The sequence below is a fragment of the Suncus etruscus genome, chromosome 4 (genome assembly GCF_024139225.1).
Source record: "Suncus etruscus isolate mSunEtr1 chromosome 4, mSunEtr1.pri.cur, whole genome shotgun sequence".
Classification (NCBI taxonomy): domain Eukaryota; kingdom Metazoa; phylum Chordata; class Mammalia; order Eulipotyphla; family Soricidae; genus Suncus; species Suncus etruscus.
In genome coordinates this window covers 159167437-159311615 of record NC_064851.1, presented here as the reverse complement: position 1 = coordinate 159311615, position 144179 = coordinate 159167437, and the positions used below count along the sequence as shown (strand labels likewise).

The 144179-nt window shown below is 37.9% G+C and overlaps 1 protein-coding gene across 5 annotated transcripts; it reads left to right on the top strand.

The window, feature by feature from the left end:
- Positions 1-53346: 53346 nt before the first annotated feature.
- Positions 53347-140189, top strand: CSNK1G3 (casein kinase 1 gamma 3). 5 transcript variants are annotated; one of them, XM_049771396.1, is made up of 13 exons: positions 53347-53770; positions 60377-60417; positions 64374-64443; positions 86383-86531; positions 88457-88691; positions 110344-110429; positions 110531-110615; positions 113385-113530; positions 115508-115603; positions 119097-119192; positions 129639-129745; positions 130282-130305; positions 137729-140189. In XM_049771396.1, the coding sequence occupies exons 1-13, from the start codon at positions 53593-53595 to the stop codon at positions 137781-137783; spliced, it is 1368 nt and encodes a 455-aa protein (XP_049627353.1). In that variant the 5' UTR covers positions 53347-53592; the 3' UTR covers positions 137784-140189. The 5 variants fall into 5 exon arrangements, with proteins under 5 accessions (XP_049627353.1, XP_049627354.1, XP_049627352.1 ...); XM_049771397.1 differs by having other exon boundaries at positions 113382-113530; positions 119097-119186; XM_049771395.1 differs by having other exon boundaries at positions 113382-113530.
- Positions 140190-144179: the final 3990 nt, after the last annotated feature.

Below are 144179 nucleotides of genomic sequence, written 5' to 3'. Positions count from 1 at the left end.
TATTGCTCCAGCCTCTCAGTCAGAGTTTTTGTAAGTGACAACAGTAGGGAAGTGATTCATAGGAGATATAGTGATAGGAGCATAATATGAAATGATATGATAAGAGGTGGTGAACAAGTTCGACACAAAAGAGCCAAAATTTTTAAACTGTGAGCGTCAGAAAGCCACACCACGCAGTGACCTGCCAAAACAGACAAACACTCACACAAAAGCATATAATTTTAACAATAATATATTAAACAAATATTGCATTTTGCCAATTTTGAGTGAGTGTAAAAATCCTGTTCGCCACCCCTGGATATGATGCTGACTTCAGGGATGGAAAGGACTTTGAGACAGAGGCCTGTAGAAGCTGGAAAATACAGAAATGAAGTTTTGCCTAAGCCTCCAGAAGGATTGGGTTTCTAATCTCTACCAGTAGTCCTCAAACTATGGCCCGTGGGTGACATATTGTATTTGTATCTGTTTTGTTTCTTCATTGCAAAATAAGATATATGCAGTGTGCATAAGAATTCGTTCATAAGTTTTGTTTTTACTATAGTCAGACCCTCCAATGGTCTGAGGGACAATGAACTGGCCCCCTGTTTAAAAAGTTTGAAGACCCCTGCTCTAGACATATGATAATAAATATGTTATTTGAAGCCACTAAGTTTGTAGTAATTTGCCACATCAGCAATAAAATGTTAATATAGTGACACTTCCTACTTTTCTTTCTTCCAAAAATCTTCTATTTGTATAGTGTGGGCTATTCGTTGAAGCCTGGGTTGGTTTTTTGGGTCCTTTGGGTGGAGCAGTTAGGAAATAGCTATATGAAATATCCTTGAGTCTATAATAGTATTTCTCATTCAAGTTGAAGATTGTAAACTATTTAGTTGGTTTTAATTTTTATCTAGGGACAATAGAATCATATCATAATCTCTCACTTTGCTTTAGCCTACATGGACATATAATGACAGTCTCAGGAAAAAAATTAATCCTATCACTAATAGTATGATTCTGTAAAGTATTCTAAAACTTTCATTTTTTGGTCAAACGATTATGTCCGATTAGGTGCACATAATCAAATGACTGCACTTTAAAGTCATTTAGATTTATGACATTTTAAAAGCATTTCATTATAGGACTAAAGCGATAGTATAGAGGCATTAAAGTCACATGTTTTGGACATTTGGCTCTGGCACAACATCATTCCCTGAGCATCATTGTGTGCAATCCTGAATATCCTGAGCACTCAGGTATCTCAGAAAACCCCTGGCCCTGCAGGATTGAGTGGCAACATATACTTGTATCCTCACAGCAAACCAGAGTATTGCTAGGAGGGATCACGGGGCTCCTAAGCATTATTTGGGTGGCCTTTTGCTCCTCCCCAAAATCCATTTTATTACATGTTCAGGATATGAGTATTGTTTTTCCCTCTGCTTACCAACCAACATCCTGAGATCTACCACATAATCATTATCATTGTTTTGGACATGTTTTTGTCTATCAAATTTTAGTCATCATCATTGAAACTGGCATTCACTGTATATAATTATATATATTTGAATTTTCTTTCTGCTTTCCCCCCTTTCTGTTTTCTTTTTTAAAATGTATTTATTGATTGATCATTTGGTTTCTGGGCCACACTCAGCGGCTCTCAGGGGTCACTCCTGGCTCTGCATTCAGAAATCCCTCCTGGCAGGCTGGGGGACCATATGGGATGCTGGGAATTGAACGGGTCCCTCCCAGGTTGGCCACATGCAAGGCAAACACTCTATCACTGTACTATCTCTTTGGCCCATATTTGAATTTTTCTGATATAAGGAAAAAAAATAAAGCCAACCTCTATTTTATTTTTGCAACCTTTGACTCTGTGGAACAACTTGTTCAAATTCACCAATAAAACTCCAATTAAGGGGTCAGAGAATAACCTATAATCACAGAGATTAAGGCACTTTCCTTAATGCAATTGATTCTAATAGGATACCCAAAAACTATATATGGCCCTCTGAACATGTCCAAGGGAGAGTTCTGAACACTACCTGGTATAGTTCCAAAGCACAACAAACTAACTAAAGGAATTCCAGTGACATTATTGCCCAAACACTCTACATTTACATTCTCTTTAATATCCCAAGGATTAAGTTGATAATGCAATTTACAAAAATAAGACCTGTTCTATCTTTAAGAGCTCAAGTTGCTACCGTAACTATAAAATGCACATTTTTTTCATTGTTAAGAGAATACATTACCTTCTCTTTACAGATACATGTCAACAAGATCAGGAGGGGTGGAGAAATAGCACCATGGTAGGGCATTTGCCTTGTATGCGACCAACCCGGGTTCGATCCCTGGCCCTTTATATGATCCCCTGAGCTTGTCAGGAGCAATTTCTGAATACAGAACCAAGAGTAACCATGAGTGTTGCCGGGTGTGCCCCAACCTCCCCGCAAAACAGAATAATAACAAAACACAAGATCAAAAACACAAGATCAGGAAAACAACAGTAATATTTTGAGATATAGTATGTAGAATTTTACTGACTTTCATGATAATAAAAATAAAGTAGTTGGTATCAAATACAGTTCTCTGGAAAGAAGTTGAGAAGGTGACAGAATTGAAAGGAAACTGGAGGACCTGTTCTGGGAAAAATCCAAAATGCTCCCATGCTCAATCACTGTACTATCTCCCCAGTCCCTATCTCATAATTTAAAATATGTGGTGATCTATAGAAAGGCTAGTAGTGTCATATTAGTCTGCTGCATACCTCATTTTGATGCCTTTCAGGAAAGACATTTCAGTAAGAATTTACTGTCACAGGTAGATGACACTTGTTTAAGAGTTGGTCAGTAACAGAGGCTTTTCTAGATCATCTTGAAGAGTCTACCCAAAGAGAAAGTGAATTAAATGACATGGCCAGATCTGATATTCATATTTTTTGTTTGTTATTTTGGGCCACACCTGGTGGCGCTCAGGGGTTACTCTTGGCTCTGTGCTCAGAAATTGCTACTGGTAGGCTTTGGGGACCATATGGGATGGCAGGGATCAAACCTGGGTTTTTCCCAGGTCAGCAGCATGCAAGGCAAACATCCTACTGCTGTGCTATCACTCTGGCCCTGATATTATAATTTTTAAAGTAACTTTTAAATCAATAAATAAAAGCAACACAAATATATAAACAAATACATAAAAACCCAAAATGCTCCTATAGCTGTGAAGTAGGGTCATAGTTGCTCTCCTGGGATAGAATCTTTGTGGTCAAGGCAAAACTCTTGGTTTAAATATTTTTTTGTTATTACTCTAACATAAGAAAAAACCCAAAATCTTTTTTATTCCATGTCTCTCCATTCAAGATCCAAATCTAGGGTTGGTAAAAATAGTTCAGTGGGTGAAATGCTGCCTTGCACATGATTGAATTTTTTGGTCCCCAGCATTACATATATGGTCCCTGAACACCACCGGAAGTGATCCCTGAGTACAGAGCCAAGAGTAAGCTCTGAATATCACTGGGTGTGGCCCCAGAGCAAACTAAAAAGATTCAAATTTAATTGACTCTATTTAGATAATGGGCTCCCCCTACCCAACACCTGCCCATTTGTTTTCTTGATAAAATAAAGAAATATTGAGTCTAGAAAAAAATTTAAATTATGTTTGACCACACCTATTTAAAAAAAATACAGGCTCCCTAGGGGTCACAAGGTAGGTAACAGACATATATTTAGTGCTTACTCTATGCCAGACACTGACACATGCATTCCCGATGTATCGTCGTGTTTAATCTTCCTGATAATGATATGATATAGATATGACTATTCCATTTATAGATGACTTAAGGTTCAGGCTACTCAAATTGTGCAAGGAATGGAAATAGAAGGAAACTGAAAGAGATATATCCCTAATTAGAGAAGTCAAATGAAAGACTTCTTTTTTGAATTTTGTACATTTTGAATTTGTAACTCTGCTTCTTCAGAAACAGTATTGGTGTTCTTAATAGGAATCAGTGGGAAGATGAAGATATATCAGGAAATAATTTGAGTTGGTAAGAGAGAAATGACGTTAATACTGACAATGACCAAAAACATCCAGAGAACAAAGAATTAAAGAAACATAATGAGGCATAGATGCTGGCACCAATACAGTGGCAATAATTCTCCATTCCCTGTCCAATGGTAATGTGAAGTTCAGACACGGTGTATGATTCTGGTGGTATAACTTGGGTGATACTTGAAAAAGATTAGTAGTTTGTGAGCATTTCTTATAGCAGTATTTGAAAAGGGGACCTCAGACCAAGCTAGAATTAAAATTGGTGCAAAGAAAAATCCAGAACAGAACGGGGGAGATATCTCAAGTAATAGGGCACATAATTAACATGTACAAAATCCTGTGTTTAATACCTCGCCCTACATGCCCTTCCCCAGCTCAGTCCCAGCCAGCACTGCCTAGGATTAGCCTTGGTTTCCTGTTTATCGTCAGTGTGTGTGTGTGTGTGTGTGTGTGTGTGTGTGTGTGTGTGTGTGTGTGTGTAACATCCCAATTAAATCCCACTCATCTGTGGGATATAAGGAAAATGAAAGACAGTGTAGGGATGATATCTAGAGACAATAGAGATGGAGATTAGAATTATGGTCCATGGTAGGAAGCTTGCCACATAGAGCAGAGAGTACAGTTAGAGAAGAGTGTACAATGAAAGGGACATGAATGGCACTCCCATCAAAGGCAGCCCTTCATTAATCCCTTCAGTACAAACCACAATATCAAAAAAGAAGAGGCAGAGAGAGCGATAGAAAGAGAGAGAGAGGGGAAGAGAGAAAGAGAGAGAGGCAATATGCCTGTGTCAGAGGCAGGCAGGGAAGGTGGGTGGGAGGGAAGAGGATGTCAGGGAGAGTGAAAAGGAAACTGGGGACATTGGTGGCAGGAAATACACACTGGTGAAGGTTATTAGACATTGAATGACTGTAACTCAATCATAAACAACTTTATTTGTGGGGGAAAAAAACTGTAGTATAAACAATCGTGTTACCATGGTGTTAAAAAAAATAACACCTCAAAAAAATATCACAATTAAGGCTATACTGTCTCCATATTGGATGAGGCTTTGGGAAAAGCCATAGTTTCCAGGAAAGGTAAAGATGTTCAATGCAATATGTGGAAAATATATTTATAGATGATAACAGATGAGGGAGTGACAAATGGAAGTCTCTACTATAGTCTAGAGCTCTTAGCTGGCTTTCCATATTCGCAGTCAGAGGACTGCACAATTCCTGTGAGTGGGAGTTGTGAGACGCTTGACTCTTGGTCAGAGTTGGCTCATGAGCTGGGATGAGCGCCTGAAATAGATCAGGGAATTACAACTCTGAGGAGCAAACAAAGGCCAGGGAAAGGGCAATGAAGCAGGGGCAAATCATTATGACCATACCTACGCATTAGAGCCTCTATGATCCAGTCTCCAAATTGTTCATAAGGACACCACTTCTCCCTCCTCACACACACAAAAAACAATAACAATAGCCTACCCCCAGCTATCGGTATTTCTTTGTTGATAAAAACTGGAACATTTTGGATATTTCAATTTGCTTAAAGGTGGCCTTTTTAAAATTAATCTCCCTAATGCCCAGAGACAATAGAGATGAGGGCCGGAAAGACCAGCTCTTGATATGAAGCTCGCCACAAAGAGTGGTGAGTACAGTGAGAGAAATAACTACACTAACAACTATCATGACAATGTTAATAAGTGAGAGAAGGAGAATGCCTGTCTCGAATATAGGCGGGGGTGGGGGAGGAAAAAGATGGGGAGTACTGGTGGTGGGAATGTTGCATTGGTAAAGGGGGGGATGTTCTTTTTATGACTGAAACCCGACTACAAACATGTTTGTAATCATGGTGCTTAAATATATTATTAAAAATAAAATTAATTTCCTAAAGAAACTGCATTTTTTCTTTTACTTATAGGTATTATACCTTGCATATATAGTATTCCTTTGAGGCGTATTATGAATTAGGTTCTATCGCCCTCAGATTTATAAGTTTATGTCCAAATGCCTAATATGAATTTTTGAGATGCAGTTTTTTTTTTTTGTTTTGTTTTGGTTTGGTTTTTGGGTCACACCCAGTGATGCTCGGGGTCACTCCTGGCTCTGCACTCAGAAATACCTCCTGCCTTAGAGGACCATATGGGATGCCAGGGGATCTGTTCCAGGTCAGTCATGTGCAAGGCAAACGCACTATCGCTGCGCCATGGCTCTGGCCCCTTGAGATGCAAGTTTTAAAAAAATTAGGTTTTGATGAAAGAGTAGGGCACTGAGGTTGGGATTACTCAGGCTGGGATTATTGTCTTTTTGAAAGAGAGAGACACCCAGATTGTGAACAAGACGATATCACAAACACAAAGGAAAGGTCATATCTATAAACTACAAGAAGGCGTTCTGAAAGCCAAGAAGACTCACCAGAACCCAACTATTCCTTGACCACAGAAGCTTAGCCTCTATAACATGAGATGAAATTTCTCCTGTTTTCAGCTACTCAGTCTGGTGTGTGTGTGTGTGTGTGTGTGTGTGTGTGTGTGTGTGTGTGTGTGTGTGTGTGTGCGCTCTTTCCTTTCCCCTCTCCTGCACTCCTTTTCTCTCACTTGTTTTTCTCTCCTACTTTCCCATCTGCTCCCTTTTTCTTCTCTTGCCTTCCTCCCCTTCTCTCCTCTTTTCTTTCCCACTCCATACTTTCCTTCCTTCTCCTTTCTCCACCCCTCCCCTCTTTCCTTTCCTCTTCCTTCTTCTTTAATTTCCATTAAAATTTATTTTCACTTACTTTCCAATTTTGCTTATACTAGCCCAAATTGACTAAGAAGTTCTAAAGATATAATTTTGTAAAATATTAATGCCTAAATAGTTTCAGAAAGTTTTGCGATTCTTGTACTTTCACTTTTCCATCTACACAATACTAAAATGATCCTTCTAAAGATGCATAAACCATTGTGTTGACCCTTTCTAGCTGTATTCATATAACAATCTGAAGGAAAGGTTGCTAAGTGACAGCTTCCCCCAAACCTGACCTAACTGCTCTGTGTGACTGGCTTTCTCCCAGAATCCTTCCGTCCCCTCCCTTCACCGAGGGCCTGACTGGGGAAGAGGTTATTTTCCAGGTCTTAGTAAAATTCATTGGTAAAATACTCTGTGATACCAGACTCTCGTGTTCGTATGACCACATATTGTTTGGTGTACTTTTTGTTTCTACTGACCATTTACTGTTTCTAAATTACATCTTTTCTCCAGATAAGTCTTTTTTAATAATATTGGGAAAGTAAGAAATGCAGTTTAGCAATATCCTAGGTTTCAATATACATCAACGAGTAAATGACCATGCTAGGTTTATCAGAACAACTAGACCAAAGTGCTCCTTAGTTTCTATAACTTAATTTCATAATTTTATTATATATTTTATAGGTTATGTATTAGCATCCTGGGAAAATCAGTTTACACTTTGAGACCATTTGTCTTTATTTTAATTTTTTGATTTTAATTTTGTTTTGAGTCATACCTGCTGGTGCTCAGGGCTACTCCTGATTTGCATTCAGGGATCATTCGTAGTAGGGTTCAGAGGACCATATGGGTTGCCAGGGACTGAACCCAGGTTGGTTACGTTCAAGCAAGCACCCTACCTGCTATGCTATCTCTCCAGCACTATCTTCTTCTTCTTCTTCTTCTTCTTCTTCTTCTTCTTCTTCTTCTTCTTCTTCTTCTTCTTCTTCTTCTTCTTCTTCTTCTTCTTCTTCTTCTTCTTCTTTTCTTCTTCTTCTTCTTTTTCTTCTTCTTCTTCTTTTTCTTCCTCCTCCTCCTCCTCCCCCTTCTTCTTCTTCTTTTTTCTTCTTCTTCTTTTTCTTCCTCCTCCTCCTCCCCCTTCTTCTTCTTCTTCTTCTTCTTCTTCTTCTCCTCCTCCTCCTCCTCCTTTTTTCCTTCTTTTTCTTCTTTTTTCTTCTTCTTCTTCTCCTCCTCTTCTTCTTCTTCTTCTTCTTCTTCTTCTTCTTCTTCTTCTTCTCTTCTTCTCCTTCACCCCTCCTCCTCCTCCTCCTCCTCCTCTTCTTCTTCTTCTTTCTTCTTCTCCTCCTCCTTCTTTTTTCTTCTTTTTCTTCTTTTTTCTTCTTCTTTCTTCTCCTCTTCTTCTCTTCTTCTTCTTTTCTTCTTCTTCTTCTTCTTCTTCTTCTTCTTCTTCTTCTTCTTCTTCTTCTTCTTCTTCTTCTTCTTCTTCTTCTTCTTCTTCTTCTTCTTCTTCTCCTTCTCCTCCTCCTCCTCCTCCTCCTCCTCCTCCTCCTTATTTGCTTTTGGGTCACATCTGGCTCTGCACTCAGAAGTCGCTCCTGGCAGGCTTGGGGGACCATATGGGATGCTGGATATTGAACCTGGGTCTGTCCCCAGTCATTTGCATGAAAGGCGAATGCCCTACCTCTGTGCTATTGCCTTAAATCAAATAATTTTTTTCCAATAAATAGTTGGAAATTATCTGCTTGTATTTGGTCCAGAATGGCTACACAGTTGACATAGAGCACCAACCAAGTAAAGTATTAGATGAATAATTTTTGTATTTGTAATTTTTGAAGGGCATACCTGGTGATTCTTAGGGATTACTCCTGGCTCTGCCCTCAGGAATTATTCCTGGTTGTGCTTGGGGGATCGTATGAGATGCTGGGGATTAAATTCGGGTTGGCCATGTCCAAGGCAAACACCCTACCATTGTACTATTGTTCTAGCCCCCACCTATTTGGATTTTGGGGTATTTCTTGATTAATTGGTGCAAAAGAAACTTGGCTTGGAAAGATTATTCTGAGTGTAATCAAAGAGTGAGATAGGAGGTATTTTATAGGACCAATTTATGTAGTAGCACTCTTATAATCTTGAATAGTACGTTGGAAATTTGCATTAATCATATTCCTTTTTTGACAGACAGCTTTCTTTTCATATCCTCTAAGTACTTTGGTTAAGAAGTATATTTTGTAAAAAGTAAAAGTTGGCCTGTTTTCCTTTCTGTAAGCAATAGCAATTTATGTGGAAGAAAGAAAGAAATGGAAATTTTCCTGCTTGAAACTAATCGAAGGCTATAATCTCGCTGAGTGTTTATGTCTTCGAATGGTTGGGTAAAGAGGCAGGTGAGTATACAGAGGGAGTGGAAGAGCCAGTAAAACAGAATCAAAGGGATCCTTTGGAGCACATGTACTCTCTCATACGTGAAATTAAAGATACTCTGAACTGTTGCTTTTTCTCTTCTCAAACTGACATTTCGTAATTTTCTTCCTTAAGAAATTTACGGTAGAATTACTCATGGTAAGACTGAAATCATTTTGAAGTAACCTTTCTTCCTACATTTTTATGAAAATACATAGGCAATGCTTCTGCCTGACTTTTATCTTTTGTTTCACTACAGTTGTTATGAATAGTAATTACTACTATTACTAGCATGACTAGTAATCATTCATACTATTCAACGATAGTATTTGCCTATTGTTGCCTGCCCAAATGTAGAAAGAGCTATATTCCTATTGTTGCCTGCCCAAATGTAGAAAGAGCTATATTCCTATGTGAGAATACATTGAATTTATTATATGAAGTTTAACTATTAAAATTGTCAGACACTGCTTTAGAAAAAGATCAACAGGACAGACATAAATATCTAGAGTGGCAATGCTAGGGAGCATGATGTATATAAAAATGAATTTGAGACATAATAGAGCATATGGAAAAATCGATTTGTTTGTTTATTATGCTGCAAAGCAGACATAATTTTCATTAACGTAAACTTCTTTATAATTTTTTCCCTCTTAAAATGACACAAAAATTTCACTGGCTTTCCATATTGGTTACTTGCTAAATTTAATCTATGAATTTCTAGGCCAAATCTTAACAATAACAAAAAAGTGTTAAAAATGTAAATACTTGGGGCTGGAGAAATAGCACAGCTGTAAGGCATTTGCCTTGCATGCAGTAGGACGGTGGTTCGAATCCCAGCATCCCATATGGTCCCCCCACCCAGCCAGGGGCGATTTCTGAGCATAGAGCCAGGAGTAGCCCCCGAGTGCTGCCGGGTGTGACCCAAAAGCTAAAAACAAAAGAAAGCAACAACAACAAAAAAATCTAAATACTTCCAACCCATATCTAATTTAAAATATGCTTTGGTCTAATTTTTTTTTTTTGGGCCACTTCCGGCAGTGCTCAGGGGTTACTCCTGGCTGTGTGCTCAGAAATAGCTCCTGGCAGGCACGGGGGACCATATGGGACACCTGGATTCAAACCAACCACCTTAGGTCCTGGATCAGCTGCTTGCAAGGCAAACACTGCTGTGCTATCTCTCCGGGCCCTGGTCTAATATTTAAATATTTGCACTTCAAACATATATTAGGAATCTTCAGGCTAGATGGAGGTAAAAGTAGCTACTGATCTAAAATGATTTTTATACAAATGACATATAACATGGTTTGCTGATTGTTCATATTTAGGTTAGGACTTTTATCTTCATTTATTTTATTTGGCCCACCTGTAGATACTCAGGGCTTACTTCTGTCATTATGTTTAGGGACCACTCCTGGCAGTACTTGAGGTTACTCCTGATTCCGCACTCATAATACTTAGGACATCATATACAGTGCAGGGGATTAAACCCAGGTAGGCCTCATGCAAGGCAAGTGCCTTATCCTCTGTACTATCTTTTCACCCTATGATTTTTAGAGCTCACTTGACTGCAGACATTTCTTTACCATTTACTGTGACAGGGATAACTTTGATATTTATTTTAATTTTTTCAATTTTAAAATAGATCAGGAGTTTTGGGATGAAACATTTGATTAGGCAAAAAATGTAAATGTGTACAAATCAAAGTTGCTTTTGAGTCGCTAGCAGAATGATGGTTAAAGCAGTGTTCTTATTGCCACAAACTTCTTTTTAGAAAGTAAATGAGGCATAAGGTTAAAAGAAAACACTAATGTACCACATAAAAAAAGACATTTATGTTCCACAAAAACAAGAACTGCATGACTAGTGCATGCTATTTACCTATGCCTCTAATGGTTACACATAAACAGCATCATCAGTGGGTATGAAGACCAGTTGGTGGAGAGAATGAGTCAAATTCTCTTTTAAGAGAATGCCAGGAGTCATTTCTGAGGGCAGAATGCCCTGTGCACTATTGGGTGTGGCCCAAAAACCACCACCACCACCACCACCACCACCACCATCACTAAAAAACAAAAACAAAACCCAAATCTCTGCTCTTTTAAGAGACATTTGTATCAGTGGCCACTTCTTGTTTTGTTTGTACAAGAAAGGACACCAAGTGTTCTGATAGTGTATCTCTGTATCTAAAAATCTAAACATATTTGCTAAATGAATCTGTAAACAGATTCAGGCTGGTAAGTTTTTGTGTCTACCTTAATGTCTATCTTTTGAAAGGCCTTTACACATAGGGAATAGAACAATAATTTGAGAATCCTCTTGTTTACTGTCTTCCAAAGTTATTCATCTTCATCTTAGTGACCCAGCTTCAAGAAATAGAATGCAATCTTCTCTTTTTTGGAGGGCCTGGAAGGCAAGAGGCCAAAACACTGGGCCTAGGTTTTATTAGGGGAGGCCCCAAGTAATGAATGGTTAGTTGTCCAGAACTTCGAGACGTGCATGAGAAGAAGCATGGAGAGACTGGCTACCAACATGCTGGAGTGACGAAGGTTACCTGAACCCCTAATTCTCTAGCTAGACAGAAGAGGAATGTTGAGCCACAGTTTCCAAGCAGCTGATTCCCTGATATAGTAGCACCGGTATCACCCCCTCAAAAAAAAGTGGGAGGCTTGGGGGGAAATGTCAATGCAGTGACCTCACTCCCTTAGGCCTGCCTGGCTGTCCAAGTCTTTGGCACCTGGAGGAGGACTGAAGCCTGAAGCCTCAGCACCTACCCTTGGCCCAAGGTCGCCTCTGGGCCCTTTGCACACTCAAGCCACAGGTTGGCTGAGCTCAGTCAGGGGAGCCTTCACTCCCAGTTTTCTCCCTGAGCCTCTTCCAAGCCTGTCCCTGAAACTCCTCCACCTTCTCCGGTCCCTCCACCATCCAGCAGCCAGCAAGGAGGCGGGGAGAGAAAAAGGAGGCGTGGCTCTTCCTTTTATACTTCTCGCCGGCCAATGAGCGCGCCCGCTGGAGCGAACGGACCAATCAGCGCGCAGGCTGAGGCTGCGTCATCTTCGGCTTTTTCCGCCGCTGTGGGGGGGCCCGAAGCCTCCCGCACCGTCTCCTCTTCGTCCAGCATCCAGTAGCAAGCAAGGAGGCGTGGCTCGACCTTTTATACTTCTCGCCGGCCAATGAGAGCGCCCGCTGCCTTCCGGTGGAGCGAACGGACCAATCAGCGAGCAGTATTAGAATCCGTCATCTTCGGGGGCGGCTTCGGCTCGTTCCGCCGCTGGGGGGGCGGGGAGGCTGAGTGGAAAGGGCCGGGAGCGCGAGAGCGAGCTAGAGCGACGCTTCCGAGCTCGCCTCCTCCCCGCCCCCCAGCGGCGCCGAGAGCCGGGGCAGTGGAGAGAGCGCGCTAGAGCGTCGCCGTCCTCTCGGTGTTTTTGCGGGCGCGCGTTCACTTCCGGGTCCGCCGCCCGCCGCGCCGCGCCGCTCCGGATGCGCGAGGCCGCAGGATGCTTGACCTCCGGCTAGGCGAGGCGGCGCGGCGCATTCATTCGCGGCTGCTGCGGCCGCCGCTGCCGGGGCTCGGGCGGCGCCTGGCGGGCCTGGGGCGGCGGTAGGGCGTCGGGCCCCCAGCTCCTGCGCCTCCTGCTCGGCCCTCGCTCGCTCCCTGGCTCGCTCGCTCCCTCGCCGGCTCTCCCGGCGGACGCGGCGGAGGCTCGCGGCTCGCGGCTCGGCTCGGCTCGGAGGTAAAGCCGCCGCCCCCGCCGCCCCGCCGCGCCCCGCCCCGCCGCCTCCTGGGCGCCCCCCGGGCCCCGTCGCCTTCGGGGCGCTTCCTGGGGCGCCTGGGGGTTGGCTGGTCCGGGGGTGCAGCGATCTCCTTAAGCTCGGAAGTGAACCCCGATCCCCGGCTGCCCTGGACCCTGGGCTGGGGGCGGCCTTCACCTTTTGGGGGGCTTGTTGGAGGGTTGGCTGCTGCCCTAGACCCTGGAGTGGGGGCAGCCATCATCTTTTGGGGGGTTTCCCTGGGGTGGGCGGGTTGGTTGGTTGGTCTGGGGGTGCAGCGATCTCCTTAGGCTTGGAAGTGAACCCCGATCCCCGGCTGCTCTGGGCCCTGGAGTGGGGGGCGGCCTTCACCTTTTGGGGGGCTTGTTGGAGGGTTGGCTGCTGCCCTAGACCCTGGAGTGGGGGCAGCCTTCATCTTTTGGGGGGCTTCCCTGGGGTGGGCGGGTTGGTTGGTTGGTCTGGGGGTGCAGCGATCTCCTTAAGCTCGGAAGTGAACCCCGATCCCCGGCTGCCCTGGACCCTGGGCTGGGGGCGGCCTTCACCTTTTGGGGGGCTTGTTGGAGGGTTGGCTGCTGCCCTAGACCCTGGAGTGGGGGCAGCCATCATCTTTTGGGGGCTTCCCTGGGGTGGGCGGGTTGGTTGGTTGGTCTGGGGGGTGCAGCGATCTCCTTAGGCTTGGAAGTGAACCCCGATCCCCGGCTGCTCTGGGCCCTGGAGTGGGGGGCGGCCTTCACCTTTTTGGGGGGCTTGTTGGAGGGTTGGCTGCTGCCCTAGACCCTGGAGTGGGGGCAGCCTTCATCTTTTGGGGGGCTTCCCTGGGGGGGGGGGGTTGGTTGGTTGGTCTGGGGGTGCAGCGATCTCCTTAGGCTTGGAAGTGAACCCCGATTCCCGGCTGCTCTGGGCCCTGGAGTGGGGGGCGGCCTTCACCTTTTGGGGGGCTTGTTGGAGGGTTGGCTGGTTTGGGGGGTGCAGCGATCCCCTTGGTTTCAGGAGTGAATCCCGATTGGACCCTGGAGTGGGGGCGGCCTTCACCTTTTGGGGGGCTTGTTGGAGGGTTGGCTGGTTTGGGGGTGCAGCCCCGATACCCGCTGCCCTAGACCCTGGACTGGGGGGCGGCCTTCATCTTTTGGGGGGCTTCCCTGTGGGGGGGGGGGTGGGTTGGTTGGTCTGGGGGTGCAGCGATCTCCCTAGGCTTGGAAGTGAACCCCGATACCTGGCTGTCCTGGACCCTGGAGTGGGGGCCGGCCTTCATCTTTTGGGGGGCTTGTTGGAGGGTTTGGCTGGTTTTGGGGGTGCAGCGATCCCCTTGGGCTCAGGAGTGAACCCCACGGATGGTCTGTCTCTCCCTGTCTCCACCACCTGGAGGCCCCCCCCATGTTCCTCCCTCGCTCCGATTCGGGGTGCCGGCGAGGCCCGAGGGTGCGCCCCGCCCAGGAGCCTTGGGCACTGAAGCCCCCCGCATTTCTGTCCCTGCGTCCGTCTGTCTGTCTGTCTGGTCGTGCCCGTGGCACCCTGGAAGGAGGCAGGAGAGGGAGAGGAGTGCAGGGGGAGAACGGGTTGGGGTGCAGTAGTCGCAGCTCTGTGGGTGCCTGCGAGGGATCCCCCAGCCTCGCCTCGCCTCCCCATCGCCTGGCCCTCGCCTCCGGAGCCTTGAAAGGAGAGGGAGCTCGGCGGCTGGGGAGACTCCAAGCCGACTTTGGGGTTTTTCACTGGGATTTTTGGAAGGAAAAGGTAGGAAAGGAAGGAAGGAAGGAGCCACTTGGGCATCTCACTGGCTTTGCATTGCTTCGCATCCCAAGAGTCGGAGAGTTGGAAGCAACTTTCCAAGGGGGAGTCGTTTCCTATTGTTTTAACTTTGACAAACCTTCTCCTATTTTTTGGGGTGGGTGGGAATGGGTGTTTCCTTTTATTTATTTATTTACTTATTTATTTATTTTTCCGATAGGTTGGGAAAGAAGCAGTGGACAAACATTAGAATCAGAGAGGCCTGAGTGGGGTAGGGATAATAGAGCGCCTTGCAGGCTGCCAACCCAGGTTGACTTACTCCTCAGCATCTCTTGATTCCCAGCACCTCTGGGTTAGTAATTCTTGATGAGTGCAGAGCCACACTCACCTATGAGCATCTCTAGGTGGGATTCCTTACCCCCCCCCCCCCCAAATAGAATCAGGGTGATTTGAAATTAGACAAGTCAGTTTAAGAACATTTCTAGCATAAAGCAGGTCTGGCTGCTCACATTTTTAATACTGTCTTTTTTTGGGGGGGGGGAGGGGAAGAGAGGGATTGTGAGAAATGTGAATTTAGTCTATTTTGTAATTATTTCCAAACTTTGCTCCAGGTTTTATCCTTAGCTAAAGTAACTAGCTTTATACAGTATTTATTAGAGTTGCAGAAAAGATGTGAATCATTGGAAGATGTTACCAGATAGTGTACATGGCCTTGTACATACTGGACTTTGGGGGAGTTTACATTATGCATCAGGTTCAAGACGTTCTTAGAAGCATAAAACTCGTTTGATGTTGCTGTATCGGAGACTTTGGAAATCAGGCTGCTTTACTAATAGTTGTGCTCCACTGACCAGCAGCTTAATGAATTGTATCCTAATTGACATTTCATCATTAGCTTTAGAAGCACTGACAGCAGTGACAGTTTTTAAATTCCTTTGGTTAGTCCAGGAATAGCATAGGCCAGTGTTTCAGAACCTCTTTTTAACTGCAGCTCTCATTTATTGCCCCTGTTCTGAGAAATGCTGGTTTTGTCATTCAAGGACCATTACTATGCAAAAAGGGACCATAGATAGTATCCTGGGGATGAAAGAGATGGTAGAGATAAGAGAGAGACCTAGTTGTTGTGGTAGAGAGACTGTGGGAGATCTAGAGGGAGATAGGGAGGAAGATTGGGAGGGAGAGAAAGGAGAAAGATTGTTTCTTCCCCTAGATAGCATTTTTGTTTAGATCTTAAAATATTTATTTTTGTGCCACACCTTGCCAATGCTCAGGGGCTTACCTCCTGATTTTGTGCTCAGGGGTTTACTTTAGGTAGGATCCTGTGTGTGGGTGTGTGGGGCACCCATTGAACCCAACTTAAAAATCTTTTAATGGGTAAAATGGTCTAGGGACCGGTAGTTTGTTAGGTCAAGAGAGTAGAGGTTTGTTTTGGGCACCTGAGGCAGCCTGACAGGTAGAGGCTGTGAACTCTGAAGACAGTCAGGTCGACAGTCCATAATGCCAGTTCCTTGTGTGAAGTTCTAAGTGTAGATGCAATGCTGATAGGGAGGCTATATCTGGATCTTAAGTTAATGAAAACAAATTGTAACCGGAGAGTCGATTTGTTATCACTTATGTTAATGAAGTAAAGAAAAGGATGTTGACTTTGATATATTTGTATTTGAATGTGGGTGTTGCCTGGTAATCTGATAATTGGTTTTACATGAAATAAATCTAGACTATAAAACAGTGACTCAGGGAAGCTCTTCATTTGCTTTCTCTGACTCTTCATCCATCCATCCTGCTGTAATCCCGGACAAACTGGCAAGAGAGCATTTTTCTTGGTATAGTTTATTAGTTAAGACTTTTTTTTACAGAGGGAATCAGTGTTTATTTCGGTTCAAGGATGTATCAAAACTAGATAGAGGGGTTACTACTAAAGAAAATGCAAATTGGATGACCGCATTATTAAGTAATACATTTGAAGGTAGGATTTGCTATGGATATGGGTTTTTATTTTTTTATCCCCTCCTCCCACAGGCGGGGAGAGGGGGTTTGTTGTGGATAACATGAAATGTAAGTAATGTTAAGACAGTAAATTGTGGGATAAAAAAATGAGAAACTTCAGTAGTTTGCAGATAACAAGAGTTTTAGTCATCTTATAGATTAGATGGTGCTAAAAGGATTTAACCCCAAACTTAATTATTAAAGGAATGCTTAAAAGAATAGCACCTTTACTAACATCAGATTGTAAAAGATTGTAAACAACTCTTTGTCAAACCATGTTACAGTACATTTCAATTTTTACCAACTGCTCCCTTTCAGTCGGGCCTTGCTTTCTGCTACTGGTTTGGTTTTCTGGTCCCGTATATTTATGGCCTCTTGCACAGCCAGGAACGATTCCTGAGCGCACAACCACAAGTGTGAGTGTTCTCCCACCCTCAATACTTCATTAAAATCTCCTTGTAACATATATACTCTCTTGACTCTTCCACAATACCTGCTACAACTTACTAAGTACTTGTTTGTACAAGATGTACTAGTAGGCCAACTCTAGTTAGATAGGTAGTGTAACCTTTACTATTTTCTCAACTAATAGTAGGAGTGGCCTGCTGCTATATATAGTATTCAGGCCCTGTAATGCTGGGTGCCACTAAGGGCCAGTCTGGTATATCCGGGTGTCCATGTGGTTTCAGGGATTGAATTTAGGGTCTAGTGTCTTCAAGGCACGTAATTTAGCCTTGTGAGTTATCTCCTCAAGTCTTAATCTTCCTCTTTTAAATCAGAAGCAGAATGCTTGAGAATTAAAGCAGCCTATTTGAAATGTTTTGAAGCCATAGGTGACTAAGAAAAGTTTTTTCTCCTGACTTCAAAATCTTAAATCACTCATGACCTGTCTTTTCAGTCTTCCATTATCTTCCTTTTTTGTCTTTTCTCAAGCAGTTGGCACTTAGAAGTATTGATTGGTGGTGTTTAATATGTGTCTGGGTGTAGGTTCAAGATATGGTTCTTTAGAAATGGCAGCTTTGGGCTGGCTACCTGTATTTCTTTCTCCTCTTTTCTTTCTTTCTTTCTTTCTTTCTTTCTTTCTTTCTTTCTTTCTTTCTTTCTTTCTTTCTTTCTTTCTTTCTTTCTTTCTTTCTTTCTTTCTTTCGAAAAATTTATTGGAAAGTAGCAGAGAAAGGAGAAAGAATTCCTTAGATGTAGAAGAATTTAGCATAGGACTTAAATTCTATTTCTCTTCATCTTAGGTATTTCATAGGAGCCACTGGTGTAGTCTGGCAACTTAAACTACTTCAATGCCTCACTATTGTTCTGATCTTATGTAGTCTGGCAACTTAACTACCTCAGTGCCTCATTATTCTGATTTACAGGACAAACTATACTTAGGATGCATAATGTGTAAAAAAAACAACAACAAGTGTTTGTTATCCACTCTTATGAATTTATTTTGGAGAGTTCCTGAACTACTAAGAAATATAGAATGAGGAAGATACGTGGGGATAAATGTTAGAAACGTAAGATTTTAAACATTACTTTTATCTACTTTTGTAGTGGGGCCACACCTGGTTATGTATGCTCTGGGAGCTCCTGGCATGATGCTCAGAGGCCATGCGGATGCTCAGGGGACCTTATAGTTCAGGGGATAGTGCAGGGGATAAAACCTGGGACTATAGGATGAATGTCAAATATGCACTCTTCAGCCTGTTGAGCTATCTTCCCTGAGCTAGTCATGGTTTTCTTGCAATTTCTTGCCCCCAATTTCTCGCAATTGAGGTTTAGAACTAGAACTTTTTGTTTTTATTTTCTTTTCCTTTCAAGAACACAGGGAAGGGACAGAGTGATTTGCTGTTAGGGTTCTTAATGTTCTCTCTTGCCCATTCGTCTCCATCATTTTAGTCTTGAGAAAGATGAAGTGCTTGTATATTAAAAGGCTATATATCCTTTACTGGTCACTTATTTTTTAACGATGTATTCCAGTTATAACTTAGTTTCATAGCCAGACTATTGTCTGCATGTGGCTAATAATATCTATATCTTTTGTTTGTTTGTTTGTTTTTTGGCCACACCTGGTGATGGTCAGGGGTTACTCCTGGCTATGCACTCAGAAATCGCTTCTGGCTTGGGGGACCATATGGGATGCTAGGGAATGAACTGTGGTGTGTCCTAGGCTAGAGCGCACAAGGCAGATTGCCTTACGTAACCTAGTGCTACTGCTTGGCCCCAATATCTATATCTTAATAACTCTTACTAGAGTTGTGTGAAAATCTCACGTTAGATTATCTTTCTCTTTTTTTCTCTTTTTTTTGGGGGGGGGGGGAGGAGAAGGGGAAGGTGAGCCATACCTGCTGGTGCTCAGCGCTTATTCCTGGCTCTGTATTTACATGGATTTCATTGTGTGACTCAGGAATAGCTGGGGATTGAAGGACTGGGATTGGGCCATGTAAGGCTAGTGCCCTACCTGCTGTATTATCTTTCCAGTCTCTAGATACCCTATTGTTTTGTATTGTTTTGAGCCACATCTGGTGATATTCAGGGCTTACTTTTGGCTTTGAACTCAGGGATCACCCCTGGGAAGGGTCAGGGGAGCTTATGTGATGCTGGCCAAACCTGGATTGGCCATGTGCAAGGCAAGCACCCTACCTGCTGTACTGTCTCTCTAGCCCTGATAATCTTTTCTTGAATACTTTATTTTAAGCTATTTTTGTTTTTGGGCCATGCCCTGTGATGTACAGAAGTTATTCCTGGCTCAGAACTAAGGAATTACTTCTTCTGGTCTCAGGAGACCATTTGGGATGCAAAGCAAGCACCCTACCCGTTGTACTATCTCTCTGGTCCCTACACTTTTTTTTTTTTTTTTGGTATTTGGGTCACACTTCGCAGCGCTCAGGGGTTACTCCTGGCTCTATGCTCAGAAATCGCTCCTGGCAGGCTCGGGGAACCATATCCATGCAGGAGTTTGAATCACCATCATTCTGCATGCAAGGCAAATGCCCTACCTCTATGCTATCTCTCCGGCCCCGGGTCCCTACACTTTTTAATTTAAATTAAAATTATTTAATTTGGTTTTGCTATTATACCTGGCAATACTCAGAGGCACACCTGGTTGTACTTGGAGGGGATCATTGCTGCAGCAATGGAAAGCATATGCTGAACATTTAGAGCTCTCTCTCAAGTGTAGTATGATTTGGCATATGCGTAGGTAGATAATTATGGTCAAGCTAATTGACATATCTTACCATTTTTTGCCTGTGAGATGAGAGCATCTAAAATCCCCTCTCCTAGCCTCTTTCCAACATTCAATAGGCTATACCATCTATTATTTATTATGCTGTGCTTTAAATATCTAGATTTAGTCAATGTAACTGCAATTTTGTATTTTCTTCACATTATTCATGTGAAGTCATGCAGTTAATTATTTTTAGTGTTTATTCTTTTCAGTGAGGTAGTATCAGACTTTTAGATGTATTTAAATATATTATATTTATTTAGCTCATTTTGTGTTCAGCTGTCTCTAGTGGTAAGTGCATTGGTGGGGGAGGGGAGCCGGAAGGGAGAACAACAAAACACTTTGTGCCAAGATATGAATGCTGGTAGTAGGAATTGTGTAAATGTTTTCCATTGAGAAATTGCTAATATATATGGGCTGTTAGAGAGTTAATTGGTGGGTAGAATCAGCAAAGACTATTGGGAACAGCTTACTAGAGAAAAATCTTTAGAGCTTCTCTTATTAATTCACTCAGAAGATGAGTGCTATTCATTCATTTACCACTTAATATCTATGCTACATTGAATGGTAAAATAACTTTCCAGTTTGATTTTTGGAAGTTTTATTTCCATGAACTTCCCAGAACTCATTTGTATTTGCACTAACACACTGTTAATGGCAGTTGCACTTGATATTGTCTTTACATACTTTAATGAAACATTATTTGGTGAACTATGGATGCAGAAAGGTGTTAATATATGTTAATATAGAACCAGTGACTACTTTGAAAACAGGCAACTAAAATCATTTAGTGTTGAAAAAGGTATGAGCAGAATACCTTTAAATGATTAGGAAAAACCTTGAAAATTTAAAAGATTCTGGTTTTAACAGTTTGTGAGCTATCTTTCTGTACATAAGAAAATAGAAACTGGGGGGACCAGAGAAATAGCATGGAGGTAAGGTGTTTGCCTTTCATGCAGAAGGACAGAGGTTCGATCCCAGCATCCCATATGGTCCCCTGTGCCTGCCAGGGGTGATTTCTGAGCATAGAGCCAGAAGTAACCCCTGAGCACTGCTGGGTGTGACCCCCCCCCCCAAAAAAAAATAGAAACTGGGGGCCAGAGTGCTAGCACAGCGGTAGGGCATTTGCCTTGTACAGGACCAACCCACTGAACACTGGCTAGATTCCCAGCATCCCATATGGTCCCCCGAGTTTGCCAGGAGTGATTTCTGAGCACAGAGCCAGAAGTAACCCCCTAAGTGTCTCAGGTGGGACCCAAAAACCAAAAAAGAAAAAAAAAATTGGAATCTTAGATGATGTACTGTGGGTTTTTTTTTTTTAAGACAAAAATATTATGTAGGTAAAATACTATAGTATATTTTTCAAGATAAAAATACTATATTTGAAGAAAAGACACAGTCTACAAAAGATTATCTTGTGTATTTTATGTTTTAGTTTAAATAAAACACTTAAGGTAGTATATTTTAATCACCAATTAACTAATAAATAGTCCATGATTAATATATTAAAGAGGATATCTACCTCCTTTTTTTTAGTTTTTTGTTTTTTGGGCCATGCCAATTGATGCTCAGGGGTTACTCCTGGCTGTGTGCTCAGAAATTGCTCCTGGCTTGGAGGGACCATATGGGACACCAGGGGATCGAACCGCTGTCTGTGCTATGCTAGCGCTTGCAAGCAGATGCCTTACCTCTAGCGGCACTGCTCCGGCCCCAGTAATTTCCTTTTTTCTTTGGGCCTTATTTATTTGGTGGTGTTCAGGAAAATCCTCCACATTCTGTAATCACAGATCATACCTGGGAGATCCGGGGGGTGGGGACTGCATGTAGTACTGGGGATCAACCTGATTAGTTGTGTGCAAGGCAAGCACCCTACTGTCTATCTCCTTTTAGAAAGAAATTGATCCTTGTATTTTTGAACCCTTAGTTATTTGTACTTTAGGATGAATTGCTTGACAATCTAGCCAGTGTGACCAATGTTTTTCTGGATAGAGCTTCTGATTTCATATGCGCCCTTTCAACTTTTACACAGCATCAAGGTTGAAGAGGAGCCTCCTGGGGGGTGGGGGGAAAGAGGAGCCTCCTTACAATTCCAGTGCTCCCTCAAACTGAGTAGGGGTTGTGGAGGTGAATTGTTAGAGGAAATTGACCCCTGGAAGAGGAAATGCCATCAACATGATAACAACTTGAGTTGGTACAAGGTATATAACAGTTAACAATACTCTCTTGTTGGGGCCGGTGAGGTGGCACTAGAGGTAAGGTGTCTGCCTTGCAAGCCCTAGCCAAGGAAGGACTGAGGTTCGATCCCCCGGTGTCCCATATGGTCCTCCCAAGCCAGGGGCAGTTTCTGAGCACTTAGCCAGGAGTAACCCCTAAGCATCAAATGGGTGTGGTCCGAAAACCAAAAAAAAAAAATACTCTTGTCTTGCCTAGCTCAGTTGAAGTAGAAAGTTGTAGGAGGTCTAGGACTATAAGTTGGGGTAAACTAGTTCTCTTGGTGCTATATTAGAGTGCTTGAAATGCAGAACATAGCTATCAAAATGAAATACATATGAAGGAAAGGCTAGTTTTCCAGAGCTTTTGTTCATCTCTTCTGAGTGTTTCCTGGCTTTGTTTGCTTCTGGGGTTGGAGCTATACTCAGGTTAATTCCAAGATGACGTTTAAACATTCATTGTACAAGAACTGTTTTGTATAACCCTATCTATCAGCATTCTTTTGTCTTAATATTCTGTTGAGCAGAATTAAGTCACCTATACATCCTAACTAGTTATGACAAGATAAATAAGGTTCTTATGATTATTTTCTGCCCTGCAATTGGCGAATGGGTTATTTTTTTTTCTCAGTTTTAATGGTGGAAGTAGGGTATTTAAAAAAATTTGTGGGAAGGAAGGCTATAGTGGAAATGGATGTTAGACAATCAATAATGACCACTACACTTAGTTGTTTTGAGAATGAAAATAAATAATGCATTTAAGTGCACTTTGAACTTTAAAGTCTTGTACAGATATAATGGATGAAAGATTAGAAAGCCCCTTCCATGTTTCTATCTTAAATATGCTTAGACATGAATATTTTAGAAGCTAGAAACACAGTTTTTCTTAATAATTTTTGAGTCAATAAAATAAGTGCTAGATGCAAAATAATATTTCCCTGATATTCTAATAAGTATTTCTATCTCTAAATTAACCTTTTTTTGAATAGTTGCCTTTCCTTCTTGCTAAAAGCTGTCCATACCTTTGATTTCACTCAGTTTCTGTATTATAATTATGGGAGGATGATATATATATATATATACAAGAAATGGGAGTAGTCTGAATGAGTTTGTATAATGGAAACCCATTGGAATAGGAGAAAAATAGAAAAAGCAGTTTGATAAACGTGTATCTTGAGTATAGAAAAATGTTGGAGTAATATGGTGGGAGGAGAGAGTCAGAATTTTAGTATTGAATTGAGTTGGGAGTAAATATTCACGTCACACACCTAGTTATTAGTACTTTTATACCCTCCTTGGCAGTGTGGTATGTTTTCAAGAGGTTGGAGGCCATGAAAACATTTTGTCTATTTTGCAAGTTTTGCTTTGTCGGCTAATCTGTGCATTAGTCAGCCAGTTGTCTTTGATACACATACCTATGTTCTTTTTTTTTTGTGGGTTTTTTTTTTTTTTTTTGGTTTTTGGGTCTCACCCGGCAGTGCTCAGGAGTTACTCCTGGCTCCATGCTCAGAAGTCGCTCCTGGTGAGCACGGGGGACCATATGGGACGCCGGGATTCGAACCGATGACCTTTTGCATGAGAGGCAAACGCCTTACCTCCATGCTATCTCTCCGGCCCCTCCTATGTTCTAAGGCTTGAAAAATTTTACCTAGAGGCTTTCGTTTTTTAAAATAAGCAAATAGATTAGTCTTTATCTTTTAAGCAGTTAACAACAGCACATACAGTAAGTAATCTGTCTGCTTAAATGAAAATGCATAAGCAGAATATATGCTTAAAATAAATTACAACTTATTTTAAAGAAAATGTTACCTTCAAGATGATATTGCAAAAAAAAAGATGTTTTATTTTCATTGTATAATTCCTAGAATAAAGTGTGCTTTGATACTTTGTGATTGTTTTTTATTTATTTTTATTTATTTTATTATTTTTATTTTTTGTTTTTTGGGCCACATTCGGTGACTATCAGGGGTTACTCCCAGCCAGTGTGTTCAGAAACTGCTCCTGGCTATGGGCAGCATATGGGATTCTAGGTATCAAACCGCCGTCCGACCTAGGTTAGAGCATGCAAGGCAGATGCCCTACCAGCCTGCACCACTGCTCCAACCCTTGTTTTTTTTTTTAAATAAGATTTAGTAGTATTACCTTAAAAAGTTGTAAATTCAAAGTTGCCATATGGCTGAGTGAAATAAATCAGAAAGAGAGAGATAGACGCAGAATAGTTTCACTTCTCTATGGTTTTTTTTTTTAAAGAAAAAGTAATGACATTATTGTATTAATCCTAGAGACAGTAGAGTTAATTAATAGAGTTAAGGATCGGCTCACAATATGCAGCTCACTCATCACAAAGACTGGTGAATGCTGTTCAGGAAATAACTACACAACTAGCACGACAAAGTTAATGAACAAGAGAAGTAGAATGCCTCGATCAAGTACAGGCAGTGGAGGGGGAGGAGAGAGATGGGGGCATTAGTGGTGGGAATATTGTACTGGTGAAGGGGGTGTTCTGTTTATGACTGAAACCCAACTACAATCATGCTTATAATTATGCTTATAAAATTAAAAATAATTTTATGATTATGGTGCTTAAATAAAGATTTTATAAAAAAATTTAAAAAAAGATAAAATATTTCGACCATTAAAAAACCAAAAACAGGGCCCGGAGAGATAGCACAGCGGCGTTTGCCTGGCAAGCAGCCGATCCAGGACCAAAGGTGGTTGGTTCAAATCCCGGTGTCCCATATGGTCCCCCGTGCCTGCCAGGAGCTATTTCTGAGCAGACAGCCAGGAGTAACCCCTGAGCAACGCTGGGTGTGGCCCAAAAAACAAACAAACAAACAAACAAAAAAAGCAAACCAAAAACAAAGTTGCCATATGATACCTTTTGGTAGACTTATGAATAACTTATAGTTATTAATAATAAGAAATCTTTGTATACTTTGTATACTTCTTAGCTGTATACTTGACAGTTGCTAGCATTTGATACATTAGACACAATTATAATTATAGTTTACTAAATAGGAAGTTAACATTTTTTCCTTACACCCCGTATGCCATGTTAATTTTGTTTATGTAAAATACTTATTTTATATTCTAGCAGTGAATACTTTTAAATGGCAAGTAATTATAACAGACACGGTAGTAAGGAGGGAAGAGAGAAAATCAGTGCCATCCCACGAGCTTTACTGTGTAGAGACCAATGACCATTCTCAACCTTTTACTTTTTTTAATTTTATTAATATACCATGATTTACAAGGTTATTTACAATTGAGTTTTAAACATAAGATTTTCCAGCACTAATCCCACTACCAATGATGATGGGAATTTTCATTAAACCTTAGTTTGACATCTAAAAGTGACCTAGTTTTGTAGGTAAGACTGGTAGGTGTCAGTTGTTAGTGACTAGTTTTTGTAAAGCTAGTATTTATAGGTGTATGTTATTATATAATTTATTTTCTTTTCTCTTTTTATTCCAGGGACAAGTAGATAACAATGAAAGTATATGTTAAACCTTGTAATTTCAATTAAAATTTTGTTTTGATTTTTTTTGGTTATTGAGTCATACTGCGACACTCAGGGTTTCCTCCTGGTTTTCTGCTCAGGGATCATTTCTAGTGGGGCTTTGGGAATTCTGCTGTAAAGGAGGTTTAGCCTGGGTTGTCTACATTTAAGGAAGGGAAAAGTTCTTCCCACTGTACTATTTCAATGTCCCCAATTTTTATTTTAAACAATGCTAGATTACTTACTAAAAAAAGTATTTTAAAAAGAGTATTTCATATGACTATTAGGGTATATCGTAGCTAATTAAAAATAAAATTGAGGTTATATAAATGTAGCTTATATAGTACCAACATGTAATCAGTTCTTGAAAACCCTATTTTTGGGGTGGAATGAAGCTTTGTTTTATCAGGTGGTTCTCTGGGCTTATTCCTGGGTTTGAGCTCAGAAGTGACCCCTGGGGGTGCTCTGGGGATCTTATGTGGGACTGGGGATTTGAACAGTGGTCCAAAGTTTGCAGGGCAAGTATCTTAATCCCTTTTACATACATTTTTAAGTTTTAACTTTTTAATTTTTTGGTCTATGAGCCATACCTGGTGTCACTCAGGTGTCACTTCTGGCTTTTCACTCAGAAATCACTCCTGGCAGGTTCTGAATGTTTGGCATATGAGATGCCGGGGAAACAAACTCGGGTCATCTGTGGGCAAAGCAAATGCCTACCCACTACTGTAGCTTCAGCCCTAAAATAAAATAAAATAAAATAAAATAAAATAAAATAAAATAAAAGTATTTTTGATAGTCTGTTGAAAGTGGATAATTGGGCTGCACATGTATGTATTGTGTGCTCTACTATTCATTTAATTTCTACAAATGAGGTTTTCTTTTGAAGACAGAATAAATAATAGTTTTTTTTTGTTTGTTTATTTTTGGTCACACCCGGTGGCACTAAGGAGTTACTCCTGGCTCTGCACTCGGAAATCTCCCAGAGCAGACTCTGGGGACCAAATGGGATGCCAGGAATCGAACTCGGGTCCATTCTGGATCGGCCGTGTGCAAGGCAAATGCCCTACTTTTGTGCTATTGCTCTGGCCCAATAGTAATATTTTTGATCTGGGATTGAAAAATGAAAAAGCCAACAATTTGATTTCTTTTGGAATTTTGGGTCACACTGTCCAATTTCAGTGCTTACGCCTGGCTCTGCACTCAGCTATCACTCTTAGGCGGACTCCAAAAATCATAAGGGATGCTAGCATTCAAACAAACCCAGATTGGCCATGTGTAAGCTCCCTACCAGCTGTAATATCTCTAATCTCTACTAACATAAATTTTACTGTAAGTACTTCTTTAAAATCTTCCAAGTTAAAATTGCTAAGTTTTTTTCAATCGTTTTTTCTTTTGAACTCCACCCAGCAGTGCCCAGGGCAGGTGAGAAGGAATAATTGCGCTCTGCATTTAAGGAATCATTCCTGCTGGGACCCTGGAGCCATCTGAGGTTCTGGGGATTGAACCCAGGTTGGGCGCGTGCAAGGCAAGGCTTTACCCACTGTACTATCTTTCTCTGCCCTGGTAATATTTTTTTGTTCTAGGCTAAACGAGAAGAAAAAAACAGTTTTCTTACGCTACATTGCAACCTTTGCTGAATGAATATTCCCACTTAGCAATAAAAAGGGTTTTGGAAAAAGCAGCTTGTAACAGTGTTTCTCAAACCCAACTCCACACTAATATTTCCTAGGGACTTTAAAAAAAAATGACTTTTAAAATGACAGATAAAAATGACAGAGATTGTATGAGATTAAGGTGCTTGTGTCTTGCATGATGTTGATCCTCGCATTGCATATGATCCATGAGCACAGCTGGTTGTCATGTTTTTACAACCCTGGAAAAAATCCAGCCAGACATAATTGGGATTCTACCTACATTAATTTGTTTTTGAATTTGGGCTTTGAAGCTAGGGGACTTCTTTAGTAGGATTTTATAGGTGAATTCCAAAGTGCTGCTGGATTATAAATGAATGCTTTCCCTTTTTTCCATATATAAGCTTTTTCATTTTTAAATCTTAATTGGAAAACATTTTTTTTTTAAATTTTTGGGCCCCACACTGCTGTGCTTAGGGTTTACTTCTGGCTCTGTGCTCAAGGGTCACTCCTGGTGGGCTTGGGCTACCTTATGGAATGCCAGGCATCGAATCCAGGTCAGCCTTTTGCAAGGCAAGTGCTATACTATATTCCACTATTGCTTTGGCCGCTTAACTTTTTTTTTTTTAATGACACCTGGTTACTTACAAGTCCTTTTTTTGATTGTGGATGGAAAGATTAAGATGACAGAGTGCATAGAAAATATTTGTCAAAGAAACAGGTCAAAGAAGTGACTGTTCCAATATTTTGTACCCAGAATCTTTGTGAGACCACTCTAGTAATCAATCACTTGCAGCTATAGATATGCATAGAAAAAAATGGAAATTTTGAAGTTTGGTACATTTTGTTAAAGAGAAACTTTTAAAAAAATAGTTAAGATATCAATTTAAGATGTCCTTAGAGAGATCTAGAGAAAGTGAACAGAAACTGTGGCATTTTATGAGTGGGTTCTGTAACGGAAAGGCTTCTCTGAGCTGGAGATGATAAAGTAGAAGAAGGAATGGGAGAAAAGACCAGACATAGCTCCCGGAAGGTACAAAATGAGCTAATAGGTGGAGAAGAAGCCACTGGGCAGATCTAGACCCAGACAGCCTTCAAAAAGATGCATGAACGTGGCAGTTGGAGAAGTTTACCAAGAAAGCATCCAAGACTCACAGGCAGAAGGGGTGGAGTCCTGAACCGGTGGGCACCTGGACATTCTGACAGAAGTATAGCATCCCCAAGGTCAGCAGCAAGTAGCTTCTTATGGAGCATGCATAGTAGAGTGGAGGGGTTGTGGAGCATGGTCCATGGTATTCTGCAGAGGCATAGGTATGCTCCTCTGGAAGATTAAAGCAGCTTGTCTTGAAAAAGAAGAGATGTCTCTGGGCAGGAGCAATAGCACAGTAGGCAGGGCGTTTGCCTCTCATGTGGCTGACCTGGGTTTGATCCCTGGCTTCCCATATGGTTCCTCTATCCTGCCAGGAGTAACTTCTGAGGGCAGAGTCAGGAAGTGCCAGGTATGGCCCCCAAACAAAACAAACAAAAAAGAGATGCCCCTAGAAGTCTTAGGAATTTGAAGGATAAAGAAAATCTGTGGTTACTCTTTTTTTTTTTTTTTTTTTGGGCCACACCCAGCGTTGCTCAGGGGTTATTCCTGGCTGTCTGCTCAGAAATAGCTCCTGGCAGGCACAGGGGACCATATGGGACACCGGGATTCGAACCAACCACCTTTGGTCCGGATCGGCTGCTTGCAAGGCAAACGCCGCTGTGCTATCTCTCCGGGCCCTGTGGTTACTCTTTTAAGAAGGAAAAAAGAGTTGTTGATAATGATAATTTTATTTTATCATGTTTAAAGTATTGAATTCTAATTGGAGTGGGGGGAGGTTTGGACCACAACTGGTGGTGCTCAGAGGTTACTCCTGGCAGGCTTGTGGGACCATATGAGATGCTGTGGATCGAACCTGGGTCAGTCTCTGGTTGGTCAAATGCAAGGCAAATGTCCTAACACTGTGCTATCGCTCTGGCCCTTGAATTCTAAATTTTTATGGACCATTAAGGCAAAAGGACCTTAATAGTTATTTAGTATAATTACATTTTTTAACTTGATATCACAATTGATGAGGAACTATTTGTTATAATATGTACTGTATATACTATACATTGCTTATTAGTAGTCAATGGCACACAGGTGTGCTATGCTAATAGGGTATGCTTGTTGATTTAGTCATTTATGACAAGTTTGGCTATTTTTTGTAACTTCTCCAATCCTACTTTCTAAATCAGGAACATATATTCCAGTTATATGTAATGTTTTCCTTGTGACAAAATTAAAAAATACCATTTTATGAACTCAGTAATTAAATACTGCTCAGAAAACATTTTCTGCATAGTAACAGAATTGCATTCGACAGTTATATAAATTTCAAGGGTAAGGTTTCTTTATCATGAATTTCTTTACTAATAGGCGAATTTATGTAGAAAAATTTAAGAGGGAGAATATATGGAGGGCTTGGTATTATGTGAACCTGTGGAAGACGTTTGTTTGTTTTTGGGCCTGCCTAGCTGTGTTTGGGACTGACTCCTGATTCTGCATTCAGGTGATTCTCAGGAACCATATGGGATGCTAGATTCAAACTTGGGTCAGCTTTGTAGGACAAGTGCCTTCCCCACTGTCCTATCTATTCAGCTCCACCTAGGGAAGACATACATCTTTTTCAATAAAATAATTTATTGATTAACATTATTGTAGAATTTTAGAATTACTTTAAGTTCATCAAAAGTGCCACAATAGGGTCTGAGAGATAGCACAGCAGTAAGGCATGTTTGCTTTACATGCGGCTGACCCAGGACTGATGTGGGTGGTTTGAGGGTGGTTTGATTCCCAGCATCCCATATGGTCCCCCAAGCCTGTCAGGAGCGATTTCTGAGCACAGAGCCAGGAGTAACCCTTGAGTGCCACTGCCTGTGACCCCAAAACCAAAACCAACAAAGGTGCTATAATAGAAGAGCACATGGTGAAGGAGGTTACTGTAACATTTTGCGGGTTAAATTAGTAATGGAGGAATGGGTAGGTACAGTGGGCCATAATTGTTTTCTAACCAGCAATTTTAAATACTCCAAAACCATTTTCCCCCCTTTTTTGTCTGTTGTACAAATTTTTTAAAGCCTGTGTGAACCCTTTATTCATGTATTTGTAGGTTTCACTGCAAAAATAGTGTTTGATTTGTGACATTCTCTGTGCCTTTCAAGGTGTTATATATAAGATATATGGTGTCCGGCCTGGAGAAATAGCACAGTGGCGTTTGCCTTGCAAGCAGCCGATCCAGGACCAAAGGTGGTTGGTTCGAATCCCGGTGTCCCATATGGTCCCCTGTGCCTGCCAGTAGCTATTTCTGAGCAGACAGCCAGGAAGAACCCCTGAGCAATGTTGATTGTGGCCCAAAAACCCAAAAAAAAAAAAAAAGATATATGGTGTCATATACATTGTATTGTTCATCAAATTCCTTAAAAGTTTGAGCTGCAAACACATTTGACTGCAGACTTTTAGGAAGGGAGCCATGGACCTGCATTAATTTGTGTCTACTCCTTACTTTATAAAAATGTCTTAGCAGATTTCTTACCTGAAATGGAGTTTAAGTAAAAAGCTAAGAAACTTCTATGTGTGTATACATACCTATATATAAGATTTATTTTAAGTTTACTTATTTTATTTAAGTGATTTAAGTGTGCGTAGACATATACACATACACATAAGGAGAGATGCTTTATTTTATTCTGTTTGTCCTTGGTAGTTGTTGAAAGCTTTTCTTTTCTTTTCTTTTTTTTTTTTGATACTAAGTTATTAACTCTCATCCTGTGGGCTTGACTGTGGCCCCAGAAGCATTGTGTAATTAGGATGCTAGAGCTGGAAAATCTTTTGGGTAACTGGTATAGCTTGGTTCATCACACTCTCTATTTAGTCTTGGAGGTTATGTAATTTTGTCTTTGTGCATGGTAACTTCAGGCCAGAGCACCTGCAGGTAGTCCTCTTTTTACATATCTTGACTTCCTTTTTCATAACAGAAGCGGTTGAGGTTGTATGTTTTAGTTTCTTTGGACTTTAAGACTTTACTGGAAAAAACCTATATCTTTATTTGTACCACTTTCCCTCCTAATTTTCTCGCCTTTACCTTTTCTGTGGCTTCCTTCCACTTCCCTATTCCCATTCAAATAATATCTGTCAACAAAGGGACTTGTGATTATGATATTGTGTTGGAAAAAATGTTCCGCTTGCTGTAAAGGTTACAGAAATAAATCATCATATTCTGGTGTTTCCCTAGAGAAAGCCTTGCTATAGGGAAGTAATTATAGTACCGCTTGTATGGGGATTATATTCTGCGCATGTGGTCTTTGCTTTCTATCCTTAAATACTGAAGTGATGGCATGGGAGCTCTGTATTGATGCTCTTAGGGTGTTTTCCAGCTTATTGAGAAACAAGGTACTCTTAAGATATGGATCCTAATGGGAGACTTAGAAATTATATGGTTGTGTTATATTCATTCAGTTTGTGACTGAAAGCATCGTTTAATTTTATACCTATCGTAAGTTGTATTATTTGCTTAAGTCGTAGTAGGGAATCTTATAGACTTGTTCTATTTGTACTCTAATTTTAAAAATACACATCTGTTGATTGTTGAATAAATGGGTTAAACACATCTGAAACACACTTGCTGAATTTGGGAGAATTTTTAATATGGAATAAATTTAATTAATTAAATGCCTTCTAAGACTCTAGGCTTGCCCCCAAATGAATTTATATTATCACAGTTGCATGAGATAAATCATGAAGAAGTACATTGTCCTTAATATAAAAAATACTAAAACAACTGACTTATTACCCAGACAAGTACAGTGATACTTTATAAAACTTTTTTGAATGTCAGAAGATGATTATGCTTTCTATGGGCTAGCCATTAAATCTAAAGACATTTTTTCTTATTCAGTTAATTATGGTTTGTAAGATTTTTGTTATTAGTTAAATTTTATTTTATATTTATTAAATTTATTTTTTAATATTTGGGCAACAACTGGTGGTGCTCAGCCTTCCTCCTGACTGCATTCAAGGATCACTCCTTTAGTGTTTGGGAGATCATATGGTGTTCCAGGGATCAGACCCAGGGCAGCCACATGCAAGGCAAATGACCTACTTGCTGTACTTGCTGTCCAGTCTTAGGTTTAATAGTAAAGGTTTAATAGTAAGCGCTCTCCAGAGTTTACTCTTGGCTTTGCACTCAGGGGTCATTCCTGTTAGTGTTTAGGGTGTATATGGGCTGTCAAGGGTTGAACCCCGGTTGGCCATATTTTGCAAGGCAAAATATGCTGTTAATTATGCTATTGCTTCCGTCTCGTAGATTTTATTTTTTTAATTGCCACTGAAACCCATTCCCTCCACCATCACAATCAAGATGAGAAAACAATCCCGGGCCGTAGAGATAGCATAGCAGTAGGGCATTTTGGCTTGCATGCGGCTGATCCCCAGACAGATCTGGTTTGATTCCTGCCATCCCATATGGTCCCCCAGCTTGCCAGGAGCGATTTCTGAGCAGAGCCAGGAGTGATCCCCTCAGTAGCAGCAATCGGTGTAGCCCAAAAAACAATCAATCAATAAACTGCTTAAAAAAATCCCATCCTTAGTTTCTTTCTAGTAAATCTTCTTTTCACTTCTAACTGGCAACCACTAATCTGCTCTTGTTCCTGTAATTGTGCTTTTTACAGAATATCATGTTGTATGTAATTAAAAAGATTATGCAGCTTCTTTCACTTTGTGAATGTAAATTCATCTATACTGTAAGTATCAGAAGTCTCTTTCACTGCCACCACACTGTGGGTGTATCTCATCAAGTGATGCTAGTTTGTGTGTGTATGTGTGTGTGTGTGTGTGTGTGTGTGTGTGTGTGTGTGTGTGTGTGTGTGTGAGATTATAAATAAGGCTGTCATAGACATTTGTGTACTTTTTTTTTTTTTTTTTGGTTGAATGTGAACCTCCACTTTTTGTTTCTTTTGGGTAAGTTCTAGAATTGGAATCTTTTATTTATTTTTTTCTTTTGTTTTTTGGGCCACAGCTGGTGACACTCAGGAGTTACTCCTGACTGTGCTCAGAAATTGCTCCTGGCTTGGGGAATCATATGGGATGCCTGGGATCGAACCCAGGTCAGTGCTGGGTCAGCCACGTGCAAGGCAAATGCCCTACCACTATGCTATCGCTCCAGATCCTAGAATTGGAAATGTTTATAGGCAATGTACATTTAACTTTATTTATTTACTTATTTTTGGTTTTTGGGCCACACGCTCAGGCTATGTGCTCAGAAATTGCCCCTGGCTTGGGGGACCCATATGGGATGCCAGGGGATTGAACTGTGGTCTCTCATGGGTCAGCAGCATGCAAGGTAAACATCCTGCTGCGCCATTGCTCCAGCCCCTACATTTAACTTTATGATAAGCTGCTAATCTATTTTCCAAAACAGCTTTAGCAATTTACATTCCCACCAATTTAGAAGCGTTCAAATGAGAAAACTTCTCTAAAATTTGAATTTGCTGTACAGAATTACTCTAGTAGTGTGTATGCTAGCAGTATGACCATAACATGACTTCTGAATATGAATTTTTATTGCTGTAAGTTTGTTAAAGATAATGACTTAGGGAAGGCTCACTTTTCAGTGAATGTGGCTTTTTGCAAATATTTATTTGGTGGTTTTAGTCTATACCAGAAATGATGGTGAGGGTGTGGATGGGGATTGCTCATGGCAGTGTTTAGGGGACAACATGGGGAAGCAAAATAGGTCTCCATTATGCAAAGCTTGCTCTCAAATCTATTGTACTCTCTCCAGATGATATTTTATAATCGTCCTTTATTATCTAGGTGTATCCCTGATCCCTGTAAGAAAAAAGCAGTGCTTGTTTTGAACCACACTCTTTGCTGCTTATGGGCTACTTTAGGGCTCAGTTCTGGGGGTTGTTCCCCGTGCTTTTCAGATGAATGCAAACCATGTGCACCAGCTCTTTGAGTTATCTCCCTGACTCTAAAGTCTAGGTTTTCACCACAGTATCAGTTAAGGGGTCTTTGGGTTAATTCTGTGGTCTCTCTAAAGGCTGTTGCACATTAGCTTTGAATAAGTATCCTTTTGATTTGAGATTGGCAGGAAATCTTACTCCAGCACTTTTTGCTTCTATTTTAAAATCATCTGTTGCTTATTTCTTTATGGAATTTGGTGAAAGACTGTTTTAAGTCAGTTACCCCATTAATTTTTATTTTGTTTTGGGCCACACCTGGCTGTGTTCAGGGGTTACTCCTGGCTCTGTGCTCAGGAATCACTCATGGAGGTGCTTGGGGGACTGACCATATGGGATTCCGAAGATTGAACCCGGGTTGGCCACATGCAAGGCGAACGCTCTGTGCTATCTCTCTGGCCTCCATTGTTATTTTTTGTTATGAATCAGCAATATTGACTTTATAAATAAGTTCCCAAATGTTAATATCACTGAGTGAATTTGTGACCTTTGCTAATGCCAGGCTTTTTTCTAAGTATTTTAATAAATGATCAATTCTCTGTGTTTAAGAGTACAGAACTTGATTTGATAGCCACATGTGAAGTAGCTACTGACTTTTCTGAGTATACTTTTAATTTATTGGGCACTATCAAGGAATGTACTGTTAGATAAATTAGATGACTCAATTTACTGAAAATATTTTAAGTTTTGAACTTTACTAGACTAAATTTACAAGCATTATTTTCTCTGTGTTTTTCAAGATTTATACCTTTGTTGCTGAGGATCAGAGAGACTATACAGTGAGTAAGATACTTTGTCTCACATGAGGCTGAGTCCAGGCATTACATTTGAAGGTCCGCTGAGCCCTGCCAGAATGATACCAGAACATAGAGTCTGTAGAAAACCCTCAGTACAGCCAGGTGTGGCCCAAAAGGAAACAAAAACAAAATAAAAATTAATGGGGTAACTGACTTAAAACAGTCTGCCCCTATTCCCCTCCAGAAAATCCAAAAACAGAAAGTCCAAACTTGTTTTGGGAGGTGGGGGGGCACAGCTCCGGTGCTCAGGGGTTACTCCTGGCTTGCGCTCAGATAGATGTTGCTCCTGGCAGGCTCGGGGGATCATAATGGGATGCAGGGATTTGAACCACCGTTTGTTCGAATCAGCTGCATGCAAGGCAAACATCCTACAGCTGTGCTATTTCTCCGGCCTCCAAACTGTTTTTTAACTCAGCTTTTAAAGCTTTAGTATAAAAGTGTGCTTTTAGGCATAGAAATGTCTGAGTTGAATGAGGCATGTAACGCTGTTCGTCTTCCATGTTCTCTGCCATATTTTTACTAGTGACCTCATCTATTAAGTTTGATTTCTAGTGTGAATTTGTTAGCATTATTTTATAATTACAGTTTTCTGACAGAATATACATTTGTGACCTCCATTGGTGAACTTTTGTTCATAGCTATGTTTTAAAGTTGAAATTACAGTATTTGATTAGTGCAATGTTAGAGTCCATTTCTTTTGGTGCCTCCTAAAATATCTTTCCATACCTTTCTCTTTGCTTCTTTATTTGCAGAGAAGATTATTGTAATAAATGTTCTGAGACTTTTGAGAGGTATTTTAATTTTCTCACCAGCTATGTGCTATGCATTATAGAAGATGATGAGGAGATTGAATTGAAGAAGATATTCTTGCCTAGAGGATGTTCAGTTAAAATTTTTTTTATTATTTATTTATTTATTTATTTATTTATTTATTTATTTATTTATTTATTTATTTATTTATTTATGGTTTTTGGACCACACCCGGCGGTGCTCAGGGGCTACTCCTGGCTCTCTGCTCAGAAATAGCTCTTGGCATGCACGGGGGACCATATGGGACACCGGGATTTGAACCAACCACCTTAGGTCCTGGATTGGCTGCTTGCAAGGCAAACACCGCTGTGCTATCTCTCCGGGCCCTTTATTTATTTCTTTATTTTGCTTTTTGGGTCACACTCTGATGCTCAGGGATTACTCCTGGCTATATGTTCAAAAATTGCTCCTGACTCAGGGGACCATATGGGATGCCGGGGGACCGAACCAAGGTGTGTCGTAGATGGGCCCCGTGCAAGGCAAAAGCCCTACTGCTGTGCCCAAAACCGATTTTCTTTAAGAGTGGAAACATTGGCCCCCATCTTTCCTGTGAGTTGGCAGTGAGATGTAGTGGTTAGAACAAATTCAGTTACTTTTCTTTTATCAGGAAGATCAAAAGTTGTCTTTCTTGTGATTTGAGCAGTCTTTGAAATCCTTCCTTCTATTAATTCACTAATAGTTGCATAATGGTAATATTTGCATTCTATCATTTCTAGTTACTTAAATACATTTAAAGAGAAACTTTCCTTCCTCAATTAGAGTTGGTCCTCAGTATTCACAGGTTCTTGTTTTTTGCAAATTTTAATTGCTAAGGTCTTTTTGTAACCTCCAAGATTTGATCATCAGCTCTTTTCCAGTCACTTGCAGTCTTGCCCTTGTGCAATTTGGCAACATTTTTTGATTTACCTGAAATGCAGGATCACAGTTAAAGCAAACAAGGTAGTGGTCTGCGTTTTAGTTTTGCTTTTTTGGGATCTATTTGCATATCTCTGAGTAACTTTGCTGTTTAAAATTACCCCCAAGTGCAGTGTTAAATTGTTACTTAAATGATTCTTAAATGAAAAAGGCTATTATGTGTCTTCTGGGGAAAACAGCGTATATCAGATGAGCTTAGGTGAGGCCTGAATTACAGTGCTGTTGGCATGCAAACAGACACATACATGTCTATATGCATATGTACACAAGCACATATGCACTTATACATTTTATATGTAATGTAAACAAATATTTAAACAAGATTATGTATTGATGGGTTGATAAACATGTGGCACGAGACTTGCAGGAACCTATTTTTCTTAGTTCACTGTTTATAGTACCTTTATAGAACATGAATTATTATGAAGAACTTTTGGTTTTTGGTGGGATACAGAGCCTGTCTTTTCGTTTTTATTTATTTATATTTTGATTTTGGGGCCATTTCTGGCGATGCTCAGAGGTTACCCCTGGCTCTTAACTAAGGAGTCACTCCTGGTGATGTTGGCACTTTGGGGGGAAAGTAAGTGCCTCAAAACAGAACACAACTTTTTTCATTGATTTGGAATTTAAATTTAGTATCATTCTTGCGATGGGGTTTGCCATCAAGTTTGTGTTTATAGACAGTGAGCTGACCTGTCACAAGAGAGTTGATGGTATAAATTTAGTATGCTTTCTGATTTTTTTTTAAAGCTATCATGCTCAAATGGAGGAGATAGAGGTGATTTACATTCTTCTGGGTGTGCATATAGTAAATGCTTTAGAGGAACAGATGTTTCCAAATCTAATATTGCCTTCTCTTTGATTATTGACCCATTAGTTAATTACAAAGTGATATTACTGATGTGAATAGGTTCACACATTAAATTGAAGAGTATCATACAAAAGACACTTTAAGGGCTTTAATAGTTTTTTTTATTTTGCTTCCTAGAAAGCATCAAACTTGGATAATTAGGACATTTAATTTGACTTTCAGTGATACTTTTCAATCCCATGGACATTTATGCTTTACTAAAAACATAAATTAATTACAAAATTTCTTGTTGGACTTAAGGGGGGAAAGGGATAAAGGTGCATGCCTTTAACTCATGCCTCTGGCCCTGGTTTAATCTATGGCTTTGCTTAATAGTCCCAAGAGCACCTTCAGGTTGGGCCAAAAGCATTGCCGAGGTGACCAGGATGATCCCTGCACTGCAGGGTTCCAGCAGCGCCACATTTTCAGATACTCCATTGAACCACTGGTCTGGTTAGGCCAAGAGTCAACTGGTTGAACTACTGGGTCTCCAGAGTACTTCTTGGGAGATCACCCTCACAAAAAAACTTAATTATTTAACATTGTAATGCATATTTTGATACCCTTTGATAGTACGTATTATGTAACTTGTTATTCTTTATTACTTTATCTTTTACTTTTTTTTTTGGATTTTGGGCCACACCCGTTGACACTCAAGGGTTACTCCTGGCTGTGCGCTCAGAAATCACTCCTGGCTTGGGGGACCATATGGAGCACTGGGGATCAAACCTCAGTTTGTCCTAGGTCAGTACATGCAAGGCAAATGCCCTACCCGCTTGTGCCACTGCTCTGGCCCCAATTTCTTTATTATTTTAAATATTAATTTTGCATTAATATTTTTAAGCTTAGAAATTTTTTTTTGCTTAGAAATATTTTTGACCATACTTATAGAAATGTTTACTGCAACCTAAAGAAATGTTTAACATATCAGAGATATCCATTATATCAATGGTATACATAAAAAAAACCCCAAATATGCATTATATAATAATTACACTAAAAGAACCAAAATAGGGGCCGGAGTGATAGCACAGTGGTATGGTGTTTGTCTTGCACGCATCGGATTCAGGATGGATGGTGGTTCGAATCCAGGCATCCCTGTGCCTGCTAGGAACTATTTCTGGGTGCAGAGCTAGGAGTAACCCCTGAGCCACTGGGTGTGACCCAAAAAAAACCCATAAAAGAACCAAAATAAAGTCTCAGTATATAGAATTTTATCTTTCTTTTTTTCCTGCTTTTTGGACCACAGAACAAATAAAAATACTTTTTTTTTTTTTTTTGACCACACCTAGCAGCGCTCAGGGTTACTATTGACTCTGCTCTTAGAAATTGCTCCTGGCAGGCTGGGGAACCACATGGGATGCCGGTTGGCTGCGTACAAGGCAAATGCCCTACCCGCTGTGCTATACTATTGCTCTGTCCCCACCTATTATTATTTTTATTAACTTACTCCTGGCTCTGTGCTCAGGGGTCATACCTGACAGTGCTCAAAAACCATATAAGGTACCAGCGATGGAAGTAATGTTGCCTGTGCAGACCAAGTGTTTACATGCTGTGCAGAGTCTCTGACCACAAGTGGAGCTACTACTACTACTACTACTACTACTACTACTACTACTACTACTACTACTATTATTATTATTTTTGCTACAGTGACACTGTCAGGTTTACTTCTTGTTCTTTGCATAGGAATCACCTCTGGTAGGTGAGGGGGAACCATAAGTGTTACCAGGGATCAAAACTGGGTCATCTGTGCAAAGCAAGCACCTTACTCTCGGAACTGTTTAATCAAGACAGAACCATTCTTTGTTTTGTTGTGTTTTGTTTTGGCCACACCCTGTGGTGCTCAGGGGTTTCTCCTGGCTTTGCCTCAGAAATCACACCCTGGAAAGCTCAGGGGATCTTATGGGATACAATGGATCAAAACCGGGTCTGTTGTGAGCAAGGCAAAGGCCCTACCCACAGTGCTGTCGCTCTGGCCCCAATACAGAACCATACTTATTACATATGTACCACAAATTATTTTCTTCATTACTAGTTCACTTGAAAAATTATTGCTTGAGATTCAATACGTTAATAGTCATGATGCACAATTTCAGAAAGCACTGTTCTTATAGAACTGGTGATGACTTCTGAACACTAGAATTTCCCAGACTCAACAAGAGTGTACATGCGACATTGCTGAAATCAGGTTCTAAATATATAGTGTTGTAGATGATGGTTACTAAATATTACTGAGACAAAATAAATTTGTATAATGTATAATTAGGGAAATAGATATCCATATTTGGCATTACAGTTAATGATTTAGCTTTTAAAAATAAGTGTTTAGTCTTTTCTTAGACAACCACAGTTGAGCTTTTGCCAGAAATCAGTAACTGGGACACTTGCTGCTAATAGAAGCATGTGATGTAATGGCTAGCCATCACCTCACAAATATCTTTACTCTTACATTTTGGAGAAGCCTAGAGACATGCAGTTTTTATAGAAACTGAAAAAAAAAGGCATTGAAACACTTGAATGAATTATTTTAAATACCAAATATAGACATTTTATTTAAGAAATTAGTTTTGTGGCAAGAAAAATGAAAATACTGAATTTTAAATATTCTGTGTGATTTTGTCTTTGCAAAGAAATTAGATAAGATGCTAAATCTGGGACTATACCTAGAGAAACTTTTAATGCTGATTATTGCAGGCACAGAGTACAATCATTTTAGAAAATAAGAACTGTTCTTTAATGTTTATTTGAAAGCTTGAGCTAACTCAGGATGGTTTTTTATGAGGAAACTCAAAAGAGAACTTACTTGTTTTACTTGGTTGCAACCAGTAGGAGGTTTGTTGTTTCTCTAATGTCCTAAATTATTTGGCCATGCTGGTTATAGTATCTAATTTTCTATTTTATGTTTGAAGATTCATCAGTGGTGTCAAATGATAAGTATGCCTATAGCTTGCATTTACATTCATGCAATCAGATTATGTCCAATGCTTTCTGTATTTAGCTCACTTGGATTTTTTTTTTTTTTTTTTGGTTTTTGGGCCACACCCGGTAACGCTCAGGGGTTACTCCTGGCTATGCGCTCAGAAGTTGCTCCTGGCTTGGGGGACCATATGGGACGCCGGGGGATCGAACTGTGGTCCGTCCAAGGCTAGCGCAGGCAAGGCAGGCATCTTACCTCTTGCGCCACCGCCCGGCCCCTCACTTGGATTTTTTTAGTGGATGTTTCGCATTAGAATTATCATTGTTTATGAAAGCAATTCTATTCACTATTCTCAATAATAATTTTTTTTTTTTTTTTGGTTTTTGGGTTACACCCAGCAGCGCTCAGGGGTTACTCCTGACTCTATACTCAGAAATCGCTCCTGGCAGGCTCGGGGGACCATATGAGTTTCTGGGATTCGAACCACCGATGCAAGGCAAATCCCTTACCCCCATGCTATCTCTGGCCCCTCTCAGGAATAATTTTTATAGAGGATTCTTGAGATGAATTCTTTCTTTTTCTGTAAATATTTAATAAGTTTACTGATACTGATGATAGAACCAAACATAATTACTAAATATTTTATTATCATTTATGCAAGCTGAGATAGCTCTATGCACATTTAACTGAATGCATGTCCATTTATTACATTTGTTAGTAGGTTTTAAGGTATTATTTATAGATATACTACCTTTATTTTTTTGGTTTCCAAATGAAAAATAATTTATTAATTTAAAAGAAATGTTTTTCATGATAGTATGTGATCATAGCAGAACACAGCTATTATAGATCAATAATGAGATGACACAGCAAAATTACCTAGTGAGAAGTTTTAAACAGGAATTTTTACAGTTAATATGCTAAAGCACAGAAGTGCTGATACACACATGATAGTTATATTTATGTAATATGTAGTGCCTTACATTTTTATATCTTTTTAATATCTTTACTACCTTTTCATATCTTTTTAAAAATATCTTTGGTATACTGACTACCTTTAAAAGATTAAAATACTCTCAAACCACATAAACGGTTATTTGTGTTCTAAGAAAATGTAAGCTGGGCATATTTCTAGAAAACTTTTTCTCCTCATTTTAAAAAATTTCTTTGGCTGTCTGGTTTCTACTTTTTAAAGTTTGTTTTCATGTTTTCCTTATAATTTTTAAATATTGAAAGCTCTAAAAATTACAGTTATACTCTCTACTGCTTCTTTAGTTTTATAACTAGGATTATCTTTGGATCTTTTATTTTTCAACTTGTATTTTAATGGATTTTTTGAATCTTTTTTCTGCTCTTATTTGGAAGGGGCCACACTCACCTGTGCTCAGTACTTACTCCTGGCTCTATACTCAGGAATCAAGTCTGGCCAGCTTGGGTCACCAAATGGGATGCTAGGGTCATTTGTGTACAAAGCAAGCACCCTACCTACCCTATTGTACCAGCCCCTAGGATGTATTGTTTCTAATAATGTATTTATAAAGAAATTCTTTAGTAATGAATAGTGGCTTTTAACTTTCTTGGGGGAAGATTATCTTTTTCTTTTTTTTTGTTTTTTGGGCCAGGAGTTACTCCTGACTGTCTGCTCAGAAACAGCTCCTGGCAGGCACGGGGGGTGGGGATGGGTGGGGGTGGTGGTGGGGGGGGACGGGGACACACCATATGGGACACCAGGATTCGAACCAACCACCTTAGGTCCTGGATCGGCTGCTTGCAAGGCAAAGGCCGCTATCTCTCCGGGCCTGGGGGGTGGGGAGATTATCTTATCTTCAGAAAATGTCCATGGCTTTCAGATTAAGAGCTCCAATCTACACTATTGGAACTGATTCTCTCTCGAAACAAGATAAAATTTTTGATTTGTGGGGACTTTTAAACTTTTACTGTTTAGTCATTTGAAATATTCTTATTAGTTCTGGAAAAATAATTGGGGGTTTCCCAAGTGTTCTGAGAGGATCCAGATACCATTCCGAATCAGTGATTCTCTGCTAACCTGCATGACAGTTGAATGGTCAGGCCTACGAATGTGATGCACCTAAGGTTCTTTGAACCAAGCATCAGAGCCACCTTGCAGGTGTTTGGATGGATTCACCAGGGTCTTAGATGGTAATGCTTTGGACCTTTAGGACTATACTTTAAGATCCTGGGGATTTATTCAGATCAGGTACATGTAAAGCCTGAATCTTATATTATCCCATAGAAAACGCACTTTTATTTTTTTTAAATTTGTTTTAGGATTTAAATAGTAATCTTCAAATTTATTTGACCTCCCCCCTCTTCCTCACCCCATTTTCAGGAAGCAAAATCAATGCCCCCTTGGAAACTTACCTTTTCTTTTATAATTTTAAACATATCATGTTTCTTTTCGGTTGGGGGTGTACCTGTGTTGCTTAGGGCTCACTCCCAGGAATCATTCCTGGCAGGCTTTGGGGATTATGTGGAATATCTGGGATTGAATTTAGGCTGGCTGCCTGAAAGGCTGTACTATCTCTCCAGATACTATTGTGTGTGTGTGTGTGTGTTTTATCTGTCTGTTTATGAACACGTAAGTGCTTTTATTTATTTTTGGTTTTGCGGTCATACCTGGCAGTACTCAGGACTTACTCCCGGCTCTTTGCTCAGGGATCTCTTCTGGTGAGCCTCAGGAGAGCATATGGAATGTTGGGTACCTTGAAACTGGTGGTTGGCCACATGCAAGGTAAGTGCCCTACTCACTGTACTATTGCGTGGGCCCCAACACTCATGTGCTTTTAATATCTTGACTGTTGTGAATAATGCTGCAGTGAATATGGGGGTACAGATAGTTCTTGTTTACCTTTTAAACAGGATATTTGCTTTTTAGTGGGTTATAGAAAGCAATAAACTCACTTCACTACATAGGCTCAATTAACTTAGGTTATCTGCTTTGCTGTTTTGGCATTTGAATTTGTGACTCTTCCCTGGATGTACAGTTTTTCTAAAAGAATGGATCTTCAGGTCCCACCACGCCCGAAATACTGATAGAACTGATTTTATTTGGGTGTTAAAATGAATTCATAGAGATCATAGAAACACTGTTGGAAAATTCTCAAAAGGTGCTCTTGCATAAGGTAATTCATGTGCCATATTCAGTAGGAAACTCTTAAGTGGGAACACTTGGGGCATACTGGCTTGTATATGTGAGATTGGATGTTAAGGGACTGGAAGCATATAACAGGGTTTTTAGGAAGGAATCATATAATTAAATCCTAGAATTTAACTAGAAATAATTCAATTGGTTTATTAATTATTTTATTATTCAATTATTTTATTACTATGTTTTATTATCTATTATTAGTTTTAGGTGCCTTGAAATATGGTAGGTTTAGGGACCATATATATCTGTAATCATCAAATACAGCAAGCATTACTGTTATGCCATGGATTGAACCCAGGATTGTCACATGCAAGGCAAGTGCCTTACCCACTGATCTATCTCTCCAGCTCTCTAAATAAAATGGGAATCTTGCTAAACATTAGAATTTATTTTCATGTGTCACAAATGTTATTTTTCTTATCTAACTAAGTAAAAATGTAAAGTCTATTCTTAGTTTGCAGGCTGTACTAAAATAGACAACAGGATGGATTTAGTCTGTAAGCTGAAGTTTTTTTTTTTGGCAATAGCTATAGATAAACTTTTAGTCAATACTAATACGTTTTGTGAGGTGCTATTATAGGGAAAATAGTAACATTTATATTTTGATCAAAAATGTTATATGTTAAGATACAAAAAAGCAGTTCTTGAATGTATGACAAATTTCCAGATCTTGTTTTTATTTGGGGGCAGCTTTGCTTTTCAGGCCTCTCTTGAAACAATTAAGCCTACAGATATTGCTGTTTTAAGTGTAAATTTTACAAAATAGATCTGGACCGTATAAACCAGACTGATCAAAGTGATTATCTCAAGTATTTGAATTTATTGTACTTAGAATGTATTGTGGATATTTGTCTGTACCCAGAAAGCTTTATGTTCAAAATTTTATGGAAGATTGCGAAAGGAAAATGACTTTTTTTAATAGGAACAAATAGCCAGTCAATATAGAAAAATACTGATTTATACATTTAAAAATACTGATTTGGGGATGGAACAATAGCACAGCGGTAGGGCTTTTGCCTTGCATGCGGCCAACTGAGCATGAACCCGGGTTTGATCCCTGGCATTCCATATAGTCTTCGGAGCCTGCTAGGAGTAATTTCTGAGCACAGAGCCAGGAGTAACCCCTGAGTGCTGCAGTGTTGACATAAAAACTAAACGAAACCAAATAAAAAACCCAAACTAATTTGTATATTAACTGTCTTCTAAAAAGTAGCATTTTTAGTTCCTTTTTTTTTGGGTGGAGGGCAGAGTGCCACACCATGCAGTCTCAGGGTTTATTCCTGGCTCTGCTCAGGGATCATTTCTGGCGGGTTCTGGAAACCATAGGGGGTTTTGGGGATTGAACCTAGGTCAGCCACATACAAAGCAAGTACCCTACTTGCTTCAGCTCCGTTAGATAAGTTTTATGATTGATGTTATAATGGAGAAATAAGCATTGCTAGATTAAATTTAGGGTAATAGATTACGTCTAAAGACATTTTGAAGTGTAGTTTAAAAAACAAAATATAGATTTATTTTAGTCTAACATGATGAAATTACATAGATATGTATGTACACTTTAGTAATTCCTTTCCAATCAAGATATACATTTCCTTACCCCAGAAAATTTCTTTTAAGTTGTCTTACTGTCAGACATCTCACCACCCTAGGCAGTAGCTCAGAGGTTCTCAAACTTACTTATTGCTCCCTTTCAGGAAAAGATCACATAGTTTACTTTTGGAAATCTACTTTTAAGTGTACAAACAGAAAGTGCCTCCATTTTCCTCAGTTGGCCAGTGGTTACTACTGCTTCTCAATCATTCTTGTGTTCATCCTCCCACTAAATTTTTCCCTCCCTCTCCCTGTAACCCATTTGGGAAATACCGCAAGTAAATACTTTTTATTGTACACCTTTATACCAGAATTATATAATATATGTTCATTTGTGCCTGACTTATTTAGGTGAATACTTGAGTGAATTATGTTTCACGTATTTGCAAAAATATTTTCTTTATACATCCTAGGAGTATTCCATTGTATGAATATACTAATTTCCTTACCTTTAGACATTTGGATTGTTTCCAAGTTTAGGCTATTAAGAATAAATCTGCAATAAACACTTATACATAAATCTCTGTAAACTTCAGGTTAAGTATTTAAGAGTATTGTGTTGATAGGCCATAGAATAGATGAATATTTTACTTTGTAATAAACTCAAACCCTTTTTTTTCCAAAATCATACAATTTTGTACTCATGCCAGGACCATGAGAGAATCCTGGTGTTTCTTCATCTTGCCTGAGATTTTCTTTGCTGATTGTAGATTAAATTTCTTCTTATTTGTTGGGATTTATAATTCCCAAAATCCTTCCAATGATCCCTGTGAAGTGTGATCTGAAAGAACCTCCCAGGAAGTGCCATTTAATACACGGAGTTGGATGTCCACCTCAGGCTCTTTCACCTACCAGAGAAGCAATATACTCTGCAGATACTTCTAAGAGTGGTGCTTTGTCAGCGAAGGGGAGGGATTAAGTGGTTCAAATATCCAGCCATTCCTCTTGGCCTTTTTGATTTGGTCCATCTTGTTTTCAGTTCGATCTGTGTGGTTCAGGGAGTTCTGTAGCCTCAACTCTGATTTTGAAAAATTTTCAGTGTTTTGTCAAAATGGGTGTAGATTCTAGTTGATCTTCTCATAAGCAGTAAGTAGTTAGATCTGTTATACAGTTTACATAGTAATATTTTTGTGTTTATATGTTATCAGTTTTGAATTAATAGTGGTTAGCTTTTTAACTATTTTTCATTTAATTTTTTATATTTTTGGTTTATTCTGCTCAATGCATTTATGATTAAAAACTTATTAATTAATTTATCTTTCTTTTTCTTTTTTTTTTTTGGCCAACCCGGTTACTCAGGTTACTCCTGCCTGGCTCTATGCTCAGAAATTATTCGTGCCAGGCTCAGGAAACCATGTGGGTTTCCTGGGATTAAATCGGGTCTGCTCATGCAAGGCCCTCCATGATGTGCTATCGCTCCAGCCCTGCATTTATGATTTTTATGCCTTTCTGTTGAATTATTTGTAATTAAAAACAGATCTCTAATGTTTGTAAATATTCTTGCTGACTACTTTATGTAATATGATTTTATAGGCTCAACATTTTTTAATATATTCTTATGTTTGCATAGTATTTACTTGTAATTAATTTGTCTTTTTTTAGAGGTTGTGAGAAATGTCTTGCTTTTTATATACTCTTAAGAATTCTTGCCTTGAACTAGGAGAATATGGTCTACTTTTATTTAAATATTTAGTATCTTGCTGTTTGTTTTGTTTTGTCTTACATGTTTTTTCCTCCTTTAATGAAATATTTATTATATTTTATTTTTATAGCTTTTTTATTCAATTGTATCTTAATTTTTGTTATTTTGATCTAGGTACTACAAAGTAGACTCTTATCTTCTTATCTGTTATTTATAGTTAATATTGAATCACATAATTATTTTATATCTTACTTTATTTTATTGAAACCATTGTGATTTACAAGGTCCTTCATAGTTGGATTTCAGGTAGACAGTGAATCAGGGCCAATCCCACCACCAGGGTCTACAGCAATGTTCCCAGAGTGCAATAGATACCATCACCCTTTGCCCCCTGGCCTGCTATGTAACAGGCCCATTTTCAATTTAGATGGTTACAGTTTAGGTCTCTTGGGAATCACATCATTCTTTTATTTATTTATATTTTGTTTGTTTTTGGGTCACATCCGGAGGTGCTCAGGGGCTACTCCTGGCTCTGCTCAGAAATTGCTCCTGACAGGTTTGGGGGACCATCTGGGATTTGAACCATCTGTCCTGGATCAGCCATATGCAAGTGAAATGCCCTACTGCTGTGCTATCTCTCCAGCACTCACATAAGTCTTAACGAGTTCAAGACTCTTTTTATTTGGGTATTTTGGTTTTGGGGCCACACCTGGTGATGCTTAGGGGTTGCTCTTGGCTAAATGCTCAGAAATAGCTCCTGGTGTGCTCTGGGGACCATATGGGATGCAGGGATTTGAACCTTCGTCCTTCTGCATGCAAGGCAAATAAATGCACTACCTCCATGCTATCTCTCCTGTCCCGAAGTTCAAGACTCTTAATGTAATTTTTTTTTACTGTTTCCACCTGATGTTTTTTCATATATTATACTTTTACATGCTCTAAGAAATTACCTGTATTTGAAATAGCAGCTTACCTGTACATTTCTGATTTTCAACACCATTTCTTTTTGAAGTTTTATGCTTCTGTATGGTGTCATGTGTTACCATATATACTCGAGTATAAGCCTAGTTTTTCTGGCACAGAATTTGTGCTGAAAACTCCCAACTTGTCTTATACTCAGCTCATACAGGTTATTTCGTCTTCTGCCATCTGCTGGAGGAGGCAGTGCTTGAGCTCAGTCCACAAGTTGTGGCTGAGCTGAAGAGGTAGGCTACTGAGTTGAACTGGATGCCACTGAACTGTTTAACTCATAATATTCTGCACTTTGTATGAGACCGACAGCAGTGATATCTGTGAACTCAGTGATGATGACAATGTCTATGCTGATACTCTCACATCAGAGACAGCTGAAGCTCTGTTTGGACGTACAGATGAGGAGGAGGAGGAATCCAGTTTTGAAGGATTTTAACCTTTGTGATTTACTGTATTTTCCGGCATATAAGATGACCAGGCGTATAAGACGACCCCCTAATTTTGCAGTTAAAACATAGGTTTAGCCTATATTCGCTGTATCAGACAGAACGTTCCTGTGCTGCAACTGTATGTACCACAGTGAGCCAATCACAACAAGCAAAGGTCTAAAGGTTCTACTGTCATAGACTTCCTCTCTGACTCTGGCCAATCTGAGCAGGCTTTTGACAGTGTAGATTCGGGTCCAGAACATTGTCTAATTTGCATGCATAAAACGCCTGCTGAGTTAGAGAAGCTGTCCGAGCAGCCTTGCAGTGATTGGTGCAGGATCGAGTCGGAAAATTCGTTTTGTGGCAATATTCAGACAATTTTCGTTTAGCGGCATATTGAAACATTTTTTGGGATATAAAGTCGTCTTATACGCCAGAAAATATGGTAGCTTGCTTGGTAACAGTCGACTTTGGGTCACATTTACTACTAATTTGCAATGTCTGGTAAATTTTTTACCAGTTCACTGAATATTGTTTAACGTTGTTGTCTGGGATATGGGTCTTTAAAAATACATTGAGTTTCCTTTTGAACTGTAATTAATTTAATTGGAGTTATTCAGGCCAGTTTAGACTAGTCCTTGCTTATGCAGGTCTGTATACTCTTTGGTCTAGCACTTTATGTCACTTGAGTTTTCTGGAATATTGATGAATGAGGTTTTCTTAACCATGGCTGTCAGCCCTGTGTAGAATTTAGTATCACAGCAAGTAACTTCAACTTAACTCATTAGGACCATTTTATTCTAGGTATTTTAGAATAGTGTTCTCATACCTGTAAGCTCTCTTTCTTCCCTACTACTCCCCCCCAACCCCACTCAATAAGAGTGCTACTATTATCTCTAGTACCATGTTTCCCAAATTCTGTGTATTTAAACAGTCCCAAACTCTGGGCTATATTTAAAAATTGGTCCTAACTATGAAGTTTAGATGAAGCTGGAACTTGCCTATCTTTTTCTCGAAGTTCAGTCTGTACTTCTTTTTGTCTAAGCTTGAGAAAAAGCACATGCTTTGTTCAGCTTTATATTTATTTATAGCAGAAATTAAAGTTCAATATCAGGTACTGGTACTATATGCTCAAAACAAGTCTTCCTTAGTTTTACATATGCTTAATGTTTCATCTGCAAATTAATAAGAGTATGACAGTAAGATACTTTTAAAATACATTTGATGATAGAATTAATTGCTCTGGGGTATGCTGAAATTTTATCAGAAAATACTGTTTTAATTGCTTATTAATTTCAGAAATCTTTTCTCTTAAAATCAGTAGGAGATGGAGCCGGAAGAATAGCACAGTGGTAGGGCGTTTGCCTGGCATGTGGCTGACCTTGGATGGTCCCGGCTTTGATTATTGGCATCCCACATGGTTTCCCAAACCTGCCAGGAGTGATATCTGAGCACAGAGCCAGGAGTATCCCCTGAGTGACACTGGGTGTGGTGCCAAAACCTAAATAAATAGATAAATAAATGTTAAAACATAAAATCAGTAGGAGATCTCTGTTTAGATAAAAGTATTTAAACTTAGAATTTCCTACAGATTTGACATGTTTAGTGGATGAAATTCTAAAGAAGCTGAAGGGTAGACTCTTCCAAATACCTTTTATTTTTTATCATAATATAGTCAATATATTGCAAAACTTAAAGCCTACATTTTCTGCCTGATAAAGTTGATAAGTGCCAGCAGTTCTTATGCCTGTGGAATTACATTAGATTTTTATAGCCCAGTTAAAATGTTTTATAAGAATTAATTGGGGGTTTTAGAATGGTAGGGCATTCATTTTCCTTGCATGTGGCTAACCTGGGTTTGATCTCTAGCATCCTATTGGTTTCCTGAGCCTGCCAGGGTTAATTTCTGAATGCAGGCCAGGAGTAAAGCCTGAGCACCACCCGGTGTGGCCCCAAAACAAAAAGAATTGATTGGGCAGACACATGTGCTCCTTGAGTGTGTGTGTATTGTATTATTGAGAGTGTCTTGCTGGCCCATGTACATTATGACCGCATGCTTATGTCACCTCCATCTTTCATCTTGAGTTGTGGACTTCCATACTTTTCTACTTTCATGCTGGGATGTATACTGGGGTGTGCTCTCTCTTCCTTTGTAGAAGTCCACATTCTCTCTTGAGCATGTTGCTCTTCTTTTCCTTCCCCTCCTTTTTTTTATTCGGAATTTCTGAATAAAACCCAGTTTCACTTAAAAAAAAAAAAAAAAAAGATTTAATTGGGGAAGGTAGCCAAAATGTTCTTTGTATTATCAGTTCTGAGCCCTATTCACATTATAGTTACTGGAGTATAGATGAAGATCAGATGGCAGTATATATCTTAAAAGTTATTATGTTTATGAATTTGTGAAAGATGTTTTAGGTAATAATTTTCATTTACTTTAGAGATATTAATTTTCTGCTTTTATTTTTTAATATAATATCTTTAAGCACCATGATTACAAGCATGATTTTAATTGGGTTTCACTCATAAACAGAACACCCCCCTTCACCAGTGCAACCACCAATGACCCCCCCTCCCCACCACCGCCTGTATTTGATACAGGCATTCTACTTCTTTCATAAAGATTGTCATGATAGTGAAATTTTCCTATACATGGATGTACATGGAATCTATTATGCTGAGTGAAATAAGTCAAAGAGAGAGAGAGAAAGATGCAGAATGGTCTCACTCATTTATGGGTTTTAAGAAAAATAAAAGACATTCTTGCAATAATAAATTTTAGACACAAAAGAGAAAAGAGCTGGAAGTTACAGCTCACCTCAGGAAGCTTACAACAAAGAGTGATGAGTTTAGTTAGAGAAATAACTACGTTTTGAACTATCCTAATAATGAGAATGTATGAGGGAAATAGAAAGCCTGTCTAGAGTACAGCCAGGAGTTGGGTGGGGAGGAGGGAGATTTGGGATATTGGTGATGGGAATGTTGCACTGGTGATGGGTGGTGGTCTTTACATGACTGAAACCCAAACACAATCATGTATGTAATAAAGCTGTTTAAATAAAAAAAAAAAAGATTGCCATTGCCATGATAGATAGTAGTGTAGTTGTTTTCCTAACTACACAACTTCATATTGTGAGGGTCCTTCTGGCCCTCATCTCTTTTTTTGGGGGGGCCACACCCATTGACGCTTGGGGGTTACTCCTGGCTATTCCCTCAGAAATCACTTCTCGCTTGGGACCATATGGGACGCCAGGGGATCGAACCGCAGTCCATCCTAGGCTAGTGCTTGCAAAGTATAGACGCCTTACCTTTAGCGCCACCGCTCCGGCCCCTACCCCCTGGTCCTCATCTCTATTGTCTCTGGGCATTATTATAATTATGTCCTTAATTTTTCTTAAAAGCCATAAACGAGTGAGACTATTCTTTGTCTAGCTCCCTCTGACTTATTTCACTCAGCACAATAGATTCCATGTCCATCCAAATAGGAAAATTTCATGACTTCATATCTCCTGACAGCTGCATAATATTCCATTATGTATATGTACCACAGTTTCTTTAGCCATTTGTCTTTGAAGGGCATCTTGGTTATTTCCAGAGTTTGGCTATTGTAAATAGCACTGCAATGAATATAGGTATGAGGAAGGGATTTTTGTATTGTATTTTTATGTTCCTAGGCTATATTCCTAGGAGTGGTATAGCCTGATCATATGGGAGCTTAATTTCCAGTTTTTTTGAGGAATCTCCATATTGTTTTTCCATAAAGGCTGGACTAGACGACATTCCCACCAGCAGTGAATGAAAGTTCCTTTCTCTCCACATCCCGCCAGCACTAATTGTTCTTGTTCTTTGTGATTTGTGCCAGACTCTGGTGTGAGATGGTACCTCATAGTTGTTTTGATTTGCATCTCCCTGATTAGTGATGTGGAGCATTTTTTCATGTGTCTTTTGGCCATTTGTACTTCTTTGAGGAACTGTCTCTTCATTTCTTCTCCCCATTTATTGATGGGGTTAGATATTGTTTCTTGTTAAGTTTTGTCAGTACCTTGTATATTTGATATTAGCCCCTTTACTGATGGGTATTGGGTGAATAGTTTCTCCCATTCTGTGGGTGGCTTTTGTATCCCAGGCACTCTTTCCTTTGAGGTACAGAAGCTTCTCAGCTTAATATATTCCCATCTGTTTATCTCCGCTTCCACTTGTTTGGAGAGTGGTTTCCTGATTGAAGCTGCCTTTAGTCTCAATGTCATGGAGTGTTTGACCTATGTGTTCTGTGATTTCAGGCCTGATATCAAGGTCTTTAATTCATTTGGATTTAACCTTTGTGCATGGTGTTAGATGAGGGTCTGAGTTTGCTTTGTGCAGGTGGCTGACCAGTTGTGTCAACACCACTTGTTGAAGAGGCTTTCCTTGCTCCATTTTGGATTTTTCCCCCCAATTTTTTTGCTCTTAAATTGAAAATTTACGTTGATTAATTTGGGGAACAGTATATTACTGAATTATATCTCCAGTTTATAATGGAGTTTTAAATTTAAAATTTCATTTAATATTAGGTGGTTTTTTTTTTTTTTTTAATTTTGTGGGAGGGCACACCCAATTATTTTCAAGCTTACTCCCGATTCTGCACTCAAGGAGGATAAATCCTGGTGGGGTTTGGAGGTCCATATGTGGTGCTGGGGAATCAAACCTGGGTTACCTGTGCGCGAGGCATGAAGCATTCTATCCAATCTGCTGTACTTTATACTTATTTTTATTATTTTAGTTTTAAAAAGTGAAGTATTTTCTATCAGAGAATTAGATTAACCAGAATATATTGACTTACAAAATGCCAGCATATTTATGACTTTTTAAAAATTGGACTAATTTTTTTCTTTTTTTCTTTTGTATTTGTGATCTTTTTGTTATTCGAATAAAGGTAATGGTTAAAGAGTATTCTGTGATTTGATTTCAATGGGCAGTTATAAATAGCAGTAATTTATTACCTAAATTTTTGTTATCTTAATTTCCCAAATAGATATTACCTCAATTAATTAATTTTTCCTTAATATTGTAGCACTCTGTCAACATCAGCATACACCATTTGAAAGGATATATATTGAAGACATGTTCTGCTGAAAAGACAACTGAGAAAAACTTTACGAATGGGATGAACAAGTGCCAGTTAATTGACTACCTTCTGCAGCTTGAATGTTAACATTACCCACCTGGTACAGTTACCTAGTGATGTACCTATTCTTACAGTACCCTGTTTCATTGTGCTTGTCTTGATTAAAGAATTCAAAGTGGAGTACCGCAAACTTGATATGGATAATAAAAAGAAAGACAAGGACAAATCAGATGATAGAATGGCACGGCCAAGTGGTCGGTCTGGACATAGTACTCGTGGAACTGGGTCTTCTTCATCTGGAGTTTTAATGGTTGGACCTAACTTCAGAGTTGGAAAAAAAATTGGATGTGGCAATTTTGGAGAATTACGATTAGGTAAGACTACGTTAATTTTGATTATTATGTTGAAACTTTATAGGATTTTAAAATGAAAGCTACTTTAATGAAAAAGCTTTAATTATTTTAATTGTGGTAATTTAAAGAACACTGGGAAACGTACCTATTCGAATGATCATTTGCAAAGAACGACCATATATAGGAACGTCTCGATTTATTTTTGTTTTGGGACCTCACCGCAGCAGCTCTACTTGCAGTGCTATTGGGGATTGGAGAGGGTTGAACTTCTGACACCTGTCCTTTGGACAGTTTCTCTACCCAAGAAATATATATAAACCACTAGAATATGAGATGAAAGAAAGTAAATTAAAGATGGAGTTTGATTTTATACTTTCCGAAGTAGTAAATAAAGAGCTACTAAACTAAAGGCAAAAAAGCAGATGTAAATTGACATCAGGAAAACTGACATTAACTTTTCTGAGAATAAAATTTAGTCTTCTTCAGATTTCTAAATATATATGAAATGATCACTTAGACTATAGACTTAAACTCAAGATACTATAGTGAAATGTTTTAAAAATAGTGAAATATGCCCACCCCCCTTTTCCTCCCAAATATGTTATAGTGGAGCTTGGGAATCTTTATTATTAAATAGGATGTAAGTTATTGGTTTATTTCATTCTTATATTTGATAAATTTAGGACACGTTGGTCTATTTAAATCTCTTCATTACATATGAGGCAGTTGAAACTTGGTGAAGATGTTACCTGTTACGTGTTACATAATATTTCAGTGACAGATTCAGTACCAAAATACAGCTTTTAAATGTCTGGTATAATAGGAAATGTGGCTTTATTCATTGAATAGAAACAAGAAGTAATGTACTTTGGTTATTTGGGAATCAGTGTTGAGGTACCTCGAGGTATTATTTCCCAAATTGTAAACTTTAGAAGTAAAAATAACAAATTGACTCTATACTTCCCTTTAGATCTAACCTTGTTAGAAGCAAATTCATTTGTCTGTTTATATCTTCTTAACTTCTTTTCCTCTTGTAAAATACCCTAATTTGTAGTTACTCCTTCATTTTATTAATGTTTTGCATAATTTATATACCTGAAATCTTTGAATAAAGCAAGCCAATAAAAGATAATGACAGTACCTTGTGGATAGCTGCAGTATGATGTTACTGGCAGACTCTATTTAGTAGGTTCTCAAATATTTGAAAGGATGAATGTATTCCTTTTAAAAGACTGAACAGATATCTTGATAGTCTGTGAATTTTGAGTTAGGAAAATCAGATTATTTACTTTTGCATATTGTCAGGTGTGAGGCATGATTAGACACTAATACTACACTGGAAAATTTGGGAAAATTTCCAGCCATTATGGAACATAAACATCTTTAACCACTGGAGCCTCAAATTCCTTAACTTTGAAATTGGATTGTTTCTACTTCTTAATTTATTATGAGGATTAAATATAGTTAGTAATGTAAAAGGAGCAAGACTACTTCATTTTTTGAGAAGACCAGAGGTTGGAGAGATAGTATAATAGATAAGGCACTTGTCTTGCTGGATTTGACACTTTGCCAATCTGGGTTCCATTCCTGGCATCACAGGGCTCGAGTGCTCCTAGAGCACACAGCTGGGAGTAATTACTACATACCTCTGGGAATTGACTGGAAACAAAATAAAGAACAAAACCCCCCTAAATACTTCATTTTATGACACATGTTTGTGTATTTTAATTTATATTTTACTATATGCTATACCATATAAATTTATACTCTATCTCTTTCTGCATTATACTGTGTAAAACATATTTTCAAAAAATTCTTGCAATTTATTTAAATTTTTTTACATGATTTATATGTAATTTTGTATGTAGATATGTGTACCAGTATATTTGTGGTCAACGCAACTAAAGCTAAACATCTTAGCTTGGAAAATATGAGAAAATGTATATACATATACTGAAACTGAATATTAATTATGTTGAGAAAGTAATTCAATATCCTTTTTAAGTTTCCAAATAAACAGGAACAGAAGTATCAATCTCTCTGTTCTCTATTATCTGTCTTGTCTACGCTGTGGATAGTTATTGTATATTTATGTACTCATTGAGCTTAGACAAATCAGCCATAACACCAAGAAGTAGGCCCAGGCAGGCAGAGCAAGTTAAAATATAGCATGTTGTATGTATTATCTTACTGTGTTTTTTATGGGAGATCTGGGTTTGATCCCTGTCACTGCATGGTCCCTTCAAAGTGATACTGATCCAGAACTAGTTCCTGTGCTGCTCTGTTGGGTGTGTCCCAAAACCCAAAACCCAAAACCCAGAGCAAAACAAACAACATTAGCCTTCTGACTGTGGAAAGAGAGTTCTCTTGGGGCTAGTCAGTTATTTTTGCAAAGGACTCAGGAGCATGCACTTGGCTCTATCTGGTTGATTTGTATACTCTAGTATTCTTTCTTAATCATCTAGAAATCTGGAGTATTTAGACAAAAATTTCAGAGTTACTTAACACTTTCAGAATTATTTAAATTAGCTAATCTGAAATTGTTTCCTACTTGCTTTTCTGGTGGAATTTCCCAGTAAAGCCTTCACCTAAACACTTCCCTTTGTTGTCTTCCATGACCTGACCAACACATAAATTTTATCATAGTAAACTTTGTTTACTTGACCTGTGTTCTGTTTACTTTTATTGCCAGAGCTATTAACAAACAAAGCATACAGAACATGTATGTCATATATTGATTTATGGTTACTATATCTGAAATGAGATATCAAACTATTGAGACTATGAAGTATACCACAGGATTTTCCATATTTTTCTTAGTTTTTTTTTTTTTTTTTTTGGGCCACACTCGGCGATGCTCGGGTTCCTCCTGACTGTCTGCTCAGAAATAGCTCTTGGCAGGCCCGGGGGACCATATGGGACACCGGGATTCGAACCAACCACCGTTGGTCCTGGATTGGCTGCTTGCAAGGCAAACGCTGCTGTGCTATCTCTCCGGGCCCAGTTTTGTTTTTCTTATTCACTATTCTGATTTTATTGTTTCAATATTTAAGAAGTTTTTTGAAAAAAAATATAGTAGATATGTAGACTTGATTAGGCTTATCATTTTTTAATGAAGCAAGATTTTTTTTTTTTAATTTTGGGGCCACATCTGGCAGTGCTCTGGGGGTTACTCCTTGCTCTGCGATCAAAAGTCCCTCCTGGCAGGCTCAAGGGAACAATATGGGAATGCCAGGATTTGAACCACCATCGTTCCTAAATCGTCTATCTGCAAGGCAAACACCCTATCACTGTGCTATCTCTCTGGTCCTGTGCAACATTGTTTTTACATGATTGAAATTTAGGAAAGATCTGAGGGGAAAAGGAAAAAAGGACTTGCATGTTTAAGTGAGAAAATGGGCTTCTCTAGTGTGGAAAAAGCAAGCTAAGAGACATAGAGATAAGCAAGTTAGATACCAGTACATGTTCATGGCAGTTTACAAGTTTTTAGTCTAATTCTAGGTTTATTGTTTTTATGATTGATTGTTTTCTACTACTACGAACTGAAGCATAGTTTAAAACTTGTCTTCGATTTATGATGATTTAGAAATAGACTATGATTCTATAACAAAGCTATTAGAATAAAGTCATATTAAGCAAAATAGTTATTCTTTTACATAGCAGAGCAGAGAGTGGGTAATATGAGCTGTAATGGTACTTATGAATTCTCTGTATGTGGCTTTAGTCTCAGCATCTAAATTATTATTTTAATTTTTAATCTATTGGCTAATAATAAGAAGGCCTAGAGAGTATACTTTACTTTTTTGAAGCTAGTGACACATCTACTTATTTTCAGAACTTACTTGGTGTTCACACCAAGCTGAAAGGGAAGCTGAAATTATAATTTTCCATCTTGACATTTATTTAAAAATTTAGGTATTCTATGCATGGTACCAAGACCAAACAGTTGTATGAACATTGAGTGAAAATAACAAAAGGATCAGATGGGGCCAGAGAGATTGAATGGAGGTAGGGCATTTGCCTTGCATGCAGAAGTGCTGAGATTCAAATCCTGGTATCCCGTATGGTCCCCCCCCTTGAGCCTGGCATGAGCAATTTCTGAGGATAGAGCCAGGAATAACCCCTGAGCACTGCCGGGTGTGACCCAAAAACCAAAAAAAAAAAAAAAAAAAAAAGATCAGACTTAAACATCAAATCCAAAGTCAACGACAACAGAATCCTTACCCATTCAAAACTAGCTATAAACAGAATGGACCACTTAGACTAGCAGTTTGGGGGTTAAAGAAGGGGGATATGGGATACATGTTGAGAACAGGAGTGGAGGGAGGATACTACTGATAGTAGAAATCTTCCTGATTCAGTGTCACTATGATCCTAAAATATTACTGTGAAAGATTTGTAATTCACTTTGGTCACAATAAAAATTATTTAAAAAGTTAGGCATTCTAAAGTGAAAGTAACTAGCTTTAAAATAAAAGACCATCTTTCTGAATGGGAGAAAATATTTGTATACCATAAATTTTACAAAGATATATGATAAATAATAAAACCCAACAATTATTTTTATTATTTATCTTATATGTATAATTATGGGGCCAGAGTGGTGGCGCAACGGTATGGCATTTGCCTTGCACGCCGCTGACCTAGTACGGACCGCGGCTCGATCCCCAGTCATAATTTACTTGAAATTGTCTATTTTTATTCAAGTATAAAACTTTATGCCACCAAATCTATATAAGAATCTCATTTTCTTAAAAAATGGTCAGACCAAAAACCCAACCAAAGTCAACGACAATAGAATCAAGAGACCCAAACTACAACAAGCTATCCACAAAAGGGACTTGGTACACTAGCAGTCCAGAGGGCTAAGGGTGGAGGTATGGGATTGCATGCTGGGAACGAAGGTGGAGGGAGGTCAACACTGGTGGTGGGAATGGCCCTAATTTACAGTCACTCTATACGTTAAATACAACTAACTGTGAAAGACTTGTAATTCACATTGGGATCAATAACAATTATTTAAAAAAAATGTCATTTTCTTATTATTCAGTGTCAGAAATATTCATATATATTTGGGCCTGAGATGTTTTTTTATAGAGTTTAAACATGGTTTATATTTAATTCTATATATATATATATATATATATATATATATATTAACTTCAAATTAAATGTCTGGAATTTAATTTGGCTATTGAGTGAGGTACCAGAAATCTCCCAAAATAGTTATCAGAGAATCTTATTGAATAATATTTAATTAATTAATTTATTTAGGGTCACATCGAGCCATGCTGAGGGTTTGCTGGTTCTATGCTCAGGGATAACTCCTGGAGGGTTTGGGTCACTATTTAGAGTGTTAGGGATAAACCTGCAAGACAAGTGCCCTGTCTATTGTACTATCTCTCTGGCCCGTGAATAATACTTTTAATATAGTCTAGATTTTATACAATTTGATATACTTGGTAGTTCAACTATTAGACCTAATGAGATTATAGCCCTTGATATTGATGACATTAAAATCAAGTAGTTGGGCTGGAGAAATAGTATAGGAAGTAATGCACACTAGTCTTGTATGTGATTGACTGACTTGATCCCTGGCAAGTGCTCTCTTTTTTTTTTTTTTTTTTTTTTTTTTGGTTTTTGGGTCACACCCAGCACCACTCAGAGGTTACTCCAGGCTCTAAGCTCAGAAATTACCCCCGGCAGGCTCGGGGGACCATATGGGATGCTGGGATTCGAACCAATGTTCTTCATGAAAGGCAAAAAGTCTTACTGCTGTGCTATCTCTCCACCCCTCACGGAGCTCCCTGACAAGTGCTCTCTTAAGCACTACCAGGAGTATACCCTGGTTTTTTTTTTGGTTTTTGGGCCACACCCTGTAACGCTCAGGGGTTACTCCTGGCTATGCGCTCAGAAGTTGCTCCTGGCTTCTTGGGGGACCATATGGGACGCCGGGGGATCGAACCACGGTCCGTCCTAGGCTAGAGCAGGCAAGGCAGGCACCTTACCTCCAGCGCCACCGCCCGGCCCAGGAGCACAATTAGGAATGATCCCAAACCCCCAAAAGTGTAATACCAACAATAAATTAAGGAAAAATAAATAGTGGTTGATAATGTTTTATTATGTTTCTTTTCTTGATTGGGGATGGCCTTTGCTTCCAAGTGATGCTCAGGGCCTGCCTTGGGGACCACTCCTAGTGATACTAGACCAGCCAGGTGGGTTAGTGCTAGAGCCCAAGGTGAACTGTGCAGGCATGCCAGTATAGGGCACCATACATGGGAAGCTAGTGGTGCTGGGAATTGCACTGTCCCCATACACGAGTTGTGGTTTTGAAGTTCATGTTTGATGATTGGTTTCATTTTGAATTATATGCAATATTCCAACAAATTAAAAAATCCTTCTCTTTTGGTGCCCAGATGTAATACTAAAAAATATGTTATTGAGTTGTTCATAAGTTGAAATATTTTCTTGTCGTTGAGATGGTTTTTCTTTCGGTTTTGCCAAGTTGTTGAAAGCCAAAACCTATATATCATTTAAAAGTGGCTTTTAAAGAGCAGAGTTTTTTTTTTTTTTTTGCATAATCTATCTTTAAAAATAAAGATTTTGACCTTTTTCTTTCTTTTCAAGGGAAAAATTTATACACCAATGAATATGTGGCAATTAAACTGGTAAGTTCATGTTTCTTATTTTTTGTACTATTTTGTTTTAATACCTAAATTGCATTTTAATGTCTGTTGTCAGTTATATCTTGAATTACTTAATAGGAAAGTGATACCCATAGCTGCTTAATTCTATTCTATGCCGTCAAGCCCTTTATCATGGTAGCATTATAATATTTGAGTTTTTGTTACTGTTCTTAATTTAAGAAGCTGGCATATTGATATTTAAATATTTAGTAAAAAGTAGAAAGTAAGCTTTATCTTTCTGATGTAATGATTTGCACAAAAAAGGTCTGTTAGTAGAATTTCATTATTTAAAAGACAACTTCCAAAATATTTTCTTTGTTTTTAAAAGAGAGCCCAGATTAAAATACACTGTATTTTAATTATTTTTATTTTATTTTATTTTATTATATTATTATTTATTTTATTTTTTTGCCTTTTGGGCCACACCCAGGGACACTCGGGTTACTCCTGGCTATGCACTCAGAAAACGCTCCTGGCTTGGGGGACCATATGGAACACCAGGGGATGGAACTATGGTCTGTCCTAAATTAGCACTTGCAAGGCAGACACCCTACCATTTGTGCCACTGCTCTGGCCCCAGTTTTTTTTTTAGCCATACCTGGTGATGCTCAGTGATTACTCCTAACTCCGTACTCAGGAATTATTCCTGGTGAGCCTGGGGACCATCTGGGATGCTGGGATTAAACCTGGGATAAATGTACCATTTATGTATGTATGTATGTATGTATGTATGTATGTATGTATGTACCATTCTGTGATGCTGCTCAAACTCTGCAGTGCCAGGAATAGCTGCACCACCCAGGTAATGCAGGGGCTGACAGGGCCCATATGCAGTAGTACTTGGGAACCATATCTTGCAGGGAATCATACTCTGGTTGGGTGCATCTAACTGTTACACTTTCTTTCAATTCCCTTCATCTTTCAGTTTTCTTCAAAACCTTTATTGATATTTCATATGTGGTAAAGTCTTATTGCTTGATGTTTAGGGATCAGACACATTGGGTGTGGATTGAGGATTGCAGGAAAAGAGAAAAAATTCTGTTTAGGGGCCACAAGTCAGTAATGCTCAAAGTTTCTTGCTCTGCACTCAGGGATCACTCCTGGTGGTGCTTAAAGGAGCGCCAGAGACTTAATCTGGATAAGTTACGTACAAGGCTACCCACTGTACCATCTCACTGTCCTTAACGCAAAATATTTGATGCGGACAGAGGATTGCAGGGAAAATGTGATTGTTCTGAAGTTCTAAATATGGTTCTAAGACAAATCTCATGGAACAATAGAAATCTCAGCATTTTTATGATACTGCTTTTTTTTCTGTCATGTTTTTTACCTAGTTTGTCACTCATGTTCTCAAGAGTCAAGCAGAATTTGGTTTTCCTAGTATAAGTGTTATTGTCAGTCTTAATCTCTTCCAATTTAATTTTTTACTAGTGTGGGGAGACTGTGTATAAGGAGGAACAATGAGGGGCCAGAACAGTGGTGAAATAAAGTACTGGTATTAACTTGAGCTGTTTCTATTTTTACCTAGGGATATTTATGGTTGATTAAGTTATTCGTTTTCACTTGTGATGAATAAATTGACATCTTTTAATATATATCTTTTATTTATGTACTTTTTAAAAGCAACTTGCTTTGTGGAGGACACTTTAATAATGATAGATAAACTGTGTTCCTACTGTATAGATGAGGAAAGTGAGAAATACAAGAAAATTAGGTACTTATCAAAATTATATAAGTATCATGAATTGGAATAAGGCTCAAACCCAGTACCTTTGAGTTGTGGTATTTACTTTAAACTACTATACTATCCTGCCTCTTGAGGTAGTTTACTAGTATCTTACATGAAGGTTTTGTTTGGTTAATAGTTTCATTATGAAATATCTTGATGAAAATATATTTATAGGTTTTGTTTGGAATTCATATTCCTATTAAATCTGTGATTTGTTTTTCTAATGCCAGTTTCTGGAAAATCATAGTAATTATTTTTTCATGTTTCTCTTTCATGAAACTGCCAGATATATATTAGGTATTCTCATTGTATTGTCTAGACTACTAATCTTTTATTCTGTATTTTGTTTTCCTTTTTAATGTGCTCTATATGGGGCCGGGCGGTGGCGCTGGAGGTAAGGTGCCTGCCTTCCCTGCGCTAGCCTAGGACAGACCGCGGTTCGATCCCCCGGCGTCCCATATGGTCCCCCAAGAAGCCAGGAGCAACTCCTGAGCGCATAGCCAGGAGTAACCCCTGAGCATCACAGGGTGTGGCCCAAAAACCAAAAAAAAAAAAAAGAAAAAAAAGTCTTAATGTGCTCTATATGATTTATATAGATGTATTCTGTATGATTTTAAAATTATGTAGATCTTTTTTTAGTTTCCAGATTTTCTTATTTTAATAAATTTGCAAGAAGATATTTTCCTTCTTCTTTGGTTTGTTTTGGGTTTTTTGGTTCACACCAGACAGTGTGGTGCTTAGAGGTAACTCCTGGCTTTGTGCTCAGAAATTGCCTGCAGCAGGTTCTGGGAACCTTATTGCATTCCAGGAATTGAACCCTGTCCATCCAGGGTCAGTTGCATGCAAGGCAAACAACCTACCTCTGTGCTATCACTCTGGCCCCTAAAAGATTTTAAATTTGATTAATATAGATTATTTTAAAAGTTCATACTTTTTTCTATTATTTGATATATTTTGCTGTAGGGTTTTGTTCAAATTTCCTTTAAATTTTTTATTTTCTGACATAATACTTTCATAGTCTGTTTTTGATACTTAAAATCCATGTTGCTTTAATTTATGTTGTCTTTATATGTGTGCTTATAAATCTTAAAACGATGTTGAATATGGGTCAGACTGATAGCCCAGTGAATAGATAAGGCATTTGCTTGCACTTATCTGACCTGGGTTTTATCCCCAGCATCCCATACGGTCCCCCAAGCCTGTCAGGAGTAATTTCTGAGCACAGAACCAGGAGTAGCTCCTGAGCGCCACCAGGTATGGTCCACCTCCCAATATTACCTCCTAAACCCATCTAAATAGAAAACATATTGACTCAACATGATAGAATTAATATATGTGTGTATGTGTATATATGTGTGTGTATAGTGTGCTATAAAATCTCATTTATGAGAAATTCAGTGGCAAAACTAATACACAGGTGACAGCGTTAAAAAGTGATAACAGGGACAGGGAGAGAGCTCAGTGGGCTGACTGCTTTGTATGCAAGAGACCTGGAGCTGGATCCCTGATACCACTTGGTCCCCTTATCACAGAGTTGATAATCGTCCCTGAGGACCACTGAGTAGGATGTCTCCTTCCCCCTACTTCCAAAGAAAACGTGATTTTCTCTGAGATGGAATTATTCTAAAGTTTTTCCTATACGTTATAACTTCCAGAACTCTATTAACAAAAAGCTTATGGAAAATGCACTTGAGCTATGCATTTATTCAGCTAAAAGCTTTTAAAATCACATTGAAGCAATTAGAATTTTATATACTCTTGCTTTCTGTGACTTTAATGTAGAATCTTTACATTAGAAATGTACAGTAAAAAAAAGAAATGTACAGTCAGAGATGAATTCGTGGAACAGGAGAAATAGGGTAAGACACCATTTCCCTAGACATGAATGTTCAGAAAATGCTTTTCTTCAGGGTCAAAAAAAAAAGTTACAATAGATTTCCTTAGTGCATGACATAATAGCCACTTAGCCTTTACATTTATGCCATCAATTCATTAATTCATTTAACACTGAATGTACAAGGTTATTTTTTTATGTGTGTGTATCTGTATGTATATGGACCTATGATTAGACTAGATGTTTATGCAGTAATTGGCACCAAAATTTATAACATTTAGTAGTGGGAGCTAATGATCTTCTAAAAATTTAATTTTTAAAAAAAATTTTAATAATTTAATTTTTATTGTTACTGTTTCTTTTCTTTTTATTTAGGAGCCCATGAAATCCAGAGCACCACAACTGCATTTGGAATACAGATTCTACAAACAGTTAGGATCTGGAGGTAAAGTCTCACTTTAATTTTTAAATTGGGAATAAAATGACATCTTGATAATACCTTTATTATTATAAAGAATAGAATTTTAGGGACCAGAGAGATAGATAGCATGGAAGTATGGCGTCCGCCTTTCATGCAGAAGGACCGAGGTTCGAATCCCGGCATCCCATATGGTCCCCCGAGCCTGCCAGGAGTGATTTCTGAGCGTAGTGTTAGGAGTAACCACTGAGTGCCGCCAGGTGTGACCCCAACACAAAACAAAACAAAAAGAAAAAGAATAGTATTTTAGTATTTGGTTGAACAGATTTACTACTTGGGGTTGAGACTGGAGAAATAGTACTCCTGAGTCTAGAGCCATGAGTAAATTCTGAGTACAGCTGGGAGTGGTCTTAAAAAAAAAAACAACAACAAAGCTAGATAAAAACAATCATTTCTCAAGGCTTGTTTATTGACATTTCTTATTAGATTCTTAATACTTTCTTTTTACTTTAAATTTTTATCGTATTTATTTGAGTATAACGCGTACACATGTATAAAGCGCACCCCTAATTTTCGATTGGAAATCTGTATCAAATTTTGTTTCACACAAAGCATTATAGCTCCCCTTTGTGCCCTGGCTGGCCTGTCCCAGAGACACATTTCTGCCAGAGCATGTGTGCGTGTGTGCTTGTGTGTTTTTTTTCTTCACCCTGCGTACAGTGCGCAACTGCAGTCCGGAAAAGGCGCAGTGCGAACTCACAGTTCGCCTGTGTTCTCATTGGACCTGCCGCCACTGCCACCCCACCCCAGCCCTCATTTATAATGCACACCCAAACTTTGATTCCTTTTTTTAGTGGAAAATTTTGCGCGTTATAATCGAATAAATACGGTATATTTGGAGGAGGCTTTTGTGTTTATGGTAGATTGAGTAGAAAACATGTGTATATGAGATTATAAGATGTGTACAGTTTCCATAGTCTTGGCCTTTTGTTATTATTGTTAACAGTAGTTATTGTTATTGCTATAGTTATTGATATTGTGGTGGTCTAGGAAATGGCCCCATAAAAAGTGTGATCCTTAAAATCTGAACCTGTAAATATTACTTTATGGCTAAGACTGTGAGCTTTGATTTGATTAAGGATCTTTGGATGGGTAGGGGATTCTAAATGTAATTAGAAATGTTTTTGTAAAGAGAGGCAAGGAACATTTCGTATATATAGGAGAGAAAGCAAAGTAGTTATAGAAGTAGAAATTGGAGTGATGTGGCCATTAACCAAGGAATACTGGCAGCCATAGGACCTGAAAGAGGCCTCTAGGATTCTTGGGTAGTATTTCTAGATGAATTGTGCCTCTGCTAGCACCTGACTTAGCTTAGTGAAACTGATATAAATTTTTAGTTTCTTAAACTAAGAACTTTTGTTGTTGTTTTAAACCATAGTGTATAGTAATTAGAATATCCCATGAAACAAATACAAATATATTTTTACATAAACTAAATCAAGTGCAAACTTTTGTGTTTATGGAAAAAATATGAATGAGGACTTTGTTGTAAATTGAATTTTTCTTATCTTTTTTTTCCTTTTTTTTTTTTTTTTTTTGGTTTTTTTGGCTACACCCGTTTGATGCTCAGGGGTTACTCCTGGCTAAGCACTCAGAAATTGCCCCTGGCTTGGGGGACCATATGGGATGCCAGGCCATCGAACCGTGGTCCTTCCTTAGCTAGCGCTTGCAAGGCAGACAACTTACCTCTAGCGCCACCTCTCCGGCCCCATCTTTTATTTTCTTACAGCTCTTTTTCTTATTCCAATTTTATACCTACAGCTAGTATTTATGTCTGGTTCTTTAGGTGGGGTTGCTTTGTTTACCCACATTTAATCTGTCATGTATCTTTTATTACTGCATATTTACATTGTGCTTGATACTTTTTTTTTGTTTGTTGGTTGGTTTGTTTTTTGGAACACACCCGGCAGCACTCAGGGTTTACTTCTAGCTCTGTGCTCAGAAATCACTCCTAGCAGGCTCAGGGAACATGGGATTCTGGGGCTCAAACTCAATTCTATCCTGGCTTGGCAGCTTGCAAGGCAAACGCCCTACCACTGTGTTATCACTCTGGCTCCAGAACTTTTCATTTTTTTATGGTTTATTATTTTTTTGTTTGTTTTGGGGGAACATATGGGACATTGGGGGATCGAACCGTGGTCCTTCCTTGGCTAGCACTTGCAAGGCAGACACCTTACCTCTAGCGCCACCTCACCGGCCCCTGGTTTATTATTCTTTATATTTTTCTAAGCACCTTTTGAGTTAGTGATTACTGTGAATATACATTTGTAAGTTTGTACTAATTTTGATTACTATAGACTTAAAACATATATTAAGTTTGTAGACAGTCGTCCATGAGTTATCAAAATGATCATATTTTTAACAGATTTAAAGGATGGAATAAATTTTTTATTTTTGAGTGTGAAACCATTCATAGTAGTTGTGTGTGTGTGAGAGAGAGAAAGAGAAAGAGAGAGAGGAGAGAGAGAGAAACCATTCATGTTAGTTAAAGCTTAAAAAAACCTTCAGAAGTTATGGAGAAAAGTTTTTGACTTATGTATTAGAAGGTCCAGAAGGACCTAGATAATATCTCCTGATGAAGGTTTTCAAGCACTGAGATAATTCTTGTTTTCTTTTTTGTGTGTACATGTAGCTTTGTTTCTGGTGACCTATAGTTATCTCTTCCTATAGTGGTTAGGGGTAACTAAATATCTGAGCTTAGACATTAAAATCAACCCTTTTTAATTTTTAGCAAGAGGGCCAGAGTGATAGTACAGTGGGTAGGCCATTTGCTTTGCATGCAGCCAACTCAGGAACAACCTGAATACAACCTGGTTCAATCCCCAGCATCCCATATGGATGCTGCCATGAGTGATTTCTAAGTGCAGAGCCCTGAGTAATCCTGAGCACCAGTGGGTGTGTGACCCCAAAACAAAAACAAACAAAAAATTTCAGCAAAAGTTTTAGAATTGAGTTTTACTCACTTATTTCTGTTTCAGTACCTGTCCTTGATTAAATTAGTATAGATTTGAATGCCCAGTTTTAGAAAAAGGACAGGTCAGTCATTTATATAGTAAATTATTATTTGGAAAATGACTGGAATAATTAAATAATAAGTCAATTTGTAGTTCAGAAGATCTCAAAATTAAATGCCACTGATATATTTTAATCATTTTAATTTGTGCCTTATTAAACTTAATTCTTGCTAATTTATTTTTGGTGGGGCGGTTTTGGGCCACACCTAGTGATGCTCGGGTTATGGCTATGCGCTCAGAAATTGCTCCTGACTCGGGGACCATATGGGACATATGCTGTGCTATCGTTCTGGCCCCTTCTTATAATATTTTGGGTGGAATCTTTCCTAGTAATTCTAAGCCACTTCTGGAGATGATCTTTTCTGCAATAAAAGCCTGATGGATGGGCCTCAGTAATAACTTTTATATATTGGTTTGGATTTTTATGTTTCAGTGTTTCATATTTTATAGGGGATCAAACACAGGTCCTTAATTTATACAGTTCTTAATTTATACAGTTATGTGCTCTACTACTGAGCTACCTTCTAGGTCCATGGTTTAGCATTTTTTTGTGAATGTGGGGTCACACCCTGTACTGCACAGGGTCTACTTTTGGCTCTATGCTCAGAAATCGTTCCTGACAGGCTGGCGGGACCATATGGGACGTGGGGAATAGAACCGGATTGATCCTGGGTTGGCCGTGTGCAAGGCAAATGCCCTACCACTGTGCTGTCGCTCCAGCCCCTATGCCTTGTCTTTAAGTAGAAGAATTATGCCAGAGATCATAATAAACATGAAACATGTATCGCCTATCTTACTGAGTTGTAGCTTTCCACAACTCGGAACTGCTAGTCACAGGATAGATTGTATAATGAGTGTTCCCTTGTGCTCCATGCCACAGTGTAGATAGATGAGATAGGAATAGTATTGTCTGAAGATGTATGCTTTGTTGGCTTTGATACTTTGATCAAAATGTTGACATTTTTAAGTATTCAATGTAATTTATAGGAAATGGATGCTTGGGAAGTTAAATCAAAACTTTTTTTATGCTGTGGGAGCCACACTCAACATTCAGGGTTTATCACTCCTGGTTCTGCTTAGGAATCATTCTTTTTGGGTCTGGAAACCATGTGGGCTCCTTGGGATTGAACTTGCGTCAGTTCTGTGCAAGACAACAACTACTTATTGCTATATTATTTTAAGTACTATTATTTTTGGCCCTTGTAAGTTCTTTTGTAATTTTATGTCTTTTCTAAAAATAATTATACATACGATTTTAATAAGAAAATGCAGGACAGTTCTTTTATTTTAGATTTGACTGTTTAAAGTATTGCTTTCAGACTGCTTTTAATATAAGCAATGCACCAAAAATTTTTAACTACCAAATTATTTTAAAAATACTTAAAATCCTTTTTGAAAAGATATATTTAACATACTCATTCTCAATATATAAAGAACTCTGAAAACCCAGCAACAAAAAACAATCTACCGTATATACTCGAGTAGAAGTCAACCCGAGTATAAGCCAACCTCCTGATTTTACCCTAAAAACCGGGAAAACTTAGTGACTCTAGTATAAGCCAAGGTGGAAAATGCAGCAGCCACTGGTAAATTTTAAAAATAAAAGTTCGCAGATATCATCATCACTGTGTTGGTCTCATACAAAGCTCAGAATATTGTGGGTTAAATAGTTCAGTGGCATCCAGTTCACTTCAGCCACGACTTGTGGACTGAGCTGAAGCACCACCCCCTCCAGCAGATGTCAAAGACAACTGGAGACTACGTGCATTTGATTCGGTGCTTGTGCACCAAATCAAATAACTTGTGTAACCCAAGTATGAGCCGAGTTCGGGTTTTTAGGGATACATTTTGTGCAGAAAAACTCGGTTTATACTTGAGTATATATGGTAATTTAAAATGGACAAAGGAGTCGAATATATATTTCTCCAAAGAAAGTACACAAGGGACCAGAGTGAGTAGGGATAATAGGTAGGATATTTGCCTGGCATGCCTTGGCATCCCGTATGGTCTTCCTGAACATAGAGTTAGGAATTAAGCCCTGAAAACTGCCTGGTGTGGCTTAAACACCAAAAGGGGGTGTCAAGAATACAGGAATATGACTAATGAACACATAAACAAATACTTAATGTCAAATCATTAAAAAAAATGGAGGATAAGAAAATAAAGACTTGGGCCAGAAGGGTTGTGCATAAAGGTTAGGACAGTGGTGAGCAACCTTTTTTCCAACTGAGCCAAATGTCACCAAAACCATGATTAAATTTATTTTGAGATCCACATTTTTAAAGGCGAAAATACATAGGATGGTACACTGTTTTTAGTTTCAATAAGTTTTTATTGAGAATATTCTGCATGCAAGTATCCACATAGGTCGGGAGGATACAAATAACACAACTAATAAAACAAAAACTTTAGAACGATATTATATATCGATAACGTAAATTCCGTAAAAGTTGCCTTACAATGTAGAGAAAATTTCATCCTGACAATGACTGACAAAGTCACAAACACTAATGGAACATTGGCTTTGGTTCTGATCAGAGCTGTGTAGAGCCGGCCACCAGGGCTGCACACAGGACACACTGACAGAGGCTAGGAGCAGAGTCCTGACTCCTGAAATGGCCAGAGGCACACAGAAGAGCCGCATTAAAAAGTGTAAAGAGCCATGGCTTGCTGACCACTGGGTTAGGGCACTTGATTTGCATGTGACTGTGGTTGTGATAATAGAATAAGTGCATGTTATTGATTCTGAGTACAGCCTTTTGTGATCCCTGAACAGGTGTGTGCCTTCCTGCCATAGACCTAGGTGAGGCCCTTGAGTACCACTGGGTTTGTATCCCCCATGCCCCCCAAGAAAGAATTAAACCCAAACCCCCAAAAAGCCCCATAGCAAAGGATTACAACTTTACACCATTAGAAAGGTTAATATCTAATAAACATTAACACCTGAAACCAGAAGTGGATAATGGTGTGAATGTGGAAAACTTGAAACTGTTAGTAGGAGTATGAAATGACCACTTTGAAAACAAAAATTCAGCATGGAATTACTATTAACTTCCTTCCTTCCTTCCCTCCCTCCTTCCCTCCCTCCCTCCCTCCCTCCCTCACTCCCTCCCTCCCTCACTCCCTCCCTCCCTCACTCACTCCCTCTCTCCCTCCCTCCCTCCCTCCCTCCCTCCCTCCCTCCCTCCCTCCCTCCCTCCTTCCTTCCTTCCTTCCTTCCTTCCTTCCTTCCTTCCTTCCTTCCTTCCTTCCTTCCTTCCTTCCTTCCTTCCTTCCTTCCTTCCTTCCTTCCTTCCTCCCCCCCTTCCTTCCCTCCCTCCCTCCCCCCCTCCCTCCCTCCCTCCCACCTCTTCTTCTGGGCCTGTGTTTTGGAAGTTCAACTGTGACCTTTGTAAGCAGCTCCAAAGTTAGATTGTGATCCCATCTAGTCACTCTGCCTTTTGATTAGGGAAATTAGTCTTTTGACATTTAGAGAAATTTTGGAATATTTTGCAGTTCATTTTTATTTTGCTGGCTTTCTCTTATTTTCTTCACTTGTGCTTTGATATCATACAGTCTGTTGTGTAGTGATTTGCTCTCATTTCGTTTTTTTTCTAAGTATTTCTTCTTTTTTTTTTTTTTTTTTGGTTTTTGGGCCACACCCGGCACTGCTCAGGGGTTACTCCTGGCTGTCTGCTCAGAAATAGCTCTTGGCAGGCACAGGGGACCATATGGGACACCGGGATTCGAACCAACGACCTTAGGTCCTGGATCGGCTGCTTGCAAGGCAAACACCGCTGTGCTATCTCTCCGGGCCCCTAAGTATTTCTTCTTTGAGATTACTGTGTAGCTTATATTTAAAGTTACATGCTTATTTCTGCCCTTTTAAATTTAAGCAAGTCCTTAGTTCATTCTGAAAGTACCCTTTGTTGGCCTTTTCCTTCCCTTCTAGTTTATACTTTTTGTTTATTATTGCTTTCTGATGGATTTCCTTACCTTTAATAGAATCACTTATTATTTCATGTAATGCTTGTTTATAGGCAGTGAATGATTTCAGCTGTTTGTCCAAAATGGCTTTGTCCAGCCCTCAAAGCTGTCAAAACTGAGCGATGACCTCGCAAAACAGCGGAGTCATTCAAGGTTTTTAACGTTATCGTTACCATGATTTAATATTGTAACATTCTTTCTGATCTATAGATTTTCATTTAAAATTTTTGATGTAAATATGGTTGTTTCTTTATATGTGAATCTGCTTTTTTCCTTAATAGTTTTAAGGAGTTTCGCTATTTCTCTTTTCTTGCGATTTTAATTACAAGGTCTCTTGGTGTTCTCCTTATGCTTATTTTGTTTATAACTTTTTGTGTTTCCTGGATCAGAATACCTGTTTACCTCCTCAGAGGAGGCAGTTTTTGTCTATGCTTGTTTGTTGTTACTATGTCAGCATTGCTCATGATTGACCCTTGGTGGTGTTAAAGGTACTCTGGGGATTTGAAGTGGGGTCAGCAACATGCCAAGCAAACACTTCACTTCTTACTGTCTTCTCTTCAAGCCTGACTATTTCTTCTTTCAGCAATTCTTTCCCTTTATTACTTCTCCTTATAATGTGAACGTGGTTAATGCTGGCTGACATGTAAATTTTTTTTCTCTTCTATTTTTTTTTAATCTATCTTTTTCCTGAAGTCATTGATTCAATATTTTGTTCTTTTTTTGTTCTTCTAGGTCTGGCAGATGTGTTTTTTGCTTAGCTATTTTACTCTTCAAATTGTTCATTTTCATGTGAAGTTTTTTAATACTGAACTTATTAATGCTCTTCTATGGTTTCTTATTTCATTCAGTATCAGTTGCATTTTTGGGGGGAAAGTTTTCCTCAGGAAATTTAGAATGCTGTAGTACGCTAGTATGAAGAACTCTTTGAACTTTTCTCTATCCATGGATAATGATGAGTTCCTTTATTTATATTTATTATGCCTAGTATATTACTTATTATGCTTATGAATAGGTAAGCCCTCAAGTAAGCGCTATTTTGGGTGATCATCAAGGACTCACAAAATTGAGTCAGTTACTATGATTGAGTTTTTGCTGGGCTTGAGAGTTGTCATTACATGTGCTAGCTGTGGTTACAGTGATGGCATAATGTGAAGGTCTCATAGTCCTTGAGTCTGACCAGAGTTGCTGGTGTTTTGCCAGTGTATATGAAGTTAGAGTCTGATTGATCTGAGTTATAACTAGAGATTATGGTCTTGTGTACCATAGAGGATGACGCTTCAGATCACAAATGCCCCATCGTGCCTGAGCTCTTACTTTGGGAGGGAAGTTGTGGGCGACAGTTGAGAATGCTATATCACTAGAACCTGGCAGTCTCCCATCTGCCCTGTGTTTGCATGGGTTTGTGTGTGGTTAGATAACCTTTAAGATGACCTGGCACCTCTGTCTCACAGTTGGCCTCTGGAGTTGAATGTTCGCACAGATGGCTTGGACCTATTGCTAAATGAACTGCTTTGGAAGGAATGGCTTGCTTGCTTACAGATGACTGGGCTGGGAGAAACTGAGCGTGCTGGTTTGGCTAAGCTGATGTCACTCAGCAACCTGCTTGTTCTGCTATTGGCCTGGAAAGGGTGGTTCTTGCCTCAGGAATGGTGGCACCCAGCCAGACTACCAGGGCAACAGAGACACTGCCCAACACTAACTCCGACTTTAAATTCCAGTTCTTAGTCACTTGCATCCCTGCTTTGTGGTTTTAAAAATAAAGCTTGTCATCTGGGAACCTTGAATGCTCAGTACACCCCCAACCTGTTTTCTAGTACTTTAGAAGTTTGTCGCTAGTCTTCCTGGTTGGGTTATCTTCTAATGTCATTCTAACAACCAAACATAAAGTGCAGTCATTGACTCAGTGACTCAGAGCCGTTAATTTTTGTTGTTGTATTTTCAACTACTTTTGTGTGGGAGGACTTTTCAGTCCTGTCCTATGTAAAAACCAAACGTGGAAACTAAATGGAGTCAAAGCAGTGTTTATTTCTTCGAATAGTGCTGAAGCCACAGTTGTCATATATTCTAAGATGAAAGCAACAGCAAGGTTTTTCAAGAACTCTATATTATTGTTGTTGTTATTATTATTATTATTATTATTATTATTATTTTGGCTTTTGGGGCCACACCTGGCAGTGCTTAGGGGTTACTTCAGGCTCTTCACTCAGAAATCACTCCTGGTAGTCTTTGGGGACCATATAGGATGCTGAGGCTCGAACCCAGGTTTGTCCTGGGTCAGCAGAGTGCAAGGCAAATGCCCTTCTGCTGTGATATCACTGGCCCCTAAATAATTGATTTCTCAGAAGTTCAGGATACGCTATTGTTTACTGCTTTTTTTCTGGTTATTTTAAGCCTAATCGCTATATAATTTTTATTTTGTAATATTAGAATGTACAGAGTGGTACACAGTTTTGCAGACAGTAGACCTGTGGTTAATCTCAGCTACTACATGGTCACTATACCAAGCCATCAGAAACTACTCCCAGAGTTGTACTAGAGAAGCTTTTGAGTACTAATCCTGGGTTTGACCCAAACAAGACAAATTAAAAAGCAAAGTCAAAATTGGTATATAAAATGTTTCTATATTCAGTGGCCAGAGTGATAGCACAGTGGGTAGAGTATTTGCCTTGTATCTGGCCTACTTGGTTTCGATCCCTGAAATCCCATATGGTTCCCCTACACCAGCATTTTTCAACCACCGTGCTGCAGCACACTAGAGTGCCGTGAGATATTGTCTGGTGTGCCATGAGAAAAATTCCGATTTCATCCGTAACATGCGGCTTCAGCATGATTGGTCTATTTGTGAGCCGAAGCGCATGTTACAGACTATGAAAACTAAAGACAGAGAGAGATGGAGACTGTTGAGAATGTGTCTTCTTCGATTCCCTCCAGAATATCAGCTTCAGCCAAACAGGCCCAGGTTTCGCACTAAGTGAACAGAAATATGAACATTTATTATTTCATAAGAAAGTAATTATAAAATAATTTCTTTGTGTTTATTTGATTCCTATTCAAGAGAATTACTTTATATATAGTTGATATAGGCACAGAGTTAATTTTTTTTAACATTTTCTAATGGTGGTGTGCCTCGTGATTTTTTTTTTTTCATGAAAAAAGTATGCCTTTGCAGAAAAAGGTTGAAAAACACCACCTTACACCACCAACGCAATTTGTTGCCATGTAGATGAGTCTAGAAAGTATCATATTGAGTGAGATTAGCTAGAAGGAGAGGGACAGGCACAGAACGATCTAGCCCATGCAGTGGAATGTGAAGAAACTTTGTAAGGGAATAACAGAGCCCTAAAGGCAATAGAAATGAAGAGCAGAACTATTCTTCAGCAGGAAACTGACCACTGGATATGGAGGAGTGTGTGGGGGGGCAATAAATTAGGGACATTTTGGGTGGATGATAAATTAGGGATAACTTTGGGGGGGGGGTAAAAGTCATCCTGGATTAGCAATGTGCAAGGTAAATGCCCTACCACTGTGCTATTCCTCTGGCCCCATTTATTCCAATTTGATGCTCTAGACCTTTTTCTTGGCATCCTATCATTGGACACTTCTTTGAGGTCTTGGAGTATTCTGCCTATGTTTTCCTCAATGAGTTTTTTGGATTAGGTCTAATCTCAAAGTCTTTAATCCACTTTGAATTGACTTTTGTGTAAGGTGTGAGGTATGGCTCTATCCTTAATTTCTTACATGTGGTTATCTAGTTGTTTCAACAGCATTTGCTGAAGAGAATGTCCTTATTCCATTTCAAGTTCTTGGCTCCTTTGTCAATGATTAATTTCCCACATACTTGGGGGTTTGTCACTGAATACTCTATTCTTATCCATTGGTCTGAAACTCTGTTTTTGTTCCATGCTGTTTTGTTCACTATTGTTTTGTAGTAGAACTTCAAAGTTGGTCATGAGATGCCTCCCACTTTCTTATTTTTCAGTATGGATTTGGCTATCCTAGGTCTTTTATGGTTCTACACGAACTTTATTATTGGTTGTTGTAAGCCCTTGAAGCATAATGTCTGAATTTGAATAGGGATTGCATTAAATCTATGTAGTAGTTTAGGTAAGGTGGTCATTTTTTTTTTAATATTGATTCTTACAACCTCTGAGCATGGGTGTTCTTCCACTTCCATAGGTCTTCTTCAATTTCTTAAGTGTTTTGAAGTTTTTGTAATAAAGGTCTTTCACCTCTCTTGTTAGGTTGATTCCTAGGTACTTACTTTTTTGATGTTGGTGTTTCTGGGCCACACCTGGAGGTGCTAGGCTCTGCGTTCAGAAATTGCTCCTGACTCGATGGAGCATATGGGATGGCGGGAACCAAACCTGGGTCTTTCCCTGGTTGGGTGCTTGCTGGCAAATGCCCTGCCGCTGTGCTATCGCTCCAGCCAGTACTTGCTATTTTAAATGGAATAGACTTTTTGATCTTTCTCCTTGGAGCTGTTATTTATATATAGGAATGCAACAGTCTTGTGTATTTATTGACTTAGTAGCCAGCCACTTTGCTGTATTGGTTTATTTTTATTCTAGGAGCTTTTTTGTGGACTCTTTAGGGTTTTCGATGTATATCATCATTTCATCTGCAAATAAAATAGTTTGACTTCCTCTTTTTCAAATTGGATTCCTTTGATTTTTTTTTTCTCTTGTCTGCTATTGCTAGGACTTCAAATACTATGCTGAATTAAAGTGTCACATCTGGCTGTTCTTAGCGCTTACTAATCATATCTGGTTATGCGCTAGAAATCATGTGCAATGACTCAGGTCAGCCACAAACCTTAACACCTGTGCCATTTCTCTAACCCTTTTTTAAATAAGGGCCCTATCTAGAGATGCTTGACGGGCACTTTGGTGCTGGCATTGAATCCAGAACCTTGTACATTGTAAGCATGTATTCATCCTGTTGAGTATATTAACAAGTTGCTGTAGTATTTTAGTGGAAGAACTGTTACCAAGTTTAAAATTACTGCACCTATTTGTTCATATCAAAGTATGTTATTCAGCTTGGATCTCAATTCCCAAATTCTTGAGGATCTCTATTATTTTATAGTAGACTATTGAAGTATGAAGATATGTTATGTTAAATTAAAAACCACAACAATGTATTTTAAATATATCCCCATTAACATTTTTAAATGAAGTGGCCTTGTTTTACATTATTCACTAATTTGTGTGACAACAAAAAACAGTTAAATTCTCATATTTCTGAATTTAATGTATAATGATGCATATAATTCAATTTAATGCATATATGGTATCTATCAGATGGCCTCTAGAAATTTCAAATATGAGAGAGTATTATTATAAAAATAACTTTAATGTTTCTAATAAGGACCACTTCTTTCACATTGAGACTCCTAAGCTAGGAATTTGTACTAAAAGATAATGAATTTCAAAAATTAAAAGTTTTCTTATTTTTTTTTAGAAAAGAAGTCTGTGACAATTATGTGTTCAGTATTTCTGATCAGGTTATTATTTTGGAATTTTGTTATGGGGATAGCCTAGCTGTGCTTAGCACTAACTTCTGGCTCCATGCTCAGAGATCATACCTGCTAGATTTGGGGGACAGGTGATTGAATCTGGGCCAACCATGTGAAAGGCAGGTGCCTTATTTATTGTCTCTATGGCCTCAGATTTTAGGTTTTGATAACTGGATCTGTAGAGTTAAATTTTCCTAATAAGTATGTTATTTATGATGTTCATAATTCCTAGCCTGATAACTTGCTATAGGAGATTGTGGAGTGAGGTAAGGAGAATGTCAGCTTCTTCCCATTTTCAGTAAAGTGGTTGATGAATGGAAGAAAAAAAAATCAACCATTCAACCAGACAGGAGACACAGGTAGACAGACAGAAAGACACACATTCAGCTAGAACTTAATACTTATATTACTGTATTATCTTTTACACTCCATACTTCCCACTTCCGAATCCCTCTTCCTATAATACGTTATCAGTTTCATTTATGTCATCAGTTTTATTTTTGCTTACAGTAGAGCGCAACTCCTGTTGTCAGTTGAAACTTTTTCTAACAACCAATATTTAATTTGTTTCCTCATTGTTTGATAATTGATGTTATATAGAAAATAAAATTCTGGGCCCGGAGAGATAGCACAGCAGCGTTTGCCTTTGCAAGCAGCCGATTCAGGACCAAAGGTGGTTGGTTCGAATCCCAGTGTCCCATATGGTCCCCCGTGCCTGCCAGGAGCTATTTCTGAGCAGATAGCCAGGAGTAACCCCTGAGCACTGCCAGGTGTGGCCCAAAAACCAAAAAAAAAAAAAAAAAAAAAAAGAAAAAAAAGAAAAGAAAATTCTAGTTTTAACTTCACAGTGTTTACATTATTGGCTTTTAAACATAGATAACTCTTAGGACTGAAGAGATAGTACAGGGGGTTAGGGACTTGATTTGCATGTGCTGACCCTGGTTCAATCTTTGGCACCTAAGCACTGCCAAGAATGATTTCTGAATACAGAGCCAGTAGTAACCCCTGTTCACTGCTGTGTGTGGCCCAAACAAGCAAACAACAACAAAATCATATGAACAGATAACTCGATACTGTATATCATTTACAAAATTTGTGGTGAAATACATTATTAATATTAATCTCTGAAGTTTCTGCATTGATTGACCATAAGACACTATGTGTCTCAAAGAATCAGAATTAGATTTCGTTTTACAAAGATCCCTGCTGAATTATATCTTAGGAGGAAATTATGTTTAATTATAAATTTGAGATATTTTCATTCATAATGGGAAGCACGTGGCTAATTGATTCAGTGCAGCTTCATACTGTTTATAGAATTTAGCCATCTTGAATGGTGTAGCAATATCATTTTGAGACATAAAGTAAGAGAAATATGGAAAAAAATCAGAACTATTCTGTTTCTTTCCTGAGCTTTTTTCCCCCCACTGTGTTATTTTACAAACCCAACTGTATGAAGGTTGATTTATTGTATGTTAGGACCATTTCTCTTCCTCATGGTGAGTTCATTTACAACAGGGGTCTCAAACTCAATTTACCTGGGGGCCACAGGAGACAAAGTCAGGGTGATCCTTGAGTGCAAAGTCAGTAGTAAGCCTTGAACATTGGGGGGTGTGACCCAAACAACTAAAACAAAACAAAACAAAACAAAAAAAGATTCTTCTAGGGCAGGGCCACAAAATGTTGTACGGAGGGCCGCAAACGGCCTATGGGCCGTGAGTTTGAGACCCCTGGTTTACAAGAAATAAAGAGCAGATTTACTTAATGCATATTTTTTCTAACTACAAATGATACTAAATTTTCAGTCATACTAATTAACAAGGATAGTTTACTAAAAGCCTTTAAAATAAAGGTTGGCAATGGATGTCAGGGTATGGGTAGATATTTTTGAATTTTATCTTTAGAAAAGCTCAAACAAAATGACGTAGAATAAGTAGTGTTTCAGTTTATTTCAGGAGAAGAAACCAAATTCATAAATAGAATTGACAGGACATCCAAATAAAGGTAATAGTTAATGCATTAGAAGTGAGGCTTATGGGCCCGGAGAGATAGCACAGCAGCGTTTGCCTTGCAAGCAGCCGATCCAAGACCAAAGGTGGTTGGTTCGAATCCCGGTGTCTCATACGGTCCCCCAGGCCTGCCAGGAGCTATTTCTGAGCAGACAGCCAGGAGTAACCCCTGAGCAACGCCGGGTGTGGCCCAAAAACAAACAAAAAACAAAAAAACAAAAACAAAAAAAAAGTGAGGCTTATGACTGAATTGTTTCAGAATGTTGGAGAAATACTTGTTCTTTTACAATTAATACATGGATGAGATAAATGGTGTGTAAATATTTTTACAATCTTCTTTGTGGTTCCAGATCCTGGTCACAAAGTTTGTGTTTTTGATAATACTTTGTTTGAAAAAGTTTAAAAGATAGAAAGGGGGGCTGGAGAAACAGTTCAATGTTACTGAACTGGGTTTGATCCCTGGCGTCCCATATGGTCCCCCAAGCCACATTTGGAGTAATTCCTAAAGAGCTGTGCCAGGAATAACCAATGGGCATCACTGTGTTTGGCAACACCTCCGCCACCCCTAAATAAAGATGAGTGCCAGGAGATTTATCATAGTGGCTCAGGCATATACCAGAACTTCAGAGTTTCCCAAGTTCTTGCTGAGGAATTGTGGAGGCCACCAGCACTGCTGGGGTGGCTCAGTTATCTCAGGCACCATAGGGTGAAGCAGCAGCATCACCTCCTCAGACATTTGCATTGAACCAGTGAGTGACCCATTGACTGAGAAATCCGGTGGAATTCCAAAACCTTCTTAGCATCCTCCATACAAAATAAAATGAAAGGGATAATCAGTATTGTTAACATTCTGTTAGCTTTCAGTGTTAATATTGGACCAGTATTAACCAGTTGGCTGAGAAAATCTGGGATCTCAAAACCTTCTGAGCAACTTCCCCGGTACAAAGTGAAAGTGGCAATCCTGCTAGCAATCTCTTACCCTCTAGTTTCACCCCACTCCCCTCCCCTCCTTTCCTCTCCTCTCCTCTCTCTCCTTCCCTCTCCTCTCCTCTCCCCTCCTCTCTTTTCCCCTCCTCTCCTCTCCTCTCCCCTCCTCTCCTCTCCTCTCCTCTCCTCTCCTCTCCTCTCCTCTCCTCTCCTCTCCTCTCCTCTCCTCTCCTCTCCTCTCCTCTCCTCTCCTCTCCTCTCCTCTCCTCTCCTCTCCTCTCCTCTCCTCTCCTCTCCTCTCCTCTCCTCTCCTCTCCTCTCCTCTCCTCTCCTCTCCTCTCCTCTCCTCTCCTCTCCTCTCCTCTCCTCTCCTCTCCTCTCCTCTCCTCTCCTCTCCTCTCCTCTCCCCTCCCCTCCTCTCCTCTCCTCTCCCCTCCTTTCCTCTCCTCTCCTCTCTCCCCTTCCCTCTTCCTCTTCCTCTCTCCCCTTCCCTCTTCCTCTCTCCCCTTCCCTCTTCCTCTTCCTCTTCCTCTTCCTCTTCCCCTTCCCCTTCCCTCTTCCCCTTCCCTCTTCCTCTTCCCTCTTCCTCTTCCCTCTTCCTCTTCCTCTCCTCCCCTCCCCTCCCCTCCCCCTCCCCTCCCCCCTCCCCTCCCCTCCCCTCCCCTCCCCTCCCCTCCCCACCACTCTGTCCCCTCTCCTCCACTCCCCAGACCTCATGGGATTGATTCCAGGTCAGCCTTGTGTAAGGCAAATGCCCTACCTGCTGTACTATCGCTCTGCCCCTATTTCTGTTTATTTTTACTATCTCATTGAAAGCATTTTAAGACTAATGCATCATTGTCATAAATCATGTTAGTTGGCCCAGAATTATAGAAATTGATGTAAAACTTTACAATTCATCTACAAAAGTAGTTAAAACCATTATGATTTATTTGGCAAGTTAGGTTTGATGGATTTTGAGGTAGTTTCTAGTTTTTTATTTTCATATAAAATTTATTTTTTACTATTACAAAGATTTCATCTTGAACATCATTGTATACATTTACTTTGAAAAATAGGATAGATTTCTTTAAAAAAGTATACCAGTTCTTATTCTCACCAGTCAGTTTTTAAACCACAATTCAGTCAACCTTGAGCAACTTTTAAAATAAAGAACATCTGTGGTAAAATTAGGTAAAAAAAAAAAATTAGGTTACAAAAAAGAAAAAGTGGATTAAAAGCACAACAGTATGTTTGAGGGCTAGAAGTATTACTTAACCAGTACAATATAAACTTTTTGATCCCTGGCACTGTATTGCTTCAGGGAGTAATCCCTATAACTAAATATGTTTTCTAAGGCTTTCTTGAAAACTAGAATTAGCCACATGAAACTTCTAATTTTCTCACTAAAGATTGAATTCTGATAATATTATTTACCTGTGCATGATTTTATAAATATATGAACTAGTAGTTTGGAAGATATTAATTTACTGCTGTACAGATATTTAAAATATTGACCTATTTTTTGACAATTATTTATTGACAATTATTGTCAATATTTAAAATATTGACACTAACTTAATATTTATTTGAAAATTTACATTATTTATGTTATATGTGTATGTACCCAATCTTGCATTTCTGGAAAACTTTCTTCTTATAATATTTTGTTCTTACTGAGATCCACAATGTTAATCAGTTTCATAAAGAGACAGTATATTTAATAAACAATTATTGAATTAATTAGGACAGTGAAATTCTTTGAGTGGTTTTTTATTTTTAGAAATCTTTAAAAACATTTGGAAAAAAATCAGTATTCATAAAGCAATAAGTATTGTTATCTTATCACAGATCTGATATTTCCAAATGTTTAATTCAATAAAGTTTTTTTTTACCTGTTCATGAAGATGACTAAGAAGGAAGTGGAAAGCCTTTTGACAGTTCTATTATTGAAGAACTTATTTATTTTTACATTCTATATATAGTTCTTACAAACTTGATGATCTGGTTTCCTTGTGACCTACAGATGAAAAGCAACAAACTAGAGTGCAATGAGTTGTTTAAAGATTGCTAAATTAAATATGAACAACTTTTAGTGGCTTGGAGGTGGGGAAATGCATTGTATCGGTCATTTTAAAGACAGTGCAGATCCAGACTCTTAATATATACTCTTTTTACTAGTAGTGTTTCATATTTTTTTTATTTAAACACCTTGATTACATACATGATTGTGTTTGGGTTTCAGTCATGTAAAGAACACCACCCATCACCAGTGCAACATTCCCATCACCAATGTCCCAAGTCTCCCTCCTCCCCACCCGACCCCCGCCTGTACTCTAAACAGGCTCTCCATTTCCCTCATACATTCTCATTATTAGGACAGTTCAAAATGTAGTTATTTCTCTAACTAAACTCATCACTCTTTGTGGTGAGCTTCCTGAGGTGAGCTGGAATTTCCAGCTCTTTTCTCTTTTGTGTCTGAAAATTATTATTGCAAGAATGTCTTTCATTTTTCTTAAAACCCATAGATGAGTGAGACCATTCTGCGTTTTTCTCTCTCTCTCTGACTTATTTCACTCAGCATAATAGCTTCTGTGTACATCCATTTATAGGAAAATTTCATGACTTCATCTCTCCTGACAGCTGCATAAAATTTCATTGTGTATATGTACCACAGTTTCTTTAGTCATTCCTCTATTGAAGGGCATCTTGGTTGTTTCCAGAGTCTTGCTATGGTAAATAGTGCTGCAATGAAAATAGGTGTAAGGAAGGGGTTTTTGTATTGTATTTTTGTGTTCCTAGGGTATATTCCTAGGAGTGGTATAGCTGGATCATATGGGAGCTCGATTTCAAGTTTTTGGAGGAATCTCCATATCGCTTTCCATAAAGGTTGAACTAGACGGCATTCCCACAAGCAGTGGATAAGAGTTCCTTTCTCTCCACATCCCCGCCAACAGTGTTTATTCGCATTCTTTGTGATGTGTGCCATTCTCTGTGGTGTGAGGTGGTATCTCATCGTTGTTTTGATTTGCATCTCCCTGATGATTAGTGATGTGGAGCACTTTTTCATGTGTCTTTTGGCCATGTGTATTTCTTCTTTGTCAAAGTGTCTGTTCATTTCTTCTCCCCATTTTTTGATGAGATTAGATTTTTTTTTCTTGTAAAGTTCTGTCAGTGCCTTGTATATTTTGGAGATTAGCCCCTTATCTGATGGGTATTGGGTGAATAGTTTCTCCCACTCAGTGGGTGGCTCTTGTATCCTGGGCACTATTTCCTTTGAGGTGCAGAAGCTTCTCAGCTTAATATATTCCCATCTGTTAATCTCTGCTTTCACTTGCTTGGAGAGTGCAGTTTCCTTCTTGAAGATGCCTGTAATGTCCTGGAGTGTTTTGCCTATGTGCTGTTCTATATATCTTGTGGTTTTGGGTCTGATATCGAGGTCTTTAATCCATTTGGATTTTACCTTCGTACATGATGTTAGCTGGGGGTCTAAGTTCAATTTTTTGCAAGTGGCTATCCAATTGTGCCAACACCACTTGTTGAAGAGGCTTTCCCTGCTCCATTTAGGATTTCCTGCTCCTTTATCAAAAATTAGGTGATTGTATGTCTGGGGAACATTTTCTGAGTATTCAAGCCTATTCCACTGATCTGAGGGCCTGTCCTTATTTCAGTAGTATTTCATATTTAAAACAAATTTTAGCAAGCCGGTGAGACACTGTTGCTGAACCTTGTTTTGTGCCTTTGCTCAGAGAGGGTAGCTATAACACTTTTATATGACATCTTGGCATTGTGACTAAGTGTGCAGTTTCAGTGACAAATGGATGTCATGAGTAAAGGAGTGTGTGTGTGTGCGCGTGCGTGCGTGCGTGCGTGCATGTGTCTGTGTGTAGGCGTCAACAGTGCTGACATACTTGTGGGAATTTGCTTTGTGGAAAAGATCCTCTATAAAATTTTAACTAATCTCTCATGTCTAATCCCTGTCCTGATTGTTATTTTATGTCCTGACCTCCACATGATCTACTTTCTTAGATTCACACTTGAGGTCTTAAGGCAGCTACTAATAAAGACAGATAGGCAAACTGAAGTCTATTTAATAAAGGGCTGAATATTTAATGAAGAAGCAGATTTTGGGCAGGGCTATGTTTAGAAAGTGTTGGAGTGCATGCTTTTCTTGAAGGAGTCCTGGACTTGGTCCTCATCAGCACCACTGATGTGGACCCCAAACAAAATACAATCAGAACAAAACTTACTAGTTTTCTTGACATACAGCTTCTTTTGTCTCTGTAATAATAAAAAATAATAAACAACAAAAATGAAATGTCACTTAGATTATCTTAAAAATAGTGGGATGGTTTTATGATATTTAAGAAATAATTTTTGTTTTCGTTTTTGGGTCACACCCAGCGGTGCTCAGGGGTTACTCCTGGCTGTCTGCTCAGAAATAGCTCCTGGCAGGCACGGGGGACCATATGGGACACCGGAATTCGAACCAACCACCTTTGGTCCTGGATCGGCTACTTGCAAGGCAAATGCTGCTGTGCTATCTCTCCGGGCCCAAGAAATAATTTTTATTCAAAGTTGCTAAAAAAGAAAGCTGTAAGAAAATACCAATCCAAAAAAAAAATGATTTAGAATTTATAGAACAAGAAAATTTGTTATTTTTCATGGGTCAGAATCTAGGTGTGGTTTAACTGGGTTTAACTCTTGAGTATCCTGCCAGATTGAAGTCAATGTTGTAGTGATTAGTTGTCCTAGTTGTAGTGAGAGTGATGCTTATGGTGGGTGGCACTTTATTATTAAGAGCCTGGGTATTATTAAGGCCATAGGAGATGGATTATGCTCCATGATGTGTAAAAATCAAATCTGCAGCCTCGTACCTTAAGATTTATTATTGCACTCTGCCCATGGCCCTGCTTTGTTAATTCAGAATGTACCAGTAGGGCTACATCAGTGCTTCTCGATTATTTTCTGTCATGCCCCCCTAGGAAGAAGAAAACATTTTTCGCACCTCCCATATTTTTTTATTAAAAAAACTTTAACCTGCAAAACAAAGATATATGAAATAATTCGAGCTGATTTTTTAATCAGAGGTGATGTCTGGATGAATGGCTACAATGAGAACATTTTGCAATGCATAGCTTTTAAGTGGGGTTTGAAGCAGGACACAACAACTCTCAGCTCCAGAGACATACAGAGACATAAACACAGGGCTTAGCTTGTTATGACAGTGTTTGCTGAGCTCCAGTGCGCCCCCCTCCCCTTTATGGAGCCTCGCACGCCCCACTGTTTGAGAAGCACTGGGCTACATGTACATGACTTTCATCTATAACAGCTTTATTACAAGGGAATCTTTTTGTTTGTTTGTTCGTTTTTTTGGTTTTTGGGTCACACCCGGCAGCACTCAGGGTTTACTCCTGGCTCTACGCTCAGAAATCACTCCTGGTAGGCTCAGTGGACCATATGGGACTCCGGGATTCAAACCACGGACCTTCTGCATGCAAGGCAAAAGCCTTACCTCCATGCTATGTCTCCGGCCCCATTACAAGGGAATCTTACTCACATTGTGAATCTTATCCACATTTAGTGGAAGGGATTATATGGGTTGTATATACCAGTGGATGGGAATAAAAAATAGTTCTTAGGAATGCCTTCCATATGATTATTAAGAACAGCAGTGACTATTTTGCTTGATTATTTTTTTCATTTTCTGTATCTCAAGGTTTTCTTTTTCTCGAAAAGACAAAGCTATGCCTGTTTCCAGTCTGACGAGGAGGTAGATATCAACAATAAGGCAATTTTAGAATGATAAAATAGTTGCAACTGAGGGATAGCTAAGCTTATAGCGTGAACATCTAAGAGTAGGGACAGTAAGGAAAGGATCTAGGTCAGGAGAATCATATTCATAGAAAAAGTCAAAATATGGTTAATGTTCTTGTCCTCTGTCCCCCAAGTACAAAAAATCCAATTTGAATAGATTATACATACCTATGTTTGTTGCAGCATTTACTATCATAACCAAGAAATGGGACCAACCAACCCCAATATTTGGCAGATGAATAGTTAAGAAATTGTGGAAGAAGATGGAATACAATGCAGCTGTAAGAATCATACAGTTTGCTGCAATGTGGAGGGTATCAAGTTAAGCAAAGTAAATCAGAGGATGAAGGACAAATACTGGATGATCTCAGTCATCTATGGATTACCATGAGACAAGACAAGTGAATAGATAGTGTTGAACAATGATACAACATTGACTTTGAATTGCAGAACCAGTTCCCAAACAGTTGGGGGACGAGTGAGGGGGATGGAGACCAAATTTAGGTGATACAGAGATGATAGAATTTCCTGGACACTTCCGTGGTAGTGAGGTGGAGTCAGATTTGTCTACCAATTCTATATAGTACTATTGTAATAAGTGTACTTATTTTCTATGAGGAAAAGTTAAGTATCTTACTACCTAAAATACAAAAACCAAAACCCTTTTTTCTCCCCACAGATGGTATACCTCAAGTTTACTACTTTGGCCCTTGTGGTAAATACAATGCTATGGTGCTGGAACTGCTGGGACCTAGTTTGGAAGACTTATTTGACTTATGTGACAGAACGTTTTCTCTTAAAACTGTTCTCATGATAGCTATACAATTGGTAAGTAAAAGCAAGATTATTGAAATGTTTGAATAGTTAAAAAGCTTGTTCATACACAAATTACTGAATGAAATATATTTTGTTTACCAGGAAGTTCTTTTTTTTTTTTTTCTTTTTTTTCTTTTTTTCGGGTTTTTGTTGTTGTTGATTTTTTTCCTTCTTATTTGTAGTATTTGGGCCACTGGCATGAGAGAGACGAGAAAGAGACAGTGAAGGAGAGGGAGAGAGTGGAGAGAGAGAGAAAGAGAGACAGAGAGACAAAGAGACAGAGGGAGTGAGAGGGAGAGGGGGGAGAGGGAGAAGGGGAAGAAGAAAGGAGTAAGAGCGAGAGAGAGGGAGGAGAGAGAGGAAAGAAGAGAGGAGGAGGGAGAGAGAGACAAGAGTGACAGGGGGAGGGAGAGAGAGGGAGGAGAGAGGGAAGGAGAGAGAGAGGAGGAGGAGAGGGATAGGGAGGGAGAAAGAGGGAGAGAGAGAAAGGAATGACAGGGAGAGGAAGAGAGGAAGAAGGGGAGAGAGAGAGAGAGGGACGGAGGGAGAAAGAGAGAGGAAGAGAAGGATAGGGAGGGGGAGAGAGAGGGAGAGAAAGAGGGAGAGGAAGAGAGGGAAAGGAGAGAGAGAGGAAAGAGCTTGTTTACCAGGAAGTTCTAATATCTTTCCGCTCTAATAATATAGTTTGAGAATTGCTGACAGCACCATTTTTTATGTATAAGAAAGTGAATGCCATCAGAAAGACATTTTTAAAATTTTTTAATTTATTTAAAGAAAATGCATCACATAGTTGACATAATTGATCATAATACATTTGTTTGAGGAAGACCAAAAGGAACATGATTTAAAAAAAATAGAAAATTGAAAGAAAAACTAAAGAGATGGAAGAGAAAGGAAAGAAGAGAAGAAAGACATTTTTAATCTTAGTAATAAATTCTAATAACTTAGAAAAAAAATAATGAGCCAAGTTATTTAAATTTCAAGAAATTAATGGGAAAACCTAGAGAATGGCTTTAAGGCAGTCAGTTAATCCCAATGTAGTGTGCTACGAAGTCTTTTTTTTTTTTTTTTTTTGGGCCACACCCGTTTGACGCTCAGGGGTTACTCCTGGCTATGCGCTCAGAAATCGCCCCTGGCTTGGGGGGACCATATGGGACACCGGGGGATCGAACCGAGGTCCTTCCTTGGCTAGCGCTTGCAAGGCAGACACCTTACCTCCAGCGCCACCTACCCGGCCCCGTGCTACGAAGTCTTAAAGTTATTTTTTATATACATTAGTTAATCATGATACCTAATACAAATTTTTCTCTATGGAAGTATACAGATGTACTTTAAAGTACCTGCGCAAGGTTGTTTAATAATAAAATGGGAAGCAATCCGAGTGTGTGTAGAAATGCAGAACCCTAGTTCTGACTTAGTGGAAAAACTAATGAACTATGGAATAATACATATCCACTTGAAAAGTTTATTTTGATACTGTTCTATGATATTAAAAGTGTTTGTAACATTAGTTAAAAGTGTAGGTCATATAGTATAAGAATTTAACTGTCAAGAAAGTACAGTTGCAGCTTTGATCATTTATACTTAAGGTTTTAATATTTTGAACTAGTGAAGTTTTTTTTGTTTTATAGTGTAGAATCATTTGATAGTTTTTACTGAATAGGCTTTACTGACTCATCAAAAAATCAATAAAATTCTATTTAATTTATAAAAGAATATTATAGTCAAAGCTAATAATCATAGTCAGAGATGGATAAACTTTGGAGAAAATTTAGAGTTAAAATACATATTCATTTATTTTTAATATGTTAGGGATTGAAACAATTTGAGTTTTTCTTTTTTATCTTTGTTTACAATATGAAATTTTTGACTTGCTTTTTTTAAAATATAAGTAAAAGCATAAAATAAAATTAATGTTGTTTTTCTTTTGAATTAAGATTTCTCGCATGGAATATGTCCATTCGAAGAATTTGATATACAGAGATGTAAAACCTGAGAACTTTTTAATAGGACGACCAGGAAATAAAACCCAGCAAGTTATTCATATTATAGATTTTGGTTTGGCAAAAGAGTATATTGATCCAGAGACAAAGAAACACATACCGTATAGAGAACATAAGAGCCTTACAGGAACAGCAAGATACATGAGCATAAACACACATTTAGGAAAAGGTAAGTATACCTTTTGTAGATATGGAAATTTGAATCCAGTAACAATTCTGTTTTTTCAATTTGGGGAGGTTACAGTTTCTTCATTTGTATTTTTGTCACATTCTATGCAATGTACCTTTACTTATATTTAAGTAAATTTGAAAGTTGTTCTTGAGTAGAATGACAAATACCCTTATATTCATACGTATATACACAGATGCATGAATGTATCTTCTTTAATTCAGTTCGGGAAGATACATTTTGGTATATTAAAGACTATAGGCAATACTTTTAACTAGATGTATTGTTTGAGTATTTTAGATTATGAGAATAGCTCTGTTATGATTAGCTACGGAGATAGTAATGTCAGATTTTTTAAAAAGTGGTATGATTTCTTATGTACTGGCTATTTGACTTTGGAGACTATTTAGCCATTTAAAAGGATCTCCTTATTTGTGAAAAGACCATTTTCACCCATACAGAATTTTTCTTGTTGGGGGGGTCAGTTTTTGGGCCACACCTGGCAACGTTCAGGGGTTACTCCTGGCTCTGTGTTTAGAAATCACTCCTGGCAGGTTCAGGGGACGATATGGGATGCTGGGGATCAAACCCGGGTCCATCCCAGGTCGGCCTTTATATAAGGCAAAACACCCTACCTCAGTGCTATCTCTCCAGCCTCAGTACAGAATTTTCTGTTTCAGGATCACATAGATCATTTATTTTGCATGTTTTTGTAGTATCTTTATCTCTGGAATAATTTCATCTTTCTCTGTAGCCATGATCATACTATTGTGGTATACAGGTTATTAAGTAAAATACTCCTAGTTTAGATCTTTCAGGTATTGTTTATGTTTGGCTATGCTTGCTTTATTTATTCATTCATTCATTCATTCATTCATTCATTCATTCATTCGTTTTTGGTCTACACCTGGTGAGCTCAGGGTTTACTCCTGGCTATGTGCTCAGAAAACGCTCCTGGCTTGGGGTACCATATGGAATGCCGGGGGATCAAACCATGCTCTTTCGTCGGTCAGCTGCATGCAAGGCAAACACTCGATGGCTGTGCCACTGTTTTGGCCCCTGGCTATGCATTTTTAGTATAATATACTCAGTTCCAATTTGATCTGCTTATTTGCTTAGGGTGGTGTCTATTTTGACCACATAAATATTTCTTATATTTTGGCCCCAGAGAAATGTTATAATGGGTAGTAGGGTACTTGGCTTGTATGAGGCTGACCTGGGCTCAATCCCCAGCATCCTATGTGGTCCCCTAAGCACTGTCAGACTTAATTTCTGAGCATAGAAACAGAAGTAATTCCTGAGCATCAGCAAGTGTGGTTCTTTTTTTTTTTTTTTTTTTTTTTTTTGGTTTTTGGGCCACACCCTGTGATGCTCAGGGGTTACTCCTGGCTATGCGCTCAGAAGTTGCTCCTGGCTTCTTGGGGGACCATATGGGACGCCGGGGGATCGAACCGCGGTCCGTCCTAGGCTAGCGCAGGCAAGGCAGGCACCTTACCTCCAGCGCCACCGCCCGGCCCCCGCAAGTGTGGTTCTTGCTCTTTATTTACAAATTCGTATTTTCTCTGTGTAATTAAAAAGTACTTTGTAACTATGATTTCTGAAAATGTAAATATATTTTTCTCATATAATTACTCACTGTATTTAACATCTGTTAATGTTTTTCTAGCTCATTATTATTGATAAACTTTCCCTTCTCCCTTTTATGGCCTTTATATCATGTTGAGTTCAGAAATTCTTACCATGTTGAATGTGTTATGTGCATCATTGTCATTGTTTTGATGTTGAAAGAGTTCCGGATTGGAATGCCAGTTGCCTCATCAAGTTGACTTTTTCCTGTTGACATATACTCCTGATTTTCTAAGAGCTTATTTACTGGTGTAGAAAGTTGTTCCAGGTTTATCTTTATGATTTTTTTTTTTAGTCTAGAAACTGGCATTTAGGTCCTTTTACTGATTGCTGGCATGTGGAACTAATGTTTGGGCATTGGATATTCTCATTGCTACTGGCTCTTTTCTGCAACAGAATTAGGAAGTAGGGAGAGAAAAGGGGGAGACTATAAACCTATTTAGTGTATAAGTACATATCAATATACTTATTCATATATTGGCTTATTTTTTATCTATTTAAAGCAAGAATTTATATTAATATTTTTCATTCGGTCTATCTTCAGAAAGTTTATATTTTAATTTTCTTTTAAATTTATATTTTGTTTTGCCAAAAGTGAGGAATCTGTTGCTCACTATTAGGCTCACTCAGTGTTAGGAGTCTGGGATATTCAAAATGTGGTTGCAGAATTGCCAACTGGTATCTTTTGTAAGAAGCCGGCTCATGATTGATCTGTTAATAATTCTCATTTTACTGGTTTTTAATAAGGTAAAACTAACGTTGAATACAGTACACGTTTGAGTTTATGATGCTTTGACCTCTTTATGCAGTTGTTTAAGTAACACTCCTCATCAAGATTTAAAACACTGTTATCACCAAGTAACTTCCTTTTTGCTCTTTCTCAAAGTCTTTACCTAAAGGATCTGATTTTAATACCCACAGATACATTTTTGCTGATTTTGTTACTGATGCATCTGTTTCATATAAACAAATTTTTGACTTCTTTCACTTAGTTTATTAAATACAGAATATATCTATCTTGCTACAAATCTTAGGCCCTTTATGTTTTTTTATTTTGATTTTTTGGGGGTTTTTTGGGGGTCACACCTGGTGGTGCTCAGGGATTACTTCTGGTTCTTTGTTCAGAAGTCACTCCTGGCAGCTCAGGGAATTTATGGGATGCCAGGATTCGAACCACCATCAGTCCTGAATCAGCTGTATGCAAGGCAAACGCCCTACTGCTGTGCGATCTCTCCAGCCCCAGTCCTTTATTTTTAAGGCAAAAATAAATATACCAGAAATTAGTGTTGAACATTTTGATTATTAACAATTTTTTTTCTGTTACTAAGAAAAACATGACTTTCTTGCAAATCTTTTGAAACAATACATATTTCAGTTCTTTTTGGGGGAATAGTTAAGATTGGAATTGTGTGATTTGCTGTGTATTATTTAATGTTACGGTCAACTGTCAGTTCCCCAAAGCATTTACATAATTTTGTTCCCATATCAGTGAATGAGAGTTTGTTTTTGTTATATTCTCGACAATATTTAGTATTGCCAGTCTATTCTAGTTATTCTAGAGAATATGGTGGTGTTTGATTTTTCCAAGGCATTATTTGAGCACTATTTCATGTTTATTGATAATTTTCGTCTTTCTTGAAGTGCATATCACTTATTTCTGGACACTATGTTCTGGGTACATAGTTTTGTTAAATATATGCTCTGAATATTTTTTTTTAGTATGTGACTTGGCTTACCATTTTCTTAATGGTTTCAGTTGATAAATAAAAGTTATGGTTATAAAAACTCAGCATTTTTCTTTAATAATTACTTGCTTCATAATCTTTATATTCATGTGATGAAGATATTTATGTTATGATTATTTTTCAGGTAATGTATATTGAGGCACCATGAAAGACAGAGTTGTTCATACAGGGTTATTTCAGGCTTACAGTGTTCCAATGCCAATCCCACCACAAATGTCCCCTCCCTTCCACCCATTTCCCCAGGTTCCCTCCCACTTCTTTGCTACTCGCTAACCAGCCCCGTTGGCAGGCAGGTAATAAATATTTTTCCTATTGCTTGGTCCAATCAAACTTAAAGGAATAGCAAATGGAATAATAAAGAAAAAAAATTGATGAAAGTCAGTTTTTTATGATTAATTGCTTTATATTTTTAACCTTTCTTAATCTAGTAGAGGACAACCATATTCACCATTAGTTAATGCTACATGTTGGGAAGTTTCTCCCATTACTTAGAAGCTCCTTCAGAACTTCTTGTAAAATTGGTTTCAAGACTGAATTCCCTAAACTGTTGCCTGACCATTGAAGCTCTGTATTATTCCTTCAAATCTGAGTGATAATCTGGCTGCATAGAGTATTTTTTGTGACGTGTTAATTTTTTGAGTTGTTTTAATATATCCTTCCATATTCCATATTTTTCTGGTTCGTAGAACCCGATTTGATAGTCTGCTATACATCTCATGAGCTTTCTGTTATTGATCTTGCTGTTTTCAATATTCTGGTTCTATCTTTGGATTTTTTTTTTTTTTTTTTTTTTTTTTTGAGTATGGTGTATTTAGGAGTTTTCCTAATTGAGTCAGTTTCACTGGGTCCCTTTGGGTCTCTTGGATCTCAGTGCCTGCAGTCATCAACTTTGGGAAATTCTTATCAGTGATTTCTTGACTGTTTCTTTGTCACATTTGCCTTTCTGTTCTTCAGGGGCCATGAAGATTCTTCTGTTCTTGAACTCATCCCACAGTTCTCTAGTTTGCTCTTCATTTCTTTTCAGACTATTTTCCACTTTCTGCTGTTTCCTACTGGTTTTCCTCCTATTCTTGGAGCTCATTATTATTTTGCTTAGCTTCTGTTATTCTGTTTTCAGAGCTTTTGTTGCCTTTTTATTTTTTTTTTAATATTACAACTATATTCTTTGTTTCTCTTATTTCTGGCTAGTAGTTTTTGTATATTTTGACTCATACTTTTTTTTTTTTTTTTTGCATTGATGATGACCTGTGCTATCATTTCTTTGAATTCATTGAATATCCTCTTCATAGTATTATTAAAGATACTTCTCTGAGACTTACAGGTGTTTTTTTCTTTGTTTTTTTTGATTTTTGGGCCACACCTGGTGTCGCTCAGTGGTTACTTCTGCCTATGGGCTCAGAAATCACTCCTGGCTTGGGGGTGCATATGGTATGCTGGGGGATCAAACCAAGGTTTGTTCTAGATTGGCCATGTGCAAAGCAGACACCCTACCAATATGCCACTCGGCCTCTTCAGGTTTTTGTTGATATTGATTTCACTAGTTGAAATTGTCAGGCTACGGTGTTTTCCCCACTGGTTTTCTAGTGTTTTTGCTGTATTTGAATGAGTCTTTGTAATTAACCCCCTGAAAGATCCTGAGGGATTAAACTGGAGGTTGCTCTCTGTTTCCTCTGCACATCCTGGATGGTGAAGCAGCAAGTACAGGATTAGGAAGGAACTGTTGTGTGGACCCTTAAATGACACAAGTCAAATGTGGTGACTGTGAGGATCCACCTGATCTGGAATAAGCTCAATGATGTCAGCTAGAGGCAAGCATCACCTACCATCTTGGTTAACTCCTTTTTAATGCGCAATACAGGGATTGGAGTTCTTTTTTGTGGTAGTGTATTCTTTCTTAATTCTGTATGCTTTCTTGAAATCTTCAATTTAGTTATTGGTTATTTACAATAGTTGATGCTTAAGGCACAACAAGTTTTCATCTTAGAGGAAATCAAGCTTTGTTTCCTGCTTTTAGATGATATCCTTGACATCTCACAAGGGAGGATAGACAGGAATATAAACTAATCAGTAATTATTAGTTATCATTGTTTAAACATATCTAACAATATACAATACAAAATTTATAGTAGTCTTACCTCCAGTTCCTGGTTTGCTTTTTTCTTTTTTTTCTTTTTCTGGTTTTTTGGGCCACATCCGTTTGATGCTTAGGGGTCACTCCTGGCTAAGTGCTCAGAAATTGCCCCTGGCTTGGGGGACCATATGGGATGCCGGGGGATCGCCGTGGTCCTTCCTTGGCTAGCGTTTGCAAGGCAGACACCTTACCTGTAGCGCCACCTCACCGGCCCCAGGTTTGCTTTTTTCTTCACCATTCACTCCACACTTATTCCTGTGAACTTGCTATCTCTGTTTCTCAGTCAAAGCTAAATAATACATGCCATCTTCCTTGACAAGTCCGTTATTAGCCTAGCCAGATACTTTTCATTTTCTGACAATGTTCATGAAGCACACGAGTCTTGTTTCTTTAGAAAAATTTTAGGGGCCGGGCGGTGGCGCTAGAAGTAAGGTGCCTGCCTTGCCTGCGCTAGCCTAGGACGGAGGTTCGATCCGCCGGTATTCCATATGGTCCCCCAAGCCAGGAGCGACTTCTGAGCGCATAGCCAGGAGTAACCCCTGAGTGTCACCGGGTGTGGCCCAAAAACCAAAAAAAAAAATTTTTTTTATATGAAAATTTAGTATTGTAAAACACTGTTGTGTATGAGAGGGTATATTTCAAGAGCAAACTTCTTTGATTCAAAATGATTGGATTTGGAACTGGAGAGATAGGTCACTTGCCTTGAACACACCCAGCCCATGTTCAATTCTCATGCCCCATCTGGTCTTCCAACCCTTATCAGGAATATTTTCAGTGCAGAGCCACTAGTAAGCTGTGAAGCACTCTTGAGTGTGGCCCCTAAACAAAACAAAATCATTTAATAATTGGGTAGAAACAAAACTTTTAGTGTTGTATCATCCATTAAAAGTATGTTTGTAGTTTCTATGACCAGTATCTGAGAAATTTCATGTGAAGAGAATTGTAAGCATCTATTTTTAATAACTAACAAAGGTTCACCACCGATGTATTATGGAATTGAAGTTACAACTTCCTTATGGCCTAATGTTTTTTTTAATTGAAAACAATGCTAAGTATAATAGCATTCTATTTGTAGAAATGGCAAATTGAACCTGATATGTTTGTCTATGTTACGAAAAGCCTTCAGAGCTTGTGAACTAATGTTTAACTATTAAAGTATTTCTCTTTATTCTTGCAATAGAAACAAAAAGATATCTGATAAGCATTGCAGAAATAAAACCATTAATTCTTATTTTCTCTCATTTATAAAAGCCCTGCCTCTGTTTTTATATAAACCTTGGAATAGATGGGTAATATTAATTGAGAGAAAGTTTATTTTCCTAATTAAGTGAATTCTTTTTTATATTGGTTTTTGAGCCACACCCGGTGTTGCTTAGGGGTTTCTCCTGGCTGTCTGCTCAGAAGTAGCTCCTGGCAGGCACGGGGGACCATATGGGACACCGGGATTTGAACCAACCACCTTAGGTCCTGGATCGGCTGCTTGCAAGGCAAACGCCACTGTGCTATTTCTCCAGGCCCAATTAAGTTACTTCTTATTTAAACAAAAACAAGTATGTAAGTTTAAACTCTTAAAATTGAAGTCTGTGTGAACACAAGACTGTTTAAATAGTGTTTTTAATTTTATGAACAAGAAGAAATGAAGATACAGAACTGGGAACCTTTATATGCAAGGCATGTGCTCCTTCTCTCTGAATTATCTTCCTGGCCCTGTGTGATATGTCTTTTGTAAATATGCCCTTCCAGTCTTTTCATCTTTTTATTTTTAATGACGGTTTCTTTCATAGGGAATACATTTTTTGTTTATTGAAGCCAGCATACCAGTTTGTTCTCCTCTCCTCATTACCTGCCAGGATGTTGTATATCTAAAAAAAAAATATTACTAAACCTAAGTTAATTTATTTATAATTTTTTATATTTTCTTCTTTGGAATTTCTTTTGAGTTTTATGACTTACATTTGAAATTTATTTATATGATATATTTTGAGTTACTGCTTTTTGGGGGGGGGGGGCAGACCTGGCGGCACTTGGGTAACTCCTGGCTCTGGGCTCAGAAATCGCTCCTGGCAGACACTAGGGACCATATAGGATACTGGGAATTGAACCTAGGTGTGGCCTGGGTCTGCCTCATGCAAGGCAAATGCATTACCACTTTCTGTCTCTCTGGCCCTTGAGTTATATTTTGTATAGGGTTTAAAGTTTGTATTTATATTCTTTATTTATTTATTTATTTTTTGGTATACAGATGTGCAGTTCCAGTGCCACATATTGAACAGCTTATCTTTGCTCCATTGAATTGCTTTTCTCCTTTATCAAAGATCAATTTGTGATATTTGGAACTGGTGATATTGACGGGGCTATTTCTAGGTTCTCTTTGTCTACAAAGAGATATCACACCTATTAGAAAATTTGTATATGGGCCGGGCGGTGGCGCTAAAGGTAAGGTGCCTGCCTTCCCTGTGCTAGCCTTGGACGGACCGCAGTTCGATCCCCCGGTGTCCCATATGGTCCCCCAAGCCAGGAGCAACTTCTGAGCGCATAGCCAGGAGTAACCCCTGAGCATTACCGGGTGTGGCCCCAAAACAAAAAAAAAAAAAAAAAAGAAAATTTGTATATGTGTGTATACAAATATATATGTATACAGACCTATATACAATTTATTTATTTTGGGTATAGTCCCCATCAATGCTAAGGGCTTACTTCTGGCTCTGTATTTAGGGATTATTAGTCCTGGTAGGCTTGTTGTACCATATGAGTGCTGGGAATCAAACCTGAGTCACTGTGTGCAAGGCAAACTGTATCAGTTGTACAACTCTCTGGTATTGTACAATACAACCTCTGATATTTTCCACTCTGGGGAAACCTAGGTTCTCTGTTGATAATCTCTCTCTCTCTCTCTCTCTCTCTCTCTCTCTCTCTCTCTCTCTCTCTCTCTCTCTCTCTCTCTCTCTCTCTCTCTCTCTCTCACACACACACACACACACACACACACACACACTCCATCTTTTATCACTTCCCTCCTCTTTCTTTCCTCCTCTTCTCCCCCTTCCCCCTTTCTTCCCCTCTCTGCTCCCCTCCTCTCTCCCTCTTCCCTTAATTTCTTTCAGTAAAAACTATCTGACCACACTAAATTAAAAAAATGTTCCTTGAAGCACCAATGCTTTTTATTAAACTTTTAAAATTTTAAGGCATTGTGATTTACAAGTAGTGAAATTTTAGACATACAATGTTTCAGGACCAATCCCATCATCTGCGTCAATCTCTCTCCACCAATTTCCCAAAATTAATCCCATATCATTACCACCTCAGCCTGTCATCATAATAGGAGCCATTTTAAATTTGATCGTTAAAGATTAGCTCTCATGATTTCATTGTTCTTGACTCTGCTTTGGATATTTAGTTCAGTCCTTCCTTACCACCATCAACACACCTGAGTGCCCTTGATCTTTACTACTAATATCTTAAATATATGTTGATTGTGTTTATGTTGTACATATTTTGTTGTAGATCAAAGTTTTAGTTTATGTGGACTTCAAAATATGATATAGGACCTATTTTAAAAGGTTTCTTGTGTTTGTTTTTGGTTTTGAAAGGCCACATTTGGCATTTTGAAGGATTATGCCTAGCTCTGTGCTCAGAGACGCATATGTGTGCTGGTTTGAAACCAGGCCAGTTGTGTGCAAGGCAAGCTCCTTACCTAATATTCTATCGTTCCAGCTCCCTTAAACGGATTTTTAATAATACCTATTACAAAGCAAATGGTCACTTTAGTTTCTTAGCTACTCATAGCAATAGTTTTTGTAATAAAGGATATTGATTTTGTAGAAAACATTTATTTTTGAACAAGCCTTTGTATAAGTACTTAAACATATGTGAACAGGTTTTCTACAGACTGAATTAACTTGGGCAATTTTTTTCCACCCTATTACAGAACTATTCAAGACCTCTGGAGATAATCTAGTTATACCATGCCTCAAAGAGAAAAACCTTCCCTATGACTTCTATTCTTAACTATGTGATATGATTTACTTCTATACTTATCAATGGGTTAAAGAATACAAAAAAAGGAATTATGAATTTATGATGAATTTCAGCCTGAGTTAGCAATTGATGAATTTTATAAACTTACTTTAATTACTTGAATTTTGAGTTCTGTATAGCATTGAGAATAATACTATTTCCAGAAAATTATATAGATGTGATCAGATTATTGAAGTTGGCACTGTGGAAACTAGAGCCCCTCTTGAATGGAATTCAAAAGGGATCGCCTTATTTACTGACACTGTCTCCATAAACAAAAGTCTTATTGAGGTGTTCAGTATAAATATTTTTCTTTTAAATCATATGAAAATAATATGTAGGTCTTGTATGTTACAGTAAATTTTCCCTGCACATTTCATGTGTAAAGGGTATTTTTAAAAATTCAGATGTAAGTAATATTGTTTTAAAACTATAGTTTATTGCTAATATAGTAATACAATTGAATATTTTACTTTGATATTATAACTTTAAAACTCATGAGTTTTGAGGACCAGAGTGGGTAGGATGTTTCTCGCAGGGGGCTAGCCAGGTTTGATCTCTAGTATGCTCATTATGGTCGCATGAGTACTGCCAGGAGTAATTCCTGAGGGTAGAGTAATCCTTAGCATTACTGGGTGTGGCCCCCAAATCAAAACCAAACCAAGCATAAAAAACAACACACTTGCTATAATTGATTTTTTTGGGTGTACATAGAATTTTTTTTTTACAGTCAGACTGTCTAAAGAAAAATAGTTTTATTCCTTTCCACCTTGATAATTATGTTTTTGTCTATTTTGCCAGCAAGAATTTTTGATAGAAAATGTGAAAGTGAACTCCTGGTGATGTTCAGATGTAAAAAGTAGAACGTAACAAGTGGACAATCCACACTACAACATGAAGAATCTTAAAAATATGCCAAACAAAACATTTATATTACATGATTTTCATAACATGAAATCTACAAGAAATCAAATTTAGTATTGAGCTATGAAAAAGGCAGGTAGGGGTCCTGGAAAAATATGTGCTGGTAGGAAGCTTACCTTTTACATGGCCAGCCTGTGTTCAGTTTTTGGAATACCTTAAGTCCCTTCAAACCTTGACAGGAATAATCCTAGAGCATTGAGCCAGGAGTGAGCCCTAAGTACCTCTGTAAGGAAGAAAAACAAAGAGGGGGCCAGGTTTGGATGGATGTTTTAAATTGATAGATATGAATATAAACCAATATAAACCAAGGACATTTCTTGGAGTGTTGAAAATACCTCTTTGTTATGATAGTATGATGCTGTGTTTATATTCTAAATTTATTAATAACCTATTGATGGAGCTATTTGATAATATGTAAATTTCATTTCTTTAAAATAGTTTCTCTTTGGGGACTGGAGAGCAGGTTTTCTCTTTGGCTATAGCAAGAAGATTCTTGCCTTACATTCAGCTGAATGCACTATATACTGCCCCCCCCCCCCAAGAGTGGTCCCTATGGTCAGAGCCTGGAGTATTTTGGGGGAAGGTAATTGAACCTGGGCACCACCACTGGATTCAACTGTCAGGCAGGTGTTTCATGAGCGAGTTACATCTTTGACCTGTTCAAAGTGTACACTCAAAAATCAATGGTCTTCTTGTATACCAATAATGATGAGAAGAACACACAAACTGAAATATCAGTTAAGATGGAGTTAACTTAACTAAAGAGGTGAAGGACTTATACAAAGAAAACTACAAAGCCTGCTTCCAGAAATATGTGGACACTCAAAAATGGAGTCACTGTATCCTGCTCAATAGGATTAACATTAAAATGGCCTTACTTCCCAAAGCATTGTACAGATTTAATGCAATCCCTCTAAAGATACCCATGACATTCTTCAAAGAAGTGGATCAAACACTCTTAAAATTTATTTGTAATAATAAACACCTGTTTATAGCTAGAGCAACCCTTGGGAAAAGAAATATGGGAGGCATCACTTTCCTGAATTTTAAATTGTATTAAGCTATAGTATTAAAGCTATAGTCATTAAACAGCATGGTACTGGAATAAAGATAGATCCTCAGATCAGTGGAATAGACTTGAGTATTCAGAGATTGTGCTCCAGATATGCAATCAATTAATTTTGATAAAGGGTCAAGAAATACAAAATGGAGCAAGGAAAGCCTCTCTTCAACAAGTGGTGTTGGAGCAACTGGTTAACCACTTGCAAAAAAGCAAACTCAGACCTCCATCTAACACCATGCACAAAGGTCAATCTTTTTTTTTTTTTTTTTCGTTTTTGGGCCACACCCGTTTGATGCTCAGGGGTTACTCTTGGCTAAGCTCTCAGAAATTGCCCCTGGTTTGGAGGGACCATATGGGACATCGGGGAATCGAACCCCGGTCCTTCCTTGGCTAGCACGTGCAAGGCAAACACCTTACATCTAGAGCCACCTCGCCAGCCCCAACAAAGGTCAAATTTAAATGGATTAAAAACCTTGTGATATCAGACCTGAAACCATAAGGTATATTAAACAACATGTAAATAAAACACACCATAACATTGAGACTAAAGGGGAAAACAGCACTCTCCAAACAAGTGAAAGTGGAAATAAATGTATGGGACTATATTAAGCTAAGAAGCTTCCGCACATCAAAAAAAATAGTGCCTAGGGTACAAAAGCCACCCACAAAATGGGAGAAACTATTCACCCAATACCCATCAGTTAAGGTGCTAATATCGAAAATATACAAGGCACTGACAGAAGTTATCAAGAAAAAAATATATAACCCTATCAAAAAATGGGGAAAAGAAATGAAGAGACACTTCCTCAAAGAAGAAATACAAATGGCCAAAAGGCACATGACAAAATTAATCATCAGAGAGATGCAAATCAAAACAACTATGAGGTACCATCTCACACCACAGAGATTGGCACACATCACAAAGAATAAGATCAATCAGTGCTGGCAGGGATGTGGAGAGAAAGAAACTCATTCACTGCTGTTGGAAATGCCATTTAGTCCAGCCTTTATGGAAAACAATATGAAGTTTCCTCAAAAAGTTGGAAATTGAGTTCCCATTTCATCTAGCTACACCACTCCGAGGGATATACCCTAGGAACACAAAAATATACAAAAATTCCTTCCTCACACCTATATTCATTGCAGTGCTATTTACAATAGTCAGAATCTGGAAACAACTAAGATACCCTTCAACAGAGGAAAGGCTAAAGAAACTGGTACATACACTCAAGGGAACATTATGCAGTGGTCAGGAGAGTTGAAGTCATGAAATTTTCCTATACGTGGGATGACATGGAATCTATTATGCTGAGTGAAATAAGTCAGAGGGAGAGAGATAGACATAGACTAATCTCACTCATCTATGGGTTTTAAGAAAAATAAAAGACATTATTGTTTATAATTAAGGTGCATAAATATTTTTATTTTTATTTTTTTTGGTTTTTGGGCCACACCCGGTGGTGCTCAGGGTTGACTCCTGGCTGTCTGCTCAGAAATAGCTCCTGGCAGGCACGGGGGACCATATGGGACACCGGGATTTGAACCAACTACCTTTGGTCCTGGATCGGCTGCTTGCAAGGCAAATGCCGCTGTGCTATCTCTCCGGGCCCGCATAAATATTTTTTTAAAAAGAAAAAGTGTAGACTCTTCCGCCCACACACACATTATATACAAGGAATCAGTGTACAGCATTTGTGCTACTGATTGGAGTTTTTTGTTGTCATTGTTTTCTTTTTGGTTTTGGGTCACACCCATTGGCTCTTGGACTACTCCTGGCTCTGTACTAAAATTACTCTAGGCATGTGATCTGAGATTTTTTTTTTTTTGAGAGCTCAGAGCAAGTGTAAAACCTTCATGGCAATAAAGGTCAGTAAGAAAGGTGGTCATCATCGCTCAGAACTGTGATTTGAGATTTTAATTTTCCTGGTGATTTTAATTATCAGTAAGATTGCAGGAATCCCCCTCCACACACACACTGAATAGTTATATATATTCTTAAATTTCCAGAAAGTAATAACATGAAATTTAGTTGTAAAAGTATTATTTACTTTTTGTTATTTGCACTTCCACTTTCATTAATGGTTTTTAAAAGAAATTTAAAATTCACCCCACTGAATGTTCCGATGAACATTATAAAAATATACACTTGTTGATTTTCAATGAATCATAAGGAACACTTAAACCATTTCCTAACCAATGTACTTCAGTTAAAAAAAATTAACAGGAAAAAGACCTCTGAATTCATTTTACCTATTTTAAAGGTTTACTATTTTTAATAGCACTTACTTACATTACATTGTTATAATAAAAATACATGGAAAAAAACAATTCCCATTGAGTATATCACATTTTTTAAAATATAGGAAATGAGAAGTTGAAATATCCTTTTTAGTTCTCATTATCTCATACTAACTACTAGTAATTTAATGTTCATTCTCCTTGATATTTTTCTAGCTATGGTAAAGTGATACATATGCAGTATTATGTATTTTCAAGTATTTATATCTTTAAATGGATTATATTAAATGCCTGTTTTCTGATAGCCTATGTACCAAAAGGTATCATAATAAGTCAAAGAGATATCTTGAGATTTTTTTTCCTCCCTTCCTCCCTCCATTCCTGCCTTGTTGTCAGTGCTTGGTAGACTGTATGGGAACCTGGATTGGTTGGCCACATGTAGCAAACACCCTACCTGCTGTACTATCGCTCCAGCCAAGATACATGCTTTCTTGTAAAAGAATAAATTTTGTTCAAATAGTAAGACAAATTACATATTTTTATATTGCAGTATATGGACATATTTATATAATATTAGTATATAATGTGATAAAAATTGAAGATGCTAACCCTTTCTTTCAGCCAGATCACGGTTTGAACAGTTTGCTTTTTCAGAAACATATAGTACTGCTGAAATACTATGATTATTGTCAGTTGAATAAAATATTTGACACATGAACTATATCTTATTTAAGTACGATTTCTCCTGTGAGTTTTATTTGGTTTTGTTCTTTTTGTTTGTTAGTTTATTTACTGGCGTTCCAAGCAGTTATCTGGGACTTGGTAGCCACTCTCCACTCTAATTGGCTGACTGGGCCAAATGGTTTCATTCTTGACTCAGCAGTTGGATGCTACTTGAGCCCTTTTACTGTGGGCCACTAGGTCATACCCTGACGTACTTAGTTACTAGTGAGCATTTTATATTATTTTAAATATTAAGTAGAATATTCTACTTAAGTATTAAAAATGGAAAAATTAACTGAGCAAATATTTGTAAGCATGTCAAAACTACCTAAAACCTCCAGCCTTAGCTTCAGGGTCTGACTCCCTCACTGCTACGAGCTGGCTTCCCTGACACATTCGTATATCCTGCAGAGAAATTCCTCCTCTCCCCCATATTTTGGGAGACTTTATTCTGGACAAGAATAAAATGAGAATGCTTTCAGGGCAACTCACCTGTCCTGGGACTTAAACCCATTAATGGTACCCACTTTATTTTTTTTAACACCTCAGTAGCAGTAGACCTTGAAGAGCATAACCAAAAAACCCTAAACAAATCACATAAGTCAAAATTTAGGGTAAGTTTGACCCACAAACACAGTTGGGTAGGAGGGTGTTCATTCTTACTGGTCTCATGCTACCATAGCTCTTAATGTGGCAATTAACTGGTCTACTAGATGGGAATATTACTTAAACCAATCAGGCCCTGGTGCATTAAATGGTCCTCTATCCTCGGGAGACAGAGTTCTGGAATCATAACAGGCATTAAATAACAGAAACCAAAGCATCATAGCATTATACTTATTCCCTGAGTATTACTTATTCCCTGAATATTTAGGCATCTATGTGAGGTCATTCTTCCTCAGTATATGCTCTTTAGTGTTAGGTTTTGCCTGAAGAGGAGACCCAGGATTTCCACTTGTTCAGTAACAGCAATTAAAACACAGCTCTGAGTTACTTCTACTGTCCTATTCAGTTTAAGTTTTCCCTGGTAAAGTTCTAGCCAGAACTTTTTGCATGCACAACCTGCAGTTCCTTATGCCCAATTTATTAAAAATAGTAAGTATACTTTCAAGAGGAATGAGCTTTAAGTTAAGCCCACTAGGATGCTTTCATTTAATTTAGGATGATTTAATTCAATCAGCTATAGAAAAATAGATTTTTCTCTCCACCTGCACATTGAATCTTGCCAGATGGCTGAATAAACTTGGCTTGTTTCTTTGCATAAACCCATTAAAACTGGAGAAATCTCTTTCTGGGGGCATTCCGTTATTTACAGAGAATTTCTGGGGATTGGTCTAGGACAAAGCAGGCAATTTGCCAATAAAGGCAGATTAGTACTTACCTATCATGTCAGGGTTCCCCAGGATTGGCTGATGTAAAGAGGAGAAGTTTAGACCAACATGAGGATAGCCTTGGTGTCTCACTCTCCGTAGGGGTGTCCCAGAGGGAGCCTGACCCTCCCCTCTCCAGGATTGGGAGAGAATCTGATCTCTGGAACTTTCCTCCATTCTGAAAGCAAGATCCAGGCTGTGGCCAGCTGGCACAGATCTTAACACCCCTAGAAGATCTTCGTTTTCCTTGGGCAAATCCTCTCTATGCTCACCTTGGGGGTACTTAACAGTACGGGACCTTCTTGTCACTTAACCTCATCCTCTGTCTACATGAGACAGAAAATCAGAGGAAACTTCCTGTCTGTATTTATGTAAATCAACATAATGCCATGAAACATCAAAAATACTGAAGGTGCCAAGAAAAAAATGTTTCTCAATTTACAGAAGACACAAAATAACTCTATGCATATACTTTTAAATCCCATTTGGAAAACCATGATTTCCTATAATTTCTAAAGGTTCAATTTTCTAAGAGCACTGTAAGATGAGTCTAGGGCATCTAATCTCCTCTTTCTAACCTTTTCTCTTCATCCTCTGACAGGCATTCTTGCTGCCCTGCCTGCTACAGGCAGCCACATGAACCCAGCTCAGTGGTAGAGAGAGGCTTTGTTTGCTCAGAACTCAGCCTCTTCCCTGAGCACTCAGGTTTCCCAAGTTAGCAGCTAGCCTAGAGCCCAGCACCAAGGCTCTAGGAGGGAAACGTGAACTTGCTAGCTGCCAATTTTCAACCAAATTGCTAAATATTTTTACACCTAGCAGGACCAAATTGCCTTTTATAGTATTTATTAAAGACCTTTAAACAGTTCCATTGGTTTCCCTTCTTTTAGATATTCACAATCTAGTACTGTTGAGATTTTCACACTTAAAGCTATTTTAAGCCTAACATTAAGTTTGATGTGACAAAACTGACATGGAATTGAGTTACCTTAACAATATCATGCACTCAAAAAATTAACAAGGCAAAGCACAATAGTTTGCAACATTTTTCTTTCCAATTCTTTATTCTTAGTGTAAGATGACACTCAGCATTAAAAGAAACAAATACCCATCTTCCTCCCCCAAACAGACATCTCCCATTTTTCTCCCTCTGCCAAATCCCCTCTTTGATATGTAAAAGGGCCCCCTGGATCACTGGTGGAAATTGTTCTGGGATTACAGGCAATAAATTCTTAGGGGGAAGGAACTAAGAACTTGTTTCCCTGCTCAGATAATAAATTTCCAATTTTAATCACTGATAGGGATCAATTCACAATGTCTTCAAAATCACACACTCTATTCTGCTTGGATTGGGTTTTAAAATGGCCACTTTTTTTCCTTCTCCAGTTTGTCTGGGAGCTTCTGAGAACTTCCTTCCATGATTTCTTGATTCAGCACCCACCCCCTCAGACACATGCAGAAACCTCAGTTGATCTCCCTTTGCCCTCTCCATCTAAGAATGACAAGAAAGCAGCACAAATTAAGTAATGTCCATTTCTTTCCCCTTAAAACTTGTTTTAAAAGCTGGTTTTGAGTCTGTATAGTTTCTGAGCTGTTGTTTATCTGTGAAGCTATTTATCCTTTCTTCAAACCTGAATGTAAGTCTGGGTGGGTGAAATACTCTTGGCAAAGCATTCCTTTTTTTTTTTTTTTTTTTTTTTTTTTTGTGATTTTTGGGTCACACCCGGCAGTGCTCAGGGGTTATTTCTGGGTCCAGGCTCAGAAATTGCTCCTGGCAGGCACAGGGGACCATATGGGGCGCCGGGATTTGAACCGATGACCTCCTGCATGAAAGGCAAACGCCTTACCTCTTGTTGAGTTTTGTCACTAGCCCACCATTCCCTTTGGGCTTTAAGGGTTTGTTGTGTGACTTTGTGCTGTAAATCTTAAGAATGTGTCTTTGAATTACTTTCTCTTTTTGATCTTGCTGCTTTTGTATTTTATATACTATCCCTATCTGTCTGGGTTTGTCATTGTAACTAGGTTGTGTCTAGTTGTAGATTGTCTTCTTTGTATCTCTTTTGGGCATGCAAGATTTGGATGCACGCACTATTTACCTCTGGGTGTTTTTCTGCAATGATTGCCTTTACTACTGATTCTATATAGTGTTTTTCTTTCTGAGTCTCCAGTGATTCTTTTTTTCAGTATGAATGTTGGATTTTATTCATTATTATTTTTTAAATTTTGGGGTCAAACCTGGGGATGCTTTACTACATTTGTTGTTGTTTTTTTTTTTTTGATTGGCATATCTTTATTTTTTTTCAATTTCTTTTTTTTAAACACCATGATTACAAATATGATTGTAGTTGGGTTTCAGTCATGTAAAGAACACACCCCTTCATCAATGTCCCAAATCTTCCTCCTCCCCACCCCATCCCCCGCCTGTACTCTAGACAGGTTTTCTACTTTCCTCATTCATTCACATTGTTAGGATAGTTCTCAATGAAGTAATTTCTTTAAACGCAGTCATCATTCTCTGTGGTGAGCTTCATGAGGTGAGCTGGAACTTCCAGCCCTCCTCTCTCTTGTCTCTGGGAATTATTGTAAAAATGTCTTTCATTTTTCTTAAAACCCATAGATGAGTGAGACTATTCTGCATGTCTCTCTCTCTCTCTCTCTCTCTCTCTCTCTCTCTCTCTCTCTCTCTCTCTCTCTCTCTCTCTCCCCCCCTCTGACTTATTTCACTCAGCATAATAGATTCTATGTACATACGTGCATAGGAAAATTTTATGACTTCATCTCTCCTGATGGCTGCATAATATTCCACTGGGTATATGTACCACAGTTTCTTTAGCCATTCATCTATGAAAAGCATCTTGGTTGTTTCTAGACTCTGACTATTGTAAATAGCAGCACAGCAATGAATATAGGTGTGAGGAAGGGATTTTTGAATTGTGTGTGTGTGTGTGTGTGTGTGTGTGTGTGTGTGTGTGTGTGTGTGTGTGTGTGTGTGTGTGTTCCTAGGGTATATCCCTAGGAGTGGTATAGCTGGATCACATGGGAGCTCAATTTCCAGTTTTTGGAGGAATCTCCATATTGCTTTCCATAAAGGTTGGACTAAATGGCATTCCCACCAGCAGTGAAAAAGAGTTCCTTTTTCTCCACATCCCTGCCAGCACAATTCTCATTCTTTGTGATGTGCGCCAATCTGTGGTGTAAGATGGTACCTCATAGTTGTTTTGATTTGCATCTCCCTAATGATTAGTAATGTGGAGTATTTTTTATGTGCCTTTTGGCCATTTGTATTTCTTTTTTGTCAAAGGTCTGTTCATTTCTTCTCCCCATTTTTTGATGGGATTTGATGTTTTTTTCTTGTAGAGTTCTGTCAGTGCCTTGTATATTTTGGATATTAGCCCCTTATCTGATGGATATAGGTGAATAGTTTCTTCCACTCAATGGGTGGCTCTTGTATTCTGGACACTATTTCCTTTGAGGTGCAGAAGCTTCAGCTTAATATAGTTCCATCTGTTTATATCGGCTTCCACTTGTTTGGAGAGTGCTGTTTCCTCCTTAAAGATGCCTTTAGTCTCAATGTCATGGAGTGTTTTACTTACGTGTTGTTCTATATACCTTATGATTTCAGGTCTGATACCAAGGTCTTTAATCCATTTGAATATTACCTTCGTACATGGTGCTAGCTGGGGGTCTGAGTTTGCTTTTTTGCAAGTGGCTAACCAGTTGTGTCAACACCACTTGTTGGAGATGCTTTCCTTGTTCCATTTAGGATTTCTTTCTCCTTTATCAAAAAGTAGGTGACTATATCTGGGGAACAATCTCTGATTACTCAAGCCTATTCCACTGATCTGAGGGTCTGTTTTTATTCCAATACTATGCTGTTTTGATAACTAATGCTTTGTAATACAGTTTAAAGTTGGGGAAAGTAATGCCTCCCATATTCCTTTTTCCAAGGAGTGCTTTTAACTATTCAAGGGTGTCGATTGTTCCAAATAAATTTCAGAAGTGCCTGATCCACTTCTTTGAAAAATGTCATGGTTATTGTTAGAGGAATCACATTAAATCTGTACAATGCTTAGGGGAGTATTGCCATTTTAATGATGTTAATCCGGCCAATCCATGAGCAGGTTATGTTTTTCCATTTCTGCGTGTCCTCTTATTTCTTGGAGCTGGGTTTTATAGATTTCTTTATATAGGTCCTTCACGTCTTTAGTCAAGTTGATTCCAAGATATTTGATTTTGTGTACTCCAATGTTTCTTAATGTTTCTATTGCATTTATCAATGACTTCTATTATCATCTGTTCACCATACTTTGAGGATTTTTCCCATTGTCTGATAATTTAAGGCTTTTTTCCAGTTTCTTCTATTATGGAGTTGTGCATCTCATCTTCCAGTTCACTGATTGACTCCTCAGCTGCTGTTACTCTGTTGGAGAGCATTTCCAATGAGATTTTCATTTGTCTACCATGTTTTTCAGTTATTATTTCAGTTTGGAGTTTTCTCATTTCTATTTTCATATTCTTCTGTAGTTTCTTCAGTTTGTTGTGCTCTTTCTTTGAGACTCTGAGAATCCTCCATATTTCTTCTCTAAACCCCTTATGTGAGATGTTCAATAGTTGTTTGGTATTTTTTTGGTCATTAGAACTACCGTTTTCTTTTTTTTTGAAATTTTTTTAATTTATTTTTAAATATGTGAACAATGATGCAAAGAAAGAGACAAGGTAAAGTTACAGTGAAAGGGCAATCACTCAAAAACAGAGTTCTCAGAAGAAATCCCCCTGCCGACACCTTAATTTTGATCTTATAGTCAAGGAACATTAAGAAAAATAAAACTGAATCCACGTACAATTACTTTGTCCCTCAAGTCCCCAGATTGTAGTACATTATAATATTTCTTAGTTGTACACCAAGCAATCTAAAGCCATGAAATTTATGTAACTATTTAAACTTGAAGGCATAGTAGTTTTTTACATTTCCATGCACTTGCATATTAGTTTAAGTTAGCCTCAAAAGTTTAAGTGTTTTTTTTTTTTTTTAAGATTTAGAGTCAAAGGAGCACAGTAAAAATGGTGTTAGAGTGGCAGTTATCGTTTGCATAGGCTCACCAAAATATGGGGGACATGGGAAGGAAAAGCCTTGGCCTAAATACAAGGAGACCCTACCCCTGAAGTTTCCTGGCATAAGACCAACGCTAGGCTCCAGGCAGACTAGTTTGTCCAATCCTGGTCATTGTCTGTAGTGCCCATACAGTTATATTTTTCACAGTCTCTGTTGTTGATCTCACGTTTCTGTATTTAAGGTCCTGGAATCTGTATATCCTACATTGAAGTCAGGATGGTGCGAGCCTCCTCTAATTTCCACTCACTATTAAAGGGCAATGCAGAAAGCCCTGTTCAGTAAGCAGGTCATTATTGTTGTTAAGTCTTCTCAGTGTTAAGGGAAGACTCTTTTGAGTAGATCAATGTCAGAGCAGCAGTAGGGTCTTCCCTGGTAGAACTACCATTTTCTAACCATGGTGGAGGCCTGCATTGTTTCCAGATTATCACGCTTGTGGTGTCGTGTTTTCTGTGTGTTGTGCTGGGGTTGACTAGAAGTGTGCAGTCATGGAGTGCTCCTTTAGCTCCTCCCTCCAGGTGGGATCCCCTCATCTTCATTGATATGTGCTCTCCTGGTGGGGGAGGAGGTGCCAGTCTTCAGAGAGATGTGCATCTAAGTGCTGCTGATGTGTTGGGGTGGGGTCCACTTGCCCTCGAAACAGTTCTACATTCTTACCTCCTTAGCTGCAAATGGAACATTAAATTTATATTTTTTTTAATGTTTCAGAACAAAGTAGAAGAGATGACTTAGAAGCTTTAGGTCATATGTTCATGTATTTTCTGAGAGGCAGTCTTCCTTGGCAAGGTTTAAAGGTAACTTAATATAAAATTATACAAATTATTAATCTTAAGATTTTTCTGTTTTTCATATGTTATAAAATTGCCATCTTCTGAAGATTTTTTTTCTTCTTTAGGCTGACACATTAAAAGAGAGGTATCAGAAGATTGGAGATACTAAACGAGCCACACCAATAGAAGTGTTATGTGAAAATTTTCCAGGTGAGGAATGTCTAAGATGTGTTTATCTGTGGAAGACCAGTACCTTAATTTTTATTGTTTAAGTTTGTTTTTCTTTTCTGTGCTTGAAAAAGTAAGATCATAAAATATTATGTAGTAGTTGTCAAGGAATGTTGAGATAGCTCAAGTGTTAGGAGGACTTGTCTTGTATGTGCAAGGCCCTGAATTCACTCTTTTTACTCTGATAGGAAATGCACTGTAGGCTCCAAGCATTACCATGTCCTACCATTGAACTCTTCAGCCTAATTAGTGGAGTATTGCCAGAAGTGATTTATTTGTTCCCAAAGCACAGCTTGAAGACAGTCCTTTAGTCCCCCCACCCCCCCAAATCTGTTAATGTCTCATGATTCCTTAAATATTCCCCAAGGACTCCTGGGTGTGGCTCATGATCTCTGAGCACCACTGGACCTTTTCACCATGCTGTTAGACCTATATTGCCTGTCTCATTATTGACAGAAATATTTTGGATCTCTCATTGTGGGTGACTGTTATCAAAAACAAAACAACTCTCAGTATTTTATTCATACGCGCCTGCGCGCGCGCGCGCGCGCGCACACACACACACACACACACACACACACACACACACACACACACACACACACACACACACACACACACACACACACACGCTCTAAATATATGCTCTCTAAAATAGGAGAAAAAGCCATTATTTAGTATTGCCAACCAAAATAGCTTGTAGTTTGGGTCTCTTGATTCAGTTGTCATTAACTTTGCCTTGGGTATTTAGGTTGGCCATTTTTTTTATTTCCACTCAATGCTCTTGAGATCGCTTGGCCCCTGGGTTTGTAGGAAGATATAGAAATATGAGGCAGAACATGATGATCCATGTTCTGTGGTTCTGTTATAATAAAAAAAAAAAGGCGGGTGGGAGCCCCTGTCTGGAAGCTATAAATAAATAAAATAAAAGAAGAAATAAACAAATGAAAAATAAATAAAGGAGGGGCAGATGTGGCAGGGTTTTTCTTTCTTTTCTTTTCTTTTTTGTTTTGGCACAGTAAATATTGGGGGAAATTAGAAACAAAATTTCTTGGCCTAATAGATACAGGGTGTCCCTACCTTTGAAGCATACTGTTATGGACGAACTGCAGGCTACGGAGGTGTTAGTAGTCAAACCCCAAGGACATTGTTGATGGTGCCAGGAAACTTGCTGCTCAGTTAAGCACTGTACTGTCTTAATGGGTATCATTTGGCACATTTTAAGTTATGAATGGAGTGGTTGTCAGGGAATAGTGGTTGCTGGATTCATTCTTTCAACTTTCATTTTCCATAAAGAAGTTTATACCTTTGTTTAGTACCTTTTTTTTTTTTTTTTTTTTCATTTTTGGCTGATACCATTTAGAAACTGTGTTGTCTGACTGGTGGACAGTAGATCTTACACCTGCAGGCTGTCACCAAAAGAAAAAGAGCTCTTAAATAATTATATTCTTCAGGTCAATGCAAAAGGCAGAGACCCCAGAACTCATCTCTCTGTAAGAGAGGCCCATTGGTTTGTTTTTTGTTGTAGCCAAATAGTAAGGCTTCTAATTAAGCAAAAATCTAGGGTTGACTAATAAACCTTTTTGGGGAGACCTCTATCAGTTATTTTCTTCCTAATATCCCTCTGCCTTGCTCCAGAAAACTCTCTGTCGGAAGGAAATCATTAAAAGTATCTGATGCCCTAGTTTTTTATATCTGTTGTCATGGTTTTTGTGCCTGCCACTGATAGGATTCTTCTTGATTACCTGGCTGGGAAGGCTTGGGGAGGTTGTGACCTTGGACCCACTGGATTGTCACGTCACTGTTGCAGAGACAGTTCTTGGCAGGTTGCCATCTCCAGTGCACTGAAAAGACAGCATACTGAACCTCACCTAGTCTCTTTGTGTAATTGTACCATCTTTTTATGCTTGAGCAACTTTAGGTTTGGCACATTCCATCTCCTGTAAGCCTGCAGTGGGATCTCAGGGAATGAAAAAAGTGTGGGACATGACCTATACATACTAGAACTTGGTGCAATTCACCTGTAGAAAGAACTCCCTCCCAGAAATGTGTGTGGGAGCTAGGGAAGGAGACAGAGGGAGAGAGAGAAAGTGTGAGTGTGAGTTTGGGAAATTAGAACACTGTGTGTGATAGTGTTTGGGGGCCGTTAGAACAGAGTGTGTGTGTGTGTGTGTGTGTGTGTGTATCTGTGTGTGTCTGTGTGTCTGTGTTTGTGTGTGTGTGCACGCACATACACTACACAGACGGATACCTTCAGATCATCTGCTTTTTGTAGCTCCAACAGCTGCAGCACTTTCTAAGACCTATAAATGTTTATGACTTGGTGGTACTATAAGAATCAGATATTCTGGGGCCAGCGAAGTGGCGTTAGAGGTAAGGTGTCTTCCTTGCAAGCGCTACCCAAGGAAGGACTGCCGTTCGATCCCCCTGCATCCCATATGGTCCCCCCAAGCCAGGGGCAATTTCTGAGTGCTTAGCCAGTAGGAACCCCTGAGCATCAAACGGGTGTAGCCCGAAAAACCAAAAAAAGAAAAAAAAAAGAATCAGATATTCTTTCAAAAAATAAAAAAGAACTAGATATTCTGAAGGTGTCATTAATTTAATGCAAACCATGGTATCACAGTTAAGGTGGGAAGGGATATAAAAATTAAAAAAAATAAAAATAATTAAGGATTTTTAGATACTAAATAACTTTAGTATTGAATATATAGGTAATTATAATCAGAATAATTTTCATTTTCTTTCTAGAAGAAATGGCAACATATCTTCGTTATGTAAGAAGACTAGATTTTTTTGAGAAACCAGATTATGACTACTTACGAAAGCTTTTTACTGACTTATTTGATCGAAAAGGATATATGTTTGATTATGAGTATGACTGGATTGGTAAACAGTTGGTAAGTACTTTGTGCTAGAAAAGATTTTATAACCTGAAACAGATTTGCTTTACAGCTTGAAAATAATTACTTTTGAAAAGTATTAATTGCATATGCTTTCACAAACTTTAGATATAAGAATACTAAGATTTTTCTTGGAACATCTGTATTTTGATTTTGTGCCATTTATTTTATTTTAATGTGTAGTATTTTTTTTTTTTTTTTTTGAGTGGCTGGTTACCAAACCCAAGATTTTACACACACAAAGCAAATGCTCTACATCTAAGCTGTTCCAGCTTACTTTTTGCTCTTTAGAATGATGTTATTTTTTTGTTTGTTTTTTGTTTTGGGGCTACACCCAGCAACGCTTAGGGGTTACTCCTGACTCTGCACTCAGAAATTGCTCCTGGCGGCTCGGGGGGCCATATGGAATGCTGGGGATTGAACCCGGGTCCATCCTAGGTTGGCCATGTGCAATACAAACGCTCTACTGCTGTGCGATTGCTCCAGCCGCTTTGATATCTTATTGTTCATTGAGTTATTATTGCCAAATACATATTTTTGTTCAGTGTGAATGATAAATTTATTATTTTTGTTATATATTTATTAGCCATTTTCAAAATACTTAAAATGAACAATTATGTTTTTATCTAGCAGGTTAGGTTACTTTTGGAATATATTGAACCATGTTTAGGTTTTTTAAGTTACATTTAAGGGGATGAGTTGATAGTATAGTAGGCAGGACATTTGCTTTGCACACAGCCAGCACAGCTTTGATCCCTGCCATCCCAGTTGATCTTCCCAAGTTCAATTTTCTGGCACCGCTTATGGTTCACTGACCACTGCCAGAAGTAATTTCTATTGTTTTGGGGCCACACCCAGTGATGCTCAGGGGTTGCTCCTTGCTTTGTGCTCAGAAATCGCTCCTCGCAAGCTTGCGGATCATATGGGATGCAGGGGTTTGAACCTGGGTCCATCCCGGGTCAGCCACGTGCAAGGCAAATGCCCTTCCACTGTGTTATTGCTCCTGCTAGGAGTAGTTTCTAAGTGAAAAACCAGGAATAATCTTTGAGGCTTTCAAAACAGACCAAAACAAAAGCAACAACAAAAAAATAAAATTGCATGTAAATTTTATAACTAAAGAGATGTCTTGATTATAGTTGTGGATTGAATGCTCATCACATTAAAATATTTGTCATTATGTATGATACCAAATGCCTGTTTTACAAAATCTCCTCTTATTGTGTGCACTATTTGCAAATATTTATCCATATTTGAAAATACCAAACTTTCAGATTCAGGTAGTTTTGAGCTGTTGAATTAAGTATTTAATTTTTATTCTTAATTTTTCACAGTCACACAAATTGTGTGTATTTGTGATGCAACTTTGAATATAATTTCATTATATTAAGTTCTGAATTACATTTGAAAAGTTTTTAAATGTACATAAACTCCTGAGAATAGGATTAATAGTGAACTTGTTAAGCTGATTAAAAATTGCTCTTATTTTTCTGTTATATTTAGTAGCATTTAAAATTTCTGTTTAAGAGAAATACAAAGTCACTAGTACTTTTTATTTTATGTATTTATTTTTCCCTGCCCCTAGTAATTTTTATTTGATAAAGTAAACTGACAGTAAATATTTGTTGGGCTGTTTTATGTTGTTATAAAGTACTAATAAAGTATTACAAATATTTTACAAACATTTTAATAATAATTTTCCTAAGACATTACCCAATTTTGTTTTAATTTTACCTTGATGTCTTTTTTGGGAGGAGGGCACTGCTCAGGGTTTAATACTAGTTCTGTGATCTGGGATCACTCCTGGAAGGGGAATCATATGTGTGTCAGGATATTGAACCTGGGTGAGTTGAGTGCAAGGCAAGTGACTTACTGACGGTGCTATTGCTCTGGCCCCAATCTTGTTATTTTATAACATTGATTTTAGGTGAAATATCTGGAGCAGAATGTGTTCATATGAATGTTCTTGTATTGTAGCCTACTCCAGTGGGTTCAGTTCAGCAAGATCCTGCTCTATCATCAAACAGAGAAGCACACCAACACAGAGACAAGATGCAGCAATCCAAAAACCAGGTTTGCTGCCCTTTGAGATATAAAATGTCTTAGTTTGCTTTTATCACTTTCTGAAATTTATGAATCTATTTGGTGTTCTGCTATGCATACATGATAGTTCTATATGTGTGAACATATGGGCATGTGGTATGCATGTGCACAACACACATTGAGGCATTGAAACACATATTTTCTTTTATACAACTGTATGCATAAACCTGTTTAGGATGGAAAACTCATTTCCAGTGAACTTTGTTCCCTAATTGTTATTAGTTTAATAATATTAAAGTGTTCAACTATAAATTTCTAATAGTGACTTAAATTATGAATTTTGAATAGTACTTAATATACTGTTAGAACGTTATTATTTGGGTACCTTGTTGGATTGAATTGTTATGGCAGTTTATTATACTAACTACAGTTTAGTTCATTGTATTATTTGCTTAGTTTTTTCTATTTGAAATTGTTCTTACCTTGCCCTGGGTTTGATCCCTGATACCTCAAAAGAAAGAAATAAAATTGATCTTTCTGCCTGTTGTAGAAATGCAGAAGTGAGGAAAAAGGATGTCCCATAGAAAATGATTTTGTGAGGAGTGACTAAAAATCTTAATTTCTCCAGAAACTAAGCTATGTCTTGATATGACTTGACTCTAGACAGATAAATTATTTAAAGCCCAAGTTGTCCTCATCTGTGAAGTAGAAATAATATGTAACACTAGTTTATAGTTACTTTTCAGTAAACCTCAACTCATCATGTAGGTTTATTATAATTAGTTAGATCACAAGTACATTATAAAGCTAAATAAGCTCGATTACATATAACCTAATTGTTCTGAAGGATCCTTGGAATATGTTGAGATTAATAAATACTTCATAGAGAAGATAAATTTGAAGTTAGCAGATAAATGAATAAATCTTTAAAGGCAGGTGAAAGAATGTGAACATTGAAGGGGAGAGTGAGCAAGTAATTAAAAATGTAGGATTTGTTTGCATTTAAGTTTGCTTGAAATATTTTGAACAGAGCAGATTCAAGGTAAGGCATAAAAGATCAGTGAGTGGGCAGTGTTTCTATTTTCTGGATAAGGCAATGGAAAATGATTGATATTTTGAGCCGTCTATCCTTTTTTTAATTGTAGGAAAACTCTACTATAGCTTTCTCTGACAAAATTGATTGTGGTCACTTGATTTTAGTGTCTTTAGAATTCTTATAACAATCATGTTTGGAGAAGGATAGTGCATTATCTTTCATCTAAATAATGGTAAATCATTGGTCCCAACAGTGTTCAAATCGAGGGTTAAACTAAAGAACATCATTTATTAAAAATTATAGCAAAATTTCTGCATTAGGGGAATATTTTATAATATGCTTTAAATATAGCCAATCAAAAATAGTTTTAGACTTATCTTAAAAAACACAAGAACAGAAAAGTAGCTTAGATATAAATTACTTCAAATATAAAACATACTACTTAATAGCTTGAGTATTCTGATAAGATGCTATAATAGGAAGAAGTATTCATAGGTTAAGAATGGGAGTTTGTGTTTTATAAAATAGTACAGAGTTAATTTCTCAAACATACTCGAAAATTTATCAGTAATTTATTCAGTGCTCCAAGTCTTTAGATTCAAAGCTATGAGGGATATTAGCTATTGAATACAAAAATTTATTGTTGAATTATATTTATAATATATTTGAGTTTGCCTTTCTAGATATTTCAGACATCACTAATGCAATTGTGATTCACCAATGGCAGGAACTCACTTTTCTGTAGATCTGTTGTACTATCTGTGGGCATGTTTTTTTTCCTGTATGTTAGCCTTTAGGTTAGGTGATACATGTCACCAGGAGAGAAGTGTTGTTTATCTGAATAAAAATTGTGAAATGTTTATAAAACTTTGAATAGTTTAAGTTGTATTAAAAACTCATAGTTCACAATCCCAAAGGAAAAATAGATAATCCTTTAAATGACAGTAACCTTTATTTCCAGTTAAGCAATTTATAGCTTAGAATGTTATTGAAGTTTCAAGGGATTCTGAAATTTTATAGGCATGTTGGGTGCATATAAATGCTTATTCTGAGGCAAGGGTTCAATACTTTTTATATTTTTAGATGTCCATGAACTTCCCAGTGTTGCTTTATGCTTTAGATATTTGTCTCAGTTTTAGTACCGTTTTTATAATCTCTTAATTTATTTTCTTTCATTTGTTTTATTATAAGTTACAAGTTTGTTCAATTCTGGTTATAGATTTGATGAAAACCTTAGAAATATGATAATAATTTTGATGAAATCATGCCAGAGTAGATAGTTTTGCATTATGCTATTAACTTAGTTCTGAACGATCCATTCATTGTTTCTAACTAAATTTGATCATTCTTTTACTAAATGATTGTCTGGCCTTATATCTACTCTTAGGTTCCCTTATACCTCAGAATACTTAGGATTTCAAGGAAGATTTTCTTAAAATTTGGTTAAAAAAAAAAAAAGATTACTAAAGGTTTTAAAAAAGAAGAATTGTGGTGAGGAATGAGGAAATATCATTGGCAGAGTGGTAGATTCAGAATTTGAGGCAACTCTGCTACTTTTATGCCTAAGAAGTATTTAACATTTTAGTGTTGTCATCAGTAAAATATGGATGATACTCTTATTTTAAAATGTGATTGGCACTCATGAAGCAATGAATGCTGATCCAGACATGGAATAGAACCATGGTACTGTATTCTTCCATAGTCTCTTTATTAATTTTTACTACATTTTCCTGAAGAAGAGAAAGTGATCCTTTTAAGCAACTACTAGTTCTGCTAATAGTCTTTTTTATTTCTGTGTGGTTTTTGCCTTGTGAATTTACCAAGGCATCTAAATGCACTAAGAGTAATTAGTCTTTTTCAAGGAAATTGGGTTTTTTAATTTGGAATAGGTGAAAAATGGTCAAGTAAACAAAGAGATTAATATGTATAGGAATATATTTGTTAAGGTTTGTTTTGCCATCTAATATTCTATGACAGTTCACTTTTTCATAGAACACTTTTTTAATAGGCAAAAAGAAAATGGTTTTCTAGGACTAAACTCACTACTTAAGAACTTTTTTTCTTTTTCTTTTTTTAGCCTTGCTAAAAGTAATTTCTCATCAGAAAACAAATGGGGACCTCTACTGTGGGAAATTATAGTGGATGCTTTTTTATACATTCATGATTTATTGAAAGTGCTTTTGTAGGCTTTTTTTTTTTTTGCCTCCCCAGTTCTTTGTTAACTTTTTAAAATAAAATTAATAATGGAGTCTAAATCTTTTCATTTTAAAAATTTTATAGTTCTATTATATATGATCATTTGAGTATTTTAGCAACTTAACTAAAATCTCTCCATATTCAGTATGCAAAGATCACTGTAGATTCAGAATAGTAAGGATATTTTAAATTTCCTTTTATACATTTGTTTTATATATTATAAGGATGAGATGTTTAACATATTGGGTCTTTCTTCTTCCATGCATGCCACATGCATTAAAAAAATGGCAGTCGGCAGACCACAGGGCAGCTTGGGACTCCCAGCAGGCAAATCCCCACCATTTGAGAGCTCACCTTGCAGCAGACAGACATGGTGGCTCGGTACAGGTATTTTCTGATTTTTGCATGAGTGATTATTTCCCAGATTTATACAACTAACCCTTTTTTTGAAACTCATGGCATGGTTCATATCCTAATGAAAAACTTGTTGCTGAACTCTCCATAATTCTATTCCTTTGTATTTAACCATAAAGCAGAATTAACATGGTCTAGAGGAACCAACCAGGATACTAAGATTTTGCCTTTGTATATTTTTTTGCAACTAAATACAGTAATATTTAAGTAAATCATATAGAAGGTTAGAAAAAATACATGAAATAAGTGTTAACTTTGATTTTTCAATATGATTTTTAATGATCTAATGAAACGGCTTTATATCTTTTCTCTTTGACTCCTTCAAAATAGATACCTAACTTTTCCCTTAATAGTTAGAATGTGCTCCCTATTTAATTTGTCCAATAAACATGACCCTAGTTTTTGTTATGGTATGTTTTGATTGTACTTAAAGTATCAGATGGAGGAAATAATTTAAAGTAAAAAAACTTTTAACTGTTTCAGTTCTCTGAAGATAGAATTTTAAAGCAAAGTCTTTTTGATGTGTTTCTCTCTGTTTCTATATAGTATTTAGAAATAGCTACTGTAGCTTGCCCTCTCCTACCCCTTGATTTTCATTTTCTTTTGTTATTAAGTCAGATAACTTACATAATCTTGTAACTTTTTTTATAAGGTCTCCTTACAGTTATCTTTTAAATGCTAGTTTGTTTAACTAATGTGGTGAATATAAACATAGTCCATTTCAATTTAGAACCTTAATTTTGGAGGGGCTGTGAGCACCCCCTCTCTCCCTTCTTGCTCTGTGGTCATGGAGCAGTCCTGGAGATTGGAGAACTATATGTGATGCTGGGCATTGAACCTGGTTGGCTATGTGCAAGACAAGCAGCTTAACTCACTCTACTTTCTCTTTGGCTCCTCTAGAATCTTGACTTAAATATCTATCTCTTATTTAATTGTTTTGTTTTGGGCCACATCCATTGGTGCTCAGGGCTTACCTCTGGTTCTGTGCTAAGGGAACACTCCTGGAAGGTTTGGGGGGACCATATGGGATGACAGAGATCAAACCTGGATTGGCTATATGCAAGGCATATGCCTTACTCTACTATTGCCCTGGCTCTTTTATATACATCTTTAAACTACTAAGTATTTTTATTTTTTTCTATTTTCGTTTGAATTTCAAAATAATTTGTGAACAAATCTTACAGGTGCTGATTTTTCTTTTTACTATTTAATCTTAGAGATAATTAAATCATCTAACCAAATAGTTTTATAGAGTTTTATATATTTTTTTTGGAACTCAGTGATTTTTATTTTTGTGTGTGGGTTATTTGTTTTGTTTTATTTTAGTTTGGTTTTTGGTTTTTTGGGCCACACCCGGTGATGCTCAGGGGTTAAGTATACTGGCTATGCGCTCAGAAATTGCTCCTGGCTTACGGGACCATATGGGATGCGGGGAATCAAACCAAAGTCCGTCCTGGGTCAGCTGCGTGCAAGGCAAATGCCCTATCACTGCGCCACAGCTCTGGCCCAGTAATTTTTAACTTTGAACATTTCTATAAATATCTAATGAGGGGCCGGAGTGGTAGCACAGCTGTAGGGCATTTGCCTTGCATGCAGCTGACCCAAGATGGACCTGGGTTTAATCCCAGGCATCTCTTATGATTACCTGAGCCAGGAGTAACCCCTGAGTGCCTTCGGTGTAGCCCCAAAACAACAACGAAACAACTAGAGGTACTCAAAGGCCTAAATGGTAGAATTATTTTAATGATACCAGTTCACATTAATAGAAATGTATATTGAACAGATTATATTTAATTTTCATCTGTGAATTGTATATAACTTTATATGATTACAGTTTGCTAAAGTCAGTGCTCAGGGAAATACCCAATATTAGAAATGTTTTCTGGGGCCCAGAGAGATAGCACAGTGGTGTTTGCCTTGCAAGCAGCCGATCCAGGACCAAAGGTGCTGGTTCGAGTCCCGGTGTCCCATATGCCGCCCCCCCCCCCTCCCCGGTGCCTGCCAGGAGTTATTTCTGAGCACACAGCCAGGAGTAACCCCTGAGCACCGCTGGGTGTGGTCCAAAAACGAAAAAAAAAAATAAAAAAGTTTTCTGCCACTTCTGTTCCATTTCTATAAATGTGTTTTCTTAGCTGCATTTACTATGTGGGATTTCCAAAAGTGACTCATGGGACCTCTGCTCTGTCAAAGGATTGGTAGCTCCTATCTTTAGCATTTTATTTTCTATTTTTCACAGATTTTCAAAAAGATATTTCAATTTTTTTGATCTGCCTTAAGAGTCTAGCTATATTTGTCTTCATTTTAATCATCAATAAGTGATCAGTTTGAATTACTAGATTCTAGTATTTATAAAGCAAAAAGATAGTATTTTTATAATTCTTATAAAAATTTATGATTTTTATTTATTTATTTTTTATTTTTTTTATTTATTTTTTTTTTTTTTTGGTTTTTGGGCCACACCCTGTGACGCTCAGGGGTTACTCCTGGCTATGCGCTCAGAAGTTGCTCCTGGCTTCTTGGGGGACCATATGGGACGCCGGGGGGGGATCGAACCGCGGTCCGCGGTTAGCGCAGGCAAGGCAGGCACCTTACCTCCAGCGCCACCGCCCGGCCCCGATTTTTATAATTTTTTAACATATTTTATTGCATTAACTTTCCTCACGTGATGAACTTTAAGCATGTTTGACTGTCATGAAAAAAAGTTTTTCAGGCTGGAGCGATAAGCACAGTAGATAGAGCATTTGGCTTGCATGTGGCCGACCCAGGGTAACCCAGGCTTGATCTCTGACCTCCAGTAATATACCCCGAACCTGCCAGGAGTGATTTCTGAGCCCAGAGCCAGAGTAATCCCTGAGCCCAAAAACCAAGAAAAGAAAAGAAAAATTTGCCCAAAGTATAGTAAGCCTAAAGTGATATCCTAGCTGAATCTTATTCCTATCCCAAGATAAATATTGAATTTATAATTTATATGGTATACTTTATCATTCTCAAGAGAAAGTGAGCTGCTAATAAGATAGTACAGTGGGTAAGGTGTTTGTCCCAACACTTCCTCAGAGTGATCCTGAGCGCATAGCCAGAAGTATAAAACTTGAATACATCTGGATATGGCCCGAAATTTCCCCATGACCCCAAAAAAGGAAAAAAGAGAAAATAATTCTTTTCACTAATAAAAAAAAAATGAGAGAGAATTATTAGCTTTAGATTCTTTGTGAAAAGGTCATTAAATTGAGATTTGGACAAATTTTTAAAGGACTTGGCTTTGTAGTATGTGCAAGAACTTAATATGTCAATTGAATAAATGATTATCATCAGGTATTTAGTTTTCTCATGTAAAAAGTTTCCACGAGGGGCTGGGTAGGTGGCGCTGGAGGTAAGGTGTCTGCCTTGCAAGCGCTAGCCAAGGAAGGACCGCGGTTCGATCCCCTGGCGTCCCATATGGTCCCCCCAAGCCAGGGGCGATTTCTGAGCACATAGCCAGGAGTAACCCCTGAGCGTCAAACGGGTGTGGCCCCTCCCCCAAAAAAACAAACAAACAAAAAAAGTTTCCACGATAAAGTATTTAGCTACCGGGAAATGAATTTATTACAGATTTAGGATATTCAGAAGTTAATCAGTAGTTTTCTGTAAATGAGTTGTTTGAGGCTTATACCATCTTTATGTCACCACTCCTTTGCAGTGCAATATTGCGCATAATGTGGCACTTCAAAGTGTCCAGGTTGTGTCCAGTTGACTTGCAAGGTAAAATTTCATGTAATTTACTCCAGAAAAAGTATTCAGTATTTACTAATACATATAGTTTTGCATAAAAAGATTGTATATTAGGATCTAAATTCAGTTTGTGTATTCCAAAATGATTATATATATTGCAGCTTTCTTAGTCTTAGTCGGATTTAGTCAAGATTTCGGTGCAGGTCTGATGTCTTATATTATTCATCAGTAAAGTGAGTATTTAAGTAAGTCTACCTCATGGTTTTGTTGTGAAAATTAAGTTTTAGGTGAGTTGGATAAAAAGTATAAGGCATTGTAATAATATAGAAACACTTAACCTGGTTAATTCGGTCGAGTTCTTGGAAAAATGATTTATCTATTATATTTTGCTTTTTTTCACATATTTTCAAGGTGAAAAGGCATTTGACTTTAGCACTAAGTTGAAGATAGAAGGCATCAAGGGAGGAATGTTCAGGCAGAGGAAACCTTTGTGTGTGGCGGGGGGTATTGATCTAATACATCTCTGGAGAGAGGAAGGGTAAAAAGGAGAAGAGTTGTGTGTGTGTGTGTGTGTGCGCGTGTGCGTGCGGGGGGTATTGATCTAATACGTCTCTGGAGAGTGGAAGGGTAAAAAGGAGAAGAGGTGTGTGTGTGTGTGTGTGTGTGTGTGTGTGTGTGTCCGTCCGTCCGTCCGTCCGTCCGTCCATTTCTTTTGCTAGATATTGCATTGAAAGGGGATAAATCGAAGACAGGGTTACAGCATCTGGTGGGAAATGGTGGGTTGTGGAGGAGGTGAGGAGAAAGTTACCATGTTTGTGTGTGTGTGTGTGTGTGTGTGTGTGTGTGTCCATTTCTTTTGCTAGATATTGCATTGAAAGGGGATAAATATAAGACAGGGTTACAGCATCCGGTGGGAAATGGTGGGTTGTGGAGGAGGTGAGGGGAAAGTTACCTTGTTCAGTTCGGTAATCCCCTTTGTTATGTTTCTGTCTGATCAATCAGGAGTAATAAAATTGGGCTTTGAATAGGGCTACCTGATAGCTGTAGTCTTCAATGCTCGATAGATTAGAATACCGTTTAGTTGATAGCACAGCTAACTCCATTGCCTTCAGTGCTCAGAGAAGGTTCTATAAAGCTGTCAGATAATTGCAAGTAGGGAAAGAGCAATGTTCAGGACAATACTGAAAACTATTTTATATGGTATAATTGTTTTTAAATCTCCTCTAATTGTTATGTATAGCTTTTGATTTGCATCAGAGGAATAATGAGGCTGTAAGTGCCTTGGAAAGAAGAGCAAAAGAGCAGATCACAATTGTTTCAAGATGAGTTATGCATCTTGATAAAAATGAATGATAGCATTATTTTATCTTTTCACATAAGTGATAAGCAGTATTCTATTGTAGTCACTATAACTTATGAAATATACTACATATAGGTGGTGATAAAATTAAATATAAAATAAACTTGTACTAGTTAAAATTCAGAGGGATGAGTGCCCTTTGTTCTTTGTATGCTGATCATTAATACTGATCTTTCTAAAACATTTTATAAATGTTTCATTGTTCTCTACCACATCTACCCCCCAAAAAAGATTTACCTCTCCCCCTTTTTTTCTTTTGGGAATCACTCCTGAGAAGATCAGGGTATATATCTGACTCAGGATCACTCCAAGAGTGATCTGGTAGGCTTGGGGGACTATATAGGTTCTGGGGATCAAACCTGGGTCAGCAACAGGTAAGGCAAGTGCCTTATCTGCTGTGCTGTCTCTTCCGTTCAGATTTATTTTTCTACTTATAGTTTACTGGGTACAGAAGTTTGTAAGAGTCTGTGAAGAGATATATTATTTTATTATATAAATCATTTCAAGTACATCTTTAGTCAGTTTCGTATATCAGTGTTATAAAATTAATTTTATCTCCTTAAAATAGCATTTGAACTTTCTTAAAATGCATTTAGTGTTTTGTTTAATGCTTCTGTAAGTCAGATTAAAAACTAGGTCTCATTGGGGCCGGAGAGATAGCATGGAGGTAAGGCGTTTACCTTGCCTGCAGAAGGTCGGTGGTTTGAATCCCGGCACCCCATATGGTCCCCTGAGCCTGCCAGGAGCTATTCCTGAGCGCAGAGACAGGATTAACTCCTGAGCACTACCAGGTGTGACTCAAAAAAACAAAAAAAAAAACTAGGTCTCATCCAAAAGTATGGATGTCACTATGCTTGGGTCATCAGTTGAATATCAAATATATTAATGATAGTTTATCTGTAGTGTTTAGAAAGTAAGAAAACTGCCTTATCTAGTTAATATTTGAACTCTAAAATTGCTCTTCTATGATACCTCATTTGTTAGTGTGCTTTCATATGGGTGCTTTTTAGGAAAAACTGAATGTATATTATTTCCTGGTATTTCTTGTATTGGATAGATGGTGATGAACCCAGTGTTAAATTGAGCTTCTATTGAGCATTTGGTAGCATGCAATCAAAGACTGAAATACAAATTAGTCACCCTCCTACCTTCCTTATTTCTGTGAACATGATCATTATATCCTTTTTTTCAAGACTATTTATAAATTGATTATTCACAAAGGTACTTTAATCTAGAATATTATAAACACTCTCAAAGCAATAATAAACAATATTTAACACACTTCATCAAAGGAGATGTCTGATGACATACAAGAACAAGGAAAGAAGCCCAACATTACTAGGCATTAGGGGAATGCAAATTAAAGAGATACTATTGCAGATATACGAATGATTAAAAAATACTGACATCGGGGCTGGAGAGGTGGCGCTAGAGGTAAGGTGTCTCCCTTGCAAGCGCTAGCCAAGGAAGGAACACAGTTTGATCTCCTGGCGTCCCATATGGTCCCCCAAGCCAGTGACAAGTTCTGAGCGCTTAGCCAGGAGTAACCCCTGAGCATCAAACGGTGTGGCCCCCAAAAGATACTGACATCAATATCAAGTGTCAGTGTGGATACAGTGAGGCAGAACTTCTCATACATTGCTGAAAGAAGTGCAAATGGCATAGTCATTTGGGAAACATGATCATTATATTCTTAAAGTATATTTTGTCTTTTAAAATTTATTAAGCACCATGTGTTCTCTTTGTTGTATTCAAAAGTTTATAAATACAGGAAAATGAGATTGAACCTGTAGCCATTAAAGGTAATCTCACTCCATACACTTAGCTGCAGACATTCCTCAATCTTTCCTCTTAAAACTTAATAATAGAGTAAAAGCACAACAGTACTATGGTTCATTGTTGCTTTTGTTTACCTCCTAAAATGTGCTGTTTCTCATTAAAGTTCAATCTGAAAGAAAATGATTTTTTACTGTTTTAATTTAATCACTCATAGATACACAGTTGAAAGTTGTTCATGAATGAATTTCAGTCATACAGTATTCCAGCACCCATTCTTTCACCATTTTATATTTCCCACCACCATTATTTCCAGTTCCTCCCTCTATCACCCTCTTGACTGTTTCTATGGCATATATTCTATATGGTATGTATATGTGTGTGTGTGTGTGTGTGTGTGTGTGTGTGTGTGTGTGTGTGTGTGTGTGTGTGTGTGTGTGTGTGTGTGTGTTTGAGTCATACCAAGCAATACTCATGTGTTATTTATTCTTAATCTTCTCAGGGATCAAATCCTAGTCAGCCATGTACTATCTCTAGCTCAGCTCAGATTGGCCTCATCCTATCTCTCCATCCTCACCACTAGTTTTCTTTTTCCTTTCTTTGTTTTGCTTTGTTTTGTTTTGAAACCACACCCAGTGATGCTCAGGGATTACTCCTGGCTCTGCACTCAAGAACCACTCCTGGCTCAGGGCTGCCAGTTATCAAACCTAGTCAGCCGAATGCAAGGCAAGCACATTACCTACTTTACTATTAGCAGCAGTTTGTTAGTTTTTAAAGTAAAAACATTTTCAATGTCATGATGTAGCTTAGGTAAATAGGCTACATTTGCGAGAGAATTGTGTTCCCACATATATTCACTTTTGTCTTTAAGAAATTGGCTACTACTCAGAGATTTAGGAAATTGGGAACTCTGAGAAAATTTGCATTTAAAAATTAGAGGATGTGACTTTTTCTCTGATTTGTTTCTAGTCAGCTGGGTACAGTTGGAAATACTTTGCAAAATAAAATTTATTAGAGTCACTATGACTTTAACCTAAGATAAATCACACTATTAATATGTGTATATAGTTTCTGTTGCTGGAAATTTAGAATCTGTGCTTTTTTAAATTATCTTTATTTAAACACTATGATTAGAAATATGATTGTAGCTGTAAGATTTCAGTCATATAAAGAACACCCCCTTCACCAATGCAACATTCCCACCACCAAGATTTTCAGTTGCTATGCCTTTAGGGAAGAAAGACATGTTAGAGAAACTATCTACTATTTAAGTTGGGATAGTTCTATCTATCCTAGGGCTATTGAATAAGAAGGCAGAAAAAAAAAACCCAGTGAAATAATGTGTTGAGGAAAGAGCAATGGAAATTGATTAGTGAACTGCTCCAACACTCTCCTATGTGCAATATACTCTGAATAGTTAAAATAGTTAAAATAGTAGTGAGAGTACAAAAGAAAGCTGCTTTTTATTTCCAATTCAGTGTAGAGGTTTTGACATTTGGAAAAGTCTAAATGCTCAAATTATATAATGAGAATAAATAATTATATTTGTTTACAGGAAGAGAAAGAAATAGAGAAAAATTTAAATCTATCATGTGTTTTTAAGCCTCTCTCCAGTCTTGTAGGCGACTGTTAACCTGGTGCTCTAGGCTTTGATAAGTTAAATTTAATTTTTTTTCTTATAAAGAAATTCTATAGGAGAAACATCAAAGATGGTTGATTTTTATAGCTGCTGAGCGAGGTGTCTAGTAATATAAGTTTTAATAGAAATTAGAAATGCAGGAGAATTAATACATTTAAAATTGAGTATGTTAAACTTGGTTTTGGAAATCATGAATTTGAGGTACCAAAAGTGACTTAATTGATTGAAAAAAAATTGATAGTTTTGACTCTGATAGCTACTTTTCAATTGGGAAAGAGCCCATTGTAGGTCAAAAAGAGCCCTTTAGTGTGCTTTATAGATTGATTTTATTTTTCACCGTCTCATTCTAATTAAATATATTCTTTCATTTTTCTATTCCATTGGTTTAACAAACTAAGGTCACAAAGAGTGACATAGGGTCATAAAGGTATGTAGTAGGGACTTGAGTGGTATGAAAAGTTTTCTAAAAACTGAAGTGTGTGTATAGTTATATAATGAAACTTCAGTGAAAACCCAGACTGTATGGAATGCTGAGTCAGGGATAGGACCAGCTATAAAGCACTTGCCTTGAGGATGTGAGGCCCTGATTTTATTTCTAGTATCAAAGAAATTTAAAAACAAAAAACACCAAAATTGGATTTAGAGAGCTTCCAGGTTGGTTAAACATATGGCAAATTTGGGGGAGAACATTGTTGTATAAGAGACGCCTAAGGAAAAGGAAGGTAAGGTAGCGTTGTAGAACCAAGATAATTTGGAATAATTGGGAATTTTAATCATTTTAATCTCGTTTATAATTTTTATACTTTAGATAACGTGGTTATGGTAGTGGCTTTGGTTTGATCTGCTAATTACTGTACACTCATCATTGTTTTAGAATTTCACCCATGCAATACATTCATTTTATATAAACAAATTTTGAGTGGCTACTCTATGCCAAGTATAGATGAGAGGTAAAGCAGGGAGCAGCATTAGGTCTCACAGTCTTGGAGACAAGGTGTCAGGAAACATCAGGAAAACCATACAAATCTTATAACAAAGATCTAAAATAGAGTAAACATGATAGTATATAATTGTGAGTTTGATTACATGATACAAAAGATCTCTTAAGAAGTTCTCTGTAACTCTGAAAGAGGGTAGCCATTAAAGAGGAAGAGAATTAGACAGTAAGGAGAGATAATGCTATGACTTCAAAATGGGAATAAGTTTAACATACTGGGTGGGGCTGGTGAGTAAAGGGGAAAGTGTTTTGAAGTGGAAGGTGAATTGGCTGAGGAGTCTGAGATCTTCTTAACAAAAGGAACACCCTGGTTATTTGGCAATACATTGTCATGATTGGATATGTACAGGTAAAAACAAAAGGTCTAGTTACTAGGTTTTTGTTCTTATTCTCCTAAGAAATAATGGTAGTTTGGGCTGAAATTCTACTGTAGTAGATCTGTAAAGAATCGGTTAAAGTTAGGATGTGTTTGGGGAAACCATTTGAAGTAACTACTGATGGATCATTTGTTAAGTGAAAGAGGACTCACAAGGATCGCTAAATTTGAGACTGAAGAGTTAGATTCCTGTGTGGATAATTTGAGAGGGAGATCTGATTTATACAGATTTAAAGGAAAGATCCTTTCGGAGAAGCATACTGGTATTTGCAGGGGAAATGACAGAGCAAGAGATGAGGACATAGGAAATAAGTGATTGAAAAGTAGGTATAGAGTTAGCATTGAGAACCAGAGGAAAAAAGACAGGAGCAGGACATTTCAGTGTAAACTGAAAAATATATTGGATGACCTTGATCTTTGATAAAATGTTAAACTTAGTTCATTATGAAAACTTCATACTAATTGTATTGTATTCCTCATCTTTCTAATGTAAATATTTGTACCTTAGTTCTGTTTATTACCGTATAACCTTTTACCTTATACGTGTAATTTTTTTGGGACAGGTTGTAAGTTCTACGAATGGAGAATTAAACACAGATGACCCTACTGCAGGACGTTCCAATGCGCCCATCACAGCCCCTACTGAAGTGGAAGTGATGGATGAAACCAAGTATGTGTGAATTTTGCTTGATTGAATACTTTTTGTACTTAGACTGTTCACGTTTGATATATATAGTGTGTCTGATATTTTAGGAACTTGCTATCCAAAAATAGAAATAGGTGCATGCAAAAATAAGTGGTATATTTATTTTAATCAAATAATGCTTTTCTGGTAAATAAGTTAGTAATTGTAAAAGCAAATTAGGAGTTATTCTTATTGGGGATGAAAATGTTAGCCTTTTCCAGTACTGTTGATGCATGAAAGTTATGGCTATGTTATAAATGCTCGTTTTTTCCTGTAGGCATTGGAATAAATTATGAATTTTATATTGTTGCATGCAGTTTTAAGTTAGTAATTTTAGAATATAAATTATATATCTTGGAAAAAAATTAAGCATGAAAAACAATGATCATTTCAATGTGGGCTGTATCTGATGATCTCTCCTCCCCTCCCTCCCCTCCCACTACCCTTTCTCCCTTTCTCATCCCCCCCCTTCTCACTCTCCCCTCCCTTGTATTTTATTTTTTGTATGTGTGTGTGTATAGCTGCCAGAAAGTGTTGAACATGTGGTGAGTTCTCAAGTGCAGGCAGGCAGAAATAGCTCCGTTGACTATAATTTTCAAATGTTAGCACAATATTGTGTTTAAAAGCAAATTAAAAAACCAAAAACCTTTAAACACAAAAATTGTAATTGGTCAAGTTGTTCAAAACATTCGATGTGATTTGTTTTATCTCTGAAAAGCAAGAACTACTTGAGGAGCTGTTTTGCCTGCTGCAGCTTTTTTTGCTTCAAGTGACATAGATGGGGCACTTTTTAACTGAATAGATGGGACTACAGCTTGCTTATGCTTTGTTATTTTGAAATGCAGAGACTTTTATTTTTGACTTTAAATAGAAAGGCAGATTTTGAATTAACTTTCCTTGTCCTCTTTCTAATTATTAAAAACACAGCAGATTTCCACCCCTACCTAATAGTAAACACTATTTCACTAAAGCAAAGCAACATTTTATTTACTAACTATACTGTATGTTTAATATGCACAGATAAATTTAATGAGCATGTTATGAAAAAGCCTCATCTACTTGGGTCCTGTTACTGGCAGATATGAAAAGGAGTATTCCTGCGTAGTAGAAATAGTGTTGAATTTAAATTGTGTTTTGGCATTTGCCTTTAGTTTGGAATGCTGTGTTTAAAATGCTTTTGTCAGGATAGTATAGGGATTAAGGCATTTGCCGTGCATGTCATTGGCCTCACAAACACAGAGCTGGGAGCCTCTTCAGTACCTCTGGGTGTGGCCCAAGAACCCCCCAAATTAAAATGTCAGTTTGAGAACAAATTTTGAGTCATTTAGAGTGAATGAAAATGTTTAGATTGGTTAATTTTAGAATGTTCTACTCATAAAAAAAGGCAACTCATGTAGATTCAAAAATCATAGTTATTTACTGTCTGCCTGTAGGAGAGGAAACATTTATGGGTATTATTTTCCTTGTGACATCCCAAAAGATGCTCAGGAGGCTTCAGGGTTCCACCGAAGAGTCTGAGCCATCTGAGCCAACAGTTGAGTGCATGGGGCTTTGGATGCGATGTTACTCAGGCTCTCTAGTGCTGGGGATTATCTGAGCCACAGTTGTAGTGTTGGGGGCCACCAGCACATTCTGAGGGGCTTCCAGGCTTTGTACCCTTTAACACTTCAGGAGACCATATGGTGCCAGGAAACGAACCTGGGCTTGGCACATGCCTATACTACCTACTTTCCAGCCCCTGGATATTTCTTTCTTTTTTTTTCTTTCAAATTAATGATTTAATTCCCAATTGGTAAATAATGAATGGGGGTAGAGGAGCAATGAATATTTCTTTTTAAAGAACTCTGATCTGGCATCTTTTTAGTTAAATTTTTGATTTGTTTTTGGGCCACACTCAAACCTCAAACCGTACTCAGAACTTAGTCCTGCCTCTGTGCTCAGGCTTGGGGGACCAAATACGGTGGTGTTCAGGGATTAAACCTAAATTGGCTGCAAGGAATGCAAGTGCCCAAAACACTGTATTATTGCTCTGGCTTTCGTTTTAGTTACTTTTGCCATAGATTTTATGAACAGTAACTTAGCTTAAACAATGTTAGTAATTAGTAATAAACTAATACTTGTGCATTTTTATGTAAAAATAAAATTGTTTCTTTGAATATTAAGTTAAATTATAAACAGTTATAAACAGTTAAGGTAATGTAGCTGGTTGGAATTTTTGTCCCCTCTGCAGTTAAATAGTTTATAAACTCCTAATTCTGCCACTTACTTGTAACCTCTTTCAAGGTTCTTTATTTTTCTGTACAATGAAATTAAACTTTTAGCTTGCTAAGGAAATTACTGTGATATGAGAAAGCACTGGTCTTCTGTCTGGCACCTAGGGAGTGCTCCATAGCTATTAGCACCCCTATTTCTTTCTTTGTCTTCTTCTACGTTCTTCCCAGGATTGTGCTTCTTCCTGAAGTTACTATGAGAAGGGCATTAAGAAAAACTGTATTAGGCTTGTAAAGTAAGATTTACTTGGCAGTGTGATCAGAGGAAAGTTTGTAGCTTCAGAGGTAGATCTGAAGAATGACATTGTAACTTATTTAGTAAAATGGATGCGGGTGTGTTTGTTTATGGATTTGAGTTTCTATCTGTAAGTTGGAAGTTAAGATAAAAAGGTACTCCATAACATGGAGTATAATGTTGAGATTTCTTGAAACAACATCAAACAAAGCTGTAAAGCTTTCCTAGACTTCCTATCTTTTCCAGCCTCATTTTCTTTTCTGCATCCTTTAGTCCTTCTTTGATATATTTTACTTTTTAATGTAGCTACTTCTTTTCGGGGGTGGGGAACTCTCTGTATTTTTAAACAATAGGCCTTTTCATCTTTAGATTTCCAATGTCTAATAATAGTCCTCAAAATATTATGTCTAAGTTATTAATGAGTTCTGTTCATATAGTAGACTATATATATTGGCAATATTAAGAAGTGAAGTTGAAACACTTCTGCTTCTAATCGAAAGAAGCAAGGCACAAAAGACCACATTGCATGACTTCATGTTAATGTGTTGCCTATGGAACTGTGTGGAGGAGAAAGTAGATTAGTGTTTACTTGGGACGGGAAGGAATTGAATGGGAGTGGCTGGTTTCTTTTTTTGTTTGTTTGTTTGTTTGTTTTTATTTTTTTAATTTTTATTTTAATCATATTGGCTTACATATCTTTCACAGTAGTATTTTAGGTACATATTAACATTGAATCAGGGGAATACCCATCACCAAATTTGTCCTCCCCCCATCCCCATTCCCTTCCTGCAACCATATCCCCCCATCATCCCCCAAGTTGCTAGAGTAGGTGGTCCCCTCTTTGTCTAGCTTATTATTAGTGATCATATATCTGTTTGGTCCTGGTACCCTCCCTTGTTTCCCCCTCTATTTGAGAGGTGGAGCTTGATATTTCAAGTTATGTGGTTTTGTTTGAAGGAAAGAAAAGCAATAGAATGGAGTAAAAAATAAGAAAAAAATAAAATAAAATAAATCAAATAAGCTGAACATGGCAGAGTCCTTCTAGAGGCTTTCAACCTCAGTTTGAGTGAGGACATGAAAAAGGTAATTGAAACACCACATCAATACAGAAAGAAATATCAAATTAAATATCCAGTGAGCACTATAGCAATAAAGACAAGCAGGAGTGGCTGGTTTCTTGATATTGTGATGAGGATGTTATGAAGTTAGTGGTTATAGCAATTCAGTAAATTGCTTACCTTTTAAAAAAAAGTCAATTTTGTGATAAAATTTATATTTAAAACAGATTTTTGTTTGCGGGGGGCCTCTTTGACAGTGCCTTAGGGTCTGTTTTTTGGCACACTGATTGGGGGATTGCTGCCATTGACATTTCTATGACCATGTGGTGCTGGGGATTGTATTCTATGCTTTCCAAGCATATGCTCCAACCCTTTGAACTCTCCTCTGGCACAGCATTGACTATACAGTGGAGGAGCTATTCTAGGTAACTTTTAACTGGTTAAGAATTAGGAGTGGAGCATGGCATATGCTGTGAATCGAACCTAGGTCAAAAGCATACACAGCAAGTATACATTATCTTTTCAACACTCCAGAAAGTGATTTTTTTAACCCAGTCTCACATCAGTCACTCAGGGAGTTTTTAAAAGTATCCCACTATGTAATAAAGACTTTAAATTTTGGGTGACAGTCTAGTAATTAAACTTAAAAAGATATTTTAAGGTAATAATATTGGATCATCCATTTTGTTTCTACAATGTGTTTAGAACTCTCATAGTCTGTAGAACTATATAAAAAGAAATCAAGCACATTATTTTTTCTAAATCTCAGTTCAGTGAAGAAATGAGAAGCTCCAGTTATAGTACAGTGTAATAAAGACTGTTTAACTGTCTTCTGATAGTGTAAGCAGATATTTTGCTCCAGGAAGAGCATGAGCAAAAGATAAAGTGCCATGAAAAAGCATGTTGCCTGAGGTAGGAGTAGAATACGGATTGTAGTTCTCTTTGTATGGCATTGATATAGCATCAGTTACAAAGAAGCTTTGGCCATCATCAGCTTAAGAGTTTGATTAATTTTGATTTTCTGTTTCTAACCTAAACAGTATTTAAAATAAAAGCCTTTGATTTAAGGGGTGGGGGAGAGAATGAGAGAGAATGAACGAGCACAAAAATTTAGCCAGACAGAGAGAACTAAAATGCCTGCAGCAGAGAGGGTGGAATGGACACCGGGACATTGGTCATGGGAAATGTTCATGGGTAATGTTCGTAGGTGAAGGTGCTGTACATTGTAAGACTGAAACTCAAATCATGAACATCTTTGTAATCAGTGTTTAAATAAAAGGGAAATAATAATCCACAAGGTCAAATACTGTATTTTCCGGCGTATAAGACGACTTTTGAAACAAAAAAAGTCAACTGAGAATCGGGGGTCGTCTTATATGCCGAATATATCCCGGAAAATGTTTCAATATGCCGCTAAACGAAACGTGTCTGGATATTGCCACAAAACAAATTTTCCAACTCGATCCTGCACCAATCACTGCAAGGCTGCTCGGACCGCCTCTCTGACTCAGCCAATCCAAGCAGTTTTTGATGCATGCAAATTAGACAATGTTCTGGACCCGAATCACACTGTCAAAAGCCTGCTCAGATCGGCCAGAGTCAGAGAGGACGTCTATTACAGTATAACCTTTGGACCTTTGCTTGTTGTGATTGGCTCACTGTGGTACATACAGTTGCAGCACAGGAATGTTCTGTCTGATACGATGAATATAGGCCTGAACCTATGTTTTAACTGCAAAATTAGGGGTCGTCTTATACGCCAGCAGATACGTTTCTAATTTCCCTTTATTTCCTGTCAACACCCTAGTCTCTTCTGGATGTATTTGAGAACACTCTGGTCTCTAGATGAAATCATAGTGGCTAAAGCAATGCTGCCCTCTGGTGAAAATTTAGTAGTATGCCAGCCTTTTTTTTTGGGGGGGGGGGGGCAAGTCTAAAGGGTTTATTTTTGTCAATTTTGTTTTTGGAAAATAGAAGTCATTTTTATATTGCTTTGAATTAAAAGCCCTCTATGATTATAATTTATTTAAAAGTCTTTTGGTATCAAATGCTTTGACTGATTTTCTGTGTTGAATAGAACATAATTGAAGGAAAAATTAAGTGGGAGGAAGTCAGTTTACAGAATTGAAAGCAGTTAATGAATTATACTGGACCGAGCTGGGCAGTGTGAACTGCTAATACAAGTATTATAAATCTGAGGCTTGAACTTTTTCTTTTTTCTTTTTTATTATGGGGAAAGTGGATGGTCAGACCCACTTGAATTTAGAGCTTGCTCCTGGCACTGGAACCACATGAGGTGCCAGGTGTTAAATCTGGGGTCAGTTGCATTCAAAGTGTATGCAGTCCTTCTTGGTATGCTATCACTTCAGCCCAAAAGTGTTGGTTAATTTTTCTGTTTACTTTGGGGATCACATTTGGCAGGACTATTGTCAGTTCAGATGAGAGAGCTTTCACAATGGTGCTGGCTACTTAGGGGATGCTGGGGATGTGAATTCATAGCCATATGCTTGGAGGTTGGCAGGATGGGGAACTGAACCCAGGTCGACCCACATGCAATGCAAGCATCCTACCTGCTATGCTGTTTACTACTGTAGCCCCTGGCTTAATTATTTAAGTCTCCTGATCATTTTTGTTGTTGTTTGTGGTCACACTCAGTGTTAACCAGGGCCCTGTTATTTTTATGTCTTTCTTAGTAATGTCACTTCACTGGTGTTTGTATATTTTTTTTCTTTTTCATTAATAGATTTGAAAAAGTAATAGGTAGTAACAGTTAAAATACGTTTGCTAGGGCCAGAGCAGTAGCACATGGGTAGAGTGTTTTGAGTTCGAACCCCAACATCCCATATGGTCTCCCAAGCCTGCCAGAAGTAACTCCTGAGTGCCTCTGGGTGTGTTTCCCCCTCACCCCACAGAAAGAATTTTGCTTTGTTTTTCTACCTTCAGGAAAAATCTGTCGTAACTAAAGTCAAATGGCTGTAGATTTATTCAGGGTCCTTGATTGTATCATTTATTTCTATTCCTATAGTCACCTCAGTGAAAATAAAATTCATAAAGATTGATGATTGCACGCTTTCCTAGTTGAATCTTTATCAGAGATCGAGTTTTAAATTATTTACATTATGTGGTCTAGTCATTAATATTGATTGTACTTTAGAAATGCAGGTGCATAATTTAGTTTTGAATGCCCCTTTTATAGCTGGCATAAATTACAATAGATGTTTGAAATTATCTGTGACCTAAGATAATATAGGTAGAGAGAATATATAGTTTATGTGGGTTTCTATTTACATTTATTTTACCAAAAGACATAAAATACACTTAGCAATTTTTTATCTTCTCTAATATTTTGTCTGTACGAAGCTACATGGTTTCTTTTATGCTTAGCTAAAAATGTTGAATTAGTATCCTTTTATGAAGTGGGCTGTAGTTACAGGATAATGTGCTATTTTTTTGTTTGTTTTGGTGTTAGAATCACCAGATACATAAGTAGGTTTGGTTTTGTTAGAAAATGTGATTTACACTTTGACATACACATGAGGGTCTTTCTAGATGCCCTTGGATGTCTCATCTTGACATTCTAATAGCTTGCTTATCTTTTAATATGGAAGGAAAAGAATGCAGACCTTCACTGGAAGGGATGCCAAACCTGGGTCAATTTTGCTTACAATTTTGACTTGCACTTTTTTTAAGCCTTTTTATTTATGTGGAATCTATTTTGATTGTATGGAAACTTCGCATAATGAGAATATAATTAGAAAAAAAACTTAGACCTCAACTCTCAACTATTTGACCTGTACCACTAGCCTGAGCATCTTTGGTGGTGACCCCTGAGTCTCTGAGCGCCAATTAGGAGGCCGTATGGAAAAATAAAATTAGGGCTAGGAGAGATCACATTGGTTACGGTGCTTGCCTTGTATGTAGTCAACCCTGGTTCAATCTCTGGTGATTCTCACATGAGCAATCTCGCATGATTGCTCAAGGAATTCTTTAGTGATCCCTGAGCACCACTGGGTAACTCCTCCCCCACCCCCCATCACACACACACCAACACTCAAAATCCAAATTGTAAAAGCATGCCATTGTCAGAGTTTAATACTCATCATAGTAACATTTGGTAGATTAGGATTCAATGCTCCATAGCTTCTCAATGAGTTTTAGTTCAAGAAATCTCTAGTAATTTCTATTAATATTTCTTAAAATATCTAGGTGTTCGTAAAAGGCACATTATAAAACAGTAGTTAGCACTCTGCTATCGTTTCACTAATACAAATGCTTCTTTGGCATGTTCACTTTTTCTTGCACACTAGCGCATTGCTTTTATGATTATTTAAAGAATTGTGATAGATGTGATCTTAGTGACAGTTTTGTATTTTTGTGTAAAAATATTGTTTTTCTCCATCTGTAGGTGCTGCTGTTTTTTCAAACGAAGGAAAAGGAAAACCATACAGCGCCACAAATGACTCTGGACACAGACAGATCATGGGGAGTTTCTTACGTGTTCATCTGCTGTCTTGTGACTAAAATCATCTCTGTAATGACCACATATATTTTCAAGGACTCACTCAGAAACAAAAATATCATACTTTTATGTTTCATATTGTGGTTGTCTTACATTCATTTTCCCTCTTAATTTAATTTTTATGGAAGCTTTAAAATTTGTCCAAACATGAGTGCTTTGCCCATCAGTGAATGGAATGGACCAATGAGGTGGTATTGATGAATACAGTTCTGTAGAACACTTTTCAAAAGCCTCCTCCTGTTGTACAAAGCAGTACAGTAGCTTAAATGTCAACAATTCTTTTCCTAATCTGGTTCTTTTAACTTCAGCAAGAGCATAATCAAAGAGGATTTTTTTTCTCTGCGGTGGATGATGCAACAGGGAAAACAGAGTTGCCCAAATATTAAAGAGGTTATTTCTTGGGAAATTCATATTTGTTTGTGTGACATCTGTATTGATTTCAAGTGTTACTGATGGTACTGCTATTCATGAGTCATATTAACATTCTCTCTGTGAAATCATGGTACAGTCACTGCCCAGAGGTACCGAGGACAAAGCAGATGGTAGGTGGTAAAATGAATCACATGTAATGTGGTAGCTAGTGAGCTCTGCTTTTGTTGCACCACTACGTGAAGTACAGTGTGGCCCAAGTGGCAAAAGCTCTTATTTTTAAAGATGCAAAATATTTGTATAATATAACTTTATGCTTCCAGATAAAAATGTATGTTAGACAGCAAGAAGTGAATACTTTGAGAAACTGAGATATGTTGGAGTTTTTAAAACAATACACTAAGGAGAAGAAATAAATGTGAATCTCTTTGCAATGTATAAGTTGAAGTCAAAGGAGATCCCCAGAAACCTATTGCAGAATGATTGCATTCTCCCTTCAGCAGAAAACTTTGGATGTGCCATGCAATGGTGTCTGTTTATTAATGATTTGCTCTTTGATAAAAAAAAAATAAAAAATAAAGATCCCCACCCCTGCTGCCACCACCCCAGCAATAAAAACTGGGTCACTCTATTGCCCTCTGCACAATAGTCTCTTGTATTCAACTTTGCTGGTTCTCTGGAATTTTTCTACTTTTTAGCATAATTTTGATGACTGAAAACTATCTTGGAGAGAATGGGTCAGGTGCTTTGCCTCCATAGTCTTTTGAAGTGCCTGTATATGAACAAGCAACGGTTTTGTAAAAAACAACCAAAAAAGAAAAAAAAAAAAAAAAAAAAAGAAAGAAACCCATTCCACTTTTTAAGTATGCTTTGTTTTAAGCCATCCAGACACAGTTGTACTTTTGCCAGACTAGACTAGCTGGAATCTTGCAGAAGAGTTAAGACAAAAAGGCTGGCTAGAAAGAAGTTGAGGCCTCATAAGTCATCTTTCATTTGTAAACTCATTACTTACTCCTCCCGTTAAGCCCTTCTTGTCTTTAAGTGCGTGTGTTCCCCCCTCCACCCCGTATGCTTATTTATTTTATTGTCTCCAGGTAACATTTAAAATGTATAATTAAAGTGAATAAATCTACATTTTGACTTCATTATTGTCTTTACAGGGATTTAATTGTAACTTATTATTTTTATTAGCTAAAAGTTTCTTCATTGTTTTCTATGAATTAGGCATCCATACAAATATTGCCAATCAGGATATTGTTTTTCATTGTTGCTTTGAATTTTATGAATTACCTTTCTTAATTTCTTGATTTTAATGACCTATATTCAGCCTAGAAAACATTTGCTGTATGACTTGGTCAACAGTTTCCATTCTATTTGTATACTGTCATAGTGTCTTAAGCTACAGGAGTTACATACCAAGTTTTTCTTTTTGTTTGCTTTGAGCAAGGAGATGGATGTTTTGGCCATTATAATGTGAAACCACGTCTTTCTTTACAGTATTTGACCAAATTTGTGTGTCTATGATATTTGTAAATACATGCAATATCTGTATTTCTTATCATAAGCCGATTTAGTTTTATTCTCAGTAGGGTTTTTGGACTGTACAGTGTTTATATGATCTGAACTCCTTATACATAAGAAGGTGTGTATATTAATCCAATTATGGACTTAAACTATTTTAAAAGTATAAGTACCCTTATTTGCTGCAAAGACCAGTGTGTAGACATTTGCTTTTTAGCAATATTTTTAAGTGCTCCACTTTAATGCCAATGAATAAGTCTATTGGCAACACAAACTGGTCAATAATAAGTAATGCAGGTATGTTCAGGTTAAGCCAACAATGTTTTGCATTTTTATGCTTCTTTTCTGTCAACACTAATGAAGTCAACATTTGCCTGAATGTCTGAATAATGAAACACATCCCTGTTTAAATATATGTAACTGAAAAAGAAATAAAAATAAAGGTAGTTTTTTTAAAGTTGCTCTTTCCCCTTTCCTCTAATCATGAGTAAAAAATTACAGTAGAAAATTTCAGATAGGAATATAAGATTGTGGTTCATTCAGTATACTTAGAAGTGAAGGTATATGGTTGGGTTATTTGTTATTGTTTTTGTTTTTGCTTTCTTGGAACCCCATTGTGAAGAACATAGACAAGTAAGGTGTCGAAAGTTTCTTTAGTGAAAGTTAGAAATTTTTATACTCTGAACAATTTCATTTAATGAATGCTTTTAATAAGCTAAGGGAGATAAGTCATTTTATAATTTTTAAATGAGATGATGCTATTCTTTCCATAAAAATGAAGCATCAGAATATCCTTAAGTGAATTACCTTAAAATTATTGCAGTGAAGAACATTGATTGATCTGTGATAGTATCACATAGTTTATCATTGTGCTAGGTGTTTTCAGAGATTTTATAAAATGGTATTAATGGTGCTATGCTTGACTAAAGCAAAGTCTCATAGACACTAAGATATTAAGCAGAAGATACTAAGTGTGTGAACTTCCAGCATGCAGTAACAACAAAACATTTTGGCGATAAAACGTAATATTTAAAAGACCTTTTCTAGAAAACTTTAAGGATGTATAGTTTCAGTAATCAGCACCCGTAGAAAACCTAGTTTGCCTCAAGAAATTGGAATATATATGCTTAAATTTAACTGCAGACATGCTGATTTCTGATTTAAGTCTTAAATCTGATCTTTTCTGTATCTGTTTTGTCTTCTAGCCTGTTGCTTTTTGAGGGGGGGTTGGAACACACCCAGTGACGCTCAGGGGTTACTTCTGGCTTGGGGGACCATATGGGACGCCGGGGATCGAGGTCCGTCCTGGGTCAGCAGCATGCAAGGCAAGAGCCCTACCACTGCGTCAACGCTCCACTCCCTTACCTGTTGCTTTCATTGCCAGGGAGATTGGTACCCAGCATCTTCAGATTCTTGCCATCTAGTGATATCTATTATTTGGAAAACCAAAATAAAATACAAAAATAAATCCAGTTCTGAGGGATCATACCTGGTGGTGCTTGGGGACTACCACTGACTTAGTACTGGGATTCACTCCCAGCATATTCAGGGTGCTATGTGGTGCTATGGATCAAACCCAAGACTCCTGCATATAGAGTGTATGTTTCAGTTCATGGAGATAACTCCTTAATTCAATAAATAGAATTCTACATTAATAAACAATTTTAACACTTATAATTATGAATTGATTATTAGAAATTGCTTATTAATTGCTTGAACAGATACACCTAAACATTTAAACTCAGGGTTTTATTTTTAAGTTTTAGGTTTTGGTGTTGTAAGTAGCTTAGTAAAATTTAATAAAAGTCTCTAATAGAGTTTACTAGTAAATAGAATATGAAGCTTTGCTGTTGTTCAGGATAACTGATACCTATGTTTTAATGTCTTATTATAGGAAAGTGTAACCCAAAGAAAGGATTATAGAGAAGTATTATTGGTAATAATGCCACAGTATGAAATTTTATTTTATAAAGAAAGGATATATATTTTTTTTGGTCACACTCAACAGCACTCAGGGCTTACTGCCCGCTCTGTGCTCAGGGAATACACCTGGCAGGGCTTGGGGAACTTTATGGAGGGGCAAGGGATTGAATCTCATTGCCTCTGCAAGGCAATACTTTTTACTTTCTTAAAAAGGTAGAGCAGGGGTCTAGAGTGATAGCACAGCAGTAGGGCATGTTTGCCTTGCATGCAGGCAAACATTGCGAATATTCGCAATAAAGGTTCATTTAAAGTTTTAAGACAAAACAGTAAAACATAAGCTATTTAAAGCAAGTATAAAACTTATACTGCAATAGATATGTGTCAACTAACATTTAAAGTAATGTCAATGGGGCTTGAGCAATAGCACAGTGGGTAGGATGTTTTTGCTTTGCACAAGGCCAACCTGGGTTCAATCCTTGGTATCCCATATGGTTCCCCAAGACTGCCAGAAGCGATTTCTGAGCTCAGCTCAGGGTAACTCCTGAGTGCCACCAGGTGTGACCCTCCCCCCCCAAAAAAGCAGGGGAGGGCTTACAAACCTTTTAGATTTGTGGATAAGAGAAAAAAATGTGTTTTATTTGCTTTTGTAATTAAAAAGAATACATTTTCACAAATTTCTCATTGTTGAAATAAAAATTGTCTATTAACATTTAAATACAAATGTTTAATGATATGTGGGTTTACCAGTAATGACTTAATTTGAGGGGTTAATATTTTATTGAATTGAGGTTTGAAGTCATCTGGTATGCTGATATGTAGTACAATTTTATATATTTTATCTTTAAATGTCTTAAGGTTACGGCTTGCTATGGGTCCTCAATTGTATTATTTTTTATTTTAGTTTTACATATTTATTTGGCAAATTATAGAATTCTAACAAATTTTGGACCTTTGACTTTTGCCATATCTTGACATTGTAGATTAATCATTTCCTCCTCATTTCCTAGTGAAGTTTGGGTGGTGGTTCCTTAATCATATACCTAAGTGGATTTGGAAATATGGAAATTGTCTTTGTACTTTCATTGAAATCCCAAAGTGCATTGGGATGATTGATGATATTTGAAATTATATCCACTACAAACTTGTATGAAAATAGAGAGGTCTTGCAGCCATTTTTTTCCCCCGAAAAATATATAACTTTTAACAGCTTGAGGTGTGTGTAAAGTAGCTTGGCATTACTTTTTTTGTCTGGTGGCTTTTTGTTTGTGGCCATACCTGGTGATAATCAGGGATTACTTCTGGCTCTGCACTCAAGAATTATTCCTGGCAGTGCTTGGGGGACCTTCTGGGGTGCCAAGAATTGAACCCCGGTTGGCCGTGTGCAAGGCAAAAACATCCTACCCACTGTGCTATTGCTCAAGCCCCATTGACATTACATGTTAGCTGACATATCTATTGCAGTATAAGCTTTATACTTGTTTTAAATAGCTTGTTTTACTGTTTTGTCTTAAAACTTTAAATGAACCCTTCTTGCAAATATTCGCAAATCTGCAGCTATAACAAACTCCAGTATTGGTTAATAGTGGGTGAACTTGATTTTTCATTTAGAAAAATGTTTTCTTGGTCTTGAGCTAAATAATTGTCTTAATATTTTACCACTACCATCACATTGTTGTCAGACAAGTTAGGAATTTAGTTTCTATGTCTGACAAAACAATGTTAAGTGCTGTCTAAGATTATGAGAGTGAATGAAATTCAGTATAGAATGAAGTATTTTCTACAGAATATCTACTCTTATATAAATATGTATAACCTTGGAATGTAAACATGATATTTTCGTAAGCTTTGTAAGTTTACTCGTGCACCTTTCTGTGCCCCACATATCTAACCATATACCAGTTAGAAAACAGTTTGGCAGTTCCCACTTCACTTTCTACTGAATTAACATTTTATGAAGCTTTTTTAAATTTGGTTTGGTGTTTGGTGTTTGGTGTTCAGGATTTGCTCCTGCCTGTTCTCTGGGAACTGGTGTTGGGAACAACTTCGTCCCCCTACGTGCAGAATATCTGCTCTTTGAGCTCCCTCCCTCCCTCTCAAGCTTTTTTACAAAATACTTTTTATGGTAGTTTCTATTATGTACGTGCACTTCATTTTTTAAAGTTGAAATTTTTAATGACTGAATTAGAGCTGCAAAGTTCTTTGTTATTGTGTTCTAAGCATACAATGTTTTAAAGTCAATCCCTTCATCAGTGTCCACTTCCCGCTACCAATGTCCCAGTTTTGTTTCTCTTTTTCTCCCAACTTGATTTGGATCAAGTTTTTTTTTTTTTTTTCCATCATTGCCCTAGTGTTTCCTTCCTGTAAGAGATTACTTCTTGAGTCACTTCAGATTCATCATTGACTTTGTGTGTATTTGTTTGAGGCCACATCCCTCTGTGTTCAAGGGTTTAGTTCAGGCTCTGTTCTCAGGATCTCTTGGCAGGCCCGAGGACCATATGTTGTGTTGGGGATATAATCGGGGCCA

Coding starts and splice junctions, on each gene's coding strand:
- CSNK1G3 (XM_049771395.1), top strand. CDS start 53,593: ATGGATAATAAAAAGAAAGACAAGGACAAATCAGATGATAGAATGGCA. Junction 64,444..86,382: donor CAAACAGTTAGGATCTGGAG/GTAAAGTCTCAC, acceptor TTCTCCCCACAG/ATGGTATACCTCAAGTTTAC. Junction 110,616..113,381: donor GTTATGTGAAAATTTTCCAG/GTGAGGAATGTC, acceptor TTTTCTTTCTAG/AAGAAATGGCAACATATCTT.